At 52.1% G+C, this 140,794-nt stretch overlaps 3 protein-coding genes across 5 annotated transcripts; 2 read left to right on the plus strand and 1 right to left on the minus strand.

The window, feature by feature from the left end:
• Window positions 1-22,215: 22,215 nt before the first annotated feature.
• Window positions 22,216-36,657, minus strand: ADAMTS15 (ADAM metallopeptidase with thrombospondin type 1 motif 15). The gene is made up of 8 exons (XM_071576346.1): window positions 35,588-36,657; window positions 30,685-30,817; window positions 29,990-30,157; window positions 28,853-29,136; window positions 27,870-28,047; window positions 27,592-27,773; window positions 26,852-27,027; window positions 22,216-25,124 (listed from the first exon to the last, which is right to left on the minus strand). The coding sequence occupies exons 1-8, from the start codon at window positions 36,500-36,502 to the stop codon at window positions 24,344-24,346; spliced, it is 2,817 nt and encodes a 938-aa protein (XP_071432447.1). The 5' UTR covers window positions 36,503-36,657; the 3' UTR covers window positions 22,216-24,343.
• A 10,071-nt stretch (window positions 36,658-46,728) lies between these two features.
• On the plus strand, window positions 46,729-68,028 carry ADAMTS8 (ADAM metallopeptidase with thrombospondin type 1 motif 8). Its single transcript, XM_071576089.1, has 9 exons — window positions 46,729-47,490; window positions 57,742-57,981; window positions 58,687-58,819; window positions 60,534-60,701; window positions 61,288-61,586; window positions 62,481-62,664; window positions 63,299-63,471; window positions 63,822-63,997; window positions 65,728-68,028. The coding sequence occupies exons 1-9, from the start codon at window positions 46,861-46,863 to the stop codon at window positions 66,458-66,460; spliced, it is 2,736 nt and encodes a 911-aa protein (XP_071432190.1). The 5' UTR covers window positions 46,729-46,860; the 3' UTR covers window positions 66,461-68,028.
• A 7,389-nt stretch (window positions 68,029-75,417) lies between these two features.
• Window positions 75,418-120,082, plus strand: ZBTB44 (zinc finger and BTB domain containing 44). 3 transcript variants are annotated; one of them, XM_071576280.1, is made up of 6 exons: window positions 75,418-75,562; window positions 94,965-96,035; window positions 101,470-101,554; window positions 109,610-109,773; window positions 114,326-114,626; window positions 116,753-120,082. In XM_071576280.1, exons 2-6 carry the CDS (start codon window positions 94,985-94,987, stop codon window positions 117,033-117,035), a joined length of 1,884 nt encoding a protein of 627 aa, XP_071432381.1. In that variant the 5' UTR covers window positions 75,418-75,562; window positions 94,965-94,984; the 3' UTR covers window positions 117,036-120,082. The 3 variants fall into 3 exon arrangements, with proteins under 3 accessions (XP_071432381.1, XP_071432382.1, XP_071432380.1); XM_071576281.1 differs by lacking the exon at window positions 75,418-75,562 and having other exon boundaries at window positions 94,750-96,035; window positions 114,326-114,409; window positions 116,753-116,846; XM_071576279.1 differs by lacking the exon at window positions 75,418-75,562 and having other exon boundaries at window positions 94,751-96,035.
• Window positions 120,083-140,794: the final 20,712 nt, after the last annotated feature.

Consider the following 140,794-nt stretch of genomic DNA (forward strand, 5'->3'; position numbering starts at 1 on the left):
ACATCCCAAGGTGTGTTCCCTGCCACTCCCTCTTTCCTTTGCAGCAAGAGGACAAACTGAGGCACAAATCTGACTTCCTTTCTAAGAGGAGACCTTCTCCAAACTTCTGAATGATCCAAAGAGCTGGGCAGATACCCCCCTGTGCCAGGCAGGGTTTGGCTGCACCCACAACCCTCTGTTGTCCCTTTAATAGAGATTTCTCCACTCTGGAATCCTACAGAAATCTCCTTTTCCAGCCCTTTAGAGCACAATCTTCACCCCTAAGCTCCCCAAACCCCCTCCCAAACCCCACCTTTTTGGGTCTCAGAGGGGCTGGTACCTCTCCCCACTTGGCTGAGAGAGCCACAAGGTTTTCCAATCATCCCTTAATGATGGGAAAGCAGCTTTTGTTCATTCCCTCTCTCCCCCGGTCTTGGCAGGGAAGGTGGAATGTGGAGCGTGGAGAGGTGCAGCCACCTTCGAGGCCAGCAGCTGCCTGGGGGGCTGGGTGGGAGAAATGTGTGGGATAAACGTGTGGGATAAACGTGTGGGAGAAACGTGTGGGATAAACGTGTGGGAGAAACGTGTGGGATAAACGTGTGGGATAAACGTGTGGGATTTCCAATTAGCGCCACACATCCCTGTCAGGAGAGTCCCTGGCATCCCCCTGGGCCATTCCAGCTTGGGAATCCACCCCCAACACCCTCTGGCATCCCACCCTGGGCCATCCCAGCATGGGATTCCACCCTTGGGCCATCCCAGTTTGGGAATCTGCCCCCACCACCCACTGGCATCCCACCCCGTGCCATCCCAGCTTGGGAATCTGCCCCCACCACACACTGGGATCCATCCCTGGGCCATCCCAGCTTGGGAATCTGCCCCAGCATCCACTGGGATCCACCTCATGCCATCCCAGCTTGGAAATCTGCCCCCAGCACCCACTGGGATCCACCCCTGGGCCATCCCATCTTGGGAATCTGCCCCCAACACCCCCCGGCATCCCCCTGGGCCATCCCAGCTTGGGAATCTGCCCCCACCACCCACAGGCATCCCACCCTGCACCATCCCAGCTTGGGAATCTGTCCCCACCACCCACTGGGATCCACCCCTGGGCCATCCCAGCTTGGGAATCTGCCCCAGCATCCACTGGGATCCACCTCATGTCATCCCAAATTGGGAATCTGCCCCCAACACCCCCTGGGATCCACCTCGTGCCATCCCAGCTTGGGAATCTACCCCCAACACCCACTGGGATCCACACCTGGGCCATCCCAGCTTGGGAATCTGCCCCAGCATCCACTGGGATCCACCTCATGCCATCCCAAATTGGGAATCTGCCCCCAACACCCCCTGGGATCCACCTCGTGCCATCCCAGCTTGGGAATCTATCCCCAACACCCACTGGGATCCACACCTGGGCCATCCCAGCTTGGGAATCTGCCCCAGCATCCACTGGGATCCACCTCATGCCATCCCAGCTTGGAAATCTGCCCCCAACACCCACTGGGATCCACCCCTGGGCCATCCCAGCTTGGGAATCTGCCCCCAGCATCCACTGGGATCCACCCCTGGGCCATCCCATCTTGGGAATCTGCCCCCAACACCCCCTGGCATCCCCCTGGGCCATCCCAGCTTGGGAATCTGCCCCCACCACCCACTGGGATCCACCCCTGGGCCATCCCAGTTTGGGAATCTGCCGCCACCACCCACTGGGCAGCCAAGGAGGTGGCAGAGACAAAATCCTGGGAGGAGCTGAAGCACAGAGGGATCTGCTCCAGGACATCTTGGGGATGCTCAGCCTGTCCCAGTGGGAGGGACCAACCCTGCTTTGAAACTCTTGGAAGATCGAGGTGTATTTTTCCCCCTCCCAGCCCCGTGAAGGGGGAGTAGGGATGTGGCTCCAGCATGTGTGGGAATGCTGTCCCTGTGGGAATGCTGTCCCTGTGGGAATGCTGTCCCTTTAGGAATGCTGTCCCTATGGGAATGCTGTCCCTGTGGGAATGCTGTCCCTATGGGAATGCTGTCCCTGTGGCAATGCTGTCCCTTTGGGAATGCTGTCCCTGTGGGAATGCTGTCCCTTTGGGAATGCTGTCCTTTTGGGAATGCTGTCCCTGTGGCAATGCTGTCCCTTTGGGAATGCTGTCCTTTTGGGAATGCTGTCCCTGTGGCAATGCTGTCCCTTTGGGAATGCTGTCCCTTTGGGAATGCTGTCCCTGTGGGAATGCTGTCCCATTGGGAATGCTGTCCCTGTGGGATGTCCCCAGGGGGCTCAGGAATGAAGCTTTCCAGGTGTTTTCCCATCAACCTGTTCCTGTTTAACGAGCCACCCCCTTTCCATGGTGGCAACGGGATGCCTGGACATCAGACAGGGGGTGGCACCCAGGGATGGAGGGTTTGGAGCCATGGGCAGGATGGAGAAGAGCCACATCTCTGGACAGAGGGATGGACTCTGGACAGAGGGACAAGCTCTGCTTCCCACCAGAACCACCTGCAAATGTCACCAGAGCACCTCAAGGTGTCATCAAGAGTGGGTCAACATCACATCACACACTGAGAGATCTCGTGGCAAGTTTGGATTTCTCCTCCTTCTCCCCCTCTCCTCTGCCCTCCAGGCACCCCCTTCCCTCCTGCCACCCAGGAAACAGCCCCAGAGCTCTGGATTTCCCTCTGGGAAGAGCCTCAGGCATTCCTGGGAATGGCCAAGCAGCTCCATCCAACCTCCCACTTCCCAAAATCAAAGCAAGACTCTTCTTTTTCCACCCTGCCAAAGGCTAAAAAATCCCTCCAAGATCCAAAGCACATCATTCCAATGGGCCATTTACACTGGGAGAAGGGGCAGAATTGCTTGTTTGATGATTGTGATGTTTGGGTTTTTTATTAAAAATCCCCCATCCCTCTCTGACTGTGCACACAAATCCCCTTTTCCAAGGAGAGCAGAGCTGAACCATCCCCAGCAAACAGGTGATAAATCACAGGGGCCGTTGATTCAAACCATTCCAGGCAATGGGAAACACATGGAAGGGCTTTCTAATGGGCTGTTTGACAGGGCTGCTGGGGGGAGCTTGGGGGGAGTTTCCAGTGCTTTGCCTTTGCCTTGGCTCAGCCTCTCCATGGAAACTGGGAAGGGAGGGAATCCTGCCCTCAAGGAGCTGAAGGGACTTGGGGCAGCTCAGCTCAATCACAAGTTAAAAGGAAGCAAAAAAAAAAAAAAAAAAAAAAAGGGCAAATTCGGTGTTTGCTGCGTGGGAATGTTCCCTTCTCCTTCCCTTTCCAGCTGGAAAAACAAAACAAACCAAAAGGGCCAGTTTTAAACTGTAAATCTGCACTCTCTGGTGGGTTGTGGACCTGTCCCCCTCTCACACAGGCTGGTGGAGCAGGACAAGGAGCCTGAGCCTCCCTCCATGTCCCTCTGCCACCCAAACTGCCCCTTTTTCACCTCTTCCCACCCAAACCACTCACCAAAAACCCCAAGAAGTGCCAGGCTGTGGATGTGCCAAGAGCCCTTTCTACCTCCAGTGTGCCCATCTCTCCATCCTCAGGCAGGACACATCCATGGGTTGCTTTTTATTCCCAGGGTGGCACCTCCCCCTGGGTGGCACCTCATGGGTCTGGGGTGGCACAGTCCTGTCCCAGCCAGGTGGGGACACTCAGGGAACACATTCCACCCTTTTAATCCTGATTTATGCTGTCAAATCTTGTAATTCCTGGATAATTCTCAGCGATTCCTCAGCTCAAGAAGGAACAGGAGCCTTCCAGGGGGTGATTGTCCCATGGGAAAGAGGAGTTGGGCAGGTGCCCATGGGAAAAACCCCAGGAAACATCCAAGGGAACTGGGCAGGATTCTATGGGATAAATCCCAGGAGACATCCAAGGGAGCCAGGCAGGTTCCTATGGGATAAAAATAAACCCCAGGAGACATTCAAAGGAGTTGGGCAGGATCCTATGGGATAAACCCCAGGAGACATCCAAAGGAGTTGGGCAGGATCCTATGGGATAAACCCCAGGAGACATCCAAAGGAGTTGGGCAGGTTCCTATGGGATAAATCCCAGGAGACATCCAAAGGAACTGGGCACATCCCACACTAAGAATCTACTCAGAGGGCATCACCCCCTGGATCCCACCCTGCTCCTGGATCACGCCTGGAATATCCCACACTGAGAATCCACACACAGGGCATCATTCCCTGGATCCCACCCTGCTCCTGGATCATCCCACACTGAGAATTCACCCACAGGACATCATCCCCTGGATCCCACCCTGCTCCTGCATCACCCCTGGAATATCCCACACTGAGAATTCACCCACAGGGCATAATTCCCTGGATCCCACCCTGCTCCTGGATCATCCCACACTGAGAATCACCCACAGGGCATCATTCCCTGGATCCCACCCTGCTCCTGGATCATCCCACACTGAGAATCCACACACAGGGCATCATTCCCTGGATCCCACCCTGCTCCTGGATCAGTCCTGGAACATCCCACACTGAGAGTTCACCCACAGGGAATTATCCCCTGGATAATCCCACCCTGCTCCACCTGGATCATCCCAAACTGAGAATTCACACCCAAGGCATCATTCCCTGGATCCCACCCTGCTCCTGGATCATCCCACACTGAGATTCCACCCACAGGGCATCATTCCCTGGATCCCACCCTGCTCCGCCTGGATCATCCCACACTGAGATTCCACCCACAGGGCATCATGTCCTGGATCCCACCCTGCTCCACCTGGATCATCCCACACTGAGAATTCACCCCCAGGGCATCATTCCCTGGATCCCACCCTGCTCCTGGATCATTCCACACTGAGAATCCACCCACAGGATGTCATGTCCTGGATCCCACCCTGCTCCTAGATCATCCCACATGATAATCCACCCACAGGATGTCATGTCCTGGATCCCACCCTGCTCCACCTGGATCATCCCACACTGAGATTCCACCCACAGGGCATCATGTCCTGGATCCCACCCTGCTCCACCTGGATCATCCCACACTGAGAATTCACCCCCAGGGCATCATTCCCTGGATCCCACCCTGCTCCTAGATCATCCCACATGATAATCCACCCACAGGATGTCATGTCCTGGATCCCACCCTGCTCCACCTGGATCATCCCACACTGAGAATTCACCCCCAGGGCATCAACCCCTGGATCCCACCCTGCTCCTGGATCAGTCCTGGATCATCCCACACTGAGAATCACCCACAGGGCATCATTCCCTGGATGATCCCACCCTGCTCCTGCATCACCCCTGGAATATCCTACACTGAGGTTCCACCCACAGGGCATCATCCCCCTCTGCTCCCTCTGCAACAAGAGGGATAAAACTGAATCTCACACTGGAAAAGGAGCCCCTTGGCACCACCTGGGCTTAAATCCCACTCCTGGAATGGTTCAATGCCATCTGAGGTGGGCACGAGCTGCCTCCACAGCAGGAAACACCCTTATATTCCATCCCCACCACCTCCATCCCTCCAATTCCATGGATTTAGCTGGGCCACCCCCTCTGTGGTGCCAGCAGGCAGTGCCAGCTGTGCCTGCAGGGTGTGGGGCATGGCTGAGAACAGCCTGGATTTCATCTGCCCTGCTGGATCCCAGGACCTTTCACCTTCCCTGTGAGAAGGCTCCGCTTGGAAAAATCCCAGCGCCGGTTTTTGTGCTGATTTCCTCACCCAAGCCCTAAATCAGCACTTGGCAGGGGCTGGATTGATGGGAGCAGCTGCCAGCAGGAATCACCACCAGCAAACCTGAGCCTCAACTCACTGCTTCAGGCCTCAGAATGAGCTGAAATATTCAGGTGGTTCATCCTGGAGGAAACATCTCCACGTCCTTTCCAACTGGAGTCCTGAATCCTGCCCAGGGACCTGTAAAATCTCCCACTCTCAGTCTTGTGTTTGGTAAGGACAGCACCAATTTAATGAGTTAAAGCTCTTAATTGGTCAGGTTTATGGGTGAATTCCTGCCCTTGGGGGCAGATTTAACCTTCACCTTCTGCACTGGGAACACCAGTCCATCCGTTTTTTAACCAGTCACCAGTGGTGTCCCCAGGGGTCTGTGTTGGGTCCAGCCCTGTTTAACATCTTTATTGATGATTTGGATGAGGGGATTGAGTCCATCAGCAGCAAATTTGCTGATGACACCAAGTTGAGAGGGAGTGTTGATCTGCTGGAAGGCAGGAGGGCTCTGCAGAGGGACCTGGACAGGCTGGAGGGCAGGAGGGACCTGCAGAGGGACCTGGACAGCCTGGAGGGCAGGAGGGACCTGCAGAGGGATCTGGACAGGCTGGAGGGCAGGAGGGACCTGCAGAGGGATCTGGACAGGCTGGAGGGCAGGAGGGCTCTGCAGAGGGACCTGGACAGGCTGGAGGGCAGGAGGGACCTGCAGAGGGACCTGGACAGCCTGGAGGGCAGGAGGGACCTGCAGAGGGATCTGGACAGGCTGGAGGGCAGGAGGGACCTGCAGAGGAACCTGGACAGGCTGGAGGGATGGGCTGATTCCAATGGGATGAAGTTCAACAAGGCCAAGTGCAGGTCCTGCCCTTTGGCCACAACAACCCCCTGCAGCAGCTCAGGGTGGGCACAGAGTGGCTGGAGAGGGACAGGGGGAAAGGGACCTTGGAGTACTAATTGACAGGAACCTCAACATGAGTCAACAGTGTGCCCAGGTGTGCCCAGGTGGCCAAGAAGGCCAATGGGATCCTGTCCTGTATCACAACTAGCGTGGCCAGCAGGCCCAGGGCAGGGACCCTTCCCCTGGACTCAGCACTGGGGAGGCCACACCTTGAGTGTTGTGTTCAGTTCTGGGCCCCTCAGTTGAGGAAAGAGATTGAGGGGCTGGAGCGGGGCCAGAGAAGAGCAACGAGGCTGGAGAAGGGACTGGAGCACAAGTGCTGTGGGGAGAGGCTGAGGGAGCTGGGGGTGTTCAGCCTGGAGAAGAGGAGGCTCAGAGGTGACCTCAGCACTGTCTGGAACTGCCTGAAGGGAAGTCCTGGCCAGGTGGGGGTTGGTCTCTTCTCCCAGGCACTCAGCAATAGGACAAGGGGGCACGATGGGCTCAAGCTCTGCCAGGGGAAACTGAAGTTGGAGAGCAGAAAGAAATTCTTTGCAGAGAGAGTGCTCAGGGATTGGAATGGGCTGCCCAGAGAGGGGGTGGATTCCCCATCCCTGGAGGTTTTTCAGCTGAGCTTGGCCGTGGCACTGAGTGCCATGATCTGGTAAAGGGACTGGAGTTGGACCAAGGGTTGGACTTGATGATCTCAGAGGTCTTTTCCAACCCAATCCATTCTATGATTCTATGATTCTAATCCCAAATTTTTAATCTATTTTAGATATTGCCCTTTTGTGACACCCCCAAAAAGCCTCCTGAGTGAGGAGCTGGAGCAGATGGAGAGGGGCAGTTTGGCTGTTCAGAACTGGCTCTCTCAGGGAAAGGACATCCTGTGTCCCTCACAAATAACCCCAGTTAATAAATCAGGTGCCAGCAGCTGGTGCTCCATAATTTGCAGCATCCTGGATGGGATGAGCTGCTCCATCCCTGGAAAAATGAACATTAAACCCCATTTGTTGCCCCAATACAAGCCAAGTCTCAGCTAATTTGCCTCGTGCTGACTTTATTTTAAACACATTGTGGTGTTTAACAGGAAAAGCACCTTTTTATTGCCCCTGGGGCTTGTTTGCATCCCTGAGGTTTTGTTTGGTCAGAAAACACACGGAGGGGGAAAAACAGCATGGAAAAAAAAGGCTTTGCAGTTCAGTTTCAAAAGAACCTCTTGGTGCCCTGAGGAGACCAAACTCCCAACTGTGCCACTGGTTTTATCTTCCTTGGATGTTCCCACTTCCATCTGCTCCAGAAACTGCTTTGGAGTGGAAAAGGATGAAATGCAATGGTTTGGATGAGCCTCAGAGCAGGAGTTGAGGGTTTTCCTTTCTTCTCTTTCCACGGCTTTCAAGGTGGTTCTTTCCTTCTCCAGGCCAGCTTGGATGTGCTTGGAGCAACCTGGGATGGTGGGAGGTGTTCCTGGATGAGCTTTAATGCCCCTTCCAACCCAAGATATCCTGGGATTCTGGGACTCCTGGATGTCCCTTTGCCTGGCACATTTGCATCCCTGCTCACCTCCTCCTGGATCACCCCAAGGTCACCCAGGAGCCACCTGGGATGTTGAACTTCTTCCCTGCTCCAACCTCAAGCATTTCACAGCCCCCAGATATTCTGGGAAGAGAAAGTCACACAAAAATCCTTCTCCTGAAGGTCCCAGATCTCCCCTGGGTTCTGGGCACCACCCAAGGATGCTCATGCCCATGTGGGCACCACCCGAGGATGCTCATGCCCGTGTGGGCACCACTCAAGGATGCTCATGTCCATGTGGGCACCACTCAAGGATGATCATGTCCATGTGGGCACCACCCAAGGATGCTCATGCCCATGTGGGCACCACCCGAGGATGCTCATGCCCATGTGGGCACCACCCAAGGATGCTCATGCCCGTGTGGGCACCACCCAAGGGTGGTCATGCCCGTGTGGGCACCACCCGAGGATGCTCATGCCCATGTGGGCACCACCCAAGGGTGGTCATGTCCATGTGGGCACCACCCAAGGATGCTCATGTCCATGTGGGCACCACCCAAGGATGCTCATGTCCATGTGGGCACCACCCAAGGATGCTCATGCCCATGTGGGCACCACCCAAGGATGTTCATGTCCATGTGGGCACCACCCAAGGGTGGTCATGCCCGTGTGGGCACCGCTCAAGGATGCTCATGCCCGTGTGGGCACCACTCAAGGATGATCATGTCCATGTGGGCACCACCCAAGGGTGCTCATGCCCATGTGGGCACCACCCGAGGATGCTCATGCCCATGTGGGCACCACCCAAGGATGCTCATGCCCGTGTGGGCACCACCCAAGGGTGGTCATGCCCGTGTGGGCACCACCCGAGGATGCTCATGCCCATGTGGGCACCACCCAAGGGTGGTCATGTCCATGTGGGCACCACCCAAGGATGCTCATGTCCATGTGGGCACCACCCAAGGATGCTCATGCCCATGTGGGCACCACTCAAGGATGCTCATGTCCATGTGGGCACCACCCAAGGATGCTCATGCCCATGTGGGCACCACCCAAGGATGTTCATGTCCATGTGGGCACCACCCAAGGGTGGTCATGCCCGTGTGGGCACCGCTCAAGGATGCTCATGCCCGTGTGGGCACCACTCAAGGATGTTCATGTCCATGTGGGCACCACCCAAGGATGCTCCAGCCTGTGAAGCACCTCAAGATAAAAACACTGTGGGAAAAAATGAGCAGAAATGCCCTTTTTGGTCAGGGCTGGTGCTGATCCACCAGGAAAAATAGTGTTATCCCAAGAGAACAGCTCATTTCCAGCAGCACAGGGAGCAGCCAGTTCCAGGTGGGATCATCCCCTGGAACCTGGTGGAGTCATTCCCTGGAATCTGGTGGGATCATTCCCTACCCCCTGGTGGGATCATCCCCTGGAGTCTGGTGGGATCATTCCTTGGTGCCTGGTGGGATCATTCCTTGGAGCCTGGTGGGATCATCCCCTGCCTCCTGGTGGGATCATCCCCTGGAGTCTGGTGGGATCATCCCCTGGAACCTGGTGGGATCATCCCTTGGAGCCTGGTGGGATCATTCCCTGCCCCCTGGCAGAGTCATTCCATGGAGTCTGGTGGAATCATTCCCTGAAGCTTCGTGGGATCATCCCCTGGATCCTGTGGGATCCTTCCTTGGAATCTGATGGGATTCCATGAAGGGTTTTGCTGAATGGACCCACTCCTGCCTGCAACATCAAAGGGTGTTGGAGGCTTCTCCTCCTGGCATGAGTGACCTCAGAAGGTCAGTTCCATGTCCAGATGTCCCCAGGGGCTGTGGGTGTTTGGATTGCAGATTCCTTCCCACCCAATCCTGTTCCCATAAAAACTCACAGGAGGTTTCTGTTGACTTCTCTGTGCTCCAAACACCAAACATTCAACAGATGCAGCTGCTGGCACTGAGTGCCCCAAAACCTGCTGGCACAAGGCCCCAGAATGCCAGGGAGGCTGAGCTGCCAGCCCTAGGGCTGCTGTACCTGCAGGGACTTTGCCCTCAGTGCCCTCCTCGCTGGGCAAATGTTCACCCCCAAACCTGAGCACCTCTGGTGGGTTAACACTGACTCACCCAGACACAGTTTGGGTTCAGATGGTGCCAGACATGAGGACAAAGCAGCCAAACTCTGCTCAGGCCCATATTTGGGCTCTAAAGAGCTGTTCCCAGTCCTGTGTCTCCTCCAAGCCACCCAGGAGTGGTGGTCCAGAGCAAAGGGCTTGGCAGAGCTCCCAGAGTCCTTGAGCATCTTGTTGTGTCTCCCATCGTGCTCATCCCCTCCTGCTGGAGCAGCAGTGACAGCTCCCTGTGCCTCTGCTGCCCTTTGCCACCCCACAGAGGTCCATCCCTGCTCTGGAAGTGTCTCCTGCCCACTGAGCTCCTTCATTCCACTGGAATTCCACAGGATGTTCCCAGCTGGAAGGGACTCACAAGGATCAGCAAGTCCAACCCTTAAATGAATGATCTTAACATTCCATGCTGGTGCTTGGCAGCTCCAAGACACAATGGGACTGGAATGGGAGTGGCATGGAGAGGGTTAAACAGCACAAGGGAAGCACTTCTGGGTTGTCCTTCTGCCCTTGACCCCCCCCTGCCATCACTCCACTGCCCTGTGCCACCCGGAGCTCCCAGCAGACAATGCCCCATTGAGTGCCCGAGCAGCTCATGCCAAGGGGTCGTGCTGACATTCCACAGCGTCCCCAGGCCCCGCTGCACCCTTGGAAATGCCTCACACAATGCCCAGCCTGTGCCCGCCGGCGCCTCGTCGCACCGACGTCGCACCCTCCGCAGCACAAAGGGGGTTTATGGGGGCACAGGAGCTCCTTTCTCCAGCCCATGGACGTCATGGAGTGAGTCCCTTCTCCCTCTGGCAACAAAATGCCCTTTAAAAATAAAGGGAGAGAGTTGAGCTGGTCTGAATGCCCCCCGTGCCCTGCCCGTGCCCACAGCCCCGACTCACGCTGGCCCAGCCTCCAGGGAGAAGGGAATTAGCACTTCTTGTTCCTTCAGGAGCAGAATTCCAGTCAGATCCACACCAAAATTCCTCCTGCTCCTCTCCAGCAGCCCCTGGGTTTTATCTGATCCCTTTTTCCCTTCCAACATTGGCATCACCCCCAGATCTCCCCCCATTAGCAGAGTGTGAGGGGTTGGCACAAGGTAAAATACTGAGGAGGGCTCAGATCACAACTTAAACCCTCCTGGCCATGAAAAGTGGGCAAAGATTCCTGCTGGGGTCTCCATCCTCCAGCATCATCCTCGGGGTCATCCAGAGGCTTTGCCCTGGCTTGTTGTTTGGTTGTGCTTGGGGTTTTTTTTAATCTTTAATACACATTATTTTTATACAAGCCTCTTTCCCAAGCGTGCCCTATAAAACCTCCAAGTGATGTCTCCTCTCCCTGCTCCTTCTTCCCCAAGTAAATATTTTTAGGTCTCATAAACATGAACCATTAAACACTCAAGAGTGCAAAGCAAAGCTCTGGGGAGGCACCACTGGAGGGGCAAACTTTGTGTGGTAAAGAACAGCCCAAAATTAGGGTTCCATATAAATGGGGATCCATACAGGAAGGGATTCCTGCACTTCCAGAGGGTCAGCACTTCTGGCTGGACCTTGTGGTGTGGGGTTGGCACCCACCAAATGCTCAGCCTGGTCCCTGCTCCCCTCCATGGGGTGGTGGGAGGAGGCAAAGCTCTACAAAGCTCTACAAAGCTTTAAAAAGCTCTACAAAGCTCTACAAAGCAGGTGCTAAACTGGGATTTTTCAAAGGAAACCTAAAGGAAAGAACCACCCAGAGCTCAAGAGGTTGGAGGACCCTCATCCCCAGCCTTAATTCCCCCAAGCCTTGGCTGGACACTCTGCTTTGCTGTCTCTTCACTTTGGTTGCTTTGATCACAGAATCCCTGCATCCCTCACCGAATTTTCCTCAACTTAGCAGAAAATTCACCCTTTTTTTTTTTCCCCTCCCCAAAGGCAAAATGTCCAAATTTGGGGAAATGGGAGCAGCCCAATCCTTTCTGTGTGTTCTGCTGGAGGTCAGCACCCTGATTTTATAGAGATTGCACAAGGGACCACAAAGGAGATAAATAAATTCCCTGCAAGGATGGCTCGGGGCAATCCAGGGAGAAACATCAGCCAGTTCCCAGGTCTGTGTTTGACCCGAGTTGTGCAATGGGCTGGGATGGTCCTGATGAGTGCAAGATGTCCCCAGGAAAGGGACACCAGAAAAGGACACTGGGAAAGCCTTTGATGAGAGCAGAGATGACGTTGGTTGGATGGAAGAAGGAAGGGGGTGAGGATGTGGCTGTCTCTGGGTGGTTGGCACCCTCTCTGTGGCACTCAGGGGGGTCTGGCAGAGCTGGGCTCACCAAGGCAGGGTTTAGTGTCCTGGGCTGGGAATGGCACAGCTTAAAGGAGGGAGATCAGAGCTGGGCTCTGCTCCAAGGTCCAGGGCAAGGCAGCGCTCTGAGGTTCCCAAGCTGCCCAACCTCCTGGTGAGCACATTCCCATGATGGATTCCAGCTCCCCAGAGGACTCAAGCCCATCTGCTGCACAGCTCCTGCTCAGGCTCTCCGTGCTGTTTGCATTGCTGCAGGAATCAGCCAACAAGGAGGAATTTCTCCCTCTTTGAGGCTCCCAAGGAGGAATTTCTCCCTCTTTGAGGCTCCCGAGGAGGAATTTCTCCCTCTTTGAGGCTCCCATTTCTCTCCACCCCAGGGAGCCTCCAGGGATCTGATTCCCAGGGATCTGATTCCCTCAGCTCTGACTTCCCACAGCTCTGACTTCCCACAAGACACTGCCCAAAAAAGCTGGGAAACCATCAGGTGCAATCAGACCTGCTCTGCTCCTCCCCGAGGCACTTACAGGATTTTTTGGGATGTGGTTTGCACAGCTGAGGAAAACAGGAATTTTTTTTGGAGCTCCTCTAATCCCTAAGCAGGAGCATCCCAATTTGTGCCTGGATAGTTCCCATGAATATTCCTCTCCCTCCTGCTTTTCTTCTATCCTCACTTCCATCTTTGCAGGGCATCCAGGAGGATTTGTGGGCTCTGATTTCCAAAGGGAAAAGGATGCTGAGAACCTTTTCTAACCCAACCATCATCTGCCACCCCTGAGGTGGGTGAGGTCTCATTGGCAGCTGCTGTAAATGGGGGTGGCATCAACATGATGAAACCCATAAATCATCCTCTTACACCTTTCATTGTCCTTCCTGGTTCATGGATTCCTGGATTCCTGGATTCCTGGATTCCTGGATTCCAGGCTGTGGGTTGGGTTTGCTGACCCTGCTCTGAGGAGATGCCAGGCTTGAGAGGAGGAGATTTCAGCTCATCCTGTGTCACGACAAACCCCCACACATCCATTCCTTCTCCTGGCAAGTGGGTTTTAAACAAGCCTGGTGTGAAATCTGTCAAAGTGTAACATTTTCTATGATGTTTGTCCTTTTAATTTTGGCACTTTGGCCACAACAACCCCCTGCAGCAGCTCAGGGTGGGCACAGAGTGGCTGGAGAGGGACAGGGGGAAAGGGACCTTGGAGTACTAATTGACAGGAAGCTCAACAGGAGTCAACAGTGTGCCCAGGTGTGCCCAGGTGTGCCCAGGTGTGCCCAGGTGGCCAAGAAGGCCAATGGGATCCTGGCCTGGATCAAAACTAGTGTGGCCAGCAGGCCCAGGGCAGTGACCCTTCCCCTGGACTCAGCAATGGGGAGGCCACACCTTGAGTGTTGTGTTCAGTTCTGGGCCCCTCAGTTGAGGAAAGAGATTGAGGGGCTGGAGTGGGGCCAGAGAAGAGCAACGAGGCTGGAGAAGGGACTGGATGTGGCACTGAGTGTCCTCTGAAACACCTCCAGGGATGGAGAATCCACCATGTCTTGATCCAACCCTACTGTGATTACCACGGAGTGGCCTGGGCTGGTAATCACAGTGGGGTTGGATCAAGGGTTGGGTCTGATAATCTGAGGTCTCTTCCAACCCAACTGAGAAGAGCAACGAGGCTGGAGAAGGGACTGGAGCACAAGTGCTGTGGGGAGAGGCTGAGGGAGCTGGGGGTGTTCAGCCTGGAGAAGAGGAGGCTCAGAGGTGACCTCAGCACTGTCTGGAACTGCCTGAAGGGAAGTTCTGGCCAGGTAGGGGTTGGTCTCTTCTCCCAGGCACTCAGCAATAGGACAAGGGGGCACGATGGGCTCAAGCTCTGCCAGGGGAAATTGAAGTTGGAGAGCAGAAAGAAATTCTTTGCAGAGAGAGTGCTCAGGGATTGGAATGGGCTGCCCAGAGAGGGGGTGGATTCCCCATCCCTGGAGGTTTTTCAGCTGAGCTTGGCCGTGGCACTGAGTGCCATGATCTGGTAAAGAGACTGGAGTTGGCCCAAGGGTTGGACTCGATGATCTCGGAGGTCTTTTCCAACCCAATCCATTCTGTGATTCTGTGATTCTATGATTTATTTTCTGCAGGATCTTTTTTTAAGAGGCACCCTCAGAGATGAGGTGAGAGGGGAGTTTTGTGTATCCCCTGCAGCTGAACAGCCTCTGACCCAACCAGGCAACATAATTTCTCATAAATCCCCATTTTTCTGGTGCAAAACCCTCTCCATGTCACTGCTCCAAGTCCCAACCCAGCCCCAGAACAGCTCAATGAGTTTGGAATCTGTGGCTTGAACAGGGATTGAACCTCTGCAGGCTGGATTTGAGCAAGAGCTCAGGTTGGATTCTGGTTTTAGAGGCTGTTTGGCACAACAGCCAGAGATGGAGATGGATTTGAGGGCCAAAAATTCAGCAGGAAATACTAAAAGGTGAAAAAAAGGGCTGGAAACAGAAGCACAAGGGATGCAGCACCAGGAGGTCCCATCCCCACGAGGGTTCCACCTTCATGGGAGCAAACACCTCACTGCTGCTCCCTGAAGGATTTATCCCAAAGATTTGGGATTTATCCCAGAGATTTGGGATTTATCCCAGAGATTTGGGCTCTCCACACACCAGAAGGAGGATTTAAGCCCTCTGTGCTCGGATCTCTCCCATCCCTCAGCACATCCCCCACCATCCATCCCTCATTCCCAGCCCCTCCACACCACAAGGGGAAGGTTGTTGGGTTTTCTCTTCATCTCCTTCCCACTCCAGCTTTATCAGTTGGGTATTTATTTGGGTTTATTGCTCTCCCTGCCCATCCTGTGGCTCGGCTTGCTCAGCTCAGTCCCCTGAGCTGCCGGAACGAGGCGCAGAGAAAGGAAATATCGGACAAATAATGATTATTCGCGTGTTCTCTGGAACAAGCCAAGAAAGAGGCTCCAGGGAGAGGGTGGGATTGGCCTCTGTTTGTTTCTTCAGAGGCAACAGTAAATGGAAAAATGTGGGGAGGAGGCTGGAAGAGTTAACCCTTGCTGGAGAGGGCTGGGAGCCCCCAGGGGCAGGGAGGGGACAGAGCACAAAGGGGTCCCTGGAGATCTTTGGCTTCCCACCAGCAGGAAAAATGGGAAAATAAAAGGCAGGAGGAACCCCTGGCAGCAGCAGGGTGGGCAAAGGCAAGGGCAGGGTGATGCCAGTCCCATATAAACTCACCCCTCCCAAGACAATGGATATCCCCCCATGGCACTGATTGGAGCCAATCCCAGATGGATTTGGGGAGCGATTTCCAGGCTGGACATGGGGCAGTGTGGCACATGCCAGGATGCTCAGCCCAGCACCACCCTGGGCACCAAGGACACCCTCTGTGCCTTTCCCAGGGGCAGCCACAAGGAAAATGTTTGGATGTGCCTCACTTTGTATGAGTGGTGTGGCTTTGGGTTTCCTTGGCTAGAAGGAAACAAAACGTCGACTCCTCCACGCACACAACGTGCTGGTAACAGAAAACTTTGCTTTGCCAGGTCCAAATGGGAAACAGGGGGGAAACCAACACTCCCAGCAAGCCTTGGGAGGCACCAAAACCAACATCCATCAAGCTTTTCCACTGGCATTTAACTGGAGAAAGGGAGGGAAGGAGGAAGGATGGAGGGAAGGAAGGAGGGAGGGAATGAGGGAAGGAAAGGAGGAAGGAGGAAGGAAGGAAGAAAGGAAGGAAGGAAGGAAGGAAGGAAGGAAGGAAGGAAGGAAGGAAGGAAGGAAGGAAGGAAGGAAGGAAGGAAGGAAGGAAGGAAGGAAGGAAGGAAGGAAGGAAGGAAGGAAGGAAGGAAGGAAGGAAGGAAGGAAGGAAGGAAGGAAGGAAGGAAGGAAGGAAGGAAGGAAGGAAGGAAGGAGGAAAGGAAGGAGGAAAGGAAGAAGGAAAGAAGGAAAGAAAGGAAAGAAAGAAAGAAAGAAGAAAGAAAGAAAGAAAGAAAGAAAGAAAGAAAGAAAGAAAGAAAGAAAGAAAGAAAGAAAGAAAGAAAGAAAGAAAGAAAGAAAGAAAGAAAGAAAGAAAGAAAGAAAGAAAGAAAGAAAGAAAGAAAGAAAAGAAAGAAAAGAAAAGAAAGAAGGAATTATGCAGACTCATTTATACTAGAAACAGACTGTATAAATAAAGGGCAGTTTAAGTGCTTTCTACCTCTGTGCTTCATGTTTCATTCAAGGTGTCATGTCCTTGCTCTCGAGCAGATGGTCCTAAGGACAAGAAGCAGAAAAAACTAAGTTTAAAGGGACTGAGCCACAGGTTTCCTTTTCAAAGCTTCACCCATGTCAAACTGTTTCACACACCCCAAAAATATACTGTGGGAACAATAAAAGGGATTTTCCTTCCCTCTGCCACCCCTTTCTGGCAGCCCCTCAGGGCTCTGCAGGCACAGCCTCACTGAGGGGCTCCTGCTGCTCTGAGAGGCTCCAGGGATGTGGAAAAGCCAAAAATCCCGGGATTCAGGTGGGAAAACATCTGCTTGGCATTAGCACTTCCCTCTTGGGGTTTCCCTTGTTTTCCTTCTTTCTCCTCGTTTCCTTCCCTCTGCACTGACCCCTTCTCCTCCTGCTTTGGGACAGGACAGGTTGGCCCTGTCTGTCAGTGCCAATCCTGCCCCGTGTTTGTTTTTCTGCCCAATAAATCCTCCCCCCGAGGGGAGGTGCCGAAGGCTGAGGGTTGATGGGCAACTTGGGAAAACTCCCATCAAGGCCCTTTCCTGCCCTGGTGACCCCAAGTAGGGCCCTGAACCTCAGATCCTGCTTCTCCCTAAACCCTGGAGACATCTGGAGATGGATGAAGACGTGGATTTTAGTCTCTCTAATTTCACTTCACATCCACTGTGGGGATATCACTTTTTTCCCCAAATTCCCTGGGATTTTTTTAACATTTCTGGATAGATTAGGCTCAAGTAGACTCAGTCTGCTCCTTCCTCCTCATCCCACTGCTCCTTCCCCTCCATCCCTGGGGCAGATGTCCTTCCCTACCCCTGGGTTTCTGTAGGATGTGGAGCTGCTTCTGGAAAACACATGTCGTGGAGAACAGAGAGATCCTCAATTATCTCTGTCGTGCTGAGTCCCTGCAGTGACCAGAATTGAGGGCAGAGATGTTTTTATCCTCTCCAGAGCCTTCATGTCGTGCTTTGAACACATTCTGAATGATACAGAGAATATCAGTGAGAAATCCCCACGTTCTGTGAGGTGGGGAGGGAGAATTTGAGGATATTTTCTCCTCTCTGTGCACCCCAAAGGCTTTGAGTAGTGAAGCTTCAGCTTTGCTCACAGGATCCAGCAGGGAGGTGGCTCAGAATTAAGACCATGATTAAAGGCTGAGAAAAATGTGCAGTATTTAAATAAAAATAGAATTAAAGACTGAAATGTGGCCCCAAGAGCCTCAGTGGCTCAGTGTCCCAGTCCAGCAGGTGGGCCCAGTTTGTCCCTGTGTGGGGGTGCCCAAAGCTGGGCATTCCAAACCCTCTGGGCCATTGCCCAGCAACTGTTCCCAGTGGCCCATTGGCAGCAGCTGCCCAGGGCACAGCTGAGCCCTCAGGCTGGGAGCTGGCTGGGAAAGAAGCCTGGCAGAGGAGCTGGGAGAACTGCCCTGCAGGGACTCCTTGGCACCTCCACACCCACCTGAGGGCTCAGCTCTGCCCATGGGCCAGCAACCATTCCAAAATCCCCCCTGACTGCCAGAGTCAGATCCCCCAGGGTGGAACTCCCTGCCCTGGGGGAGGCACTGGGGGCTCCCACCCAAACCTCAGGGGACACAATCTGGGGCTTTGGGCACTTCTGGGACCACTCCTGGGATGCAGAGGAGGAGCAGCCCCTGGCCAGGAGGAGCCACCACTCTGGCCCAGACTGTGCCATCATCTGCACCAACAGCTTTGTCCCTTCCTTTGCCTTTGGACTCGAAGGAACCACGTGGGGCTCAGCACAGGGGCCACCAAACCCCCCTGTGTTTGTGCCCCAGGGGGCTGGGTTAGACTGCTGGGCTTGGGGGTTAAACCCAATTTCTCTTTGTGCCATTGCATTGATTGGAATATTGTTATTAAATTGTGACTCTGACTTATAATCTCTTTTGTGTTGGGTTTGGTTCACCTTTAAACCAGCACACTCAGGGATAGGGTTTCTTGTCCACCTCTGGCCATGCCCAATGTTTGGGCCACCTCAAAGTGTCTCAGATGCTTTGATGAATCCCCACGGTCTCCATTTTTTAATTTAGAGCACAAAGCAGCTGTTACTGCAAATCATTACTCTGCCATCTGGATTACACACAGTGTTGTTCCCTTCCCAACCCCAAAATGCTGTTCCTGCAGGATTTATATTTCCAGGGCTGTCAATCCAACACCTTTCACTGGCTCTAAATTCATTTACAGGTTGGGGGGGAAATAAAAAAACCTTTAAAAACTAATCAAGCCCCATTAAACAACCATTTGGGAGCTTGGGCTTGCTTGGCTGAACTTGATATTAATTAGGCTAAATCCAAAGGCAGCCCCTTCCCCAGGAGTCTGCTGGAAAGCTGCAGCTTCCAAGGGGTTTTTCCTGGGTAAGGATTATAATCTTTAACAGCTGCCTGGTTTGCTCAGCTCATTCCCTGGGACCTGCTGACATCCCACTCCTTCTGCCATCACTTCTCCAAGGATTAGGCACTTCTAGGAGGGAAAATACGTGCTGGAGACCTCAGAAAAGATAAAATCCTGCCCCTGCTGCTGGGCAAGAAGGAGGTGGGAGCTTTCTTGCCATAAATCCACGAGCTTGGCTTGGCCAGATGAATTTGGCACTGAGAGTGTTGTATAATTAGGGGGGAAAAATGAGAAGAAAATAAATAAAATAACGCCAGAGCAGCAGAAATGCTTGTGGGAATGTGTCAAGTTTGCTGCCTGGGAGGACAACAGGGCAAGTTTAGTCTGCTGCAAGAGGTTGGCTTGGCATCCCTTCCCAGCCCAGCCCCACCAGGAAAGCTTTCCCTGAGGGCCTGACCCAGAGTTCAGAGCATTCCCAGAGGTGCCAGAGTAGGAAAAAAAGACCTTTTCCTGCTTGGAGAGTGGGATTTCTCCTGCCAGGCTGGGGAAGAACTGCAGTTATTGCACCAAGAGAGAGAGAAAAGCAGGGAGAGGGGCTGGGGGGTCCCACCCTGCCCCACATCAGCCCCTGCTTTGCACCCCCAGCCCAAGGGAACATTCCCATTTTCCCAGGCCCTTCCCAGCTCAGTTCTCCTCCCAGGAGAGGTTTCCTGCAGGACATCTGTTATCAATTAGCTCCATTCGTTCCACACGTCTGGTTTTGCTTTTGTCTCCTGGCAAAGGCCAGGAATTGTAATTATTATTAATAGTAATGGCAGTAATATATATTTATGTGTGTGTGTGTGCATATATTTATATATTTATATATATATAAATACCAAGGCAGCATCCCAACCCTATGGAGCTGATCCACAGCCACAGCCTGGATAGATCAGCAAATGGGGCACAAGCACTTCCCTCACCCCCCCCATGGTTTCTCTCCCTGATTACACTCCAGGTAATCCTTATTTTTATTTTTTTTCCCAAACTTCTTGAGTTCCAGCACAGGACAAATGGAAACAAGCAGCTTTGCAGCTGATCCCAACAGCAGGATGGAGTTTTAGGTTCTTCAGGGTGTTTGGTGTGATGTGCCCAAGCCACCTCCAGTCCTCCAGCTCAGCCAGGGATGGGTTTGGACCAAATCAGAGACTTTTGGGCATCACTCCTTGGTCTGAGGGGTGAGTTTGATGCTCATCACTCCTTGGTCTGAGGGGTGAGTTTTATGCCCATGACTCCTTGGTCTGAGGGGTGAGTTTGATGCTCATCACTCCTTAGTGTGAGGGGTGAGTTTGATGCTCATCACTCCTTAGTGTGACGGGTTGAGTTTTATGCCCATGACTCCTTGACCTGAGGGGTGAGTTTGATGCTCATCACTCCTTAGTGTGAGGGATGAGTTTGATGCCCATGACTCCTTGGCCTGAGGGGTGAGTTTGATGCTCATCACTCCTTGGTGTGAGGGGTGAGTTTTATGCTCATCACTCCTTGGCCTCAGGGGTTGAGTTTTATGCTCATCACTCCTTGGTGTGAGGGGTGAGTTTGATGCTCATCACTCCTTGGTCTGAGGGGTGAGTTTGATGCTCATCACTCCTTAGTGTGAGGGGTTGAGTTTTATGCCCATGACTCCTTGGCCTGAGGGGTGAGTTTGATGCTCTTTGCCCTTTCAGACCTTCATTTATTTCCCTGTGGTTTTCAGCCCCAGTTCAAGCCCAGCAGAGCTGAGGTTTCAAAGCTCCAGGTTTTCTCCATGTTTAGGGTGGATGGAGGATTCAGGTGAGGGTTCAGTGTCCCCTGAAGAGAAAAGCAGCTTCTATTACACCTCAGAGAATCCAAAGAAGAAGGGAAGCAACACACAAAAACTTGTGGTGCTGGGAAACAAGGAACCCTGAGAACCTCCAGTGGGAAAAGCCACCCCTTCCCCAAGGACACAGCACATGATGTTCCACATCCTTCCTCTGGCACCAGGAGCCCCTTCCTGTGGTTTCAGACCTTCAGACACACCACTGTGCCAACCACCAGGCTGGCAGGTTGGGCTCAACCCCACTGAGTCACCACCAGCTTCCCCTTCAGGTGGGTGTTTCTGACACCAGGGCTGAGTTTTTTCCCTTCTTTTCTGGTAAATACTTGGGGCTTGGTGGTTTTTTTTGGCTCTCTGAGTAATTTTTAAGGGTATCTGGGTAGAAATGTGGCTGTCACCTGGTGCTGGAGGAGCAAGGAGATGGTTTTAATCTCATTTTCTGTTCCATGAGAGGAAAGCTATGGCTGTGCTGGGTGAAAATCTCCCTCTCTGTTCCCAGAAAAGCTGTTTGCAGGTGGGATATATTTGGGCTGAGCTTTGTTGTGGGGGAGGCACAGGCAGTGAATCCTTTCTATCCCTGCAGGAGCTGCAGAGGGGGAAGGTGCTCAATCCTGTCTGTTGTGTTTGCTTTTTATAATGAGAAATTGGGGGAAAATTCCTCCCTGTGAGGGTGGGCAGGCCCTGGCACAGGTGCCCAGAGAAGCTGTGGCTGCCCCATCCATGGAATTGTCCAAGGCCAGGCTGGACAGGGCTTGGAGCACCTTGGGATAGTGGAAGGTGTCCCTGTCCATGGAACTGGATGATCTTTTAGGTCCCTTGTGTGATAATGAAAAGCAAAGTGAGTTTGCCCCCCCCCCCAGACAAAACACAGGAAGTTTGTCAGCTCATTACAACATAACAGGGAAATAAAAATTTTGGGAAAATCAAATTCCAGGAACTCTGCTGAGAGCTGGAGGGGTGACATCAGACAGCCCTAAGCTGACTGTCCCTCCAAAGGAAGGGCTTTATCCACAGCTGGCCCCAGGGGACAGAGACAGAGGGCTCTGACTCAGGGAGGGTGTGCTGGGAATTCCAGCAGGAACACACAGCCATGGGTTTTCCAGGATGTGAGAGTGCTGTTCCCCTTTGCATCAATTCCTTTAGCTCTCTGTTCCCGTTATCCCGACAAAAGAACATCCTGATTCCAGCTGAGGCAAACCAGCCCCGTCCATGGAACATCCTGGTGTTGGTGACCCCTGGGGCTCACAGGGGCTGATCCACCACTGGGCTCCTTCTTGGGTTTCTTTCTCAACCAACAACAAACCAAGTCAGAACTGAAGACCAGTTTTGATCTGGGGCTTTTAAAGGCTGAGAACACCCCGAGGGCTGAAATGCCCTTTAGCAGGACTTCAGGTGCCACCAGGAGCCAGGTGTAACTTTAAATACACTTTTATTTCAGGTTGCTATTGATGCACAAACAGCAGAGATCAAGGTTCAGTATACATGGTATACACAAAGCAGCCACTTCCATCGGCATCTCCGTCCTTTTGCTGCACCCTGGGCAAAAGAACTGCACACAAGGAATCCCTCCCCTCCCTGGGAACAAGGGTGACAACTGCTTGGTGGCTTGGAAACCAGCTGGGGGATGGCAGGACACTGAAGGGCAGCTCCTCAGAGCTCTGTCCCCAAAGGAAAGCGTGGCAGGCTCGGCAGGAAAACCCTCCAAAAATGGATGGCACATTCATGGGAATGGAGACCTGGAAGGGATTTCCTCAGAACGTTAAATGCCCTTCCCTGCTGTGCAGAGCAACCACAACATCTGCTCCTGGCTCTGTGGAGCAGCCTGGAGATCCAAAATATTGCTGTGTTGAAAAAGGAATTACATCAATCCAGGCAGGAGGAGCCCACAAACGTTGTCACAGAGGGGTTGTGAAGGCAGTAGGAAGGTCCAGCAGGGGAACCCCCATGTCACCACTGTACTGTTTGGTGTCACCCTTCTCATCTTGCCCACAGCTTTGGGAGCCAACCATTTCCAGGCTGTACCTCCATTGGACTGAGCCAGGTGAGCTCTGAGCTTCCACCTGCTGAGACAGCATCTTCTGCCTCCCCAAGATCTGTGTCTCGGCCATAAAACCCCTTCCTGATGATCCCAAACCTGGGTAGGTCAACCCAGATGCTGTGGCTCGCTCACAGTCACAGCTAATTTAATTAAGAAGCACCTTCCTCAGTGATTAAGCAAAAAATTGAATGGTCCCTGATGGTTTGATTTGAGCAAGAAAACTAAGCAGTGGCTAAATGGGTTTTGGAGGGAGGTAAAACAGCCTCTGACCACAATGGGCTCATCAGAGGTGCAAAATAACCCCTTGCACAAGACTCTGGAGTGGGAAACTGGTTGTAGATGCCCTTCAGCAGCAAGAGGCTCAACATTCCCTCTTTTCCTACCCCCCTGAACCCTGCTGAGCCCCTTCACTCCAGGAGAGCCCCAAACCCAAAATAATCTTCCCTTCCCGCAGCTCCAAAGCGATGCCAGGGAGTCCCCCCAGCTCTGCTGGAGCTCAGGAGACCCCAGGGAGGCTCAACAGAGAGGGAAAACATCCCAGCCTGGCCCAGAGGGCACTGGGATGTCTGGGCATGGCATACTGGTCCCATTAAGCATCGAGCACCATTTCCAGAGCGGAGTGAAGCACCGGTGACTGGTGGGGCTGTGTCTGACCCTGGGGCACTACAGTACAGTTGCTTTTTTTTGGAATGACACCTCACACCTCAGGCCCACAGTGATCCCTTTGAACCCTGAAAACCTTCAGGGGGGTGGGTCACAACCCACCCTGGCCTGAGGGTGTCAAGGAGCATCCCACACTCACACAGCCCCATCCCAAAGCACCATAGGAAACCCTGGGGCAGGTGAGATCCCACTGGGAATAACACCAGCCCTGCTACACCAGGTTTGCACCCACCAGGAGAGGAGGAAGGAGGTTAAAACAAAACACAGAGTTAAGCACCATAACATTTACACTGGTCAGGTCATAAACATGAGGAGAGAACGAAAATAAAGCCACCACCTTCCAGCCTGGCCCGGGGATGCTGCTGGGACCACAAAGTCACCACCAGCCAGCTCTGGAGGCCTCAGTCCCAGCACCTCATTGGTCATTGCATTGGTAAATCCTTTTGATCCCACTTGGCACGAGCGTGGGGGGAGTGCAGGGAGAGGGGAGGTAGGCTGGGCCCTGGGAAGGTGGGGAGAGGCTTCAGCTGTGCGATTGAGGGGCATCTCCCTGCCTGTAGGTGGACCCACCCCAGGCAGGGACGACCCTCCTCGTTCCCATCTGTCCCCCCCGCAGCTCCCGCAGCCTCCCCGGTGGTCCCCGTGTCATTCGGTGGCTTCGAGGTAGATGTTCGTTCCTGCTCTGTCTCCGAGCGACCTGGTCGGTAGGAGCCCTCTCTCCAGGTGCCTGTGGTGTCCTGACACCCAGGTCCCTTTTTTTTTTTCCCATTTTTTCTTCTTTTTCCCCCCTCTTGCTATGTGCTATGGACATCTCCCCTCCTGCTGCTCAGCCCTTCCTCGCCGACACCCCTGGGCTTGCTCAGCACGGCCTCAGGGTGCAGAAATCCAGCTCCTGCGGCTTCCTGCGAAAATTGCAGCTCTCCCGGGGCAGGAGGCGCCCGGTGGGCACCAAACACTTCAACGCCCTCCTCTTGAAGCCGCGGCCGCAGCTCTTGGAGCAGGGAGACCAAGGTCCAGCCTGCCAGGAGGGGCAGGGCTCTCCGCACAGCCGCACGTCGGGGGGTCTCTGCGCCGCGTCGCACTCGGCGGCGGGTTGCCCGTAGGAGTCGCGACAGGCGACAGAGCGTTTCTGCAGCCCGTCGCCACAAGACACCGAACACGCCTCCCAAGCACCCGCTGCCCACTTGTAGGAGGGGCGCTTGTAGCTCGGCCTGCCACCATCCAGGCGGTTGGACAGGCTGAGCACGCTGTTGTTGAGGTCCGGAGGGGTCTTGCCCTCCTTCTTGTAGGAGGTCTTGTCCTCCTTGCTCTCCTTGGGGAGGTAGAAGGAGTAGCGCACGCGGGGAGGGGTCATCTTCCCCACGGAGAGCACCTCCAGAGTCAGCGGTTCCTGGATGGGCTTGAAGGCTTGGAGACTCTCCACGGCCGTGCCGGTGCCGCTGTAGCGCAGGACGCTGCCCTTCACCAGCAGGTCCCTCTCCACGGCCGACACGATGAAGTGCCCGTTCAGCAGGTACTTGCCCTGGGCGTTTTTCAGTGCCAGGTAGTTGTCGTCGCCCACCAGCCCCTTGTAGCCGCGCTGCCGGATGTCGATGTTGGAGGCGCCCGCGGGGATCACCACCACGAAGTTGTAGCCGTGCCTGGAGGAGAAGAGCAGCCAGGGTGGGTTATCAGGGCCATTCAAAGAGAAAAGAGATCAAAAAACCCCCCAGTTTTGTGAAATTTCTAATTCTGCTTTGCAAAATGTTGTTTGCATAGCAAGGTTGCTTAACTCATGTTCAGTTCTGGGCCCCTCAGTTGAGGAAAGAGATTGAGGGGCTGGAGTGGGGCCAGAGAAGAGCAACGAGGCTGGAGAAGGGACTGGATGTGGCACTGAGTGTCCTCTGAAACACCTCCAGGGATGGAGAATCCACCATGTCTTGATCCAACCCTACTGTGATTACCAGCCCAGGGCACTGAGTGCCAGAGAGATCACAGTGGGGTTGGATCAAGAGTTGGGTTTGATAATCTGAGGTCTCTTCCAACCCAAGTGAGAAGAGCAACGAGGCTGGAGAAGGGACTGGAGCACAAGTGCTGTGGGGAGAGGCTGAGGGAGCTGGGGGTGTTCAGCCTGGAGAAGAGGAGGCTCAGAGGTGACCTCAGCACTGTCTGGAACTGCCTGAAGGGAAGTTGTGGCCAGCTGGGGGTTGGTCTCTTCTCCCAGGCACTCAGCAATAGGACAAGGGGGCACGATGGGCTCAAGCTCTGCCAGGGGAAATTGAAGTTGGAGAGCAGAAAGAAATTCTTTGCAGAGAGAGTGCTCAGGGATTGGAATGGGCTGCCCAGAGAGGGGGTGGATTCCCCATCCCTGGAGGTTTTTCAGCTGAGCTTGGCCATGGCACTGAGTGCCATGATCTGGTAAAGGGACTGGAGTTGGACCAAGGGTTGGACTTGATGATCTCGGAGGTCTTTCCAACCCAATCCATTCTATGATTCTATGAACAGCATGAGGGGCTGGAGTCGCTTTGTTCTGGTTCAGACTGTCCAGCAGTTACAGAGACCAGCGGGCCATGGGTTGGAAGCCACACATTAAAGTGAGCTGGACACTTCAACAGGATGAAATAGGAAAGATCCAAGAGTTTGGAGAGTTAAAGCCAAGATTTTACAAGTTTGACAGATCATGGCACTGAACAAAGAAAAGGTCTAAGTCCAAACAGTGATGAAGATGCTTTAAGACCACCCGAGGGATGAAGTCAGGAAAGCACCACCCAAATTTCAAGCCAAAAGGAAAAGCTCCACCCAAGATTTCACCCAGTCATTAATATGGAAATTAGAAGGTGTAAACTATGAACTTAAAGACTATAAATGGCTCATTTTACACAAAAAGTCAGGCAAGTTTTTGCCCAGTATGAACTGGCTGTGCCTCCAATGCTGTCAATAAATACCTTTGCTGCTAAAAGACAAAAAGCTTCTTAGCAGTTATTTATTTTAAATGTTTTTTGCTATCACCATCATGCTGCCTCTGCAGCCACAGCCCTGAGGTCCCCCCACCCCTGAAATCCCCCCACCCCTACCATTGTCTCCTCCCTCCCATGAAGGTTGTTTTGAATCTCTTCCCTACACCGAGTTTTCTCAAGGCTGATGTCACCCAGAAACAGGAGGATGCTTTGGCTCAACAATACCAGGGATAACTCCATCAGCAGGAGCCAACAGCATGTTAAATATGTCCTGCTTCTCCTTCAGAGCCACCCCAGTGATGCACAAGAGCACCAGATTTTACTCAGGATGGACTTACCCCCCATCACCATCTCCGTGACCTTCCTGGATCCCTCACCCCAAAAAGCAGAGCTGGGTGAAGGGGAAGCACACGTGGTCCCCAAACACTCACATGGGTTTGGTGAACAAGCCTGAGACCTTCTTGCAGCTCTTGTTGTCTCCTCCACAGATGCTGCACTTGTCGAACTTCTTCTTGGAGCCCAACTTCCCGTCACAGCCCGCCTTGATGCACTTGCCCTGGACGCAGACCGAGGTGGAGTCCGGGGAGCACGGGGTGCCATCCACAACCTGCACCAGGGGGAGCAAACCAAGCTGCTGGTTTTCCCTCTGACACCCCCCAAAGCCCACGAGCTGCCGCCATCCAACCCTAACCCATCCCACAGGTCCTGAGGAGGTACCAGCGGGCACCGTGTCACCCTTTGCTCAGGCTCTGCTCTGCAGTCAGGAGTTTTGGGATCTCTGGGAAGAGATGGATGGGGTTACATCCCTTCTCTGCTCCATCTACAGAATTTCCTGCTCTTTCCATTGCAGGGACCTGTTAACATCACCCCATTCAATCCCTCATCTGGATGCCCACCTTATCCTTCACATCACCTTCCCAGCACCATAATTATCACCCTCTATTCCAGCACTATGGGAACATCCAGAGGCACCTTTACAAACCCTGAGGAAAACCCTCCATGGACCAACTCCAGCTATGAGGTAAAGCAGACAGCTTGACTCACACCAGCCTGGTGGATCCCCCTCCTCTACCACCTCACCTAACACCATCCACCCACCAGGCAAGGAAAACCCCCTCATTTCCAGGCACACTCCACAGCCCAGGCACCCCCCTGGGGGTCTCTCACCCACCTTGGGTGCCAGCACGTAGAAGTAGCCGGTGCCATTGGCACGGCAGATGAGCTTGCACTTGTCCCGGGGCGACACTCCGGAGTATTTGGGCACCCAGGACACGGAGGCCGTCAGGCGGTTGGTGCTGTGGCTGTAGCCATTGAAAGCCTCACACTGCTCCTCACGGAAGCTCTTCCCTGGCACTGGAAGAAACAGGGATGTGGAGTTGAGCACTGCCTGGACATCCAGCTCTGGTTTTAGGGGGTTGGCACAGCCCAGGCTGAGCTGCAGCCCCTCACCTGCAGCAGGGCAGGGCTCCAGGTTGCAGGAGCGGTACTTGACGCGGATGCCCTCGCAGTAGGAGCCACCGTTGGCTGGCACCGGGTCGGTGCATTCCCGCTTTGCCAGCTGCACCCCTCCGCCACACGTCCGGGAGCACTGCCCGTAGGGAGCCCACCTGGCCCAGCCACCGTCCACCTGAGGGGATACAGCGGGTGAGAGGCTGCGTCCCCTTCACCACCTCCATCCCTTCACCAGCAAAACCTCCAGCTGCCCCCAGACATGCCCAAGGACGGCTGGAGCGGAGCAGCAGCATCACTGCTTGAGAATACCACAGGATCCCAGAATGTGCTGAGCTGGAAGGGACCCACAGGGGTCATGGAGTCCAACCCTCAGCCCTGCACAGGCCCATCCCCAAGAGTCACACCCTGTGCCCCAGAGCATCATCCAAACACTCCTGGAGCTCTGGCAGCCTTGGGGCTGTGCCCACTGCCCTGGGGAGCCTGGTCAGTGCCCACCACCCTCTGGGGGAAGAGCCTTTCCCTGAGATCCAACCTGTCCCTGCCCTGGCACAGCTCCAGCCATTCCCTGGGTGCTGTCCCTGCCCTGGCACAGCCATTCCTTGGGTGCTGTCCCTGGTCCCCACAGAGCAGAGCTCAGTGCCTGCCCCTCCTCTGCCCCTCCTGAGGAAGTTGTCCCTGCACTGAGGTGTCCCCTCAGTCTCCTCCTCTCCAGCTGAACACACCAAGTGCCCTCAGTGCCCTCACACTCCTCCCCTCCAGGCCCTTCACTACCTTTGGACACTTTCTAATGGCTTTAATATCTTTCTTACATTGGAGTGCCCAAAACTTCCCATGATATTCAACGTGAGGCCACACCCAGTGACATCCAAGGGATCTCCAGCTCATCCCACACCAGTCTCCCCACACTGGGGGAGTTGCCTAGCCAGTACCCACTGGGAGCACCCCGTGGGGTGTCTCTGGGGTCCCCAGCAGGCTCTCACCCTGTACTTGCTGATGTTGTGCCTCTCCACACAGGCTCCCTTGAGGCAGAAGCGCCCGTCGCCGCAGCCGGTGCCGTCGGCCCAGGGGAAGTGCCGGGTCTGGCACACGATCTGCCCACGCGCCTTGCCCGTGCACCACAGCTTGGCACAGTACTGCATGTAGGGGCAGGGCTTGGAGCCCACCCCGAAGGCCAGCTCGCACTGCTGGTTCAGGCTGTAGCTCGTCCCCGGCAGGTCCTCGGGCAGCGGGATGGGTTTGGTGGGCTGGTCCAGCAGGCAGTCTCCTGGAGGAGGGGAACAGGGGGGTCTACCGGGTCCTGGAGGGGCTGTATGGACCAGTGTGGGGAGGGAGGGTGAGGGATGGATGCTGGGAGTTTGGCCAGAGGCATCCAGGTGCTACCCCAGGGATACCCTCAAGGTCAGCTGCATCCCAGACCAATGTGGGCTGGAAGGGACCTTCAAACTCATCCAGTTGCAATCATGGCATGGTGGAATGGTTTTGGCTGGAAGGGACCTCCAAACTTATTCACATCCAATCACAGCAATCATGGAATGGTTTGGGGTGGAAGAGACCTCCAAACTCATCCAGTTCCAATCATGGCAATCATGGAATGGTTTGGGTTGAAAGGGACCTCCAAACTCATCCAGTTCCAATCACAGCAATCATGGAATGGTTTGGGGTGGAAGAGACCTCCAAACTCATCCAGTTCCAATCACAGCAATCATGGAATGGTTTGGGGTTGGAAGGGACTTCCAAACTCATCCAGTTTCAATCACGGCAATCATGGAATGGCTGGAGCTGGAAGGGACTTCCAAACTCAACCAGTTCCAATCACAGCAGGGTAGAATCATGGAATGGTTGAGGTTGGAAGGGGTCTTCAAACTCAGCATAGGCATCACTGCTGGAGACACTCCAGCACCCGGCAAGTCTGGGTGGTACAGACACACTGCCAGACTCCCCCTTTCCTCCTGAATTTGATTTCAGAGCCAGGAGGGGAACTGCTCTACAGCCCTCCATGCCTTCCAGCATACCCCCCCAGGGCTCCCACGGGGCAGGGGCACGGGTGGCAGGGCGAGGGGCACGGGTGGCAGGGCGAGGGGCACGGGTGGCAGGGCGAGGGACACAGCAGGGCTCACCGTGGCCGCTGTCCAGGAAGTCAGTGATGATGGCAGCACTGCAGGCTGACCAGGGGTTGGCACGGTCGATCTGAATGAGGGTGGGGGACATCATGTGGTTGGTCTTCAGCCGGCCAAAGACCTCCTCACAGGCCTTCACGTTGTCGTGGGGCATGTTGAAGACGTGGCCTGGGGGTGGCACAAGGTATGCAGCGTGAATAACCCTGCAGGGTGGGCAGGGCAGGGTCCCACAGCTCCAGGCCACAGGGGAACTGAGGCCCAGGGTGGGGCAAACCCTTGCAAGGACTGGGGCAGCCCAGGAGGGCCAGTGAACCTCACAGTTCTCTCCCAGATGCTTCATGCATGAGGAAAGCACACGGGAAAGGAAGGACAAGGGAAATTGTGTGGTGACTTCAGCACTCTCCCCCTCCCTCCTCCTCCTCCCCCCAGAGGTAGGTGTGCCCTCTGCCTGTTATTTCAGGACTCCTGAATCCTGGAAACTCATTGTGGTGGCAACCACCACAGCAAAGCCTTTTGCTTCCTCAGCTGCCCTTTCCCACCTGGCTCGGGCACAGCCTCGTGCCCCAGGGTGGAGTTTCCCCACCACCCGACACCGGTCATTGTGTCATCTTCCTGAGGATGAATCCAAGGTTATTCTGAGCCTTGCCAGCTCCTGGAATTCCTCCAGAGAGGAAGAGGAGGGCAGGGAGCCTTACCCAGCTCGTGGGCAGTGGTGAAAGCCGAGGGCAGCCCATCGTCCTCGATGACGGAGCAGCTGCGCTTGGGGTCACACATGGTGCCCACGTCTGCCATGCCCAGCGTGTCACAGGTGGTGGAACCACACAGGTCCTGCCAGGCACAGAGGGAAGGGGTTAGTCCAGTTCTCCATCCCCACCCCACCCCTGGTACCCCACAGGGAGATGCTGAGCGGGAGAAAGCCCAAAGGGGTGGGAGTCACACCAGGATGCAGAGGCAGCAAACCTCAATCCTGCACCAGACCAGGCTGCACTGGTGGGTTTGTATTTAACTCTGGCACCAGGGGGGTGTGGAGCATCCTGCTGTGCCTTCAGCTACAGCTTTTCCTCCCCAAACAGCTCCTCCAGCCAGGGTGGAGCTGCTTTCAGCACGGAGGAGCCAGTCTGAATCTTCCTAAGTGGGAGCTCAAGGACCAGACCCAGGTGGGTGGATGGGAACACCCCTGGCTTTGGACTCACTTCTCAACCTCATTTCTCCACTTCTTAGGAAGCAGAAGCCCCTGGACCAGGTCTAGAGGTTTCCAAGGCCAAAGGAAGTTCTCCTGCCTTTCCAAGACACTCTGCAGCCATCCCTCAAGGAGCAACCAAGAGGAACCAGCCCAGCCTTCCACCCCCAGACTAAGGACAGCCAGACCCCACTGAGATGCTGCTGGGACAGAGGATGGGAAGGATCTCATTGCAGGTGAATCTGCCCTTCTCCAGCATCCAAAGGTGCAAATCAGAAGTCCAGTTGAGACACACCACTGCTGCAGCCTGGTAATAACCTCGTCCTCAGGTGCTCCCTTCCCTTGCCGAGGTGTGTCGGTGTTTTGGGAGCGCTGGAGCATCATCCTCATCCCTCGGTGCTGTCCCGGCGCTGCCGGGGAGGCCACACGGTGGGGGCAGGGAGCCGCTTTCCACATGAAAAGCAAACGTAAGGGACTCTCCAGGCGCTGCCGGGCTATAAATAAGTGTGAATCACGCTCAGCGCTCGCCCAGCCAAAGCGCCGGGGCTGCTCCGAGTCCTGCAGGAGCTGCTGTGCCAACATTTCCAGCAAGGTTTCCAAGCTGCTCGGAGGCATTCCCGCGCAGGCAGGTTCAGCCGCGGGGAAATCACAGCGCCGATGACTTCAGAGAGCCCCGGGAGGGCTGCGATGGCTTTAGCAGGAGACCTGGGGCTGTGGAATCTGGAGGCACAGGCAAGACCGTGGTCTCCAGAGAGGTGAAGAAGTGAAGAAACGTCTGGGGCTGGGCTGGTGGTGGAAAACCCATCGTTCAGCTGGGGTCAGCCCTTTGCTCTGTGACACCTTCCCCATCTGCAGGGACTCTGGAGCACCCTGAGCCTCGGTGCTGGCAGGGACAAGCAGATCCAACCCCACGTCCCCACCACCAGGGCCACCATCGACAGGGTGCCCAGCCCCAAAACACCACCAAGAATCACAGAATGGACTGGGTTGGAAAAGACCTCGGAGATCATCAAGTCCAACCCTTGGTCCAACTCCAGTCCCTTTACCAGATCATGGCACTCAGTGCCACGGCCAAGCTCAGCTGAAAAACCTCCAGGGATGGGGAATCCACCCCCTCTCTGGGCAGCCCATTCCAATCCCTGAGCACTCTCTCTGCAAAGAAGTTTTTCTCATATCCAACTTCAATTTCCCCTGGCAGAGCTTGAGCCCATCGTGCCACCACCCTGCTGAGCTACTCCAGGGGCACAACCAGCTCAGCCCTCCTGGCAGTGCTGCCCCCAGCACGAGGGGTTTGGGGTGGGCAAAGGGGCACGGGGAGGGACAGCAGAGCGTTACGGGGCCGAGGCAGCCGCTCGCTGCTCTCTGAGGAGTTTCCTCACTGGCGCAGCGAGAGTTTGGCTCCCGGCCCAACACCTGCACTGACACACTGACCCACTTCCCGCCCGGAACGGCGCCGGCCGGGACACACAACGAGCAGCTCCTCACCGGGTTCTCTCTCACTCCCCACCACCAACTGCTCAGGGCAGCCCAGGGGTGCCAGGCAGCATGTCTGGGATGTAATGAGGGGTGCTGAGCCCCCTCAAACAGCTCCTCCAGCATTGCTGCGCTTCAAGCCTGCTCAGGAGGAGAGGCAACACAAGGATGGAGCTACAGAGGGGAGGAGAGAGAAGGGGAAGAGGTTTAAGGTGGTAAAGCAGCATGCAAAGGGCCAGCTCAGCCTTTGCTCACCATCACCAGTATCTCTTGCTGCCAGCACACAGGGAGGATGCTCAGTGCCCCAAAGGGCTTCGACAGCCTGCTCAGTGCACCACCAGCACTCTCCTGCCAGCCTGACCTTCCTCTGTGGGACATTCTGAGGCTTTTCCTCAGCCCTTGTGAACTTCTCGAGATGTTCTGCAGGTCAGCTGGGGGGATCCTCGTGGCTTCTGCATAAATTCACCCACTTCAGTGACCAGCTCAAAAGCTTTCTCCCTTCCATGCAGGCTTCCTGTGGGTATCCAAAGCAACTCCAAAAGCTGAGCCTTGAGCTCCAGCACTTCCAAGCCTCCCTGTAGCACCTGCCATGCTGCAGTCAGATGTTCCTTCATGCCACATCCCTTTTGTTTTATAGCAGAGCAAGGATGTTCAGCCAACATCTGCTGGTCCAGAATGGGTGGGAAGAACAGCTGAGCTCTTTGTTGTGGTGTTCAAGGACAGTTCCAAGTGGCAGGAGGGCAGCTGAAGGATGGATGCTCTGCTGGACCCTCCAACAAGCAGTGGCTCAGGTGACTCTGCACCCACCAGTCGATCAGGACTTGAGCTCCCCGAAGGCAAATCCACCATCCAGAATGACTGACATCGGGAGGGAGCAAAGCCAAGCAGGAAAGGACAGCCCCATTCGTCAGCAGCTCGTTGACACAACTGGAAACTGCCTATCAACCAGGCTGGAGGTGAAATTTAAGTCGGGGGCTTATGTAACAGCTTCTTGGCAGGGAGATAAGCTTCGGGGTGTCAGGGGACCACAGATGGATGCACTCAAGGAAGGCAGATGTCTTGTGGATCGTGTGCCTGTGCACTGAGCTCGCTCTGGGGTTTCAGGAATGGCTGTTTTAGCAATGTGTAAAAAATGCAGCCGGACCGTGATCCGCAGCTCTCGGATCGCTGGGACCGGCGCTGTCCCCTGTGCAGCTCCAGTGACCTCACCAGGTTCCCAGCACGGATGGGGCTGGCTCGGCCCTGCAGCGCCCTCAGCAGTGTCCCCTCCTCTGAGCTGCTCCAGCAGCCTGTGCTCCTGCAGCGTTTACAGCTGGCCCAGGGTGGGTGGACAAGAGGATACGCAGGACGAGGTCCTGCACGTCCCGCACAGCATCACTCCTGCTCCAAGCCATGGTCAGCCCGTGCTGACCCAGCCCAGGGACAGCTGAACTGAGCTGGACACTGTATCCTTCCCACCCACAGGCGACTGACCTGGGAAGATGTTTTGGGAATGGTCTCCCTGCCTTTGATGGGAGTTCCTGACCTGTCCCTAATCCAAAAACATCTGGGCAGGGCTAGTGGAAGGAAAAGAAACCTTTGCTGCCAAAGCCTGCTGCAGCCAGGGTAGGACATTACTGTCCTCTCCAAGCTGAGCTCATCCTCCTCCCATACCATTAGTGGTTTTGGGATGCAGGCACTGAATCGATGTCCACGCTGGGACAGGACCACAGGGAAGGAGCAGCATTGGTGGGGGCCATGGGGACAGTGTCACCCAGTTTGTGGGGGTGGGAGGGTGCAGAGCTCATCCTGCACCCCAGTTTAGGAGGGTGGGAGGGTGCAAAGCTCATCCTACACCCCAGTTTGTAGGGGTGGGAGAATGCAAAGCTCATCCTACACCCCCGTTTAGGAGGATGCAGAGCTCATCCTGCACCCCAGTTTGTGGGGGTGGGATGATGCAGAGCTCATCCTGAACCTCAGTTTAGGAGGATGCAGAGCTCATCCTGCACCTCAGTTTGTGGGGTGGGAGGATGCAGAGCTCATCCTGCACCCCAGTTTAGGAGGGTGGGATGATGCAGAGCTCATCCTGCACACCCGTTTAGGAGGGTGGGATGATGCAGAGCTCATCCTGCACACCCGTTTAGGAGGGTGGGATGATGCAGAGCTCATCCTGCACCCCAGTTTAGGAGGGTGGGATGATGCAGAGCTCATCCTGCACACCCGTTTAGGAGGGTGGGATGATGCAGAGCTCATCCCACACTGCCTGCAGAGCCTGAGCCAATGGCAGCTCCAAGCCCCTGTCCCTCCACAGGGATGTGTCCAGTGCTCAGCAGAGCTGGGGGAGGCTCTCCCCTCTCCCCTCTTCCCTCTCCTGTGTCCCCTCTTCCCCGTCCCCGGGACTGTAGCCCTGGCTGCATCTCTGGTGCTTCCCTTCCAGCCCTGAGCCGGGTCCACGCGGCGCAGCCAGCGCTGAGCAGAGCTCCAGGTTCTCAGGAGAACCTCGTGCATGAGTCAGAGGAAACGGGGAGAGGTTTCTTTCTTGGCAGGTGGCACTATGAGCTATTCCCAGCTGGGGAGGGGGAAGCGAGGCCACGCTCCTCCTCTTCTGGGCTCACACCCCTCATTTCGGGGTGGCTGCTGCCGTGTGCCAAGGTCACAGGGCACCGGCTGCCAGGAGACAGGGGATGAAGCAGCAGGTTTACCCCGTGGGACAACGTGTGTTTGGGCAACTCCTGGCCTCACTCACCCCCTGGCTGGTGGGCCAAAACCCGCCCAGGGGACAGCAAGGGCTCTGCTCCCCTCCAGCCCAGCATCTGAGAGTGGAGGTTTCCTTGGGAAAGGGGATTGGGCACAAGCACAACCCGCTCCATCAGGCACGGCGGGGCACAGGTGGCACAGAGCCTTAGCACAGTGCAGGGCTCCTTGAAAAGGGGGGGGCAGCTCCTCCGAGCCCCCCCTGCACCCACCTGCTTGGTGAAGAGGATGGCGGTGTCCCAGTACTCGGGGTGCTTGTCGCTGACCTTGTTCCACTTCTTCTGCCACGCGCAGAAGTTGCGCAGGGTGAGGGCGGCGTTGGTGGTGACCTTGGGCCCCTTGTCATCCTGCCCGATGAGAAGGAACTTCACCACGGAGATCTGGATGGGGTTGCGGATGCTGGGGTGCTTGTACAGGCGGGCGGCCGTGGCCATGAGGGTGAGCAGGTAGTGCTGGAGGTCATCCCCGTGGAACTTCACCATCGACTCGTCGGCCACCACCAAGGTCTCCACGTACCGCGGGACCGAGGCAAAGCGCTTGGCCCGCCCCCCTTTGCCCCCCGCCCGCCCGCGGTACTTGTCGAGCGCCTGCAGCACGCCGGGGGTGAGCGCGGAGCCCACGGCACAGCGGGATGCTCCGGCCCCGACGGGGCGGCCGGGGCTGCGGCGCTGCAGCCGATGGACCCCGCCGGCCGCGCCCCCCGCCAGCGGGCTGATGAGGTACTCGGCTCCCCGGTAGCCGAAAGCCCCCCGGAGCCCCCCGCAAAGGCTGAGGGCGGCGAAGGACTCGCGGTCGGCGTTGACATCCCCCGAGTAGAAGCAGTGGCGGAGAGCGGGGAGGGGGCGGGCGGCCGTCCCCAGGTAGTGGGCGGCGAAGGCGGGCGCGATGAAACGGGCGTCGGGGTAGAGGTGGAGGTAGAAATCCTCCCCGAACGCCGAGAGCTGGATCACCACCGCCTGCCCGCCCCGGGGGGGCTCGGCCGGGCCCCCTCTGAAATAAGCCGGCCCATTGATGTCGGGGTCCAGGCGCAGCGGGGTGACCAGCGCGGTGTCGGGGTCCGGGGGTGCCCCCGAGGGCAGGCTCAGCCCCGGCGCGCCCAGCAGCAGCAGCGGCAGCAGCGGCAGCATCGTCGCGGCGGGCTCAGGCCGGCGGCATCGGGGTTCGGGGGAGGCGCGGGGGGGACAAAGCAGGACCCGGCCCCCCCCCTCCGTCCGTCCGTCCTTCCTTCCTTCTTCCTTCCCTCCCTCCTCCTCCCGGACCTGCGGAGGTTGGAGGCAGCGGAGCGGCCCCGCCGGTACCTGCCTTGCGGGGCGCGCCGGCGTTTTATACGCGGGAGCGCGGGGAGCGGGGCGCGGCTTGGCCCCGCAGCAGCCACTCCGGGCCGGGGGGACGGAGCGGAGCCGAGCGGGGCCGAGCGGGGCCAGCGGAGCAGCCGAGCGGGGCCGGGACAACTCCGCGCTCCGCCCGGGGCTGCCGCCACCTCCCCGGGGCGGAGCGGGGCGGGAGGGGCGGCACCGCCGTGGGGATGCGGGGTGGGATGGTGGGGTGGGGTGGGGTGGGGTGGGATGGGATGGGATGGGAATGGGTGGGATGGGGTGGGGTGGGATGGGATGGGGTGGGGTGGGATGGGATGGGGTGGGATGGGATGGGATGGGATGGGATGGGATGGGATGGGATGGGATGGGATGGTGGGGTAGGGTGGGGTGGGATGGGATGGGATGGGATGGGATGGGATGGGATGGGATGGGATGGGATGGGATGGGATGAGATGGGGGCAGGGATAGGGTGGAATGGGATAGGGGGCTGGGGTGAGATGGAATGGGGGGTGGGATGGAACAAAGTGGGATGGAGTGGAATGGGATGGGGGCTTGAGATGGGATGGGACAGAGGTGGGATGAGATGGGGTGAGATGGAGTGGGATTGGGGTGCTGGGGGCAGATGGGGTTGAGGGGTGGGATAGGATAATGTGGGATGGAATGGGGTGGGAGTTGAGATGGGGCGGGACAGGAGGTGGGATGAGATGCAGTGAGATGAGATGGGTGGTTGGATGGAATGGAATGAAGTGGGATAGGAGGTGGGATGTGGGAGGATATGAATGGTTTGGGGGAGTGGGATGAGTTGGGATGTGGAATGAGATAGGACTGGGGGACTAGGATGGTGTGAAGGATCAGGAGGGCTGGGCAGTGGGATGGAGGGAGACTCGTCACTTTTATTCCTGCAATGTAGAAGAGAACTCTGCAGTTCCCCAGGGATACTCCCACCTGCCAGGCTCCCTCCTGCCCCATTCTGGTTGCTCTGGGTCCTGTTCTAAGCCATTGGACAGGATGGAGCTCTGTGACCCCACGGGAGGGGAGAGTCTGGCTGAGACAGGGATGTGCAGAGAAGATAAAATGTCAGAGAATCATTGAATCATGGAATAGTCTGGGTTGGAAAAGGACCTTTAAAGGTCAGCTCATCCAGCCCTCCATCCTCTGCTCCGTGCTGGTATTTGGGACAGCTCAGCCAAGGGGGGGACCTGCTGTTTGGCAGCAGAGGGCTCAGTTCCCAGGTTTATTTGGGAAGATATTAACACATGTTTTTCACAGCCCTGGTGATTTAGCACTGAGGGCTGGGCTGTGTCTCCCCATGCACCTCCAGACCTCCCACCCACCCTAAATAGTCCCTGTCTTCAGATCAGGGGGATCCCAGAACTCTTCTCCCCAGGGAACCAGCTCCCAGTGCATCCCTTGCTATGTCACCCCAGCCCCTTTCAGTGGCTCCAGCCCAGGGGCAAAGGTGATTCCCACTCCTAGGAAAAGCTCAGCCTCCCTTCATCCCCAGGGCCACCAAAGGGAGCACTCCAGAAGTGTCAGCACCTGCAATATCCTCTCCTCAGAGACACCCTGTGGAGTCCATGGGAATTTCCTTGTGCCCACCAGAGGGATCACCAGAACAGTCTGAAACCTGTTGGGGCAGGGAAAGATCTGACCACGGGTGGGATTTCTGGGGACAGGACAGATAAAAGTAGAGCATTGAAGAGTTCTCAGCAACCACCTGTGGCCAAGAACAGAGTTATCTGCACCAATGGATTAGTGAGAAAAGTAAGGCCTCTCATGGACAGGTTGGCTCTGATGTGATGTCAAGGCTCAGCAAAGGCTGCAGGAATATGTGTATGGATGAAATAATTCCAAGGCTGTTGCCCAAGAGGCTGAGCCCACAGCCTGGCAGCTGAACTGGTGACCCCAACTCACCATCTGGCCACTCTGGGCTGAGGGAATCAGGGGTTCTGTCTGCTGGCCAAAGTCCAGCATGCCCAGGGGTGTGGAGAAGACCACAGAGACCCACAGAAAATGGGCAGCACAGGGAGCAGAGGGGGAAGGGGAGAGGGACACAATGCTGAGGTGCCAGGAGGGAACTCCTCCCTGTTCAACAGGATGAGTTTACCCAGAGACAACATCCAGGATGGCACATGGTCCCAGAGGTGCCACCAGCCTGGAGGTCATTGAGCCAGGGTGAGTCACTGCTGCCCAGGAGCTCCAGCCCCTCCATCTGGGAGATCTCCAGCAGTGGAGGATGAGTCAAAGTGAACTGGCAGGACTTTATCTCCAGCCTGGAGAACATCTGATTGCCTCCTGATGGGGAAGGGCAGGCAGCAAATGCGAGTGGTTTGGGCTGAGACCGTTCCATCCTGTCAGACACGGGACTTGCTGTGTCCCATGACACTGAGGCTGTGCCAGGGATGGAGCAGCTGCTCCACCACAGCCCTCCCAGTCCCTCTGAGCAGCTGGGAATCACCTACCCCAAGGTGGGCTGCTTTGTTTGCAAACCAACCCCTCTGCTGCTTCATTTTGCTGCCCATGCTGAGTAAAAAGCTGTGCAGGGATATTTCTCCCCCTCTCCAGGCAGCTCCAGGGGGGACAGGAACATCCCAGAGCACTCCACACCAGAAGGGAGGCACATTTTTGTTTTATTTTCCCTCTAACTGAAGGATGGGATGTGGGTTCTCTTCTTTGAGGACCAACCAGCAGCTGTTTGCACCCCGTGGTCCTTTACACCTGCAGGAAGGAGCTGGTCCAAGGTGACCCTTTGGTGTCACTCCCCGTGTCTTTCCAGGTGCTTGGGGCTGCTCCTCACCCCTGTGGTTTGTCTGGATTTGATGGAAAGGGGATGGATATGAAGGACAGCAGGAAATGGAGAAGGAGGATGCCTTTGAACCTCCAAGCAGCTTCAAATAAAAAGGTCTATTAAGGTATATAAAATAAATTTGGCTCTTACTTCGATTTTTTGCCAAGAAACCACTTTAAGGTCAAACTTACCCCACTCAGGCCTACACCATCACTCCCCCTGATCCTGAAATATCAGTGTGTCTGCAGTGTGGATTCTCCTTCTCCCACCTTCCTCCTGCTTCATGCCAAGCATCTCCAGGAAGCAACATGTTGTTTTCTTTCTTTTATTCACCACTGTGACACCAAGAGTCTGAATTTAAAAATAAAAGAGGAGAAACAGCCCCACTTCCCCCAAACCTCACACATCTCCTGGATGTTCCAGTTCACCAAAGAAATTGTTATAAATGGACCATCTGGGAATTTGAGGCCAAAGATGGAGTGGGAAGGTGGTTAAGGCAGGGAATTGCTGGAGTTCAGACTCTTCACACAACTTGGGCTGAAAGGTTGGCAGATCTAAGGCTTGGGCTCCCACCCAAAAGTTCAGGCTGTGCTCTCCCAACTCCCCACCACATGGGCAGGAAGGAGGATCCTCTCCAGGGGTTGAGGATGAGTCAAAGCAAGTTGTTAGGAGGCTTTCCAGGAAAGAAAAGCTTGGAGAGGAACCTCTGGTGGGGTCATTGAGGGTGAGATGCACAAGAAACCTGAGCACATGGAGGACTTTGGAACCCAAAACCTGCCCCATCCCTGGTCCAGGAAGGTGCTGGATTGAATCAGATGGGTTCTGGCTGGCTGGTGGCACAGGGGATGGGCAGGATGGGGTTTCCCACAGGGTTATTCTGTGCCACAGGGATGGCAGCAGCACTTCAGCCCCATGGGAGAAGAGGCTCTGGGGTTTAATCATCCTCAAGCACCTGTGTCCCACCCCAAAAACCAAACCAACCTGCTCCCCACATGCAGAGGTGACACAGGAGAGGGGTCCCTGTGCCTTGTGCATCTCTGCTGCCTTCTCACCTCTGGAATCTCACAGGGATTCCACATGGGAATATGCTGAAAAAACCCCATAAATCTTAATTTTGCCCAGTTTCCAGCCAGCACTGCAGGTCCTGCTGAGGGTTCCTTTACCCTGAAACAATCCCAAATCCCCCTCTCTCTTCACACTTCTTGGTATTTAATGCTTTTTTTTTCTATAGGTTTTGTTCCCAGGGTGTTTTAAAGCAGCACATGGAAATTTAGAGGAGCTTGATGGTGATCCCACACATCCCAAGAAACGATATCAAGTGATTCTTATCACCTTCAGCCTGCAGATTTATGACCCAGGACTCAGAGCTCTGCACTGTTCCCACCCCAGAGAAGGTCCACCCGTGGTTCATTCCCTTGCTGGGATGCTCCTGGTGGGAATACAGACACCAAAGGTGCATGAACTCACTGAGGGTGAAGCTGCAGGGGAGCCTGGAAGGGGATTTAAATGATGCCCATCTGGAATAAACCTGGGAAGGTGGAGAATCCACCATCCAACTGCTCAGGATGCTCCTCACTCAGGCAATTTATCATGAAACTCATTCATTTTCATCAGCCCATAAACCATGTGAGTGGAAAAGGGAGGAGGAGGAGGGTTTTTTTCCTTCTAAAAACCAATATATTCATTATAAATTATCCTATTTTTTAATGGGCTGGTCCACGGAAAAGCAGCCCGAGGGCAGGTCTGCAGGTCCTGATCAAATTCGGAGGGATTTAACCCCAGATCAGACACAAGTTTGGGGGTTGAGGAAGGACCAGGTGATGCTTGGAGGATCTTTTTGTTGATGTGCTGATCTCAGGATACCTCGGAAGCCTCAGGGCCCAGCTTGGAAGCAGAAAAGCAGCTCCCAAAAGTGCAGGAATTCGGATTTAGCCGTTGATTTTGGGAAGCCAGAAAGCTGCTTCCCAACCTGCTTCCGACCACACCTGGACACAAGTGGAGCTGCAAACCCATCCTGGAGCAAGGCTGCCCTCTGGTGCCACCTCCTTGCTCTGTAAATCCAGGTAGGAAATGGGATTAAATCCGGGTAGGAAATGGGATTAAATCCGGGTAGGAAATGGAATTAAATCCAGGTAGGAAATGGAATTAAATCCGGGTACGAAATGGAATTAAATCCAGGTACGAAATGGAATTAAATCCAGGTAGGAAATGGGATTAAATCCAGGTAGGAAATGGAATTAAATCCGGGTAGGAAATGGGATTAAATCCAGGTACGAAATGGAATTAAATCCAGGTAGGAAATGGGATTAAATCCAGGTAGGAAATGGAATTAAATCCGGGTAGGAAATGGGATTAAATCCAGGTACGAAATGGAATTAAATCCAGGTAGGAAATGGATTTAAATCCAGGTAGGAAATGGGATTAAATCCAGGTAGGAAGTGGAATTAAATCCAGGTAGGAAATGGGATTAAATCCAGGTAGGAAGTGGAATTAAATCCAGGTAGGAAGCAGAATTAAATCCAGGTGCGAAATGGAATTAAATCCAGGTAGGAAATGGAATTAAATCCAGGTAGGAAATGGATTTAAATTCAGGTACGAAATGGAATTAAATCCGGGTAGGAAATGGGATTAAATCTGGGTACGAAATGGAATTAAATCCAGGTGCAAAATGAAATTAAATCCAGGTATGAAACGGAACTGAAGGCAATGGATGGCATTACAACTCAAAAGGCTGTCAAAAATAGAGAATAAATATGGGGAAATAGAGAAAGATACGGAGAAAATCTAAAGGTGGTTTAGAACTCAGAGGTGGAATCCTTTCAAATCATATAAAATCAAATTAATTCATCGAGTCATAGCCACGGCTCTCGATGTTCCCAGCATCAAAGCCACCAAGTGTTTCACCACCAGCTGATAAATTAAGATGTCCCTGCCCTTCCCTGGCTCCCCAAACTCTGTTTTTCCCGAGTTTCAGGGGTCCAGCATCCCTCCCACAGCTGCCCAACCTCCCGTGGTCCTTATGCCGCATCTCCTGCTGCACAGGGAGGGGAAATATCGCCCTAAAGGGAAAGAAAACTCGGGTTTTTTATAGGGCACTGATGGTTTGGTGCTTCCAAACCCCAAATCCCCACCACTTTTAGGGCAGGGGGGCCCTCTCGTGGCTGTGGCCGCGCAGTGGGAGGGAGCAAAGCAGCGATTCCAGTTTCATCCTGACACATTGGGCTGTTGAACTCACTCCCTGACTCCAAATCAAGCTCAAATCTCTCCCTTGCCCTGCAAACCTCAGGCGAGAAACCATTTCCCGACTCCCACTGGCCAACCTTTAGCAGGCAGGATGGTTTCCCTGAACCCAACCTGGCAGGACACTGGTTTTAATCCCGACTGCTTTCCTGGGAGAGATTTCCTCCCACCCGCCTGCTTGAAAAGGAAAATTAATGAAATCGCTTCTTTTGGCGTCGGATGGGGTTTGAGGTGACTTCGCTCTCCCGGGACATTCCCAGGGATGGATTTCGGGTTTCCCGCAGCCGCGCAGGGCGGCACTGACACCTACTGGTCTCGTTTTGGGGGATTGTAGCAGCTCCAATAATTCTCCCGAGTGTTTTCCCCGCGCTGAGGGCAAACGGGGATGCCCAAAACTCAGCCCGGCGCTGCCAGTTTGGATGTGAACTCGTTTTCAGAGCAAGGAGGGCACAGCAAAGCACCCCAGAGAGCCCCGAAATGAGCAGGACCAGCAAACAGGGAGGCAGGAGCCCTTGGGGAAGGGCACGGGAGGGACGTGCCCTCTGCCTGGCTCTGCAGAGCTGGGGACACGCAGAGGGGAGCGGGGCAGACGTTTCCAAGCTGTTTGATCAAAAGGGTCTTTAAATCACAGTGACTGCGCCGTTAATGGCTTTCACATGCTCACACAGCCCCCAGACAAGAGAGAGGAGGGCAGAGTTTCCTGGCAGCGCGTCCTGCAAGGGGTTAAGAAGCAGAACCCCCAAAAGCTCGGGGTGCCCCGTGCTGTGCAGGGAGGAGATGCCGAGGTGCGCTCAGGTGAGTTTGGTTCCCTCCCAGCGCGTCTTGGAGCTGAGTTTGTAACGAGCCCTGCGAGGCTGCAAGAAATTCCTGCTACTGTTTGCAGAACGAGCCGCTAATGAAAAGCAGCGGTGCCTCCGAGCTAAGATGCAAACACGTCCTCTCAGATCAAAGATGCAGCTCCGGGAGCGGAAAGCCGGGAATAAATTACATCCTGTCGCCTGCAGCCTTACCTGTCCTAGTTCAGAGCAGGGGCAGCACCTCCCTGACTCCCCTCCCGTGGGAAGGCGACGCCCGGGGGGGATTCTGGCACCTCCAGTGGGGTGTGGGCTTGGAGGAGGCAGAGTCAGGGCTCGCTTTTGGCTTCTGGTATGAAAACATAAAGTGTGTTTTCTCCCCGGGCCGGTGAAGGTGAAGAGAGAGGAAAACCCACCGTGGGCAAAGGTGGAGAGAGAGGAAAACCCATCCTGGGCAATGGTGGAGTGAGAGGAAAACCCATCCTGGGCAATGGTGGAGTGAGAGGAAAACCCATCCTGGGCAATGGTGGAGAGAGAGGAAAACCCACCATGGAAAAAGGTGGAGAGAGAGGAAAACCCACCGTGGAAAAAGGTGGAGAGAGAGGAAAACCCACCGTGGAAAAAGGTGGAGAGAGAGGGAAACCCACTGTGGGAAATGGTGGAGTGAGAGGAAAACCCACCATGGAGAAAGGAGGAGAGAGAGGAAATCCCACTGTGGGCAATGGTGGAGAGAGAGGAAAACCCACCGTGGAAAAAGGTGGAGAGAGAGGAAAACCCATCATGGGTGAAGATGGAGTGATAGGAAATCCCACTGTGGGTAACAGTGGAGTGAGAGGAAAACCCATCGTGGAAAAAAGAGGAGAGAGAGGAAAACCCATCCTGGGCAATGGTGGAGAGAGAGGAAAACCCACCATGGGCAAAGGTGGAGAGAGAGGAAAACCCACTGTGGGAAATGGTGGAGTGAGAGGAAAACCCACCATGGAGAAAGGTGGAGAGAGAGGAAATACCACCGTGGGCAGTGGTGGAGTGAGAGGAAAACCCACTGTGGGTAACAGTGGAGAGAGAGGAAAACCCATCATGGGTGAAGATGGAGTGAGAGGAAAACCCACTGTGGGAAAAGGTGGAGAGAGAGGAAAACCCACCGTGGGTAACAGTGGAGAGAGAGGAAAACCCATCGTGGAAAAAGGTGGAGAGAGAGGAAAACCCATCGTGGAAAAAGGTGGAGAGAGAGGAAAACCCACTGTGGGCACTGGTGGAGTGAGAGGAAAACCCATTGTGGGCGAAGGTGGAGTGAGAGGAAAACCCACCATGGGTAATAGTGGAGTGAGAGGAAAACCCACCATGGAAAAAGGTAGAGAGAGAGGAAATCCCACCGTGGGCAGTGGTGGAGAAAAAGGAAATCCCACCGTGAGTAATGGTGGAGAGGGAGGAAAACCCACCGTGGGTAATGGTGGGTCCTCCAGGTGCAGCAGAGGAGGGGTTGGATCCATACTGGACACATGGAGAGACATCCCAGCCCAACCCACACTGTGCCTGGGGGTGCTTTCCCCTCTCCCTGCAGCTTTCTGGCCCCTCAGCATCTGGATTGGAAGTGTCCCCCCCCTCCATCTCTATTGCTTGTTCACCACAAGCATCCGAAATTATTTTTAATTATTATTTCCTCCCCTCCTCTGGGCACGAAACTTCAAAAAAAGAAGAGGAGTAACCAGAGCCTTGGCCCCGAGGTAGTTGCTATTTAGAGCCAGGGCTGTGTGTTTACTATATAGGTAGGGAGGTGGCTTTTAAGTGGAGATAATAATAGAGAGGAAGATGTAAATACATCCGAGTGTAAAGGGAGAGCAGCCCTTAACCCTGTGCCTCGTTACTCAGCCCCGGCCTGGCTTTGCTTTCCCAGGAATCCCGAAGTGCCAAATGCTGCTTTGCCCTTTTGGATCTTTTTAGGATTAGGCTGAGGGGGAAAAAAAAATTCAATGTGGAGAAGCTGATCCGTGGGCTGCATCCACAGCAGGGTTAAAGGAGCACAAATCATGTCCTGTGTGCAATTCCCTGGAAAACCTTTCAAAAATCAGGGAACGGAGCAGGGAAGGACCCAAAACCCCCAGCCTGCAGCAAGGACATCCTGAGATATCCCAGTGCTGCACAAAGGGCTTTCCAGGGGCCAGGAATCTCATGAACTCATGGGGAAGGAGAGTTTAAGAGGAAAGAAGGAGTAATATAACCGTAGTGATTTCCCTTTCTCCGTGACAGTTGGTTGTTCCCTGGTGCTGAGCAGATTCCCAGCCAGGGACAGGGAGTTTCTGCCCTTCTCCTGGTGTTTGCCACGCTGAGCACACAGTAACTACCTGGATTTACAGCCTCAGACTTTGATATTCCTGCAGGATTTTCCCTCACTGCAAGGGAATGCGGATGGGAATTAAAACTCAGCCTGAAAGAAGGGGGTGAATGAAGGGTTTGTAAATGAAGTCACACAACACACGCAGAGAAACAAAACAAAACAAAAAAAAGAGGCAACATGAGGAGCTGGCTGCATTGTTTTATTCTCATAGGTATTCTGCAGAAGGCTCATTGAGCCCCTTGCCTTGTTCCAGCTGGAGGAAACCCCACGTGGATCCAGCTGTTGGTTCAGGGCATGGAAACTCCTTGTACGTGTGTCCCTGTTGGAGTTTTCCCTGGGGCCCAAAGCCCTGTCTGTCCCTGGCAATGGGAAGGACATGGGAACCTCCCGAGGCACCTTCTGAAAGGAGATGCTCTCCAGCTGGCAAGGGCCGGGTGCTTTCCAGCTGGGAAGGGCTGCTGAGGAAACGGGACAGGGATAAGCCCCCTGGGGTAAATCCTTCCATGGTGAGGAGGGGAAAGGCGCCAATCTCCCCTCCCGACCACAGGACCCCCCGAGCCTGGGCAGGATGGGACCCGGGCGGGCAGTGCTGGGGCTGCCGAAAGGGTTAATGCTGGGAGAGCAACAGGCTGGAGTTGACACTTGGAGGCAGGCGGGGCCGCCGGCGCCTGATTGGCCTCAAATCGCATCCAAAAGTGGGTTGTGTTTTTTTTCTTTTTTTTCCCCTCTTTTTTTTTTCTCCTCTGCTTCTTCGTCTTCTTTTTTTCTTTTTTTTTTTTCCTGTTAGCGTTTTTTTTTTCCTGCTTCTTCTTCTTTTCTTTTTTTTTTCTCTTTCACTTCTCCTCCTCCCCCAGGCTCCGGCTGGCAGGGGAGGGGAGTGGGGAGAACAGCGAGAGATCAAAAATAAACCTCTTATGTCAAAGCCGGGGGGAAGAAAGTATAAATACAGCGGGCTCCGCGGCCGGCGCGGAGGCTGCGGGGGAGAGCCCGGGGGGTTCGGGGCCGTGCGGGGATGGCGCGGCGGGCGCTGCTGGGGGGCCGGGCCCCCCTCCACCTGCTGCTGCTGTGCCACGCCTGGGCGCTGCCGCCGCCTCCCCCGCGGGACGCGCAGCCCGTGCTGCCCGCCCGCCTGCCCGCGCCGTCGGGGCAGCTGGCCCTGCGCCTGGCCGCCTTCGGCCGCGCCGTCGTCCTCCGCCTCCGCCCCGACAGCGCGTTCCTGGCCCCTCGCCTCCGCCTCCAGCGCCTGGGCAGCCGCCGCTCGCCGCCGCTGCCGACGCCCCGGGGCTGCTTCTACGCGGGCGCCGTCGAGGGGAGCCCCGAGGCGCCCGCCGTGCTCAGCCGCTGCGGGGGGAGCGGCCTCCGAGCCGCCTTCCTGCTCGACGGGGCGGCCTACGAGCTGCAGCCGCTCGGGCATCCCCGGCCCGGGCTGCCCTGGAGGCGCCCGCACCGGCTGCGGCGCAGCGCGGCCCCGCCGGGAGCGCGGCCCGACAGCGGGAGCGGGAGCGGGAGCGGGAATGGCAGCGGGATCGGGAGCGGGGAGCGGCGCCGCAGGGCCAAGCGGTTCGTCTCCCAGGCGCGCTACGTGGAGACGCTGCTGGTGGCTGATGCCTCCATGGTGCGGTTCTACGGGGAGGACGTGGAGGTAAGGGCTGCTCTGTGTGCGCTGTCCGCCTGCGCTGCGTCCCCCTGGCCCCTCCTGGCCCCTCCTGTCCCCATGCCCCCCGCTCCTCCACCCCCATCCATCCCTCCGTCTTCCGTCCTCGCTGTCCCTCCGTCCCCTCCATCCCCTCCGTCTCCTCCATCTCTCTGTCCCTTCCATCCCTCCGTCCCCTCCATCCCTCCGTCCTCCACGCCCCCCCCAGCCCCGCATCCCTCTGTCCCCTCCTGTCCCCGTCCCAGCCGCCTCTGCCTTCTCCCATCTGCGTTCCTGTGGCTCCCACTGCCTCCCTGTCCCATCCATCCCTTTGTGCCTTCCATCCCTCCGTCCCCCACGCCCCCCCAGCCCCTCACCCCTCTGTCCCCTCCTGTCCCCATCCCAGCCGCCTCTGCCTTCTCCCATCTGCGTTCCTGTGGCTCCCACTGCCTCCCTGTCCCATCCATCCCCTCCTCTCCTCCATCCCCCTGCGCACACACATCCCTTCAGCGCTCTGTCCCCTCCTGTCCCAGTCCCCGTTGCCTCTCCATCTCCTCCATCCCCACCACCTCTCCATCCCCTCCTGTGCCCCCCTTGCCTGACGGGTTCCCTCAGTTCCCCCAGCACTGGGACACCAGGGACCACCTTGGGCGAGCGAGTGGAGGGACGGGGCGGGGTGACCTCGGCTCTGTTGCTGTGAAGGGGCTGTAAATCCCCGAGGCAAAGGCTGCAGGGTTGATCTGTGGGGTTCACTCAGTGTTTAGGGTCCCTTTCGCAGTCCCAGCATCCATCCCAGCGAGCCTGAGTGTGGACCGTGGTGTCCCCTCGCTCCGGTGTCCCCAAGAGGAGGGATACAGCGGGTTAATGCCTTTCCTGCTGCGAGGAAAGAGCAGAATGGCTTTAACTCCCTTCTGGATGGGAGCCGGGGCCGGATAGTAAATAAACCAGCGGCTGAGTAATGCACAGTCCCGCTCCTGAGCCACCTGTTAGCTCCGAGCAGATGGATGGACAGCCTTTCCCACAGCCACCAGCGCCAGGAATTCCCCCTGTCCATAAACATTGTCCCTGTGGAGACCCCGGGAGCAGCCTCAGCCTCCCAGACCCCCCTCCAGGGCTGTTGATAAGCCTCGTCCATCAGCACCGGGTTAATTTTCTGGCAAACTCAGCTCCTCACCCCAACCCTGCAGAGATGGGGAGTTCGGCACCAGATTCAGGTTTGCCGGGTCCGAAGCGCTCCGGGATCTTTGCAGGGGGATAATTGTGCACCAAAACTGCTCGCCCTCTGTAGTGAGCTGGGAGAGGAGTCCTGAGAGCTGCAGCTCAGCAGGGAGCGCTCAGGCAGCTGAAAGCAGGGGCTGCACTTCGGCTCTGCCGCTTCTGCCGCCTTTATCCTTCCCCTGGGGGCTTCTCTGCTCCTAACAAAGCAGTGGTATAATTCCAGCCCCGCTCAGGCCGGGCTGGACCTGGAGAAATGCTAAACTCAGGTTTTGCCCCTTGCTTGGTTTTGCCACCAAGCAGGAGCAGAGAGAGGGGCAAGGAGCAAGGGATGCTGCGCTTGGAGACACTCCCCAAGAGCTCACAGCGCTCAGAAAGAGTTCACAGTGGAGTAAAGTGAGTTTGAAAGCAACAGGTATGTCAATAATGGTGGGAAATTGCTCTCCCTGTAGTGTGGTCTCCCCAAGAGGGCAGGAAAAATAATGTAGTGCATCTTCTTCACCCAGCTGGGCACCTGATGGTTGTAAAGCAACACCCAAGGTGTGACTCCTGTAACAAATTCAGTGATATATCTGGGGAGGGGGAAACCCTGAGAATGCCCTTCTTGAGCTGGGGGAAAAGTAACAACCTTCTGGATAAGTCTGGGAAGGCAGAGGATGGTGAGCTGCACATGGACATAACCAAGGGCTGCAAGGCTGGTCCCCTGCCCTGGGCTGGGTGATGCTGCCTGGTGGGTACATCCCAACTCCTCCTTCGTTGTCAGGGAGCCTCCAACCTGCTTGGCTTCCATTTCCCCATCATTTCTTTGCCCCCAAGAGCAGTATCTGTGCATCACCTCTCAAGGATGGGAAGAAAACCTTTAAAGGATAAGCAGAGAAAAAGCATATTTAAATATTTGGGAGAAAACTTCCCCCAGCTCTGGTGCAGCAGTTAAAAAACAAACCAAAAAACACCTGCTGTGTTTCTGTGTCTTTTGTTCTCGGGAACAAAAATGCACAGTCACTGCTAAGTCAGGAGACCAAATAACCATCTCAGCTCCTCCCCAAATACCTTCATTTTTGGGGCAAAGGAAAAAGCAATGGCAGATGCTGGTGAGATCTTAAGGAGCTGAGTAGGAGATGCCCAGGGAGCAGAAATGTTGAGTCAGAAGAAACCATATTTTTGGAATGATTTTTCTTCCCGTAACCACACTTTAATTACCAAATATTTATTAAAGGTCACCAGCATTGTTTGTATTCCCAGTTACTTTCTTGCATAAGCTGTAACAGCTCAAGCAGAAGAGTCACCATAAGATGCACTGAAGCATTGCAAGTTACAATCAATGCCATGCTGTTGTTGGGAAAACGCTGTTAATGATTTATTTCTAATCAATTTGAGCCTTACAGCTCAGCTGTTAACCTAATTTAGATAATAAGAGCTTAATTCTACCTCCATCAATACTTGTGTGTAAACCAGGAGGGGATGGGGAAGTGAGAGCAGAACCAGACTTGAAATTTAGGGCTTTAATCATTCTTTTGGCTTGATGATTGCAGGGGATGGGGCATTTGAGGAGCATTAACAGTGCTGAGCAGTAAATCCTGTGAGGATGTGGCAGGATGTGCCCTGCAGTGCCTGGGAAGAGCCCACTTATAACAGGGATGGGTGGGAGGCTCCAGGCTGGGCACAGGAGTTATGCTTTGTGTTTGTCCTGCAGAGAACCCAAAATGCTTGGGGGGGGGAAAGGGACTGTGAGCATCACTGACAGAATTGAGGGTTTGATGGGGGAAACTGAGGCAGGGCTAAACTGTTGGCATGCAGAAGGGCTGGCCACCTGCAGGGGTGGGCTGCGCTGGCAGGGCTGGGCTGGCAGGGATAGGATGGCAGGGGTGGGCTGCACTGGCAGGGCTGGGCTGGCAGGGATAGGATGGCAGGGGTGGGCTGCACTGGCAGGGCTGGGCTGGCAGGGATGGAGTGCACTGGCAGGGATGGGATGGGCTGCACTGGCAGGGTTGCCCTGGAAGGGCTGGGCTGCACTGGCAGGGCTGGATTGCACTGGCAGGGCTGGGCTGCACTGGGATGGGCTGCACTGGCAGGGCTGGGCTGCACTGGGATGGGCTGCACTGGCAGGGCTGGGCTGGCAGGGATGGAGTACACTGGCAGGGATGGACAGCACTGGGATGGGCTGCACTGGCAGAGATAGGATGGCAGGAGTGGGCTGCACTGACAGGGCTGGGCTGGCAGGTATAGGATGGCAGGGGTGGGCTGCACTGGCAGGGCTGGGCTGGCAGGGATGGAGTACACTGGCAGGGATGGACAGCACTGGGATGGGCTGCACTGGCAGAGATAGGATGGCAGGGGTGGGCTGCACTGGCAGGGCTGGGCTGGCAGGTATAGGATGGCAGGGGTGGGCTGCACTGGCAGGGCTGCACTGGCAGGGATGGACTGGCAGGGATGGACTGCACTGGCAGGGCTGGAAAGCACTGGCAGGGTTGCCCTGGGAGGGCTGGACTGCACTGGCAGGGCTGGGCTGCACTGGGATGGGCTGCACTGGCAGGGGCGGGCTGCACTTGCAGGGATGGAAGGCACTGTCAGGTCTGGGCTGCACTGGCAGGGATGGACAGCACTGGCAGGGATGGGGTGGGCTGCACTGGCAGGGATGGCATGGACAGCACTGTCAGGGCTGGGCTGCACTGGCAGGGATGGACAGCACTGACAGGGCTGCACTGGCAGGGGTGGACAGCACTGGCAGGGACTGGCAGGGCTGGGCTGCACTGGCAGGGACTGGCAGGGCTGGGCTGCACTGGCAGGGCTGGGCAGCACTGGCAGGGCTGGGCTGCACTGGCAGGACTGGCAGGGCTGGACAGCACTGGCAGGGCTGCACTTGCAGCGATGCTCTGCACGGCTCAGGGCCGCCTGCCCAGACACCTCAAACACCAGGCACTTCCCAAAAGCGGCCGCAGCATCCCCAGCCAGTTGGCCGCCGCCCGGGATTCCTGTGGTGGGGTTTCTCCAGCCTCTTGGGTGCAGATGGGACGCATTTCCAGGCTTTCCTCTGCGAACACGATGGCTCCAATCCCCTTTCCCTTCCCGTTTTACAACGGAGGAATCTCCCATCCCTGGCTCCAAGGGCTGGTAATGACTGAGCACCAGGGCAGAAGCAGATCAGTCTGGCTAAGGAGGGATTCCTCGCAGACTTCTGTGTTTTTTCCAGGCAGATTTATGGGTTTTTACGAGTGCTGTTGCAATCCCTTCCCTCTCAGAGCAGAGTGCTGAGAGTGCACGGCACGGGGCACTGCCAGGGTCCTGCTGCCACCTCTCCCACCGTCAAAAGTGATCCTGGAGGTAAATCCAAAGCCACCCCAGAGCCTCAGGACACCCCTCGTGTCCTGCTCCTCCACTTACTTGAGGATAGTTTGCAGTTTGAGTGAATAAATGCACTTAATCCCTTGACAAAAGGAGCCAGCTCCTCCTGAGCTCATCCCAAAGGCAACCGGGCTGGGATTAGAAGGGATCTTTGCAGAGGGGGACCTGTGCTGGTGGTGCCATCAGCCAGCATTCCCTGTGGGCTTTGTCCCCTGGGTGTGACCCCTTTGGGACCAGGAGCCTCCCGCGATGCTGCTCTGGCTGATGCGCTCCCGTCCCGCCGGGATGTGCAACAGCTGCTGCGTTCCAGGGCTTTGGAATGAAATGCGCACATGAAAGGAGCTGTGGCTCCCAGACTGTCCCGGGATCCTCTCCGGGTGGGATTTACTCCTTCCCTGCCTCTGGAGAGGGGTGGGGATGGTCTGCACGTGCTCAGTTTCCCCTGCCCCAAACGGGGGTGATTGATGCTTTTGTGGTTCAGCCCCAAAGAGAAGGGGGGGGAAAAACCCCTGTGGCAAAGAGAACAGGGATGGGCAGAAAGCCGGGAGGGCAGCCAGGGCACATGGGCAGGCTGGCAAGGTGGCCCCCTCTCCCCTGGCTTGCCCCTCGTTTCCCTTGGCTGCCTCACACGTTTTGGCAAGGGAATTCTTGGCTTCAAACCACAGGAGGAGGCTGGGAGGGCAGCTGGCAGCCCCTGGGTGCCCATCGGGGGGTGACACACAGGCAGAGCCCTGGGCACAGGGACAGGGACAGCCTGGGGTGGTTTTAGCAGCACCTGCCCCTGGGTGCCCATCAGGGGGTGACACACAGGCAGAGCTCTGGGGACAGGGACAGCCTGGGGTGGTTTTAGCAGCACCTGCCCCTGGGTGCCCATCGGGGAGTGACACACAGGCAGAGCTCTGGGCACAGGGACAGCCTGGGGTGGTTTTAGCAGCACCTGCCCCTGGGTGCCCATCAGGGGGTGACACACAGGCAGAGCTCTGGGCACAGGGACAGGGACAGCCTGGGGTGGTTTTAGCAGCACCTGTCCCTGAGTGCCTGAGCCAGGGGGTGACACACAGGCAGAGCTCTGGGCACAGGGACAGCCTGGGGTGGTTTTAGCAGCACCAGCCATCAGGGGGTGACACACAGGCAGAGCCCTGGGCACAGGGACAGCCTGGGGTGGTTTTAGCAGCACCAGCCATCAGGGGGTGACACACAGGCAGAGCCCTGGGCACAGGGACAGCCTGGGGTGGTTTTAGCAGCACCTGCCCCTGGGGTTGCTTCCTTCCATTTCTCTGTGCTCCAGAAATCACAGCATTTCTTTCCTCTTTTCCCCCTCTGCAGAAATTCTGGTTTCTGGGGAGAAAGGAAGGGGAAAACCAAAGCAAATCCAACCAATAAATAGTCCTGCAGCCCCAGGCTGGGCTGAACATCCATCCCCTCACACTGTGGGAGGGAGGAGAGTCGTGCTGGGATGTTCCACAGGTTCCTGTTCTGAGTGGGTCCAGTGGTGTTACTTCATTCTGTGCATACCACAGTAATAGTGTCTGTGTAGGAGCAGTTTCACCCACCAAAATAATAATAATAATAATTAAACCCCACAGTTTGGGGATCTCTGTAGACTTCAGCTTAGAGTGGTTCCCAGGAAGGGGAATGTGAGCAGAGATTTTGCAAGAGCCTGTGTCAGAAAGCAAAATCCTTCAGTGTTCTGAGGTTAAAAACAACCACTTCAGTTCCCCTCGCTGTGAATTGTATTTATTTTTCCCATCTCTGTCACTCTGCCTGTTGGCTGCTGGAGGGCTCCTGTTGGGCACTGCCTGGCTCAGGGCTCTCCTGCTGTGCTAGGAGGGATTCTGGAGCTGCTGTAGTGCAGGTGTCAGGAAAAAGGCATCCTTCCTCATTTCTTGGGTGGAGGAGGGAGGAATGGGTGGAATTTGATCTTGTTGAGAGCAGAAGGAGCCAAGGATTGCAGCTGGGGAGAAACAAGGTAGGAGGGTTTAGAGCTACGCCCTGCACAGTGCCTGGACATAAGTGCAGCTCCTGGGGCAGAGGAGGGATGCTCCATGACCCCCTCTGGCTCACACCAGTGGCCTTTCCAGCCAGAGCAGGATTTTCCAGCTGTGTTGACCAGCTGGACAGAAATCTTGCCAAGATCTCCCAGGATGCTGGTTGGAAATGGCCAGGAAGCTCTTTGTGCCTGCAGTGCCTTGCAAGGAGGTAGAAACCAGTGTGTGTGCAGCTCTGGGCTCCCCAAACCTGACCCAAAATGCTGCCCTGCATCTGTGCCCAACTGCCACATCCACAGCCTGCATCTGTTCCTGCATCTGCCCCTGCATCTGTCCCTGCATCTGTCCCCAACAGCCACATCCACAGCCTGAATCTGCCCCTGCATCTGACCCCAACAGCCACATCCACAGCCTGCATCTGCCCCTGCATCTGACCCCAACAGCCACATCCACAGCCTGCATCTGACCCCAAAATCCACATGCACAGCCTGCATCTGCCCCTGCATCTGACCCCAACTGCCACATCCAGAGCCTGCATCTGCCCCTGCATCTGCCCCTGCATCTGTCCCCAACAGCCACATCCACAGCCTGCATCTGCCCCCAAAATCCACATGCACAGCCTGCATCTGCCCCTGCATCTGCCCCTGCATCTGCCCCTGCCTCTGTCCCCAACACCCACATCCACAGCCTCTGTGCTGGGAAGGAAACCCTGGAGAAGCCACGTTCCCTCCTGGGTGGCTTCTCAAGCCTGTTTGCAGAGGCACAGGGAGGATGGGATGAGCAGGATTCAGCTTGTCCATTGGTTGGCCAGAAGGGCTCAGTTGGCCTCTCCTGGGCCCTGGGGATCCTGTAATTTGCTTTTGGCCGTGGCTCCAAACCCTTGGCCAAGCAGTGCAGGTGGATTGCTGCTCTCCCCAGAGCAGTCAGGGTCCATCTGAAACCCAGCCAATGCCTGCACAGCCCAGGGATGGGTATAAATAGATATCAGATGGTGGAACAAGTGGATTTGACCTTTTAATCTGCACTAAATAGCTGTTTGTTCACTTTCCATCTTCCCTTTCCATGGACGGGGAAGGTGGACGGATGTTTTCCAAGTCCCTCCGTTCCCGCTGCTGGAAGAGTCTCTTGGCTTGGCTGCAGCCCTGAGGGTGTGAGGGTCAGTGTCCCAGGGGATTTGAGGTAGGAACTCCCAGGAGAGCTCCCAGGTAAAAACTTCAGGGGTGGAGAGAAACCTGTAATGGGTTAGAAGAAGATAAAACTGGATTTATTCCCCTGGAAATGAGGGATAATCCCATGGTGTGCAGCTCCAGTGCAGAGCATTCCTCTAGATCTTCAGGGAAGTAATTTCTGTGATATTTTTAGGACTTTCCCCATGGGGTAAACAATTCCCCCTTTCCCCTGGAGCAGCCACTTGTGGGGATCTCGCCTGGGTCTCCTCCCTCGGTGGTGACTTTTCAGTGACATTTGTTGCCTGTTTTGGGCTGGGAAGTGACTCATGTCGGGGGGATCTGGCCAGTCTAAATAAACCCGTCTCTTCCCTGCTCCCATCAGCCTCCCTGGGGCCTGGCCTGGGATAATGAGCCAGGCAGGACTTGGGATACATCCGCTGAAACAAAACATCTGTTTACACGGAGCTGCCAGTGAGGGGATAAAGTGTGGCAGAATAGTCTAAAATAGCCACGAGTGCCCCCGGGCAAGCAGCAAATTCACTGCCCCTCCCTCAGCATCTCCCTCAGTTGCTGAGGAAGTGGCACTTTGTGTCTGAGCAAGTGGCATTGTCGCGGTGTGGGGATGGAGGAGCACACAGAGCCAGCTCTGCCCAGGGACGGATTTTGGGAGAGGCTCAGCCATCAGAGTGGGCTCCCAGCGAGCCCTTCCCTTTAATGAGGCTCCAAATGCGACCGCGGGGCTCGATTCGTCTGGGGAGGAGAGGAGAGGAGAGGAGCCACTTTCTCTTTCCCAGCGCCGCATTGTGTAATAGCCGCATTTTTTCCCCCTGACTCGGGGCCGTGAGCGGTGCCAAGCAGAGCAGGAATTTCGATGCTCCGATAAGATGTTTACATCAGCCTAAACATCGCGGGCGCGGCTGACATATGAAGTCATGTGCGGTGACCTCGTCGCCAAGCAGGGGACGCTGCGGGGCAAAGACTTGGCTCTCAGAGTGTTTTGTCCCAGATTGTGTCTGGTTCGAACCCTGTGACCGGCACGGGTGGTTTTGCACCAGGGAAATGTTGTCCATGAGGTGTTTCCCCACCCAAGGGTGCCGAGGGCAGAGTTAATCACAGAATCATAGAATGGATTGGGTTGGAAAAGCCCTCCGAGATCATCAAGTCCAACCCTTGGTCCAACTCCAGTCCCTTTACCAGATCATGGCACTCAGTGCCACGGCCAAGCTCAGCTGAAAAACCTCCAGGGATGGGGAATCCACCCCCTCTCTGGGCAGCCCATTCCAATCCCTGAGCACTCTCTCTGCAAAGAATTTCTTTCTGCTCTCCAACTTCAATTTCCCCTGGCAGAGCTTGAGCCCATCGTGCCCCCTTGTCCTATTGCTGAGTGCCTGGGAGAAGAGACCAACCCCCAGCTGGCCACAACTTCCCTTCAGGCAGTTCCAGACAGTGCTGAGGTCACCTCTGAGCCTCCTCTTCTCCAGGCTGAACACCCCCAGCTCCCTCAGCCTCTCCCCACAGCACTTGTGCTCCAGTCCCTTCTCCAGCCTCGTTGCTCTTCTCTGTTGGGTTGGAAGAGACCTCAGATTATCAAACCCAACTCTTGATCCAACCCCACTGTGATTACCAGCCCAGGGCACTCAGTGCCCTGGGCTGGTAATCACAGTGGGGTTGGATCAAGACATGGTGGATTCTCCATTCCTGGAGGTGTTTAAGAGGACACTCATTGCCACATCCAGTCCCTTCTCCAGCCTTGTTGCTCTTCTCACTTGGGTTGGAAGAGACCTCACATTATCAAACCCAACCCTTGATCCAACCCCACTGTGATCACTCTGGCTCTCAGTGCCCTAGTCTGGTAATCACAGTAGGGTTGGATCAAGACATGGTGGATTCTCCATCCCTGGAGGTGTTTCAGAGGACACTCAGTGCCACATCCAGTCCCTTCTCCAGCCTCGTTGCTCTTCTCTGGCCCCGCTCCAGCCCCTCAATCTCTTTCCTCAACTGAGGGGCCCAGAACTGAACACAACACTCAAGGTGTGGCCTCCCCAGTGCTGAGTCCAGGGGAAGGGTCACTGCCCTGGGCCTGCTGGCCACGCTGTTTGATCCAGGACAGGATCCCATTAGGGAATCTGCAGGGAACTCTTCAGAATGCAGGTTTTCCAGGAGAAATTCCTTCCTGAGGGATTCGTGGGTGCAAAGGGTTTGTGGCAGGTGAGACACAGTAGCTGGAGAAGGGGATGCAGTGATGGACTTGTCCTGCCCATCCTTCCTGCTGTCACAAGGTGTGAAGCATCACTGTAGAAAGGCAGCACTGAATCACTGAATCATAGAATGGATTGGGTTGGAAAAGACCTCCAAGATCATCAAGTCCAACCCTTGGTCCAACTCCAGTCCATTTACCAGATCATAGCACTGTCTCATCAACCTGTGGCTGGGACATGGTGGGCTCCATAAATGAGGTTGGTTTCTCTGAGCAGAAAAAGGAGCCCCCCAAAAAAGGACAGTAAAGGTCTCACCCAGGCTCTGCCTGCCCCTCTCCTTCCCCACAGAACCACGTGCTGACCCTGATGTCCATGGCCGCTCACATCTACAAGCACCCCAGCCTGAGGAACCCCATGAACCTGGTGGTGGTGAAGGTGCTGGTGGTGGAGGAGGCGGCAGAAGGGCCGGAGGTGTCGGACAACGGAGGGCTCACCCTGAGGAACTTCTGCAGCTGGCAGCAGAGGTTCAACCCTCCCAGTGACCGCCACCCCGAGCACTACGACACGGCCATCCTGCTCACCAGACAGGTCAGCACCATGGGGGGCACTGGGGGGACAGGGGGCATGGTGACCATGGGGGAGAGGAGAGGGTTGGCCATGGAGGGGGAGAAAGTGATTGGCCATGGAAGGGAGAGAAGGGGGTTGGCCATGGAGGGAGAGGAGAGGATTTGCCATGGAGGGGGAGAAAGGGATTGACTATGGAGGGAGGGAAAGGATTTGACTTCCAGGGCAGGGAAGGGAATGTTGACCATGGAGGGAGAGAAGAGGGCTGAGCATGGAGGGAGAGAAAGGGATTGACTCCAAAGGCAGGAAAAGGTTGACCATGAAGGGAGTAAAGAGAGTTGACCCTGGAGAGAGAGAAAGGAGTTGACCATAGAGGGAGGGAAAGAGGTTGACCATGGAGGGAGAGAAAGGGGTTGACCATGGTGGGAGAGAAAGGGGTTGACCATGGAGGGAGAGAAAGGGGTTGACCATGGTGGGAGAGAAAGGGGTTGACCATGGAGGGAGAGAAAGGGGTTGACCATGGTGGGAGAGAAGAGTGTTGACCATGAACGTTGATGCCCCACCTTGCAAAGAATGGAGATGGCAGCAAAGCAGTTGCAGGGTGGTGGTTTCATGTGGAGTGCAGACCACCAGTGGGTTGCCCACAGAGATGTTGGGGCTGAATGTGGGACTCCCTCACCCTGCCTGACCCTCTCACCCCCCCTTACCCCTCCCCCTGCCCACAAACAGGACTTCTGTGGCCACCAAAGCTGCGACACGCTGGGAGTGGCGGACATCGGCACCATGTGCGACCGCAACAAGAGCTGCTCGGTGATCGAGGACGAGGGCCTGCAGGCAGCCTACACCCTGGCCCATGAGCTGGGTAACACAGCCCTTCCCGCGGGGGTGGGGGGTCTGCTTGTCCCAGCCCTGCTGCTGGGAGGGGTTGTAGCACAGCCCAGCACCGCCATCTCGCAGCTGGGCACCACCCACCAACCCTTGGGCAGCGTGAGGAGCTTCTGGCACTGGTTTGCAGCAGCAGAAGGACTTAGAAGTGCCCAAATTCATGTAAAGTGGTGCATTTACACCAGGTCAGGAAGGATTTCTTCACTGAAGGGGTTGTCAAGCACTGGAACGGGCTGTCCAGGGAGGTGGAGTCACCATCCTTGAAGGTGTTCAAGGAACAACTGGGTGTGGTCCAGTGACAAGGTGGTGATCAATCCAAGGCTGGATTTGATGACCTGGGAGGTCTTTTCCCACCTTAATAATTCCATGATTTACCTGTTGAGATGAGCTCAGACATGAGATCAAGCACATCTCTCCCTTGGTTTGTCGTTCCTCTACTGACTAATTTTTGCCCAGAGAAGCTGTGGCTGCCCCATCCCTGGAAGTGTCCAAGGCCAGGTTGGACAGAGCTTGAAGCCACCTGGGACAGTGGAAGGTGTCCCTGCCCATGGCAAAGGATGGGACAAGATGAGCTTTAAGTTTTTTCCAACCCAAACCATTCTGGGATTGTATGAGTTGTGCTGCTTTGTCCAGCACACAATGGGCTGTGCCCCTGAGGTGGAACAGGCAGGTTTTTATCCCTCCTGATTTATGGAAGCAAATTTTTTTTGCAGCAGGAGAAGCTGTTTGGTACCTTAGTTGTGATTCCAGCTGCTCATGCACTTGCTGCCAAGCAGGAGCTGGGCTGGAGGGGTTCAGCTCTCTGATTCTGGGGGGTTCATCTCTCTGATTCTGGGGGGTTCATCTCTTTATTCTGCGGGGTTCATCTCTGATTCTGGATGGTTCATCTCTCTTATTCTGGGGTGTTCAGCTCTCTGATTCTGGAGTGTTCAGCTCTGATTCTGGGGTGTTCAGCTCTCTGATTCTGGGGGGTTCATCTCTCTGATTCTGGGTTATTTATCTGTCTGATTCTGGGTTGTTTATCTATCTGATTCTGGGGGGTTCAGCTCTCTGATTCTGGGGTGTTTAATCTCTCTAATTCTGGGGGTTCAGCTCTCTGATTCTGGGGGTTCAGCTCTCTGATTCTGGGGTGTTCAGCTCTGATTCTGGGGGTTCAGCTCTCTGATTCTGGGTTGTTTAATCTCTCTGATTCTGGGGGTTCAGCTCTCTGATTCTGGGTTGTTTATCTGTCTGATTCTGGGGGTTCAGCTCTCTGATTCTGGGGTGTTTAATCTCTCCAATTCTGGGGGTTCAGCTCTCTGATTCTGGGGTGTTCAGCTCTGATTCTGGGGTGTTCAGCTCTCTGATTCTGGGGTGTTTAATCTCTCTGATTCTGGGGGTTCAGCTCTCTGATTCTGGGGGTTCAGCTCTCTGATTCTGGGGTGTTTAATCTCTCTGATTCTGGGGGGTTCAGCTCTCTGATTCTGGGGTGTTTAATCTCTCTAATTCTGGGGGTTCAGCTCTCTGATTCTGGGGGTTCAGCTCTCTGATTCTGGGGTGTTCATCTCTGATTCTGGGGTGTTCAGCTATCTGATTCTGGGGTGTTTAATCTCTCTGATTCTGGGGGTTCAGCTCTCTGATTCTGGGGGTGCAGCTGGGGGGTTGCCCCTCTCTGGGGCTGGGGGTGCCCTCACAGTGCCCCTGCCCCCCAGGCCACGTGCTCAGCATGCCCCACGACGACTCCAAGAACTGCGAGCGGCTCTTCGGGCCCCTGGGGCAGCACCACATGATGGCAGCTCTCTTCATCCACCTGGACAAGGCCCAGCCCTGGTCCCCCTGCAGTGCCCTGTACCTCACCGAGTTCCTGGATGGAGGGCATGGTAAGGCTCAGCTCAGCAGCCTCATGGCCCAAAACAACCTTTCCCTGAGTTGTTTGGGCTCTTTGCAATGCCTGGAGGGGAGTGGGGTGGGAAGGGGAGTCAAACAGACCACAGGAAAGGCTGAGGGACCTGGGGTTGTTTAGCCTGGAGAACAGAAGGCTCAGGGGAGACCTCAGCACTGTCTATAACTCCCTGAAGGGATGTTGTAGCCAGGTGAGGGTTGGTCTCTTCTCTCAGGCAACCAACAGCAGAACAAGAGGCCACGGGCTTGAGCTCTGCCAGGGGAGGTTTGGGTTGGATATCAGAAAGAAATTCTTTCCAAAGAGAGTGCTCAGGCATTGGAATGGGCTGCCCAGAGAGGGGGTGGATTCCCCATCCCTGGAGGTTTTTAAGATGAGACTGAACATGGCACTGAGTGCCATGATCTGATCATAGTGGGGTTGGGACCAAGGGCTGAACTTGATGATCTCGGAGGTCTCTTCCAACCCAGTTGATTCTGTGATTCTACAGAGGCTTGGGGTGCCCTGCTTGGTGCAATCCAAGCCCTTTGGGTGCCACTCCAGCCTAATTCCTGCACTTTTCCCAGGTGACTGCCTGCTGGATGCCCCGGCCGAGCCCCTGTCCCTGCCTGCCCAGCTGCCTGGCCAGACAGCCCTGTACAGCCTGGACCAGCAGTGCCAGCAGATCTTTGGGAAGGGCTTCCAGCACTGCCCCAACACCACGGAGCAGGACATCTGTGCCCAGCTGTGGTGCAGGACGGGCAGTGGGGAGCCCCTGTGCCACACCAAGAATGGCAGCTTGCCCTGGGCTGATGGGACACCCTGCAAAGCCTCCGGGCAGTGCTGGGATGGGCACTGTGTGCCACAGGATGCCCTGCAACCCCAGGTAAAGGGGGACTGGGGAATGGTGGGCTGGGGCTTCACCATTTGGCATTCCCAAACCTCTGACCCCAGCCCTGCTGTGTCCTTGACTGGCTTTGGATTTGGCTGATTTATTTGTGATTTATTTATTTGTCTCTCCTCATTAATCTTTTTTACTGGCAAGTCCAGCTCGTAGATAAAAGTCTGCTGTCGAGGCCTGGGCTGGTCTGACACACAACAAGCAATGAAATCATCACTTTTTGCCCTGCCGGGGGGAATTAACAGCGATTTTAGAATCAGCCAGCAAAGCACTTAAAACCCAGCTTAAGTTTAAGCACGTGATGGGAGTCAGTATTAGGCTGGAGAAGGGACTGGAGCACAAGTGCTGTGGGGAGAGGCTGAGGGAGCTGGGGGTGTTCAGCCTGGAGAAGAGGAGGCTCAGAGGTGACCTCAGCACTGTCTGGAACTGCCTGAAGGGAAGTTCTGGCCAGCTGGGGGTTGGTCTCTTCTCCCAGGCACTCAGCAATAGGACAAGGGGGCATGATGGGCTCAAGCTCTGCCAGGGGAAATTGAAGTTGGAGAGCAGAAGGAAATTCTTTGCAGAGAGAGTGCTCAGGGATTGGAATGGGCTGCCCAGAGAAGAGGTGGATTCCCCATCCCTGGAGGTTTTTAAGCTGAGCTTGGCCGTGGCACTGAGTGCCATGATCTGGTAAAGGGACTGGAGTTGGACCAAGGGTTGGACTTGATGATCTCGGAGGTCTTTTCCGACCCAATCCATTCTGTGATTCTGTGATTAGCTTGGTGTGAAGTGCTGGGTCTGGGCTGGGGGGAGATCGTAGTGTTTTGCTCATGCTGGGGGGGGGGAATGTTGGGTTGGAGGGGCTCGGGATGGCCCCACAGCCATTACCCCCTCCCACAGCCGGCCGTGGATGGCGGGTGGGGCCCCTGGAGCCCCTGGGGCTCCTGCTCCCGGAGCTGCGGCGGAGGCGTCCAGTTCTCCCACCGGCTCTGCGACAGCCCCGAGCCCCGGCACGGCGGCAGCTACTGCGAGGGCCAGAGGACCAAGTACCAGTCCTGCCACACCGAGGAGTGCCCGCCGGATGGTAAGAGTGGCACTCCCCAGGTGTATGTTCCCCTCCAACTCCCGCTCCCCCGGAATCCATCACCAGGGATTGCCTTGAATATTCGTATCTGGGGGTTGGGATCGCCAGGGATTGCCTGGATTATTCGTGTCTGGGGGTTGGGACTGCCAGGGATTGCCTGGATTATTCGTGTCTGGGGGTTGGGACTGCCAGGGATTGCCTGGATATTCGTGTCTGGGGGTTGGGACTGCCAGGGATTGCCTGGATTATTCGTGTCTGGGGGTTGGGACTGCCAGGGATTGCCTGGATTATTCGTGTCTGGGGGTTGGGACTGCCAGGGATTGCCTGGATTATTCGTGTCTGGGGGTTGGGACTGCCAGGGATTGCCTGGATTATTCGTGTCTGGGGGTTGGGACCGTCAGGGATTGCCTGGATTATTCGTGTCTGGGGGTTGGGACTGCCAGGGATTGCCTTGAGTATTCATATCTGGGGTTTGGGACCTTCTGTGGCTGGGGGGGAGGTGTGTGGGGTCTCTCCTCTGCATAATCACCACGAGCTCCTCAGCTCCCTCTGCTCCCTCCTCTCTGTGGTGCCAAGGACAGCGGTTCCTGCTGCCTTCCCACAATTTGGAGCCACTTTTCGCCCTCTCCCGCAGGGAAAAGCTTTCGGGAGCAGCAGTGTGAGAAGTACAACAGCTACAACTTCACGGACCTAGAAGGGAACCGCCTGCAGTGGGTCCCCAAGTACGCAGGAGTGTCCCCAAGGGACCGCTGCAAGCTCTTCTGCCGAGCCCGGGGCAGGAGCGAGTTCAAAGTGTTTGAGGCCAAGGTGAGACACCTGGAGAGGGGATGGGAACCACCTCCATCCACCCCATTCCAGAGCTGATCACTGGTTGGGTTCCAGAGCTGATCACTGATTGCTTCCAGAGCTGATCACTGGTTGGGTTCCAGAGCTGATCACTCATTGCTTCCAGAGCTGATCACTGGTTGGGTTCCAGAGCTGATCACTGGTTGGGTTCCAGAACTGATCACTGATTGCTTCCAAAGCTGATCACTGATTCCTTCCAGAGCTGATCACTGGTTGGGTTCCAGAGCTGATCACTGGTTGGGTTCCAGAGCTGATCACGGGTTGGGTTCCAGAGCTGATCACTGATTCCTTCCCTCCATGCCCCTCTCCAGGTGATCGATGGCACACTGTGTGGCCCAGAAACCCTCTCCATCTGTGTCCATGGGCAGTGCATCAAGGCTGGCTGTGACCACGTCGTGGGCTCCTCCAAGAAGCTGGACAAGTGTGGGGTGTGTGGTGGCAATGGCTCTACCTGCAGGAAAATATCTGGCTCGCTCAACAGATCCAAGTAAGGCTCGGGGGATAAGGATTCTGCAGGGATGTGCTGGGGGAGGAAAGCCATAATCTCCTGTCATTCTCCTTTTTTATGGCTGAAGTGCTGGGCAGGAGTACTGGCACTCTGAGCTGGGTGGCATTGCAGGAGCCCAGGCTCCTCCCCACACTCCAGGGCTCACACAGTTTATTCCACAAGCCAAGATGAGTTTATTTCCTAAAGCAATAACTGATGCCATGGGCTCCCAATGCCACTGCAAATAAAAGTGCTGCCCTGAGGAGCTGACAATGCACATTTCCCCCCAGCCCAGGGGCTGGACACATCTTTGAGGGCTGATCTGTGATATAAATAGTTCACTAACTTTCCCCTGGGCTTGGGGGTGAATTCTGGGATGTGGGCAACAAGGCAGCCACTTCCCTCACCCAAAGTCTCTGCTGCTTTGCCAAAGAGCAGAAGTGAAGGCTTTTGTTGGAAAGATCATAACAACAGCCCAACAGATCCAATTCCATGTGGAGAGGTGACTCATGCAGGCAAATTGGATTTCCTTAGTGGTTTCCTTCCAGGGAACAGGCTCAAATGGGGCTTCCACTCTCCTAGGAATTGTTTGTGGCTGACTAAGGGGAGATTAGTGCAGCAGCAGCCACGGCCAAGAGGAGATCCCGTTAAGATCAGGGTGAGGGAGGCCAGGGGGAGGGAGAGTCGAGTTTGACTCAAAGGCTTCTTTCCAAAATCCTCTCCACCTAATGACTGACTGCAGCATCCACCATGGGATGCATGGGAAGTGATCCTGCAGGCCTCACTGTGCCAGGGCACCAGGGCCAAAGCCTTGCAGGTGCCATCCAGGGATGGGCTCTGGTTGGCTCTGCAGGGAAATGCTTTGCTGGCGTGGGAATGTCCTCTGTGCCCTCCAGTGGGATTGCTGCTGCAGTGTGGGGGTGGCTGCAGAGCCCTTCCAAAGGTGTTGAGGGTGCAGAGGCTCCCTCCTACTCTGCTGTTTTATATGGATATCTGTATTATCTCTATTGATATCTACACTCTCTTCAATATCTGTATTATCTCTATCAATATCTATATTAGCTCTGACAGTATCTGTATTATCTCTATCAATAGCTATATTATCTCTGTTGACAGCTGCATTATCTCTATTGATATCTGTATTATCTCTATCAATATCTGCATTATCTCTATTGATATCTGTATTATCAATACCTACAGCATCTCTATCTATAGCTGATGCCTTCAGCATCACCAGTGACAGCCTTTCAGCCCCAAACACTTCACCCATTTCCAAAGGGTGGGAGCAAGGGAAGTTTCCCACTAGAGCTGATCCCCCTGAGGTTGTTAATTTGATTTCATTGCTCATTTTCCCCCCCGACTCACTGAGATCTCCATTTGATTCCATTGCTCATTTTCCCCCCCGACTCACTGAGATCTCCATTTGATTTCATTGCTCATTTCCCCCCCGACTCACTGAGATCTCCATTTGATTCCATTGCTCATTTTTCCCCCTGACTCAGTGAGATCTCCATTTGATTTCATTGCTCATTTTCCCCCCTGACTCAGTGAGATCTCCATTTGATTTCATTGCTCATTTCCCCCCCTGACTCAGTGAGATGTCCCAGCTGAGCTCAGGTCTGGCACATCTGCAGCTCTGGAGCACTCAGAGTTCCCCAAGTGCTATTCCCTACCTGGGGCTTCTCTTGGTGAGTCCTGGCAGATAAGAGTGTCCCTTTTCCCCCTGGCAGATACGGCTACAACGACATTGTCACCATCCCAGCCGGAGCCACCAACATCGACATCAAGCAGCGCAGCCACCGCGGGGTGAGGCACGACGGCAACTATCTGGCCCTGAGGACCCTGGAGGGCAAGTACCTGCTCAATGGGGACTTTGCCATCTCAGCCATGGAGCAGGACATCCTCCTTAAAGGCACCATCCTGAAATACAGCGGCTCCATGACGACCCTGGAGAGGCTGCAGAGCTTCCGGCAGCTCCCGGAGCCGCTGACGGTGCAGCTGCTGACCATCGCCAGCGAGGTGTTCCCACCCAAGGTCAAGTACACCTTCTTCATCCCCAAGGACGTGCCTTTCAGCAAGCAGAAGGGCAAGGAGAAGAAGTCAGCCAACGTCATCCGGCCCATGCTGACCTCCCAGTGGGTGCTGGGCGACTGGTCCGAGTGCTCCAAGACGTGCGGCTCCGGCTGGCAGCGGCGGACGGTGGATTGCCGTGACGTGGAGGGGCAAACCTCCTCCTCCTGCGACAAATCCCTCAAACCTGAGGACATCAAGCCCTGCGGGGACGTGCCGTGCCCTCTGTGGCGCCTGGGCCCCTGGTCTCCCTGCTCCCAAACCTGCGGCGAGGGCGTGCGGACGCGCAACGCCTCCTGCATCGACTACGCCGGGAAAGTCACCGCGCCGGAGAAATGCAGCTCGCCGGGGCCACCGCCAGCCACGGCCACCTGTGTCCTGAGGCAGTGCTGAGCCACCACACCGGGATTCCGGGAGCCAAGGGGGCCCTGGGATGCCACAGTGCCAGGGCAGCACAGCGAGGATGCCCCGATAACTACCCGCTCTCCAGTGGTTCATCCCCACCCCATCGATGTCTACCTCAGAGCAGGGAATAACAGCGGCAAAACGGAGAGGAATCCCTCCTTTTCCTTTCTTTCTTCCTCTCCCTCTGGTTGGCTGCTCCCAGGCACGTTGGGATTTAAAGGGAAAAAGAAGCACAGGGTGTTAGAGAGGAACTGCCATCGAACACAGCCACAGATTCCTTCGAGGAAGTTCACTAGGGTTTGGCACTGGAAAAGGTTCCTTCGGGGAAGTTTGCTGGGCTTTGGCACTGGAAAAAAACACCTGGAGCCTGGGTTTGCCCATCAGCCCATCCCAGCTGCAGGTCAGGGAGGTCCCGGGGGGGTGGCTTGGCTGAGAAAATTGGGATCCCTGTGCAAAAGGCATGGAATGGGGCGCTGTCCCCTCCCTGCAGCAGCGTGGGTGTCCTTGAGCATGAGGAGTGTTTGATCAGCTGGGAGATAAATTCCTGTTTTGGATGGGAGTGGGAATAAGCTGATCCTGGCAGGAATCAGGCAGGAGAGCAGGTGAGGTGTTCATGGTGGTTTCTGCTGTATTTACAACCCACAAAGTGACGAACCTCTGTCTCCAAACACCCTCAGCATCCTCAGGGTTATTCCTTAGAGCTGCTGCCCCATGTCACCATTTCCCCACCTTTAAACCCAAGCCTTAATTACACCTGCTCTGGCTGACAGGGCTGCTGTGAGGATTAATTAATTCCTAATTCTGCAGTGCTCTGACTGTGAAATGCCCCTTGGGATATCCCATTGTCCCTCTGGAATGGACACTGGTGTGCCAGCATTTCCTATCCCATCCTTTGCTTTCAGGCCCCTGCAGACTCATTTTTTTCAGCTCAGTTTTAATTTTGGAGTAAATTTGCCAACCTGGCTCACAGCAGGGATGAGCCCAGGACCTGTAGATGATGCCAGAGGTGACCAGTGCCACTGTCCACCTCTGCTTTCCCAGGACACTGAAATGGCTCAGCTCTGGTACCAGCCCCAGCCTTGCTCGAGCAATTCCCGGTCCAAACCCAAGCCTGGCAGGGCTGGAGCTCTTCATTCCCGGCAGGAAAACAGCCAGAGCCCTCTCCCCAGCCTGGCTGCTGCCTGGCCCCAGCACAGGGGCTGCTCAGCCCCTGAACTTTGCCCTTTCCAGAGCGGTTCCTGGCTGTGTTCTGGCAGCAGTCGGTGCCTGGGGAACGGGGATGGAATTCGGGAAGGTTTTACTATCACTGGATGAGCAATTCAGTGTCTCCAGGCTCCCCTTTTGTACCCTGCCTTGGCTTCCCTTTTGGCAGCAAAACGTTGAATTTTTCCAGCAGGATCTGCCTTTTTTCTCAGAGGAAGGGGAGGAGGGCTGGAATTTTCCATGTCTGAGCTGCCCCATTCATAATTACAGAGAGAATCCCGTTCCTTGTCCCTTTTTCCTGAGCTGAGCCTGTGTGAGACCCTTTCCCCACTGTCCAGGCAGGTTTGGGCTGGGCTGGGCTGGGCTGGGCTGGGCTGGGATAGGATGGGATGGGATGGGATGGGATGGGATGGGATGGGATGGGATGGGATGGGATGGGCTGGGCTGGGCTGGGCTGGGCTGGAATGGGATGGGATGGGATGAGCTGCTCCCCTAATGCCATGCCAGAAACCCAACCATTTCCCAGAAAACATGAAATATTCCTGTTTTATCATCCCTATCAAACCCAAGGGAGCCACAGCCCAGGACTGAGGTTCCCAAGGGCTTGGCTCCCTTTTTTTAGGGAAGAAAGGAAAACTCAAGGCCAGCTGCAGAGTTTGGATGCAGAGCTGTGGTTCAGACCTACCTTGGGGTGATGTTCTGCATCTGCTAATTAACCTCCAGGAATTTAAGCTCCAGCAAATAGCTGGATGTTGAAGTCCTGTAGCCTTGCAGGGCTATTTTCTTTCCCCCCCTTTGAGCCTGTGAGGCTTTTAACTCCAAGCCAGAGTGTGTTTCCTCCCCAGTGTCACAACCAGCATTTGGGATGGGGCAGGAATATCAGCCTGAGCCAGTGCCAAGGAAAAATTCTGTATTTATCACACAGGAGTTGTGCACCCTGAGGGTCTCTTCCAGATGTTTTTTTTTTTACAATCCCTGAGCTTCCTTGATGTAAAAACTCCCTGTTTGGGGCAAATCCTGCTGCTTTTCCAGCGAGGAGGAGGATGGGGACCCTGCTGGGAGGGATGCTCAGTGAGGGGTGGGGTCTGGGGGAAGGTGAGTGGGATTCCTGCCCTGGCCTTCTGTAGTAACACGTAGCCTTTATGCTGATTTAAGTCAAAGAGGTTATATATTAGGATATATATATGTATATATATGTTTCCCTTCAGTGAAGGATTGTAGCATTGTACTGAGCCTCTTGGGTTAGGTATTTATTATAAATTTCTGTTTGGTTTTGTACAGTAGCTGTCTGGAAAGGAGGAAAACAAAGAGATAAAAAAGTCACAAAGACTGTGTTTTAACGTGCTGCTCAAACATCCCCTCTCCAGGAGCTCAGTGGGGTGGGGAAGGGATGTCTCTGCTCATCCTGGAACCTCCCTGGTGTCTCTCTCCTCCCTGGGGCACCAGCTGAGCTGTGTGAGCAAAACAGATCCCACCAAAACTAACCTTGGGACTTGCATTGTAAGGGGAGGGGGGGAAAATATAATTTTCCGGTTTTTAGCCTCTTGTTTGTATTTGTTTTTAATTTTGAGAACAGTCTGCCTGTGTCTCTGCCTTTACCCCTTCAATAAAGGATTTCCTGCCTTTCACCTCTTTGTGTTTGTCTCTATTTGCCCTTTTCTCAGGATATATTATATTTCTCTCCATCAGCAACACCTTCAATCTCCCTTTCCCATACCTTGCTGAGCCTTAAATGGTTCGCTCAGTTTGAAGGTGCTGAACCCAAATGATACATGAAAGAACAGACAAAACCCAGGGAGCCAAAACGATCCCACAGGAATTGTGAACCATCCGTGTTTTGCAGTTGCCTCCTGAGCACCTCCCTCCTCTCTGTGCATGTCCAGTACATCTCTATACATATTATATCATTTTCTAATACTGTCTTGTTCTATATTGTCATATATATGATACAATTCCATATATTCTATGATATTCAAATTATAGAATTTATAGTTCTGTGATAATGTGTATATATAAACATAACAGCTACATAATTCATATATATGATACATTATATAATATATATTTTATATATATACACATATAGGTAATAAATCTCTTTATAGATACTTCTGCTACTTAGTAGGAGGATTTACAGCCTAAACAGGGTTTTATCTGTATATAAATCATATATATACATAATATATATTATATATATAATATTTACATGCTATATTTACATCTATATATCACAGAAATCATATAGATAATGTATTTATACTTATAGATACTTCTGCTACTTAGCAGGAGGATTTACAGCCTAAACAGGGTTTTATCAGTATATAAATCATATATATTATATATACATAATACATATTATATATATAATATTTACATGCTATATTTACATCTATATATCACAGAAATCATATAGATAATGTATTTATACTTATAGATACTTCTGCTACTTAGTAGGAGGACACAGAGCCCAAACAGAGCTATATCTATATATAAATCATGTATATTATAGATACTTCATATATATGTTATATATACTGGATATTATATATATATATATACTGGATTTTATAAATATATATATACACACACATATCTATATTTATATATAGATATAGTTATATATATTTCTCTCTATATATTTATATATATATTTATATAAATAAATATATTTATTTATATATAAAATATATATAAATATATACAATATATATAAATATATATTTATATAATATATATTTATATAATATATAATATATATTTTATATAATATATATTTTTATAATATATATAAATATTTATATATTTTTATACATTTATATATATATATAAACATATACACATATTATATATATTATATACATACATATCTATATCACAGAATTCATATAGATAATCTATATATACACATAGATCATTCTTGTACTTACTAGGAGGAAATACAGCCTAAACAGAGCTATATCTATAAATCGTCTATATGTATAATACATCATATTTATGTAATAGATACACATTATAATTATATATATTATAGCTATATATGCATACTAAATATTATAGATACATAACATGTAAATATAAAAGTATATCACAGAAATCATGTGGGTAATCTATTTATACACACGGATAATTCTTCTATTAGGAAATGCAGCCTAAACAGGGCTATATCAATATATAAATCATATATAGACATAATACACCAGATCTATATCTATCTATATATATAACTATATAGATATATATAGATATATATAGAGATAGATATAGATACTTATAGACATTTGTAGATATTTATATATTTATATATGTAAATAGAAATACTATATAGATATATATATTTATACATACTAGATATTATAGATACATAATATATAAATATAAAAGTATACCACAGAAATCATATGAATAATCTATTTATACACATAGATAATTCTTCTATTAGGAGGAAATACAGCCTGAACAGGGCTATATCTATATATAAATCATATATATCCATAATTCATCATCTATATCTATATCTACATATAGAGATATATATATAGATATAGATATTTATATATATGTAAATAAAAATACTATAATTATATATATATATATATATATATATATATATATATATATATACTAGATATTATAGATACATAACATGTAAATATAAAAGTATATCACAGAAATCATATGGAGAATCTATTTATAAACATAGATAATTCTTGTATTAGGAGGAAATGCAGCCTAAGCAGGGCTGTATCTATATATAAATCATATATATCCATAATACATTATATATATAAATATATAAATATGTAAATATATATATTTATATTTATATATTTATATATATTTTTATTTATTTACTATAATTATATGATATATATATACATACTAGATATTATAACATGTAAATTTAAAATTACATCACAGAAATCACATGAATATTTATACACATATATAATTCTTATATTAGGAGGAAATGCAGCCTATACAGGGCTATATCTATATATAAATCATATATATCCATAATACATCATATATATATGTATACACACACACACACATATATATAAAATACTATAATTGTGTAGAGCTACAGACATATATACAGGCTAGATATTATAGATACATACTTTATAAATCTATATATCACAGAAATTATATAGATAATCCATTTATACACACAGATAATTCTTGCACTCACTAGGAGGACACACAGCCCAAATAGTCTACTACAATTATGTAGAGATATAGATGCATATACATAGTAGATATTATAGATACATAATATATAAATATGCAGCACAGAAATCAAATGGATAATCTATTCCTACACATAGATAATTCTTGTACTAGGAAGAAATAAAGCCTAAACAGGGCTATATCTCTATATAAATCATATATATGTATAATACATCATGTGTGTGTGTATATATATATATATTATTATATATAATAATATATATTATAATAATTATAATATATATTATTATATATAATAATATATATTATAATAATTATAATATACAATATATAATATATAAATAAATATAAATATTATATATAATTTTATATTTTTATTCATATTTATATTTATATTTTTATATTTATATTTTTATATTTTATATAAAAATATTTTTATATATTAAAATTATAAAAATTAGATGCATACTATAATTATAGAGATATAGATACATATTATATATAGATACATACTAGATATTATAGATACATACTATATAAATAAGTATATCACAGAAATCATGTAGAAAATCCATGTATTCACATAGACACTTCTTGCACTCACTATAGGAGGACATCCAGCCTAAACAGGGCCACCCCAGGGGGTTGTTGGCTCCTTGGCTTTACCTTCATAACAGCCACAGCCAGTGGGAGTTTGGTGCTGTCTCCCTACAGGTGGTTGTGTCCTGTGAGACAACAGGAGGGCTGGAATTTGGGATATGGCAATGGAGATTGGGAGCCATTCCAGTGGAATAAGCACGAGCTTCATTTGGATACCTGTAAGCCTGTCCTAGGGGAAAGCTCAGCCTAATCTCAAACAGGGGCTGTGGTTTATTTTCTATATATTTTTCTATATTTATTTTCCATGCACCGGGGGTTCCCATGCCCTGCCCGTGGCAGGGAGGGGAAGGGTTAAGGGCCATGTCCCCAGCCCTGGGCACAGCCCCTCCTGCCACCCTATTTATAGCCAGGTGTGACATTCATCTCCAATGACTTGCCCTGGCACCGGGACAGCCCCCGGGGACCAGCTCATTAAGGTGACAGCCTGCCCTGGCTTTCCCCCCACATTTCCACTCTGTCGTTTTGCTGGGTTTGAGTGGAATAATTGGAATTTCAAACGATGCCAAAGGCTTTGGGATATTACCGGGCTGGGAAAAAGGCCCTAATTAATCATAGCGGTGTAACCATCGTAATTTAATTTCTAAAAAGAATAATGGGTTAAGAAAACAAACTGTGGGACAAAAAATGAACCTTGTGGGAACTTCTTTGTCACCATATCCACGACTGTAGCCCAGAGGCAGCAGGAACCAGAGGGCAGAGATTCAACTCTGCAGTCCCAACAGGGGGAAATTATTTGCAGGTTGGACCCCCCCAGCCTGTCCTGCCCACAATGCTGCTCCCCAACTGGGGGTAATTATATTTTATGGGCTTAGTTCCTCTCAAAAGACACTTTCAGAGGATATAGGATGCCCCAGGCATGAACATCCCCAGGTATGATTTGAAAGGGTGGCTTTGTACCCTCTTCCAGCCTTATTCCAGCTCACCCTCCTCAGCTCTGGGCTGGATTTATTAGCCCTGGACTGAAGTGCCCACAAGTCTCCCAGCAAGGTCTGAAAGTCTCCCAGCAAGGTCTCAAAGTCTCCCAGCAAGGTCTGAAAGTCTCCCAGCAAGGTCTCAAAGTCTCCCAGCAAGGTCTCAAAGTCTCCCAGCAAGGTCTCAAAGTCTCCCAGCAAGGTCTCAAAGTCTCCCAGCCACAAATCCAGGTAGGAACATCCTTCCTGACATGTCCTACAACCACCATGTCCCTTTCCTGCTGCTGTCCTTTGCTCAGCTCATCCATCCTCTGCTCTGGCGGATCCCTCTTGCTCTGGACAGACACCTGCTACATCCACCTGCAGGTGCCCAAGGTCTGATTCCTTGGCATTTTGGAGGCTCTAAATTGCTGTTTAAATTGCTGTTTCAATTTTGCAGGGTCTAAATTGCTGTTGCAATTCAGAGAATTTTAGGAAACAGGTTTCTCTCCTAAATTCCTGCTCCAACCTCCTCCCCTGCCAACCAGGATGGTTTAACTCCCCAGGACTGCACTCACTGAGTGCCAGGCAAAGCATTCCCAGGCCTGGAGAGGAACATAAATCCTCCCAAAGCCTGGAGAAAATCAGGAGTTTGGAATGCTAAAGCTGATGAACTGAGCCCTGGAGCAACAGGCAGGAGGATGGAGAGGAAACAGCTCCTGCTCTCCAGTGCTAATTCAGGAGTCCCTGTTCCCCCATTCCCAGTTCCCATGTCCCATTTCTCCCATTCCTGTTACCCCCATTCCCATTCCCCATTCCTCTTTCCCCCATTCTCATGTCCCCATTTCCCTCATTCCTGTTTTCTCCATTCCCATTGCCCCATGTCCCTGTTCCCCCATTTCTGTATTTCCATTCCCATATTTTCCCTTCCCATGTCCCCGTTTCCCCCATTTCTCCCATTCCCATTCCCCATTCCCGTCCCCCCATTCCCATGTCCCCATTTCCCATTCCCCCTATTCCCCTTCCCATGTCCCCATTCCCCCCATTCTCATTCCCAATATCCCCACTTCCCATTTCCATCACACCCATTCCCATGTCCCTATTCCTATTCCCCCAATTCCCACATCCCCATTCCCCTCGTTCCCGTTCCCCATGTCCCCATTTCCATCACCCCCATTCCCAATTCCTACGTCCCCATTTCCCCCATTCCCGGTTCCCATGCCTGCGTTCCCTCCACTCCCATGTTCCCGTTCCCCCTTTCCCATTCCCATGTTCCCATTCCCCCTTTCCCATCCCCTTTCCCATGTCCCCGTTCCCCCTTTCCATCCCCATTCCCATGTCCCCGTTCCCCCTTTCCCATCCCCTTTCCCATCCCCATGTCCCCGTTCCCCCTTTCCCATCCCCTTTCCCATGTCCCCGTTCCCCCTTTCCCATCCCCATGTCCCCGTTCCCCCTTTCCCATTCCCATGTCCCCGTTCCCCCTTTCCCATCCCCTTTCCCATTCCCATCCCCTTTCCCATGTCCCCGTTCCCCCTTTCCCATTCTTACGTCCCCGTTCCCCCTTTCCCATCCCCATTCCCATGTCCCCGTTCCCCCTTTCCCATCCCCTTTCCCATTCCCATCCCCTTTCCCATGTCCCCGTTCCCCCTTTCCCATCCCCATGTCCCCGTTCCCCCTTTCCCATTCCTACGTCCCCGTTCCCCCTTTCCCATCCCCTTTCCCATTCCCATTCCCATTCCCATGTCCCCGTTCCCCCTTTCCCATTCCCACGTCCCCTCCAGCCCTCCCCTCCCTGTGCGCATGCGCGCGGTCCCGCCTCCCCTCCCCGCTCCCCCCCCGCTCCCGGCGGCGCGCGGTGCACTGTGGGACACAAACAAAGCGCGCGGGCGGCGCGCGCGGGAGCTCTGCCCCCCCCCCCCCGCGGGCACGCGCAGCGCCCTCCCCCATAGCCCCCCATAGACCCCCCGTTATACCCCATAGACCCCCCGTAACCCCCATCCCCGCACACCCCACAGCGCCGACGGGGGCGCGGCGGCCTCGGCCCGACCCCCCAGAACCCCCCGCACACCCCGCCGGTCCCGCCGGTGCCGCCCCGCCGCCAGCCATGGCCCCCCGATAGCGGCCCGGCCTCGGCGACCGCCCGCAGGTAACGGGGAGCGGGCCGGGCCTGGGAGGGAGGGGGCGGGGGGCCGGGGCCGGGCGGGAGCGCTGCTGGCCCTCTGTGTCCCGCTGCTGGCCCCGTGATGTCCCCCTGCTGTGCCCTCTGTGTCCCCGTGATGTCCCTGTGCTGTCCCCTCTGTGTCCCTCTGCTGTCCCCCTGCTGTCCCCTCTGTGTTCCTCTGCTGTCCCCTCTATGTCCCTCTGCTGTCCCCCTGCTGTCCCCTCTGTGTCCCTCTGCTGTCCCCCTGCTGTCCCGTCTGTGTTCCTCTGCTGTCCCCGTGATGTCCCTGCGCTGTCCCACCTATGTTCCTCTGCTGTCCCCCTCCTGTCCCCTCCTGCTGTCCCCTCCTGCTGTCCCCCTGTGCTGTCCCCCTGTGCTGTCCCCCTGTGCTGTCCCCCCTGTGCTGTCCCCCCTGTGCTGTCCCCCCCTCCTGCTGTCCCCCCCTCCTGCTGTCCCCCCCTCTCTGCTGTCCCCCCCTCTCTGCTGTCCCCCCCTCTCTGCTGTCCCCCCTCTCTGCTGTCCCCCCTCTCTGCTGTCCCCTCTCTGCTGTCCCCCCTCTCTGCTGTCCCCCCTCTCTGCTGTCCCCCCTCTCTGCTGTCCCCCCTGTGTTCCTCTGATGTCCCTGTGCTGTCCCCCCTACACTCCCCCTGCTGTCCCCTCTGTGTCCCTGTGCTGTCCCCCTGCTGCTCCCCTGTGCTCTCCCTGTGGAGTCCCCCTGCTGTCCCCCCTGCTGTCCCCGTGCTGTCCCCCCTGCTGTCCCCTCGGAGTATCCCATTGCGCACTGCACAGCACGGGTGTCCCCCTGCCCCGGCGCCGTGTCACCCCCGCGTCGCTCCGCACGGTTCTCGTGTTTGGGGGTGTCACCTCCCTCCTTTGGGGGTATCACCTGTGCCTGTGTTTGGGGATGTCACCTCCCTCCAAAAGTGTCTCCTGTGCCCCATGTTTGGGGGTGTCACCTGTGCCTGTGTTTGGAGGTGTCACCTCCCTCCTTTAGAGTCATTTCCTGCCCACTCTGCTGGTGTTTGGGGGTGTCCCTTGTCCCAGTGTTTGGAGCTGTCATCTCCCTCCGAGGGTGTTCCCTGCCCCATGTGTTTGGGGGTGTCCCCTGCCCCCCTGGTTGTTTGGGGGTGTTCCCTGCCCCTGGTGCCTGTGTTTGGGGGTGTCACCTCCCTCTGAGGGTGTCCCCTGTGCCTGGTTGTTTGGGGGTGTCACCTCCCTCCGGAGGTGTTCCATGTGTTTGGGGGTGTCCCCTGCCCTAGTGTCCCCCCTCCGTGGGTGTTCCCTGTCCCTGGTTGTTTGGGGGTGCCCCCTGCCCCCCCTGATTGTTTGGGGGTGTTCCCTGCCCCTGTTGCCTGTGTTTGGAGGTGTCCCTTCCTTCCAAGGGTGTCCCCTGTGTCTGTGTTTGGGGGTGTCCCCCGCCCTGGTGTCTCCCCTCCAGGGGTGTCCCCTGCCCCTGGTTGTTTGGGGGTGTCCCCTGTGTCTGTGTTGGGGGGTGTCCCCCACCCCGGTGTCCCTGCCTCTGTGTCTGTGTTTGGGGGTGTCCCCTGCCCCGGTGCCCCTCTCCAAGGGTGTCCCCTGTGTTTGGGGGTGTCCCCCTCGGGGGGTGTCCCCTGCCCGTGTCGGTGTCCCCTGCCCCTGGTTGTTTGGGGGTGTCCCTGCCTCTGCGTCTGTGTTTGGGGGTGTCCCCTGCCCCGGTGCCCCTCTCCGAGGGTGTCCCCTGTGTTTGGGGGTGTCCCCCTCGGGGGGTGTCCCCTGCCCGTGTCGGTGTCCCCTGCCCAGGCTGTGGGTTGACACCGAGCCTGTATTTGCAGGGGGTGTGTGTGGGCAGGTGTGTTGGTTCCTGCATCCCAGCGGGATTCCTGCTGCCTTCTCTGATGGGGGGGAATCGAAGGATTCCCACGAGCTGTTGGGCAGAGCTTGCTGTGCCTTTGGTGGTGGTTGGTTTTTCCCACAACAGCCCCTTCTGCCAGTCTGGGTGCCCACCTGGCTGGGTCTGCTGTGCTGCCTCTGCAGCCACGCACCTGCCAAGCCCTGCTCTGTGTTTCTCTGCTCTCCTTCCATCTATCCAGAGTCATATTCCTTTATAAACACTGGCACATTCTGGGAGAGGATCCTCTGCTTCTTGCTTGTCCAGAGCCTGTGGCCTCCTTTCTCTCACACAGCACCTCCCAAAATCTCATGTCCCTGTGGAATAAACTCCATAGCCTTTAAATCCTGCACCTCAGGAGGCTCCTGCCTGTCTCCAGAAAGTTACTGAGAAAACTCCCTGAAGGGAAGTTCTGGCCAGGTGGGGGTTGGTCTCTTCTCCCAGGCACTCAGCAATAGGACAAGGGGGGCTCAAGCTCTGCCAGGGGAAATTGAAGTTGGAGAGCAGAAAGAAATTCTTTGCAGAGAGAGTGCTCAGGGATTGGAATGGGCTGCCCAGAGAGGGGGTGGATTCCCCATCCCTGGAGGTTTTTCAGCTGAGCTTGGCCGTGGCACTGAGTGCCATGATCTGGTAAAGGGACTGGAGTTGGACCAAGGGTTGGACCTGATGATCTTGGAGCTCTTTTCCAACACAATGGATTCTATAATTCTATGAGTTTTCCCCACCCAGCCAGCCCTGTCCTCCCCCAGAGCCCACGGGGTGACTCCTCCAGCCCCTCTCCTGTGCTGTGCAGCCTGTGCTGCCCACTGATGAAGGCTCTGTGTCTCCTCCTCCTCCTCCACACCCTCCAGGCTTCTCCCGGTGATTTCCTGCCGCGACTCGGAGCATCCCGCGGTGTGTGTGTGTTTGCAGGGGCAGGCAGTGTTTCACCAGTAGCCTTTGGGACAGGCAGGCATCTCTCCTGCCTGTTTCCAGGGAGCAGGTTCCCACTTTGTCCTTTCATGTCGTGGCTGTTCCCAGAGATGCCCCGTGGCAGCTGTTGCGGTGCCCGCCCCCAGCCCGTGGCGCTTCGCTGCTGCTCGTGCCACAGAGGTCAGCCCTGGACACATCTCTTCTCTCCTCTTGGCTGCCTGTCCCATCTTTCCTGGCTGAGATTCCCACCCCTTCCTGTGCCCTGCTCATCCTGACTGTGTGGTACACCTTGGTTTTTCCTTACACGTTGGGGTTTTCCTTGCTGAACAGAGTACAATCAAGTACCACGTGCACTTCCCAGGTATCTGCAGATCCCACAGGTCTGAAGTACCACCCCGTTCTCTTTTGCTGGTCATATACATAATTTGTCCAGTCCATGATCTTTCTGAGACCTCAGAGCCTCTTCCAGTGCCTTAAGAGGCTCCAAGAGAGCTGGAAGGGGATTTTAGGCGAGTGGCAGGACAAGGGGGAATGAATTCCCACTGTCAGAGGGCAGGGTTAGGTGGGATATTGGGGAGGGATCCTTCCCTGAGGGTGGTAAAGCCCTGGCACCTGGTCCAGTGGGAGGTGTCCCTGCCCATGGAAGGACAGTTGGAGCAGATAATCTTTAAGTTCCCTGCAACCCAACCCATTCTGGGATGTTTCTAGAAGCCTCCTGCTTTCACAGTTTTCCTCACTGAGGCCCTTGGTTTGCTGTACCCACATAGGGAGTTTCTCAGGTTTCCCAGTCACATCTTTGGCCCTGCTTTCCTCCTGTACTTTTGCCTGGCATGTGGCTTTTCCTTCCCCTTTTTAGATGTGTATTTTATTTATGCTTGGGGTGTATCCACCAGGTGTCCACCTGGCAGCTCTTCCTGCGGTGCAGGTCCCTCAGTTCCCCTCCTGAGCTGATCCCTGGGTGTTCCCACAGAGGAGGTGACGTGTTGTTTGTCACATGTCACACCTGTGGCACTGCTCTGTGGGCCCTGCAAGGTGATGGTGAGTGGGGATGACTCCTGTGCAGGCAGGTCACAGACCAGCATCCTGGAGTCTTCTGGGGATTTTGAGTGCAGTGTTTTATTTCTGCCCCCGAGGTCTCTTCCTGCAGTTTGATGTCTCCACGTGACACAGATCCAGGTTGTGATGCACCTGGAGACCCTGCCTGGGCTTAAGTGAAGCTATTTCAGGAGGTGGAGCTGAACCTGGGAGCTTTCCCAGTGTAAATGCCTCCATTGATACCCAACTGTTTATTCCAGAACCCAGTTACAATGCTCTAAGTGTCTCTCCCTCGAGACTCCTTCTATTTAAACAGCTGGTTTTAATCCGAAGCTTTAATTGGTGCGAACACTCCAAGCAGTCCCTTTCCAGGGGAAGGGAATTTCCAGCCCTGCTTTAGGCTCCCCAGGTGGATGTTGCAGGGATGCTGACTTGTCAGGAGGGAGGATCACACTGCACTTGTTTACAGGGTGAGAGAATTCCCGTTTCTGTGGCTGTGAGGTCCTCATGTGTTGCTTGCGCCGTGTGTAAGAGGAGTAGTCAGCGAGTGAAACTGAATCCTTGCCACGTTTGTTGCAACAGGAGGTTAATCATAAACTCTGGCACTTTTCAAAGGGGTTGTTTCCTTCCCTGGTGTCTGGAGGGAATTGTGCTGTTGGGAGGGTCTGCTCAGCTGTTTGCCAAGAGGATCAAAACCAAATACAGCTTCCCCCTGTACGAGCTTGAACAGGCACCCAAACATTGGTTGTGGTTGTATCCCCTGACTTGCTGAATGTATTTTTAAGTCCTTCTTGTGGATGGCTGTGTGGTGCCTGTGCTGTGTGAGGTGTTTGTGTGACCAGGACCAAGCCTTGGGTCCTTCACCCTTGTGTGGGTTATTTCACATCATCTTATTTCACATCTTATTTCACTGGCCTTGGCCATTACCTCTGGCAAACCTGTGTTTCAGTGGGTTAGAGAACATCTGAGTGTGTCCCTAGGAGAGCATCTGGTGACATACACAGCCTGACTCCTTCCAGCATTGTAATCCACTGCTTTAAACAAGAGGAGAGTCGAACTGTGGCGAAGCAGGGACGCCTCTGCTGGCACGTGACGAGGAAGGAGATGCCCCCTGACGTAGTAGGGGTTGTCTGTTGACATTCTTCTCCCTCTCCCGGTTATAAGTAGGTTATCCCTGCTCAAATTATGCAACTGTGCAGACAGCCAGACTTCAGGAATTCCAAATACTTCAATGTGTCAAGTGCTGCCTCCTCAGTGCAGTGCCAGGGTTGCCGAGCGTGTTCACAGTCTGGCGCTTCCACTCCGGCATCGATCTGGGAAGGGGCAGCAGCTTTGATTTCTGCTCCTTGCAGGGTGTGGGATTGCAGGAGCCAGGCCAGGGGAGAGCTGCCTCTACCTGTGGCAGCGTTTCCATGTGGAAACAGCAGTTATAAGCAGAAAACCCCAGTGATTTCTGTAACAAACTGAACCTCCTCACTCTGTGGCTGTTGCCTCCACGATGCAGTTTCCAGCATCCAGATCTAATTAAACAGTTGTGTGCTTATTGCTAAGTAAACATTGGAGTCCATTGCTCTTAACTTGCCTTGCAGATCAAATTGATTCTTCTAATGGTTTCACTGGATGAAAGCAAATGTCTGGGGCTGCTTTGTGCAAGGTGCCTGAATGAAATGGTGGTGGCAGGGAAGGAGCTGCAAACCCGGTCAAATGGGATGGCAGGAACTGTAAATGCTCAGCTTTTAATTTCATTCTTACATTCCATTTAATCAGGTTGAAGGAAGTGACTTAAACTCTGCATTATTTGTGAATAGTGTGTTTTTAATGTGTTTCAGTTCAGGACTGAGGAAATAATTATTTCACATGAACAGGTTTATCAGAGCACGGGAATGATGGGATAATAAGGATGCAAAAAGTGTGCTGGGCTCAGCATGTGGTGTGTGACAGTGGCCAGGAGCAAGTCATTAAGGGCAGAGTGGAGGAGCAAACAGGCAGCTCAGCCCTGTCCCCTGTGCATCTGCTGCACTCTGGGCTTTATTTATTTCTTTTGGGGTGATTTGACCACAGGATTTGTTTGCCTGCCCTGCCCAAGAAGGCTGAATAAAGGCAGTTTTTCCAGAGCATGAAGAGGTGCTTTCTAAATGGAGACTTTGTAGCTCCTCTGTGATAACATCATAAACATTTCCTTTGCGTGATGTTTTATGTTCTGACCTACAAATGAACATAGTTACTGTAGTGAGAGATATTTTAGTGGAAATACAGTTACAGATACTGAAGAGATCTGAGTTTATAAATACAGCTACAGATGGTACTTGCTAAGGCGTTTTGTATTTGGATATTACCAAGAGTGTGTTATGGAAAAACTATAGTTTTAATGATACTTGCAGGAGTTCAATCTGTTGAAAAGTTTTGGAAGCAGGAAGATGCCATGTGGGGCCCTGGGAGTCCTGGAAATTACTGGGTTAGGGACAGGTGTCAGCAGTGTTGGAGTTCTCCTGTCTGACAGTTTCTGCAATGTTCTGTCTTTGTTTTGGGGTGTTTCAGTGGACAAATACCTGTGGTATGAAGTACCTACTCTGAGAATCACAGAATGGATTGAGTTGGAAAAAACCTCCAAGATCATCAAGTCCAACCCTTGGTCCAACTCCAGTCCCTTTACCAGATCATGGCACTCAGTGCCACGGCCAAGCTCAGTTGAAAAACCTCCAGGGATGGGGAATCCACCCCCTCTCTGGGCAGCCCATTCCAATCCCTGAGCACTCTCTCTGCAAAGAATTTCTTTCTGCTCTCCAACTTCAATTTCCCCTGGCAGAGCTTGAGCCCATCGTGCCCCCTTGTCCTATTGCTGAGTGCCTGGGAGAAGAGACCAACCCCCACCTGGCCAGAACTTCCCTTCAGGCAGTTCCAGACAGTGCTGAGGTCACCTCTGAGCCTCCTCTTCTCCAGGCTGAACACCCCCAGCTCCCTCAGCCTCTCCCCACAGCACTTGTGCTCCAGTCCCTTCTCCAGCCTCGTTGCTCTTCTCACTTGGGTTGGAAGAGACTTCTGAGATCACCAAGTCCAACTCTTGACCCAAGAGTGCCCTGGGCTGGTGATCACAGTGGGGTTGGATCAAGACATGGTGGATTCTCCATCCCTGGAGGTGTTTAAGAGGACACTCAGTGCCACATCCAGTCCCTTCTCCAGCCTCGTTGCTCTTCTCTGGCCCCACTCCAGCCCCTCAATCTCTTTCCTGAACTGAGGGGTCCAGAACTTTGTGTGAGAAGTTTCTCTGTGCTGTTAGTGAAGATGCTGAGGGTTTACCAAACCCCACAGCCATCTCTCTCCCTGGGTATGGCTGTGCCAGCCCAGCCCTGGCCATACAAGGCCAGGCAGCTGCAGCCTCTGGAGCTGCTGCTCAGTTGATAACATGATTTGTGGATGAACACAAGGATTTTTAGTCTGGGGGCCAAGAAGAGCTCCTTTTAGGCATTCATCTGCATAAATGAGTCATTAGGAAAATAAAGGGTACATGTAGTGCTGAAAGGGTGATGACACAACCACATTCCTGCCTTGCTTGAACTTGTTGGGATTCTTTAGAGCTGCTTCCGTTGGGAAGGTGGCTGTTGTTGATGTGTCTGTGACACCTTGACTAGCTGGCAGCAGGCCATGCTGTCTGGATTATCCCTGCCTGTCCTGCTCCTCCCATTGCACGGGATGGGAGACCTTGCCTTGATCTCTTCACTCAGGTTTTTCCTCGGTGTTGCTTCCAGCACTTGGTGTGTTAATGGGGCTGGGGGGCTTCAGGGTGAGTTGAGTTTTGCATTGTACTGCACAAAAATTCATTTATTATATATATAGAATCATAGAATGGATTGGGATGGAAAAGCCCTCCGAGATCATCAAGTGCAACCCTTGATCCAACCCTTGATCCAACCCTTGATCCAACCCTTGATCCAACCCTTGATCCAACCCTTGATCCAACCCTTGATCCAACCCTACTGGGATCACCAGCCCAGGGCACTCAGTGCCAGAGTGATCACAGTAGGGTTGAATCAAGGGTTGGGTTTGATAATCTGAGGTCTCTTCCAACCCAAGTGAGAAGAGCAACGAGGCTGGAGAAGGGACTGGAGCACAAGTGCTGTGGGGAGAGGCTGAGGGAGCTGGGGGTGTTCAGCCTGGAGAAGAGGAGGCTCAGAGGTGACCTCAGCAGTGTCTGGAACTGCCTGAAGGGAAGTTGTGGCCAGGTGGGGGTTGGTCTCTTCTCCCAGGCACTCAGCAATAGGACAAGGGGGCACGATGGGCTCAAGCTCTGCCAGGGGAAATTGGAGAGCAGAAAAAACTTTGCAGAGAGAGTGCTCAGGGATTGGAATGGGCTGCCCAGAGAGGGGGTGGATTCCCCATCCCTGGAGGTTTTTCAGCTGAGCTTGGCCGTGGCACTGAGTGCCATGATCTGGTAAAGGGACTGGAGTTGGGCCAAGGGTTGGACTTGATGATCTCAGAGGTCTTTTCCAACCCAATCCATTCTATGATTCTGTTCTGTGATCTGCTGTGAAATATCCCCCAAACACTCTGTGTAGTGAAGTTCACACATGAATTTTTATTAGAAGGATGAAGGTTATTCAGTGTGGGGCAGGAACCTTTCAGCAGCTGCTGCTCGAGTTGTTAAACAAGCCTCAGTTTAAGCACTGTCAGAAAATTGGCTTTTCTGTGTTACATGGAGAACTAATGGGAGATTCCTACAAGGCAGAGTTTAAAGTGCTGGGGGCTGGGGAAGGTGGCATTTCTCTGGTTTGCTTATTCAACCATGTGAAAGCTTTATTAGGCACGTAAACTTTATGCTCTGCAGCTTCAAAAAGGCACCAAGTTCAGTCTGGGTGCTTTGAAGCAGTGAATGGTAACATTCTGTTCTCCCAAACTTCAGATGATCCCACCAAAACTCCAGCTCTGTCAAGGCTGGGGAAAACACGACCATCCTCTCCAGATAAAGCTTATTTCAGAGTCTGGCTGTTGCATGAAATATTGGTTTTGTTGGAGGCAGCAAACTTGAGTTATGTAGGAAGGTACAGAGGCTTCAAAACTGACATTTATCTTCTTTCTGTATCTGTAAATGGTCTCAAAGAACATCTTGTGTTGCATAAAAGCAGCCGGTGGCGTCAGATCAATTTACACACAGCCTGCACTGCTGTCCTGCCCTGATTATTGTAATCTCTGCTTTTAATTAGATCCTCAGATTAGGAGCTGGTGTGCTGATCAGTGCACTTAATGTGCACCCTCTCAGTCCTGCCTGGAACGTGGTTGGTCAGGTCAGATGCTCTGGAAAGATCTAAGTTTGCTTTACAGACACCTTAAGGGGAGGAAAACCCACCACGAGCCCCTGGTGGGGGTTTTTCAGCAGGTGAAAACACATATTGACAAACACCTGACAGAAATGAGCCTTTGCAATAGGCCCTTTGCTGGCTGTAATTTAATTTAATAGTGTGGAGATCTTGCTCCCAGGTCACGTTTAACTCCTGAGCTCCCAGTTTACAGCTCAAGTGCATTATCAGCTCTCTGCTACATCATGTCAAAGGTTAATTCCACACTGATGGATTTCCCATGAATTCCCTTCTGCTCCCAGTTCTCAGTCAGTCGGTTTTATGTCTTATGCTGACAATACATCTTAACCTTTTCATCAGCATTTCTGAGCAGTGTCTCAGAGATCTTTGCCAAAACAAGTCCTTGTGCCAGGTGGGTTCTTTAACCTGTTATTTCAGGTACCTGAATTACTTTATCTCAGACAGCCCTTAAGCTTCAGTGTGTCTGTTCATCTGTTTTCATTAATAGCTCTGTATCACGTTATTCAAACGTTTTCATGAAGGTCTCATCATAGCTGCCATTTCCTTTCTCCTGAAAAAGACATTATCAAGTTTGAGATACTTGAACTTCAATAAACACAGGTGGTATCTCTTTGTTTTCTTATTCTAAATTCTTTTTTTCTTCAGCTTGTTTTCATTCCGCCGCATTTCTGGAGTTGTTTACAAAACACTTACAATGATGTATCTTCCAGAGCTGAAACAATCTCTGTATTTTCAAACAATCAGACCTTGTGCACTAAATACTCGAGAGGAGAAATTACCACAGTGTTAATGTTGCCAAGCTTTTTTTTCAGGTGTGTATTACAAAACGAGACAGTCTCTGAATAATCCTGCGTGTTGTGTTACACTGACACCTGTTCCTGAGAACTGAAATATCTGTTTAACCACAGCAGTGTCTAATGGAAACACTTTGACTCCTAATGAAAGGAGGGGTAACATGTTCTGCACACCTCCAGCAGGATCTGTAATCTGCAGGTTTTATCTGGGCCAGGAGTTGTAGCTGTGCTTTAATCTTCTCGCTGTGTTAATCCAGCACACTCAGTGCCACTCACAGAGCTGTGGCTTGGCTGAAACTCCAGCCCAGTGAAGGGACACCTTCCATAGCCCAGGTCACTCCAGCCCTGTCCTTGGACACTCCCAGGGCTGGGGCAGCCACAGCTTCTCTGGGCACCCTGTGCCAGGGCCTGTCCACCCTCACTGGGAGGATTTTTTTTCCTAATATAGAATGGATTGGGTTGGAAAAGACCTCTGAGATCATCAAGTCCAACCCTTGGTCCAACTCCAGTCCCTTTACCAGCTCATGGCACTCAGTGCCACGGCCAAGCTCAGCTGAAAAACCTCCAGGGATGGGGAATCCACCCCCTCTCTGGGCAGCCCATTCCAATCCCTGAGCACTCTCTCTGCAAAGAATTTCTTTCTGCTCTCCAACTTCAATTTCCCCTGGCAGAGCTTGAGCCCATCGTGCCCCCTTGTCCTATTGCTGAGTGCCTGGGAGAAGAGACCAACCCCCACCTGGCCACAACTTCCCTTCACTCAGGGGGTGGCCAAGCAAGGCCTGTCACATGCAGAGTTCTGGAGACATCCACACCCTCATTTGCACCTCAGCACTGCAGAGGAGCCCAGGTAGTGCCCTCTGAAGGTGCTTCAGTGGCCTGTGTGTCCAACAGCCAGAGATCACAGAATCACAGAATCAGTTGGGTTGGAAGAGATCTCCGAGATCACCAATCCAACCCTTGATCCAACCCCACTGTGATCACCAGCCCATGGCACAGAGTGCCATGGGCTGGTGATCACAGTAGGGTTGGATCAAGACGTGGTTGGATCAAGCCATGGTGGATTCTCACTCAGTGCCACGTCCAACCTCACCACCCCCTCTCAGGCAGTTCCAGACAGTGCTGAGGTCACCTCTGAGCCTCCTCTTCTCCAGGCTGAACACCCCCAGCTCCCTCAGCCTCTCCCCACAGCACTTGTGCTCCATATCCCATCTAAACCTCCTCTCTGTCAGTTTGAAGCCATTCCCTGTGTCCTCTCACTCTCAGTTCTCTCTCCATGTTTCTTGTCAGCCCCTCAGCCACAGGCAGGGCACAATTAGGTCCCTTCTCCAGGCTGAGCAGTCCCAATTCTTTCAGCCTTTCAGCCTCAATGATTGCAGAGGTCTTTTCCAAGCTAAATGATTCCATGATTTTGCAGGACAAGGTTGGTGTTGAGTCACCACAGGGTCTCTTTGGACAGTTTGGCTTCTCCCACAGGTTCCTTTGGTTCTGCTCAGAGGAGCTGAGTCCAGCCAGCCCCGTGTGCTGTGGGCAGTGCCAGGTGAGGGATGGGCTGCTGGAGTTCTGCAATACTGTCCACTCCAAGGTTTGGAACTCACTGCAAGAGTGTGACAAAATTGCTGAGCAGGCCCTGCTGGCAAAGGGAGACTTTTGGTAACTATTTTAGGAACGGGAGCTCTTTCCTTGGCCTCAGACCTGGGGCAGATCTGCCCCTTACCCTGAGTACATCCCGTGGGGAGCTGGAGTTGGGTGTGTGGCTCCTGATCAAATCCTACATCCAGCTGCTGGGCAGAGTTCAAACAGAAAGCTACAATAGGTGGATTTTTCCCTCTCTCTACTTCAAGAAGTTGGGTATATCCTGCCAAAAAAAGCTACAGTGATCAAGGCCCAGTTGCCAAAAGCAGTGGCTGTGTTTTGAGTGCTGAGTTGCAGGGGTGATAAGTGGCTGGGAAAAAAACCCCTAAATGGAGATGTGTTTCATATGTCGATGTCACAAACATCTCACTTTCAGGGCAGACCTGGCAGTTTGATCATGTGCTTTTTTTGGAGAGCTGGGGAAACACAGAAAGTGCAGGGCAGTGAAATATCCCAAAACACTCTGTGTAGTGAAGTTCACACATGAATTTTTATTAGAAGGATGAAGGTAATTCAGTGTGGAGCAAGAACCTTTCAGCAGCTGCTGCTCGGATTGTTAAACGAGCCTCAGTTTAAGCACTGTCAGAAAATTGGCTTTTCTGTGTTCCGTGGAGCACTAATGTGAGATGAGTGGCTGGGAACCTCGGCAGCTCCAGGAGGAGGGGGATCAGCTCTGGGATTCAACACTGCAGCCACACAAACCACTCTGAGGTACAACCTGTGCCCTTCTGTGCAGGGCAGGTCCATTGGTGCTGTCCTGATATGTGTATGGAAATGCTTCCTCATTTTATCCTCTCAGGAGCTTTCTGTTTCCAGGTCTAACAGAGCAGAGTTTCTGCCTTAACTCTGGCTCCTTTGTGCACTCAGGGTTTGAATCTGCTGTCCTGGGGGAAAGGGAAGTGCTGAAGCCCTGAATACTTCCCAGGATAGTTCGTTTCCCTGGCCCATTCACCCACTGCAGCCAAAGGTTACAGGTTTGCATTCCACACATTCCAGAGCACCGAGGTGGATGCTGCACGTTGATGTGATTTTGAGCACAGAAACCTCCTGTTTGCCTCCTCTTTTTCATGAAGGTCGAGTTCAGCCTGGGCTTGCTGGCCTGGGTTAAAATACAGTTTGAATAAAGTTTAGAAAGTGCTAAACAAGAAAGAAGAGTGTGGAGCTCCAAGCAGCAGTTTGGGAAGTGAGGCAGGGCCAGATCTGGAGTGGAGATAGTACCTTTTCTTGGGGCAGCTGCTGTTGGGGAAACAGATGCGTGTTTAGATACACAAGTGTTGCAAGGCTGAAGCAGAAATAGCAAACTTGAAGTTAAATACACACCAAGAGCAGTTATTCTGCTTCAGTGATGAGCTTAATTATACCAGGCAGTTAATTTGAGGGAGAGAGGGGTGCTGGTCCCTGTGTACAGAGATAAAGTGATCCAGGTGACACATTTATCCACGTGGAACATTTATCTGTGCCTGGGCTGCTGCTCTTGATGGGATGGTGCTGGAACCACTGCCCAAGGAGTGATCTGCAGGAAAAATAAATTAAAAAAAACAAACTAGTGCCCTGATTTACACCATGAGCTTGCAGGTGAAGGATTGTACCTGAGGGATGGCTGAGAATTCCCACAATGGGAATTTCTTGATGGGATGGTGCTGTAACCACTGCCCAAGGAGTGGTCTGCATTAGAAATAAATTAAAAAAACCCCAAACTAGTGCCCTGATTTACACCATGAGCTTGCAGGTGAAGGATTGTACCTGAGGGATGGCTGAGAATTTTGAGGATGGGAATTCTTGATGGAAATTTGCTGTAACCACTGCCCAAGGAGGGATCTGCAGGAAAAATAAATTAAAAAAAACAAACTAGTGCCCTGATTTACACCATGAGCTTGCAGGTGAAGGATTGTACCTGAGGGATTGCTGAGAATTCCCACGAGGATGGGAATTTCTTGTTGGGATGGTGCTGTAACCACTGCCCAAGGAGGGATCTGCAGGAAAAATAAATTACTAAAACCAAACTAGTGCCCTGATTTACACCATGAACTTGCAGGTGAAGGATTGTACCTGAGGGATTGCTGAGAATTCCCACGAGGATGGGAATTTCTTGAGGGATTGCTGAGAATTCCCACAATGGGAATTTCTTGTTGGGATGGTGCTGGAACCATTGCCCAAGGAGGGATCTGCATTAGAAATAAATTTAAAAAACCCCAAACTAGTGCCCTGATTTACACCATGAACTTGCAGGTGCAGGATTGTACCTGAGGGATGGCTGAGAATTCCCACAAGGATGGGAATTTCTTGATGGGATGGTGCTGGAACCACTGCCCAAGGAGTGATCTGCATGAAAAATAAATTAAAAAACCCAAACTAGTGACCTGATTTACACCATGAGCTTGCAGGTGAAGGATTGTACCTGAAGGAATACTGAGAATTCCCACGAGGATGGGAATTTCCTGAGCCATTTATGTGTTTACAGTCTCTTGGTTTCAGCATTCAGAAAAATTTAGTGTTTTCATGCTTTAAGATGCCACAGGTCAGAGGTGAAAGGTGGGGTGGTGGTTTTGTGGTGCTGAAAAGCACTTGTGTTGTAAAATGTGAGTTTGATTCACTGGCTCTTCCAGCAGATTATTAGAGGTGTCTTGTTTCAAACCCACTATTTGAGCCACAGCAGGTGAACAAGGAGCTAAATTCAGTGTACATGGAGTAGGAAGGTCACATATCAATACTTTTCCCTTCTGTTTCAGTTTCTTTTCCATTTCCACTTTCATTACATTATAACATTACACTTAGAGTGTACAGTTTCATCTTCACTGTTTCTAAGCACAGAAACTTGACCCCTGTTTAATGCCAAAACAGGGAATGTGGCTTGGTAACTGTTGCTAAAACTTGGGTTTTCAGTAGCCTTGAAAGAGCAAGAATGAGCTGAGTTACTCTGAGCTACTTAAAGGTCAGGTCTCTGTTGGTGCTCCTGGGAGTTAAAAAACCCAAATAATTGTCAAATAAATTGTAAAGTCTTTGGTACAGTAGCACTGCCCTTTGGCTCATAGTGGGCAAAATTCTCCTTGAGCTCTCAGCTTCTCCAGGGGTCTGTGCTTTGGCAGTGAATCCCCACACATCTCCAGGGCAGGGATGCACTCTGGAAAAACCATTCTCTCCAACTGCAAATGTCTGTGGCACAGTTCAATACAGCCTTTTAAATAAGGGCTGAAATGTCCCACTGGGAATATTTGTAAAACTTGGAAAGTGCCTTTAAATTCCACCATGTTTCCCTAGAGCTTCAAAATCCTTGGAGTTGTGGGCAAGGTGTGTGTGCCTGGGGAGTTTGGGGAGGAGGAGGAAAAGCCTCTGTCTCTGTGACACCATCCCTGGTCCCTGCTGGGAGAATCCTGGTGGTTTGTGGCTCCAAGATGGACAACTTGGCTGACTCCAACCCACTTACCACTCAGCTTAGGTGTGCACCTTGCTGTCCCCACCCAAGGAATGGATGTATCTAGTTCCAGTTTGTGGTTCTGTAATAGCCTCTGGATGTGCCACCCTGCACCTTGTGCTCCAGTCAGGGACTGGCTGATTATGGGAAACCAAAATGCCATTTGGAAATGGTGATGGGACAGAGATCACAGAACCCCAGACTACTCTGAGCTGGACCCACAAGGACCATCGAGTCCAACTCTTCAGTCAATGGCCCACAGAGGGGATTGAACCCATGACCTTGGTGTTATTACAGCCAAGTTTTAACCAACTGAGCTGATGTTGGGCTTGGGGTGAAGCTGCAACACTGCAGCCCTTTACCCTTTTGGTCACTGGATTGCAGGTGTAGAGTGCCCTGGGCCATGTTATCACCTGGCTGCTTGAGCACACTCTGCTTTCATGTGGAAAATACTTTCATATTGTTTAAATTACCTTCTAAAAATATTTGATCTTAACTGTAAGGAACTGATACTGTTCCCCCTCCACATCCCACCCCTCTGGATTTTCCCAGAGATGCTCCTTGGCCACACTGAGGCCTGGGCAGGAGCTCAGTGCATTAAAACTTGGCTGTAATAACACCAAGGTCATGGGTTCAATCCCCTGTGTGGGCCATTGACTGAAGAGTTGGACTCGATGATCCTCGTGGGTCCCTTCCAGCTCAGAATAGTCTGGGATTCTGTTTGAGTGGTGGTGTCAGTGCAGTGAGGGGCAGAGTCCTTGTCCAGGAGTGATTTAACAGAGCAACGTGCCATGTTGGTGGCAGGGACGCTGCTCCTGTAATGAATTTAAATCAATTTATTGCACATCACTGACTTCCGCTGTTCCATTTGAAATTCTGTAACCAGATCAAGGGCAAGGAAGCAAAAGATGAAAGGAGAAGGGGAAAGGAAGCCAGAAGAGGGGAGAGGCTGCAGGAGGGGGGAAGCAAGACAAGGGATGGTTCAGAGCAGGGCAGCAGAGTGGAGTTCCCACTGTAGGGCTGAGGGATGAGCATTTCTCATGCAGCTGAACAGAAAGTGGGTTATTCTGGGCCTACAGGAACTGGGAGGATTGCTCTTGATTTTCTCCTTGTTTGTAGTGATGTATTGGTGCTATTTCTAAATACCACATTATTCTGTGGATAGTCCTTGTGAATGTTTTATTCCTTTTGTAGCCAGTCGCTGAACAGAAGCGGTTCTGGACTTGTGATGTGCCAAGGAGCTGCTGCAGAGCCTGGATTTCAGAGGGAAGGGTATCCCAAGGCCATTTTAGAATATGCTGTTACAAGCTTTACTGTAGTGTTTTGGTCTGAGATCAGTGGAATATGCTTTTCATTTGATTCATGCTGGAGAACAAACAGTCTGGATGTTCAGATGTCTCTTGAGGTCGATCATTTTCTTTCAGCGAATCGAGTGTTTTGCTTGTGCTTAACTTCTTCTTCTGCACTAGTTTGAAATCTCATTTTAAACCCAAATGGCCCTTACAGTTTCCCCCAGACTTTATATTGCCAAGTGTTAGTTAATCTGTTCTCTGGAAAAGTTCTTTTCCCTCTGTCTGAAAGGGTTTGAGTGTCACAAGTGAAGACCCTGGAACAAGAAGCAGCCAAGTGTAAATGTGTGTAGAACAAGGTGGGCTCTGACAGCTGCCATTCCAGTCTGTGACACTGGGGCTGAGTTGTGCCAAACTTGCTCTCTGTGCCTGGGAAGCTCCACATGAGCAGTTTGCTAAGGGTGGTGTGTTCTTGTGTTTGTGGAAGGGAAAGAATCATAGAATCATAGAATCGATTGGGTTGGAAAAGACCTCCAAGATCATCGAGTCCAACCCTTGGTCCAACTCTAGTTCATTTACCAGATCATGGCACTCAGTGCCACGGCCAAGCTCAGCTTAAAAACCTCCAGGGATGGGGAATCCACCCCCTCTCTGGGCAGCCCATTCCAATCCCTGAGCACTCTCTCTGCAAAGAATTTCTTTCTGCTCTCCAACTTCAATTTCCCCTGGCAGAGCTTGAGCCCATCGTGCCCCCTTGTCCTATTGCTGAGTGCCTGGGAGAAGAGACCAACCCCCACCTGGCCACAACTTCCCTTCAGGCAGTTCCAGACAGTGCTGAGGTCACCTCTGAGCCTCCTCTTCTCCAGGCTAAACACCCCCAGCTCCCTCAGCCTCTCCCCACAGCACTTGTGCTCCAGTCCCTTCTCCAGCCTCGTTGCTCTTCTCTGGCCCCGCTCCAGCACCTCAATATCCTTTCTGAACTGAGGGGCCCAGAACTGAACACAACACTCAAGGTGTGGCCTCCCCAGTGCTGAGTCCAGGGGAAGGGTCACTGCCCTGGGCCTCCTGGCCACGCTATTCTTGATCCAGGCCAGGATCCCATTGGCCTTCTTGGCCACCTGGGCACACCTGGGCACACCTGGGCACACTGTTGACTCATGTTGAGCTTCCTGTCAATTAGTACTCCAAGGTCCCTTTCCCCCTGTCCCTCTCCAGCCACTCTGTGCCCAGCCTGGAGCGCTGCAGGGGGTTGTTGTTGCCAAAGGGCAGGACCTGCACTTGGCCTTGTTGAACTTCATCCCATTGGAATCAGCCCATCTCTCAAGTCTATCCAGATCCCTCTGCAAGAACAAGGATGATGTGAAGAAGCTGCTGACTGCAGGGACTAATCAGATCCAATTATGTTGTTGATGTTGAACCAGATGATATTTCTACATCGTGGTAATTGTGTGAGGCATGTGGAGCACAGAAACCCTCCATGGAAGACTGGGGGGGGACTTAAGAAGGTGAAACACGATGGGTTGGGTTTCCTTCACAGTGAAATAATTCAGAAAATTTTGGAGAAAAGCCAGGAGCTGATTTTCTGTGTGGCCACAGCAGATCCAGTTCCATCCTAGGGAATATCTGGGCAGTTGGCACCTCACTTGGCACTGTGCCTTTGCCCTGAGTGCTGGAGAGGGAGTGAATGTGGATCAGCTTTATCCCCCTCAGATCAGAGGCATTCAGTTTGCAGAGCCCTAAAACCTGCAGCCAGTGTGGGTCACACCCCCCATTCCTGCACAAAACAAGCACGTGGAGACATCCCCAAGAAGGCAGGTTTGTATTTTCACAAGAAAGAAGTTGCCCTCCTTGTATTATTTATCACATCTCTAAAATCAATAGAAGTGTATTTGATTTAGACTTAAACTTCCCTTTGAGGTTTATAATGCATTGTGCTTTTGCAGGAATTTTCAATAACTTCTCATCCTCGTCCAAAACTGTTTATTAAAAGCAGCTTTAGGCAATCAGTACCTGCACTGCAGCAGGAAAGCAGAGCAAAGCAACTGTTGTTTTATGTTTACCAGCTTGAACTGTGGCCTGTGGAAATTCATGTTGTAGTTTTTCTAAAGCTTGTCTGAAATTAAATACCTTCTCTGGGAGATTTACTTGCTCCTGCTCACTTGTAAGTTGACCCAAACTGACATCTTTTCTGCTTAAAAGAAACATTCAGCACTCTGTCAGGTTTAAGAACTGGGAGCCAGAGTTGTCTGGGCCCAGAAAATAAAAATACAGTTTCCTACACAGCTGATAGTTTCAAAAATTGCTTTCTTTTTAGTATTACAAACATTTCTTTGAACTGGGCGGGGAATTTGGTTTTGAGTGGGGAGTAGCAGAAATGTGGAAGATGATGTAGGGATATTTATTATATGTGTATGGAGAGATAAATATAGGGAGAGATAGATAGATTAGATAGATAGATAGATAGATAGATAGATAGATAGATAGATAGATAGATAGATAGATAGATAGATAGATAGATGGATAGATAGACAGACATACAGAGGAATAGATAGATAGATTATTAGATAGATAGATAGATAGATAGATAGATGGATAGATAGATAGATAGATAGATAGATAGATAGATAGATAGATAGATAGATAGATAGAGGGATAGATAGATAGATAGATAGATAGATAGATAGATAGATAGATAGATAGATAGATAGATAGATAGATAGAGGGATAGATAGATAGAGGGATAGATAGATAGATAGATAGATAGATAGATAGATAGATAGATAGATAGATAGAGGGATAGATAGATAGAGGGATAGATAGATAGAGGGATAGATAGATAGATAGATAGATAGATAGATAGATAGATAGATAGAGGGATAGATAGATAGAGGGATAGATAGATAGAGGGATAGATAGATAGAGGGATAGATAGAGGGATAAAGGGATAAAGTGCAAATAATTTGATGTGTGTTTATGAAAATTGCAAGTAAGTAGCTGCATTTCTGTCGAGTTAATCCCATTCACAGTCTGGATCCCAGAAAAACCTGGTCTGAAGTTTCTCCTTGTAGAGTCTTACAAAGGCACTTGACTTTTGCTTTCCGCCACGAAAATGACAATTTTGCTGTTTGTTCCAGGATACCCCGTGATCTGTCATATGTGGGAAGAACGCTGGGAGAACCCTCTGAAGATGGGTGTTAAAACCTTCACTCATAACTCCCCTGCTCACAGCCAGGAGATGCTGGGGAAGCTGAACATGCTGCGCAACGACGGGCACTTCTGCGACATCACCATCCGCGTGCAGGACAAGATCTTCCGGGCACACAAAGTGGTGCTGGCGGCCTGCAGCGACTTCTTCCGCTCCAAACTCGTGGGGCAGGCCGAGGACGAGGGCAAGAGCGTGCTGGACCTGCACCACGTGACGGTGACGGGGTTCATCCCGCTGCTGGAATACGCCTACACGGCCACGCTGTCCATCAACACGGAGAACATCATCGACGTGCTGGCCGCCGCCAGCTACATGCAGATGTTCAGCGTGGCCAGCACGTGCTCCGAGTTCATGAAGTCCAGCATCCTGTGGAACACGCCCAGCAGCCAGCAGGAGAAGGTGCTGGATGCGGGGCAGGAGAACAGTGCCGGCTGTAATTTTGCCTCGAGGGACGGCAGCCTGTCCCCCGTGTCCTCGGAGTGCAGCGTGGTGGAGAGGACCATCCCCGTGTGCCGCGAGTCGCGCCGCAAGCGCAAGAGCTACATCGTCATGTCTCCCGAGAGCCCCCTCAAGTGCAACACCCAAACCAGCTCCCCCCAAGTGCTCAACCCCTCCACCTCCTACCCCGAGGCCAGAAACCAGCCCGTGGACTCATCCTTAGCGTTCCCCTGGACTTTCCCTTTCGGCATCGATCGCAGGCTGCAGCCGGAGAAGGTGAAGCAGGCGGAGAACTCGCGGACTCTGGAGCTGCCCGGGCCCTCGGAGCCGGGGCGCAGGGTGGCCGATTACGTGGCCTGTGAGAGCACCAAGGGCAGCTCTCCGCTGGTCATCGAGGAGGACGTGCGAGTCAAGGTGGAGCGGCTGAGCGACGAGGAGGCGCACGAGGAGGTGTCGCAGCCCGTCAGCGCGTCCCAGAGCTCCCTGAGCGACCAGCAGACGGTGCCGGGCAGCGAGCAGGTGCAGGAGGACCTCCTGATCAGCCCCCAGTCCTCATCCATAGGTAGGACCATTTCTGGCCTTACAGATCAGTGCCTGTACCAAGGACAGTGTGGCAGCAGGCCCAGGGCAGTGACCCTTCCCCTGGACTCAGCACTGGGGAGGCCACACCTTGAGTGTTGTGTTCAGTTCTGGGCCCCTCAGTTGAGGAAAGAGATTGAGGGGCTGGAGCGGGGCCAGAGAAGAGCAACGAGGCTGGAGAAGGGACTGGATGTGGCACTGAGTGTCCTCTGAAACACCTCCAGGGATGGAGAATCCACCATGTCTTGATCCAACCCCACTGTGATCACCAGCCCAGGGCACTGAGTGCCAGAGTGATCACAGTGGGGTTGGATCAAGGGTTGGGTTTGATAATCTGAGGTCTCTTCCAACCCAAGTGAGAAGAGCAACGAGGCTGGAGAAGGGACTGGAGCACAAGTGCTGTGGGGAGAGGCTGAGGGAGCTGGGGGTGTTCAGCCTGGAGAAGAGGAGGCTCAGAGGTGACCTCAGCACTGTCTGGAACTGCCTGAAGGGAAGTTGTGGCCAGGTGGGGGTTGGTCTCTTCTCCCAGGCACTCAGCAATAGGACAAGGGGGCACGATGGGCTCAAGCTCTGCCAGGGGAAATTGAAGTTGGAGAGCAGAAAGAAATTCTTTGCAGAGAGAGTGCTCAGGGATTGGAATGGGCTGCCCAGAGAGGGGGTGGATTCCCCATCCCTGGAGGTTTTTCAGCTGAGCTTGGCCATGGCACTGAGTGCCATGATCTGGTAAAGGGACTGGAGTTGGACCAAGGGTTGGACTTGATGATCTCGGAGGTCTTTTCCAACCCAATCCATTCTGTGATTCTGTGATTCTCTGGAGAAAGGGAGATCAGTCTGACCCCTCCAGGATTGAAATATTCAGGTTACACTCACTAAAAAGAAATTAAAATATTTCCCATTTGTGCCATACTTTGCTGTTGGATTCTCCTCCAGTTGGTGTAGCTCATAATGTTGATATTTTAATTTTGTTGCTTTTTCCAACTGAAAATGGTTTATTTATTGGAGACAGGGCTGTTTAACTTTGCTGAGTTTGTACCTTACAGTTTATCTGTAAGTCTTTAAATGCAGCCTACCAAAATAGTGCATAAATTAAAAATAAAAGAAATATAATATGTTATATTATGTTATAATATAATATGTTATAATATAATATAATGAAATAACACAGCGTAAAATAAAATAAAAATAAATAAAATAAATAAAATAAAAAACAACATAAAATTAATATAAAGTAACATAAGATAATATAACATAATATAATATAACATAATATAATATAATATAATATAATATAATATAATATAATATAATATAATATAATATAATATAATGAAATCACATAGCATAAAATAAAATAAATGAAATAAAATGACATAATAAATAAAATAAATAAAATGAAAAACAGCATAATATAAAATAAATAGATAATACCATAATATAGGATATAATATAATATATTACAATATATTATAATATAATATAATGAATCACATAGCATAAAATAAAATAAATAAAATAAATATATGAGATAAAATAACATAAAATAAAAATAAAATAAATAAAATAAAAACCAGCATAAAATAAAATATAATATAACATAATATAACATAACATAATATAATATAATGATATAATATATAATATAATGAAATCACATAGCATAAAATAAAAGAAAAGAAAAGAAATCAAATAAATAAATAAATAAAGTAGCAGCATAAAATAAGTAAACGAAATAAATGAAATAAAATAACATAGCATAAAACAAAATAAAAACCAGCATAAAATAAAATATAACATAATATAACATAATGATATAATATATAATATAATGAAATAACATAGCATAAAATAACATGAAATAAATCAAATAAATAAATAAATAGAGCAACAGCATAAAATAAATAAACGAAATAAATGAAATAAAAGAAAATAACATAGTATAAAATAAAATAAAATAAATAAAATAAAAATCAGCATGAAATAAAAGAAATAAATGAAAAATAAAATAACATAGCATAAAATAAAGTAAAATAAAATAAAATAAAATAAAATAAAATAAAATAAAATAAAAGCAATGCTTAGTTTGCTGGTAGCTTGCCAGGAAAAGTGGTCCTTATCCTAGAACAGGTTTTATTTGATTCAGTTTTTAACTCATTATAATCAGAACTTCAGAAAGGCCTCGTCAAGGCCACGTGATAACAAATTATCTCATCAACATAATTGTGTCAGCACAGGCTAAATAGAACAAGTGGAAATAATGATTAGGGAAAGTTAAAAATACCATAATCTCAGTGATATTTATTTATAAATACCTGACACGTATCCCAGCCAGGCAGCTTAGAAGGACAGGCTGGGTGTATATTCAGGATGGCACGAGTGGTAAATGACCTGTGGAAGTTTTTGAGGAGTTACAAATATCAGAAAAAGTGTATTTCAAAAGCAGCTTGAACTGGAATTTTTTCTCACATGGAAATGTGAGACTGAGGCTGACCTGGAGAGAGTTGGGTGCCACTGATTGCTGTAAAATCTCAATTTCCAGCACAATCAGTCAAACAGAAGCACTTGGAGAAGGAGTAGGTCGGGTAGGGAATCTCAGCCTTTACTGATTGTAATATTAAATATCTGTCAGTGGTGTTGGTACAGCATGTTCTGCCTTAAAACAGCTGCAGAGAGAAGAAAAATGCACCAGGGCCAAATCTTTAAAGTACAAATCTGCTCTTTGAATATGTTTGAATGAATATTTAGTGGCCTTTGCATAATAACACCCCTCAGAATGGGGTTTTTTTATTCCCATTTTTGCCCTGAAGAGAAACAGTTCTCTTGACTTTAGCCCAGCAGAGAGAGGTACCTAATGTGTGATACAGCACACTCTGTAACCAAAAATCACTTTTTTTACCTCCCAAAGATGTATTTCTTTATGCAGTAATGCAAGAACAGTAAATGGAGGCAGCAAGACATGTTAAAGTGCAGCTTTCTCTTCCCTGAATGTGTTTTCCTCCTATAATTGCATATATTTATCTCAGTGTTTTATGGTGCATTTCTAAAAGCATTCCTGCCTCTCTCTCTGATACTGCAAAAAGCTCTTATTCACTCTTTGGGCAATTTCAGGAGTTGTTCATTTGCAATTTCTTATATTTGGAAGCACTTCATAATGTGAAAGGAGACGTGGAGCAGGGCCTTGATGAATAAGTCATTATGGTTACAGCAATAGCTGAGTCTGAGATGTTTTCATAACTCATTAGCACTGTTGGCATTTCAGAGGTGAGGGCATAAAATTCAACCTAAGAGCTGTTGAGCCTATTTTTCAGTTAACTTGCAGTTAAGTATTTAATGAGAAAGAAGGATAAATCCAAATGGGATTAACTTTTGTAACTTCACAGATTGCACAGTTGATGAATTTCCCAAATACAGGTTGTCAGCTCTTAATAAAATTAAAAGTTTTGATTCTACTCATTGTGAAAGTGCCATTTTCCTGCTGTCACTGGCCCCATAACAGGGCATCCCACTAAGGCAAGAATCTTTCACTTCAGGAAAGACCTTCCATTCTCTTTGGCAGAATATGCACATTTTCTGTCTCACTTTCCATGTCCTTGTTCCTTCTCTTTGGCTTTCCATGTTGTCTGACACCTGCCACTGCAAACCCAATGCCACTTGATTTTCCTAGTCAGCCTTAGGGTTGCTTCCCTAATTCCCACTCTCTTAGAAAGCAGAAATATTTTTACCACAGCAGCAAGAGCAGCTCCCACCACTGCCCTGAGCTTTGCTGGTCCTCCAGATGTTGGTGTAGGGAGAGAAATCTCCTTTCCCGTTGGATTCAGTGGGAGAGATCCAGGGGCTGCTTGGCCAAACCCCTGGTGGGCATGAGGAAGGTCCATATGAGCATCAGCCACATGAGATGGATGAAGTTGTGCTTTTATTTTAGTGCTGCTTTTCCCTTGGATTCTGTTCCCAAACCCCACATTTCCCAGGTGTTGGTGGGGTGGCTTTGTGTGTGCATTGCTCTTACAAACAGCTCTTTGGCCTCTTTTGTGCTGCATTTCTCATTGCTCAGAGGGCTCTTCCTGTCTCAGCAGCTTATCAATAAATGAAGGCATTACCAATTAATGTATTCATGGAATATTTGGATCCCAAAAGCCAGGTGGTGTAGCAGGTTTGAAGTCTTTATGGCTCGAGAAGTCTTGAAAATTGATGAAATAGTCCTTTTATAGCATAGAATCAGTTGGGTTGGAAGAGACCTCTGAGATCATCAAGTCCAAGCCTTGATCCAACCCCCCTGTGATCACCAGATCATGGCACTCAGTGCCACGCCCAATCTCACCTTAAAAACCTCCAGGGATGGGGAATCCACCCCCTCTCTGGGCAGGCCAGATGAATGGAACTTTTCTGCTTCCCAGTTGTAGCACTGGATGTGTTTGGAAAACTGGCTGTATTTAACATTTCCATTTCCAGGTGTGCCAAATATGTGCCCTTTGTTGGGCTGTGGATTTAGCAGATAAGCTGAGCAGAGCAGGAGCTGGTGGGAATGTCATTGTCTCACCAGCAGCAGCATCTCCCTTTGGAGAGCTTTGGGAAAGGCTTGGTGTGCCTGTGCCCCCAGGGCTGGGAAAGGCTTGGTGTGCCTGTGCCCCCATAACTGGGAAAGGCTTGGTGTGCCTGTGCCTCCAGGGCTGGGAAAGGCTTGGTGTGCCTGTGCCCCCAGGGCTGGGAAAGGCTTGGTGTGCCTGTGCCCCCAGCTCTGGGAAAGGCTTGGTGGGCCTGTGCCCCCATAATTGGGAAAGGCTTGGTGTGCCTGTGCCCCCAGCTATGGGAAAGGCTTGGTGTGCCTGTGCCCCCAGAGCTGGGAAAGGCTTGGTGTGCCTGTGCCCCCAGCTATGGGAAAGGCTTGGTGTGCCTGTGCCCCCATAACTGGGAAAGGCTTGGTGTGCCTGTGCCCCCAGCTATGGGAAAGGCTTGGTGTGCCTGTCCCCCCAGGGCTGGGAAAGGCTTGGTGTGCCTGTGCCCCCAGGGCTGGGAAAGGCTTGGTGTGCCTGTGCCCCCAGGGCTGGGAAAGGCTTGGTGTGCCTGTGCCCCCAGAGCTGGGAAAGGCTTGGTGTGCCTGTGCCCCCAGGGCTGGGAAAGGCTTGGTGTGCCTGTCCCCCCAGGGCTGGGAAAGGCTTGGTGTGCCTGTGCCCCCAGGGCTGGGAAAGGCTTGGTGTGCCTGTGCCCCCAGAGCTGGGAAAGGCTTGGTGTGCCTGTGCCCCCATAACTGGGAAAGGCTTGGTGTGCCTGTGCCCCCGGGGCTGGGAAAGGCTTGGTGTGCCTGTGCCCCCAGAGCTGGGAAAGGCTTGGTGTGCCTGTGCCCCCAGAGCTGGGAAAGGCTTGGTGTGCCTGTCCCTGCCCTCCTGGGGCAGTGCCAGCCCTGAGCTGCCCTTTCTCTGCAGGCTCCATGGACGAGGGGGTGACCGAGGGCCTGCCCAGCCTGCAGAGCGGCTCCGGGCCCAGCGCACACGCCGACGATGACGAGCGGTACGTACAGCACTGCCCTGCACCCCTGGGGGCTGGCACTGCCCCCCAGCCTCTGCCACACCATGGGGCTGGCACTGCCCCCCAGCCTCTGCCACACCGTGGGGCTGGCACTGCCCCCCAGCCTCTGCCACACCATGGGGCTGGCAGTGCCCACCAGCCTCTGCCACACTGTGGGGCTGGCACTGCCCCCCAGCCTCTGCCACACCATGGGGCTGGCAGTGCCCCTCAACTTCTGCCACACCGTGGGGCTGGCAGTGCCCACCAGCCTCTGTCACACCGTGGGGCTGGCAGTGCCCCCCAGCCTCTGCCACACCGTGGGGCTGGCAGTGCCCCCCAGCCTCTGCCACACCGTGGGGCTGGCACTGCCCACCAGCCTCTGCCACACCATGGGGCTGGCAGTGCCCCTCAACTTCTGCCACACCGTGGGGCTGGCAGTGCCCCCCAGCCTCTGCCACACCGTGGGGCTGGCACTGCCCCCCAGCCTCTGTCACACCATGGGATTGTGCTGGTTTAAAGGTGAACCAGCAGGAGAAATGAACCCAACACAGGAGAGATTATCAGTCAGAGTTACAATTTAATAACAATATTCCAATCAATGCAATGGCACAAAGAGAAATTGGGTTTAACCCCCAAAGCCCAGCAGTCTAACCCAGCCCCCTGGGGCACAAACACAGGGGGGTTTGGTGGCCCCTGTGCTGAGCCCCACGTGGTTCCCCCAAGGCCAAAGGCAAAGGAAGGGACAAAGCTGTTGGTGCAGATGATGGCACAGCCTGGGCCAGAGTGGTGGCTCCTCCTGGCCAGGGGCTGCTCCTCCTCTGCATCCCAGGAGTGGTCCCAGAAGTGCCCAAAGCCCCAGATTGTGTCCCCTGAGGTTTAGGTGGGAGCCCCCAGTGCCTCCCCCAGGGCAGGGAGTTCCACCCTGGGGGATCTGACTGTGGGAGTCAGGGGGGATTTTGGAATGGTTGCTGGCCCATGGGCAGAGCTGAGCCCTCAGGTGGGTGTGGAGGTGCCAAGGACTCCCTGCAGGGCAGTTCTCCCAGCTCCTCTGCCAGGCTTCTTTCCCAGCCAGCTCCCAGCCTGAGGGCTCAGCTGTGCCCTGGGCAGCTGCTGCCAATGGGCCATTGGGAACAGTTGCTGGGCAATGGCCCAGAGGGTTTAGAATGCCCAGCTTTGGGCACACCCACACAGGGACAAACTGGGCCCACCTGCTCAACTGGGACAAGGCTCCTCCCACACTCATGCCCTGGAGGGACAGGTGCTCCAGGAGAATGCAGGTGATGGAAGTCATCATTGCATTTCATCTCTGTTTCCAGGCAGCACTGGGGAAGGAAGGTCATCATGGCTTTGCTCTTTCTTTATCACTGGTCTTTATTAATAAATTAAAAATCCCCTTACTGTGAAACATGCACCCTAAAGCTGCCACCCAGCCCTGAAAACAAGGACCTCACCAGGCCTCACTGCTGCCAGAAACCACAGAACAGCCTTAGATCTCCTCTCCCCAGGCTCTGCCTGCACCTCCCTCCCAAAATGCTGCCTGTCACTTGCTGTAAATATTTAGCAGCTTTTGCTGTGCTGAGCTGAGTGATTTATGGAGGGAATCCCTTTTAAGGGAAGGCTGGCAGAGAAAACCAAACTCAAACCAGGTCTGTTTGGTCAAAGATATATCACAATTCTGCTGGAGCCAAGTGATGGCACACAGGGCTACACACTTGGACCTGTATTTCTTAGTTATTCCCTTTCTGAGCACATTTTTTTAGACTGGCTTGTGCAGTGTTTTGTCAGACAAGTGGGTCTGAGGATGGAGTGTGAACCTTTGGGACTTGTTCCAGAAACTGTGTCAAGTGAAGCTCCCCACAGAGTAACAACCAAGAGCTGCATTTTCAGAGCTCATAACACTCTTTCCTGCCATTTCCACCTAAAACCTGTCCCATTGTGGGATTGGAAAGGGAAAATGGATAAAACCTTTTTTTTTGTATGACATGGGAGATTTTATCTGTCTGCTCATAAACCTCAGTATAAAACAACACCCAGCACTTGGATTGAATTAATTGCAGGAGCACGTGTTGAATTAGAGCTAATCCAGGTCTTTACAGTCAAGTGGAATTTGTATCTTCAGCTGTGGATTATTTCAGAAATTTCTTATAAAATTGCAGAGTTTCAGCCACGAACTGCCTTGAAAATCCAAAAAGATGTAAAATTCTTGAAACACACTGACAATTCCCACTCAAAGAGACAATTCTTGCTCCTCTTCCATGCAGAGGAGGAAAGAATATTTACCTCAGTTTATGCTCAAGTTTAAAAATAATTAATCTCAGAATGACAGAAGCATCAGCAAAATGAAGTAGAAGTTGCACCTTGTTTATAAAACAATAAGTGAACTGACACTTATGGGAATTTCAGACTCCAGAGCTAAGATTTATTTCATAAATTCAAATTAAAGTGCCAAGACTGTGCTTATTCCAAGGTGGAGAAAATCTCCCTCAGCTTTTGGCTTTGTTTTTTTTTAATGCACCTTCAGTTTAAGTCCAGGTTGTGCATCTCTTTATTTATATTTTCCAAATGTCAAAATCAGTTACGAGTGACCAATGCAAATTTATATTGACAAATATAATTTTTATATTTATATTCCTAAAACTAAGCAAAAAACGAGTCCATCTTAAAGTCTCAAAGCACTGTGGAAATCTAAGATGTTTTACCTCTTGTGTTTCTCTCTTAAATAATTAACATCATTAATTGGGCCTCCTCCATAATGTGTTTCATAAACAGCAGGTCTCATGTAATTGTTGTCAGCTCAATAGGCAGAGAGGAATCTGTTCAGTATTAAAATTACTGTTCCACAGTGAAATCTGATCCATCCTTTCCCTGATATTTCACATTTGGATTGTAATCCACTTTCCTGCCATAGGTCTGTAGTTCAGCTGATTAAACTGTTGGTCTCTGCATTTGGAAAAAAGAGTTGCAAGGGAAGGTTTCTGATGCAATAAAAAGAGAACCCCACTTTTCTACAATAATTATTTACAAACAGAGAACATTTCTGGGCTCACTGAGCATTTTGGCATTCACATTTTTCTGAGTTGAGTTCTATATATAATTAAATATCTGTGTAAGCTCCTGGTGAAAAGAAGAAAAAAATTGCAAGTAGGATATTTCAGTGAAAATATTTCAAACCTCTGTTTTCATGTAGCTGGTACAGAAATTCTCAGAAATGTCAGACAAATCTCAACTGTTAAATGCCACATTTATCACAAAGTCATGAAAAATGGAGTGTGTGGGGGACAAGAAGCAGGGGAGGGAAAATCTGGGTGTGTTCCCAATATCATCTCTCAGCTGTGTCACCAGGAGGTGTTTCAGAAAGACAAGCCACTCACTGGTTGCTGGGTGATTCCCACTGGATTTGCTTTAACCAGCCCACCTCAGGAAGGGTTTACAGAGAATAAAACCAACCTTGAAGTGAAATTTCTTCTTTTAGGGAGCTGTGCCCATCTCAGGTCTCCTTCAGCAGCAGAGGAGGTGGCACCAGGGGGTGAGAGAGCCTGGCAAGGCTCAGACAAAAGGAGGGCTGTGGCTCCTCATTTCTGCCCTACTTTGAGTGTCTCCTGAGAAAACTCCAGGAGCACAATGTGCTTTTTGCCTCCTCACAGTCCCTGAGCCCAGGAATGAGGCAGGAACGTGGCTCTTGTCACAAAACCCAAATGCAGTTCTTATTTGAGCACCTGTGTCTGTTCTTTATCCAGTGATCTGCTCCCAGAGAGGAACAGGAGGGCCAGAGTTGCTCAGAAATCTGGTTAGAAAAATCAGAATATGTATTTAAAATACCCTCATTTATTTCCAGACCCCTCAGCTGGGTTTTTAGCCCCCAGAGTGGCAGTGAGCTCCATCCTGCCAGGCCCAGGGCAGGACCTGGTAACCTCCCCCTTGCAAATATTCCCTTTACTGCTGAGCAACAAGTCTGTCAGCAGCTTTTTTTTCCACAGCTCTCTGTGTACAAAAAGAAGTGAAAGACAATAAAATTTCTTCTTTAGAGCAAATATTATTCCAGTTCCATGTGAGAGCAGAAATCCTGATGGTTTTACAGACTGAGTGGTACTAAATTCCTGCAGGAAACTGTTTCATCTTGTCCACTCTCCAGATAAATTTTGCTTTTGTGACCCATCACTGCACTCAGAATTCAGGTCCCCCCTGTCCTCACAGTTGGATTGACATCAATTTCCAGAGCAGATAAAGACAATTTAGGTATTGATTTTAAAGAGATGATCCTGGTTCTTGTCCTCCTGTGCTGCTGATCTGCCCTGTGGAGTTCTGTGTGATGTGCAGGGAGATGGATTTGTGCAAAGTGCACATTTTATTCCCCTCAGTGCTACAGGTCCACAAATCCAGCCCTCTGGGCTCAGGGGGAAGGCATTTGTGCAAAGTGCACATTTTATTCCCCTCAGTGTTACAGGTCCACAAATCCAGCCCTCTGGGCTCAGGGGGAAGGCATTTGTGCAAAGTGCACATTTTATTCCCCTCAGTGTTACAGGTCCACAAATCCAGCCCTCTGGGCTCAGGGGGAAGGCTTCCCTCAGCTGGGGGCAGGACACAGCACTGGACTCTTTTCTCAGGACATTTGGGACACTGTGGTTTGGTAAAGCTGAACTTGGAATGTTCAGGGTCAGAGCAGTTCCTGCTGCCTGAGGTTCTGATCTGCAGGCTCTGAGCAAGCTGAAATATCTATTTTAACAAAAAGTACAGACCTTAATGCTCAGGGAAGGGAAACCCCAGGTAAGTACAGACTCCCATTGTTCCTCTGTTTGTACCAGCACATTTGTTTTTATTTCACTGTGCCCTTCAGCAAGTTCCTTGCCCCAGGATTAGAGCACTGTATTTCCCTTAAACAGTTTGCAGCTAGAGGCTATGGAGGAGCAATTAGTCAGCTTTAAATAAATTACTTTGAAAGTTAAATTGTTCCTTATTACAGCCTGTGTGCTGTTTTTTAAACACAGCACTGGAGCTGTTTGAATCAGCCACGGAGAGAGCATTGATTCATTAGATTAATATTTTAAATATGTAATTGTAGATACAAATATTTGTTCATGACACTCGGACCGAAATGAAGAATGAACTGGCAGCAATTTCGTTTGTAAATACCACTGAAGCTGCAAAAAACTGCTTTGCTTTCAGTTTGCTCAGCTCTTCCAACTCCTCCTGGGGGACTGTTTGCTGATGGCAACCCATCGATGTGCCCGGGGAAATGCCCAGAGTCAGGAGGGGTTTGCAGCTGTACCCAGGCCTGTTGCTCAGAGAAACCCAACTCAGAGGCTGTTGTGTGGATCTTTCTGGGTGTGCAGATTTCAGGTGCAGCTCAGTGTCTTGGGCTGAGCTGGTAAAATGCCAACTGCCCATCACAGGGTCAGTTTCTTTCTTCCTCCCCCCTCATTGAGAAAAGGGAGAAAGGGGAAAAAACTTCAACTAGATTTATGCTTAAACTATATATATATTTATACAGAAAAGAGAAAATTAAGAGTAAACAAAACTTCAAACTAGATTTATGCTTAAACTATATATATATTTATACAGAAAAGAGAAAATTAAGAGTAAACTACAATATAACACACACTTACACAAGTTATATAACAATAATTTTCTACCTCCCATCAAAAACAGATTCTATTACTCCAGATCCATAAGCACCCCAAAAGCACTCCCTCCCTCCCTCCCTCCCCTGTCCCTCCCTCCCTCCCTCCCTCCCTCCCTCCCCTATCCCTCCCTCCCTCCCCTATCCCTCCCTCCCTCCCTCCCTCCCTCCTTCCCCCACCCCTCCCTCCCTCCCTCCCCTATCCCTCCCTCCCTCCCTCCCTCCCCTATCCCTCCCTCCCTCCCTCCCTCCCTCCCTCCCCTATCCCTCCCTCCCTTCCTCCCCTATCCCTCCCTCCCTCCCTCCCTCCCTCCCTCCCTTCCTCCCTCCCTCCCCTGTCCCTCCCTCCCTCCCTCCCCTATCCCTCCCTCCCTCCCTCCCTCCCTCCCTCCCTCCCTCCCCTATCCCTCCCTCCCTCCCCTATCCTTCCCTCCCTTCCTCCCTCCCTCCCTCCCTCCCTCCCCTGTCCCTCCCTCCCTCCCTCCCCATCCCTCCCTCCCTCCCTCCCCATCCCTCCCTCCCTCCCTCCCTCCCTCCCTCCCCTATCCCTCCCTCCCTCCCTCCCTCCCCTATCCCTCCCTCCCTTCCTCCCTCCCTCCGTCCCTCCCCTATCCCTCCCTTCCTCCCCTATCCCTCCCTCCCTTCCTCCCTCCCTCCCTCCCTCCCCTACCCCTCCCTCCCTCCCTCCCCCCCTCCCTCCCTCCCCTATCCCTCCCTCCCTCCCTCCCTCCCTCCCCTATCCCTCCCTCCCTCCCTCCCCTATCCCTCCCTCCCTCCCCTATCCCTCCCCCCCTCCCTCCTCTATCCCAGCAAAAAACAGAAAGTGTAACAACAAAATGTTTCTACTTCCCTGGAACTCAAACAATATGCAAGTAGTGGCAGCAGCAGCAGCAGGGCCCAGACAGCAGCTCTGTGTGTTGCCTCTACCTCGGCCATGAAGGAACTGAGAAACTCTTCCTACCTATCTCAGCTTTGCATCATGTGATATGAGATATTTCTGTGGTTACTTAAGTCAGGTGACACCTGTGGATTCTCTGAGCCTGCTGATTTGAGGCCTGGCTAAAACTGCCACAGTCAGGCACTTTGCTGTAGGGACATTTCCAGCATAGAGAGAGATTTCAGACACGACCTGCCTGTAAAAGAAATGACTGTGAGTGAGTAGTAAATCTTGAAGACAAGAGAGGATTAATTAGGCCACTGCTTACAGTTGTCACACACAAAGACAGTTTTATTCAAGAACTCCATGGAGAGACAGAAGACAGGTAAAAAGCCTTAACTAACTTCTAATTACCAATCATCTCAGTTGGTTAAAACTTGGCTGTAACAATGCCAAGGTCATGGGTTCAATCCCCTGTGTGGGCCATTGACTGAAGAGTTGGACTCAATGATCCTTGTGGGTCCCTTCCAGCTCAGAATAGTCTGGGATTCTGTGAATATATCCTCACCTTCCTCCCATCCATCGCTGCATCCCATAGGTTGAAACCACAGTGTCCATTAAACTCATCACAGCTTTAATTGGATGACACATTGAGCCCTATTGCCATGGCCACGCTGTCTCCCAAGATTCCTTTGCCATGAGCAGAATAACTCAAAGCCTTCTTATCTTCCTTGGTTTTACTAGCAACTGGCCTCTTTCTCACAGAGTTATCTCACACCTGTTAGGAGGCCCCAAAACTCTCTCTGTTATTCTAAACCCTTTTTCTTAACTCAGAAATCTCTTTATTATTCCTACACGTGCCGATCTGTCTTGGTTTGAGATAAGCAACTGCCAACCCCCCCAAGCACAGAGAGAAAAGCCTCCCTCCTAACACCAGGGAAAGGGAGGAAAAGAGAAGGGAAAGAAAAAAACACTTCAAACTGCATTTATACTAAATCTACATATATTTTTCACAGAAAGAAAGAGACAATTAGAAGAGAGTACAAATATTCACTCACACAAGTCTGCAACAACAAGTTTCTCACCTCAACTTCTTAACAAACACACAAATTCTACTGTCCTAACTACACATTACTTAAGAAGAAGCTTATTCCCCAGGGAGACAAACCCAAGCAGAAAGGAGAGACCCAGAACAACACATTTTACTTTCCTGAGGTACCCTGTGAGCCAGTGGTGGGCCTGGCCCTCTCCATCCCCTCTGGGACACCATCGTGTGTCCTCCCAAGAGGAGGCTGAGAAGCGACTGCCTTAACCACTCCCACACTGGTTCCTCCTTCCCTGGAGATGATGCCATAATGTGGGATGGAATACAAAGTTACTGGCTAGAAGAGGACAGCTGTTGGCTCAGACCAGCTCAGGTCAGCTGACAGCTTCAGCCTAGTCCAGACTCCAGAGCCCAAATCTGGGCCCACCTGGGTGAACCCATAACACGATCTCTCCCTTCTCCCCATACCCCAAGGCTCAGCTTGGCTCTCCTGTAACCCAGTGCCCTTTTCCCTTGCAGCCTGGAGAACGTTCAGTACCCCTACCAGCTGTACATTGCTCCTTCCACCAGCAGCACGGAGAGGCCCAGCCCCAACGGCCCCGACAGGCCCTTCCAGTGCCCCACGTGCGGGGTTCGCTTCACCCGCATCCAGAACCTGAAACAGCACATGCTCATCCACTCAGGTGAGACACTGGGACAGTTGGATCCAGGCCTTCCCTGGCAACCAGGTGGAACTGGGGTAAGGCTCATCTCCCAGGTATTTCCCTCCCACGTGACAAGGGAGGATATCTATTGGGGTCACCCTTTATTGAGGTAATGTAGATTATCTTAGTGGTGGTCAGAGAAGGCAGAGAACTCAGGCTGCAGTGGGATCAGGAGGCTCACTGAAGAGAAAGGACTTTATTTTTAGTAACAGCTTGACTTTTATCTACTCCTGCCTATAACATGCCAGCACACTATTGGTCAGTAGTTCACCTCACATCCATGGAAAGATGCTACTGGTTACAAGGCATCCATGTCTACAGGTGGCTCTCTGGTCCTTAAAGATGCACTCATCAGTCACCTCAGACCTTAAGAGATCCACACACACACTGTCATCCCCATAGATCTCAGAGAGGGAGAGAGGAAGTGGCTGGTCTTGTTCCAGCAAGGTTGGGAGCAGGGAGTTTGCTGCTTTAGGTCCCTTGTCAGAGCCACGCAGGAGATCAGAGAGAAGACATGAGAAAGGGAGCAAAGAGAGCATGGGAAAGAGCTGGCCTTCTCTGAGAGCCATTGGTAGGATTGTATTGTACTGGTTTGCTTGGGGGGTGGGTGGGGGTGTCCAGTAGTACCTACTTGTTCTGTTTTGTCCCTTTGTTGTCCTGCTTTCCCCTTCCCTTTCCTCTTTCCTTTTCCCCTGGAAGTTTTCCGATGTTGAGTGCAGATTGTGCATATGTAATTGTAAGTGTTTAGAAAAAATACATATATACTCTGACTTAATTCAGTTTCTTTCAAGTTTTTTTTTCCTTTTTCTTTCCCCTGCTTTGAGGAGTGGAGGGAGAAGGAGGAGCAGCTCAGGGGCTGGGAAGCCAAAACAAAACCAAGACAGACACCCCAGCAAAGCAGCAAATGTCATGATACAGATGCTTTGCTCACCTCCCAGGAGCTGATTTCAGTGAGGCTGAGCAGAGAAATGTCTGGTTGATGCTTGTTTTATCCATGGGGTCTGACTGATGGCTCTGCTCAGCATGATTAGCATTTGTGTGCATCTGATTGCCTGGGACTCACCAGGATAAGGCATTTTCCTGGTGAAATAAAGTATGCTTGACTTTTGTGTTACACCAAAGAAATTACATAGGTTGAATTCTTCCTCTGACGTGTTTTAGAGGAGACTTGCAGAAATTTAAACAATACTATCCATGACCTTGCATTGAAGAAAGTTGTATGCCTTTGGATCTGAGTTGTTGGAGGGGTTGCAGGACAACTGAATTGGTTTGCTGATCAGTTTAGTTCCTGCAGACAGTCCAGGCAGCCAGAGGTTGGTGTGATGCCTCCTCTGAGCCTTGGTTCCCAAACTGATGCATTCATTTTCTCTCTAACCAAGCCTCAACTCCCAATGTCTTTGCTGTTGGTGTTCTCAAGACTTGTCAGCATTATCTGGCAATAGTGTTGACATCAGAATGAATAAAGGGAATATTGAAGTGGTTTTCCTCCTGGGCACTACAAGTGCTCATGGTTCAGCATCTCCTGCTTTGAGCCTGACTCTTACCTGCACACAGGGCTTGTACCATTTGGGGGCAACAACTGTCAAGGTACAATTTTATCCCCTGTCAGCAAATCATTTGTCAAATCCCTGCGAGCAAAATGACCATCAGTGTGTTTAATATTAAAAAAGCAAACTCTGTGGACGTTTCAGGTGTGAAATTATCCCAAGCCTGTTGTTAAAACTCTGACAGCAAAGCATCTCTGGCCAACCTGTCAACTGGGAACCCCTGGGCAAAGTAGGGAATGGTTTGAATAGCTGCTTTAGAGTAATTAACATGCAAAAGAAACTCTCAGAGCTTGTAAATGTTCAGAGAGTTTTCTCATGGCCAAAGAGATTTTCCTCAAACTCCCAGAGGAAATAGATGCCCTTGGACAGTAGGAGTGGATGAAAAGTTTGAGCTCCACCAGCCCATATTGTGGTGTGTTAACTTGTTTTCACATGCTTAGCAGGGCATTTGAGTGTAACCTTAACTACAGCTTTCTGTGTCTAAAAGTCCCAATTAAAAGTTCAGCTCCTGCTTTGAACATAAGGAAAGGGTGAAAGACCTGAGGAATTAACAGCCCAGGCTGATGCACATTGAGCCTTTTGAAAAAACCTTTTTTATTCCCTGACAGCCCTATTATGAATAGAGCTCCATATTGCAGAGTCCTGGCCTCATGTTTGGATTTCCCCACTTTCTGGAGTTCAGACTTTTTACTAAATCTGAAGGTTTTGGTGGCTCAGACCATTATGTTGCAATAGTTCTGTTTGGGTGTGATTACACACTCAGCCGACTGCAACACATTGCAGAGCTCATATATTTTAGGGTAAGAAATGAAAAAATGAGCTAGTAACTGAATTTCTAGATTAATACAAGAGGAGAAATGAGAGGCATGAAGCTGAACTGCCCTAGAGAGCTGTCTGTCAGGCAGAGCTGCTGCAAATGCTTCGATAGCAAGGTTCCCACGCCATATAAAGGCTGTTGCTTCCCCTTTTATCACCATTCCTGTTGCATTACAGGGGCATCCGTGTGCTCACAGTCCCCCTGCCAGAACACCCCTCTGAGGCCAAAGGCAGCCCCAGACTAACATTGCAATTAAGGGCAGGCTGATAATTGCATTGTTGGGAACCAGTCTGGCACGAGAATCCCCCGAGATCAAAGGAGCTCAGAGGCGCTGGGAGGTGACGGCGGCACCAGATCCGTGTTGGCTTTGCCTCGGGGCCTTAACCATGGGCTCAGTTTAAACTGTGGGCATGGAGGCTGGGAGAGGTCACAGTGAGGCTGGAGAGACCTGCAGAGGGTCATCTGTCTCAGGAGAAACCTGCAGAGGGTTATCCATTCCAGGAGAGGGTTATCCAGCCCAGGAGAAACCTGCAGAGGGTTATCCAGCCAGGAGAAACCTGCAGAGGGTTATCCATTCCAGGAGAGGGTTATCCAGCCCAGGAGAAACCTGAAGAGGGTTATCCATTCCAGGAGAGGGTTATCCAGCCCAAGAGAAACCTGAAGAGGGTTATCCATTCCAGGAGAGGGTTATCCAGCCAGGAGAAACCTGTAGAGGGTTATCCAGCCAGGAGAAACCTGCAGAGGGTTATCCATTCCAGGAGAGGGTTATCCAGCCAGGAGAAACCTGTAGAGGGTTATCCACACAAAGAGAAACCTGCAGAGGGTTATCCATTCCAGGAGAGGGTTATCCAGCCCAGGAGAAACCTGCAGAGGGTTATCCAGCCAGGAGAAACCTGCAGAGGGTTATCTAGCCCAGGAGAAACCTGCAGAGGGTTATCCAGCCCAGGAGAAACCTGCAGAGAGTCATCTAACCCAGCATAGGGTTTTCCACCCCAGGAGAGGGTTATCCACCCCTGGGAGAAACCTGTGGAGAGTTATCCACCCAAAAATGAACCTGCAGAGGGTTATCCATCCAACGAGAAACCTGCAGAGGGTTATCCACCCCAGGAGAGGGTTATCTGCCCCAGGAGAAACCTGCAGAGGGTTATCCACTCAAGGGGAAACCTGTAGAGGGTTATTTACCCCAGCATAAAGCTGCAGAGGGTTATCCATCCTAAGAGAAACCTGCAGAGGGTTATCCACACAGAAACCTGTAGAGGGTTATCCATCCAAAGAGAAACCTGCAGAGGGTTATCCACCCTAGGAGAAGATTATCCACCCCAGGAGAGGGTTATCTACCCCAGGAGATACTTGCAGAGGGTTATCCACTCAAGGGGAAACCTGTAGAGCATTATTTACCCCAGCAGAAAGCTGCAGAGGGTTATCCACCCTAGGAGAAGATTATCTACCCAAAGAGAAGCATGCAGAGGGTTATCCACCCGAAAATGAACCTGCAGGGGGTTATCCACCCCAGGAGAGTGTTATTTACCCCAGCAGAAACCTGCAGAGGGTTATCCATCCAACGAGAAACCTGCAGAGGGTTATCCACCCTAGGAGAAGATTATCCACCCAAAGAGAAGCGTGCAGAGGGATATCCACCCAAAAATGAACCTGCAGAGGGTTATCCACACCAGGAGAGGGTTATCTACCCCAGGAGATACTTGCAGAGGGTTATCCACTCAAGGGGAAACCTGTAGAGCATTATTTACCCCAGCAGAAACCTGCAGAGGGTTATCCACTCAAGGGGAAACCTGTAGAGCATTATTTACCCCAGCAGAAACCTGCAGAGGGTTATCCACTCAAGGGGAAACCTGTACAGGGTTATTTACCCCAGCAGAAACCTGCAGAGGGTTATCCATCCAAAGAGAAACCTGCAGAGGGTTATCCACCCTAGGAGAAGATTATCCACCCAAAGAGAAGCGTGCAGAGGGTTATCCCCCCCAGGATGGTCTGAATTGCCATCTGGAGTCAGTTGTCCAAGCACAGCTCAGCGTTGCTCCGGGCTCAGCTCCTTAATTCCTCTGCAGCTCCATCCTGATTGTCCCTGCCACTCCCCAGGGCCTCTGCTGTGCCCAGCTGTGCCCCAGGGGGTGCCTGACGGTGTCTGTGCTCTCTGTCTCCCCCGCAGGCATTAAACCCTTTCAGTGTGATCGCTGTGGGAAAAAGTTCACCCGCGCCTACTCGCTCAAGATGCACCGCCTGAAGCACGAAGGTAAACGCTGTTTCCGCTGCCAGATATGTAGTGCCACTTTCACTTCCTTCGGGGAATATAAACACCACATGCGGGTTTCCCGGCACATTATCCGCAAGCCTCGGATTTACGAGTGCAAAACATGCGGCGCCATGTTCACCAACTCTGGGAATTTAATCGTTCACCTGAGGAGCTTGAACCATGAAGCGTCAGAGCTAGCAAACTACTTCCAGAGCAGGTGAGGTGCACAGCAAAAACCTAACAGGGAAACTTGCTTTTTTTTTTCTATTATTATTTTTATTATCATTATTATTATTATTATTATTATTAAACCCTCCTTTCCTGCTTGCAGGGCAGCCTGCTGTGCCTCTGCTCAGGCTGCCAGCTCGTTCCAGGCAGAGTGATTCCTGTGCTGCTCTCGGGTGTGTCTGCTCTGTCTTACAGCATCTCAGTTCTGTAGGAGGGCACTGAGCAAGCCACAATGTGCTTCTGAATTTCTCTTTCCCGTAGTATCTCTGGCCAGGCTGATGGTGTTAAGCCATAATGTTCCAGACTGCAGCATCCGTGGAGTTCTGGAAATCATTTTCTGTTTATTTCTGTTGCTTACACAGGCCACAGATTTACTACTTCGTTTTAAGTACTGACCCTGAGATCAGCTCAGTTGGTTAAAACTTGGCTGTAACAATGCCAAGGTCGTGGGTTCAATCCCCTGTGTGGGCCATTGACTGAAGAGTTGGACTCCATGATCCTTGTGGGTCCCTTCCAGCTCAGAACAGTCTGGAATTCTGGGATTCTATGGACACTTGCTCAATATTGTGGGAAGATTGCATGACTCCATGCCCTCTCTACCTTTCTAGGTAACATTGCCAAATGATAAGACCAATAGGGTTGGAAATAATAGGGGCCACTTGACCATTTTTATCAGGGCACAGAAGACTTGGCAGAGCTCACAAATGCACTTTGCTAAAGACTTAAAAGGGTTCTGAGGCATCAGATATATCTCTCATTGATATAAATATATTAGTGGGTTTTGAGATAGAAAATACAAAAGTTGGGTGAGGGAAATTGAAGACAGAAGGGTCTTCCAGCTCTTAAACTTATAGAGGGTTGATCACCTATAGAGTTTCACCCTATAGAGAGAGTGCAGCTTGATATGTGTAAATCATCTGCCTTCAGCAGTGCAGAAAAAGTGTATCCTGAATGTTCCAGAATCCCAGCCCCAGCCCTCCTGATTTCCAGCCATGCTCCTTTTTCCCCTCCAGAGCATTTAGCATTTTGTTCTATTTGATTAACTCAGGGGTGACGTGGGGTGCAAAGCAGCAAAGCCAGGCAGTGTTTCTTCCAGCAGAATATTGTTTAAAAGTACAAGTGCTCCATATCTGGGTTTACGCAGTTCTTGTTCTTGGCTCCCGCGCCAGAACTGGAGAGAAAACTCCTGTTGGGGTGAGCACTGCACTGTCCAAAAAAGTCAGATTAGAGGGTGTGATTTCAGCCCTTGCTCCAGTCTGAACTGACAATCACCAGAGCAGCACAGTAGACTGTGAGCTTGGGGTGATGCTGCTGTCACGTAAGGACTGCTTTGAACGGGATTATTGCCAGGAGGAGCCAGAGCATACAGACCATATGTGTCATATAAATCCTTGTCTCAAGTGCAAACTTCATGTCTGGTGCTGAAAACGTGCAAAGAGGTTTTATTTCCTTATGTCCTCCTGCCCTGAAAACACTACTGGAGAACTTGGTAGGTTTTTCCTTGGATCCACTCAGCCATGAGCTGGTAAAAGCTCCTCACAGAAGTGTCTGAGGAGTGAGAGGGGAAGGGAATGCAATTCCATTCTTTTCCCAGCAGTGTGATACCTGTGCCATCACAGCTCTGCCCTCAGCAGTGCCCCTGCTGCCTCACCTCCTGCCTCTGCCCCCTCCAGAGGGAATGCTGCCACTGCTCTGGGGTGGATTTACCCCTGGGGTGGGCAGTGCCCACATTTTGCCACTGCAGAACTCATTTTCGCTTCTATTTTTAAAGGCTGAGTGCTCCCTTTTTTCAGGAAGGTTTTCAGTGCTGTACAATGTTCCAGACATTGCCTCTCACTCTCATCAAGGTGATACAATCTAAATAATAAGAAGTTGCTGTGTAGGAAATGCAGGTGCCCAATAGATGCCGCTGAATAAATTGTGTGTGTGCAGAAATGAGGAGCAGGTGGTGGTGCCTGGGGGAGTGTGTCACTGCCATGGCATTGCAGGAGCGTGAAATGAGGATCTTTGTTCTCAGGGTGCAGCTTGTGTGATGTAACTGATACAAAGAAAGTGATGCTGTTGATGTTTGTGTGAGAAATGACATTTCTCTTCTGTGCTTTGCTCCTCTTCCAGTGACTTCCTAGTCCCGGACTACTTAAACCAGGAGCAAGAGGAGACCCTCGGGCAGTATGAGCTAGGGGAGCATGGCTTTGAAAGCAACTCTTCTGTCCAAATGCCTGTCATTTCACAGGTGTCCTCCACTCAGAATTGTGAGAGCACTTTCCCCTTGGGGTCTCTGGGTGGGTTGGCAGAGAAGGAAGAAGATGTGCCAGAGCAGCCAAAGACTAACGCCACAGCTGAGGCAGCCGCGGGGGACCCTCCCAAACCGGAGCTGTCATCCATCACTATCGAATAATTCATGGCTTGGTTTCATTTTTGTTCTTTGGAAAGTGCCTGTGTTTGGTCCTGTACATTTTAATTTAATTTTTCTAAACAGAAAAGTGGGGAGATTTTCCCCTTTTTACTTTGTAAGCTACGCTTTAAACAGGAAACTGCGACAGATGTTACGTTATTTTTCGTGACTGACTGATCAATTCTGTGAAAATATTTAAGACTGGTTGCACAAAAAAAGATCTTGTCAGAACATCCTGGAAGCTGTGATACACTTCTGAAGAAGAACAACTGATTCTGATCACTTCAACTATTCCTTCTTCCACAGTTAGAGCAGCTCGTTAAGTTTCTCTTGCTTCTGCAGGCCCTCTGGGTTAAGGGCAGGAAATCAGAGGAAACCTTTCTCAGATGGCAAACAAAAGGATGCATTGGAAATCATGATGGAACAGTTTTGAGTGGATGCTTTAATCTTGTGCATAAAAAAGTGACACTTCCTATCTGTGCCTGCTGGTTCTCAAAGCTCTCACTGTGCCCCTGTGCTTGGCAATGGTGAGCAGTTTGGGAACTTGACAGTCACACACTTCTCCAAAACACACTGTCCCTTCCCATCTCAGAGCAATCAGTTCTCCCAAACCCAGGGGACTGTGCCAGGTGTTCCTTCTATTCCAGTCCTTTTAGAAACTGCTTGATCCAGTAGCCTGTCCAGGTGTGCCCAGCCCGGGGTGGGTGTGGAAGGTGATGGTGCATCAGGAGTTGGGTGGTGGACAAGGGTCTGTGTGTGCCAGCCTGACAAGCAGCTCCTGCCTGGAGCTGTGATGGGGAACCAGGCAGGGAAATGAAGGTTCTGCTCACTCCCCCTCCCACAGACACTGTATTTTTACTAACCTGAAAGCTAAGCTAGAGGGAGTTTACAGATGGCAGAAAATAAGCTCTTTAGTGCATTATTGCACATTTTTTGTTCCTACATATGCATGTGTAGTTTCAGAGACTTTCATCAGCCTGTTTTGGACAACACAAGCAATTTATTCTCTTTAAGGCCAACTTTCTAACCATCAGGGGGTTGTTTACAAAAAAGCCTATATAGCAATGATGAATTGTTCCTGTTTCAAAACACTTTCAATCCTTGCCAACTGGGTTTATTTAAGGCCATTACTCCAGTTACACACAGAGCCCAAGCAAAGCAATAAACTGAAAGATTTGCAATTTCATTTTTCCATATTTAGAAAAAGCTGCAAATTCAGGGTGTGGGATTTTCAGAGCAGTGAGTCTTGTTCTGTCGAGGCTCTTTGGGCTCCAGCACTGCTTTGAAACCTAAATTAGGAAGTCCATTAGGAGATCTGTGGTTTTTCTTAGAGCTTCTGAAGTTCCCTCAGTGTTTGATGCCAAGTGCCCACGGCCTGCAGATGACGTGCTGAGTGAGGAGGTATTGCTTGATCTCAGTATTCCAGAGGCATGGAATACTCCCTCAGTTTGGAGTCCTGGTTTTTGGCAATTGTTGTCCTCTGTCCGGATTTGTTTTATGCAAACATGAGGAGGAAATGAAACCAACAGAGAGAAGTTGCTCCTGAAGGAACACAAGACACAAAAGTCGTATTCTATTGCAGATCAATTTGTATTCAGGCAGCTTAGGCAGCTCTGATACTCTCTGGCTCTGAGTTCTTTCTATTAATAGCCAACTTTTGTAAGGGAAAAAGTTTATTGACCTTTGGAAAGAGCTGAAAGGGTTTCAGTGACTCCAGCAATTTTTCTCTGCTGTGTTTTAGGTAAAACCCACATATTTTACTTAAATAGAGCAAAAGCTGTCGGGATTTCAGCACTTTCCAAGTTGCTGGAATGAGGTTTCCCCCCAGATAAAGGGTGTTTTAGAAACATGCTGCACAGTTCTGTGCTGCAGTTCAGCCTCGTGTGTCCACCTTTGTGGGGCTTCTCAAAAGGGCTTGAAGGAGAAGCTTTTGCTGGGTTGGGATCCAGCCCAGTGCTGGGGATGGGCTCAGTTCAAAGGCTCTTCCACTTGTGATTTCTGTAGCAGAGGAGCCAGTGAGACAAGGCAGTGCCTTTTGCTGGGCTTTATCCTGAATTACAGGGCTATGACACTGAACTCAAGGGCAGGATTTCCTTGTTTTCCTGCCAAGTGTTATGCAGGTAACTGGGAATCCTTTGGGATTCTGAGAAGTGCTGCACCCAGAGCCCCATTCCTCAGCTGCACAGCTGTGACAGTCAGAGCTGGTCAGAGACAAGGTGGGGGGTGAAACCTTCACTTAGAATTCATCATTTGCACTCATTAAGCACCTTGGTAATGAGGTCTCTGGGGAGGAGGGGAGCAAACACACAACAGACATATCTGGGTACTGGATTTTTAAAATCTTGAGTCAGAAGGCAGAGTGCTTTCTGAATACCAAAGAGAAGGGGAGAAGTCACACAGACTGTAGCTCTAATGTGTTCTTCCTTGGAAAGAAATGAGGATTATTAACCCCGTGGTACAGGCAAGGCCTGGGTTCTTTGCTGTTGCTCTGAGTGTGCCACAGGATCTTCCCAACCCCCTGATCTCTGGGTCACATCTTTAGTTCTCACTTCTCCATCTGGTTCAACTTGGAGGGACAGGAAAGTTCCTGGAGCATTTTGGTTGGTTGGTTTAGGGTTGAGTTTACATGTTAATTGTCCTGTTTGTAATTGTTTCTCATGAATATCTCTTTTCTCCATAGAAGTGAACAGAAGTTGAAACAGAAATACCATTTTATTTCTCCTCCCCAGCTTGCTGGGAGTGTTCAGTTCTTTGCAATGCTGGTGTTCTTCACAAGAGAGGTGTAAAAACATAGGAGAGCTTCAAACAATCTCTGTTGCTAATGTGCTTAGATTCCAAATGGAGTGGGAGGGATGCTAACTAAGCTAGAAAAAACTTGCCTTAAGCTACACTTGGGATTAAACCTAAAGCATAAATTTCATTCAGTACATTATCAGAGGGTTTTCAACCCTGGACTGCATTTTCTTTTGGGTTTTTTTTTTGCTTTTCCTCCCCAAAGGAACCCGTTATTAGGTATGAATTGATCTTTCTGCTGACAAGGGGCCAGGGTTTGGGGCTGGGAGGGGCTGCAGGGTGGGGGGGGAGCAGAGGGCAGTGGGGTGGGAGCAGAGGGCAGTGGGGTGGGAGCAGAGGGCAGTGGGGTGGGAGCAGAGGGCAGTGGGGGGGGAGCAGAGGGCAGTGGGGTGGAGCAGAGGGCAGTGGGGTGGGAGCAGAGGGCAGTGGGGTGGGAGCAGAGGGCAGTGCCAGGCTCACAGAGACCATGGGCAAGTCTCTCATAGTGAGAGATGATTCTTCCCTGAGAATGGCTCTGGGTTCACGTGGATCTCGAGTCTCAAAGGTGTGAATTTAAACTTTTTAAAAGAGTACTAGCTGCCAATGCAGTCAGATATATTTTCTAAGGCTATGATCCCTTTATGTCCCTTGTGGGATAAGATTGTATTGTTTCTAAGTGGTTTAAAGTTTTTATATGAGGGCTTTGGTCGCTTCTTGGTGGCTGGTTCCCCTCCAGCCCTGAGACAGTGCTGAGACAACCAGGGAGCTTTTGATATGCAACCCAAGCTTTGTGCTCCCTGCAGGGCTGGAGGGGATGCAGCTGGATGTTCCTGCACCCACCACAACTTCCACACCATCAGAGGATGGAGAACAGCTGATTTTCACCCAGATTAATTGTGTTGGAGTTTTGCTCACAAGGTGAAACCCAGTTTTGGAGGGTTCTCATCTCCACTATAGACATGATAGATCCTGTTGCATCTTGATGACAGATAAGAGGGTTCAAGACCAGCAGGTACCTCCATCCCATCAGGGGTGCCTTTGAGTGCAGTGGGTTCCAAGGATTTGAGGAAATGTACCATAAACCAAACCACAAATGTGAATTTTTTTTATTGCCTCAGCACCTACTGCTCCAGGTTTTTGTTGCTGTCACAGGAACTCAGTGTCCCACAGGTCAGCTACGACTCTGGTTGCACTAATGAAATAAAAAGCAGGCTCTGGTGCTGCCAGCCTGTGTGGCAGCTCTTCCCACAGTCTTCCTGAGGGCTGCTCAGTGCCCAGGACGGGCTCTTGGTTCCCCCTTGGCTCAGTGCTGCATGCTTTGGTCTCGTGCCCTGTGCCCTGGCTCCACCTTGCCCAGCTTTGTGCCCTGTCCTGCAGTGCCTTCACTCCGGTGCTGCCCTGTGAGGGAGGAGAGCAATCAAATGTGAATTAAATTATTGTCGGGCTTCTTTGTGCATTTTAGTCCCAGTGAAACCCCCTTAAACTGTGCCAGTCTGCAGTCACCAGCCCTGTGTGCATCATCTCACCCCCAGTTCAGCTTCTCTCGTTGCTGCTGGTCACAGCTTGATTATTGGCATGTTTATTGACCCAACAGACTCGGGTCCTGGGTTTTGGTTCTGTTTTTTAATGTATCCGATGTTTAAATACACTTCACATTTTATATAATCCTCTCTGGCTATTAGTATTTTTCAGGAACCATAGTTCTTGGTGGCTATATATATTTTTGTGACTTTTTTTGTAAACTAAGTGCCGTTTCAACGTTACAATCATTTTTAGAGTTATTGTAACCAATGTGAATATCATGTTTTTTCAGATCTGTTCTGAGCCTGTAGTGTTTGCTTTGTGACCATATGTGTAATGTATATATTCTGTATAGTTACATTGTATTGAAATACTAGCTTGTTTGATATAAGAAAAGTATGTATTGGGTACCTTTTTTGCTAGCCTGGTTGTTTAATCTTTAAAAAAAAAATGTTCCAAAATACAAAAAAAAAAAAAATCTCCAAACTGGTCCCATTATAGGTCAAAATTAAGGGGGGAGAAAAACTAGTTTTGAGTGTCTTTGGATAGAAACATGAAGCTGAGATTTTTCATTAAAATATTAATGTTTTATGGAGTATATCTTTGCTTTGTGTCATTCTTTACCTGTGCCAGAGCTTGTCTTGCAGCACCACAAGTTTGGACCTTGGGTAGGAAGGTGCAGCTCTGGCACCAGAAATAAATTCTCTTATATCTTTTGCTTATGATTAGTCCCAAAACAGCTGAGTGTGAGGAGAACTCGCTGGTGCTGAAGCTGCCATTGGAAGGAAGGTCATTTAAACCAAAATTTAAATTAAAACATTATTGCAGAAGTGAGATGAGTGAAGAGTATTAAGAAAAAAGTCCACACTTGTGTTTCCTTTCCATTGTGTATTACGTTGCCTTCTGCTCATGTGCCCTGTTAGGCTGAGCTTTGCTAAAACCAGCTTTGCAGGGGGTGGAGAACCAAGAGGAGCCTCAGGGAACTGGGCAGAGCAGAAGCTGCTCAGGAAGGACAGCAGACCCTGCTGGTGGTGCAGGTGGGAGCCCCACACCAGTCCTGAGACAGGGACTTAAACAGTCCAGCTCTGCTGCTCCTGCAACCCTCGCAATTAATTACTTTGCCTCCTACAGACCCACCTGCATCAGCAGGCAGGAAAACAGGAGGTTTGTCCCTGCTTGGCTGAAGGGATGGCACTGTCCTGCACCAGGTGATGCCAGGCGGGCCCAGGGATGACACACCAACACCCAAACTGTGAGCAGTGCCTGGCACAGGGGTGAGACCCACCATGGAAAACCACTCCCTGGGGCAGAGGGCTTGGCCAGCCTTGCACGGGGCTGGGAGGTCCTAAATTCCCTGTTCCCCTTTTGCTGAGGAGCTTGTGCAGGGCCAGAAGTGTCTTCTCAAGGGCAGGGGTGGAGGAGGAACTGTCTGGTGAAGTGTGAGAGGTGAAGGCCTGTGGGGGTCTCCCCCAAAAGCGAGAATTTGGGTGCTTTGAAACCAGCCCCAGTTTGGAGGCTGCAAGAGTAAATTTAAGACTAAATTCAAGACTAAATTCAAGATTAAATCCCAGATGAGAGATTGGCTGAGTGTGGATGGGCACAGCACCCCAGGGCTGGGCCAGGACACTCCAACCACCCCAGGCCTGAGCCAGGGCACTCCAAACACCCCAGGGCTGAGCCAGGACACACCAACCACCCCAGGCCTGAGCCAGGGCACTCCAAACACCCCAGAGCTGAGCCAGGACACACCAACCACCCCAGAGCTGAGCCAGGGCACTCCAAACACCCCAGAGCTGAGCCAGGACACACCAACCACCCCAGGGCTGGGCCAGGACACACCAACCCCCCAGGGCTGAGCCAGGACACTCCAACCACCCCAGAGCTGAGCCAGGACACACCAACCACCCCAGAGCTGAGCCAGGACACTCCAACCATCCCAGGGCTGAGCCAGGGCACTCCAACCACCCCAGAGCTGAGCCAGGACACTCCAAACACCCCAGAGCTGAGCCAGGGCACACCAACCACCCCAGAGCTGGGCTAAGACTCTCCAACCACCCCAGGGCTGAGCCAGGACACACCAACCATCCCAGGGCTGGGCCAGGACACACCAACCACCCCAGAGCTGAGCCAGGACACTCCAAACACCCCAGAGCTGAGCCAGGACACACCAACCATCCCAGAGCTGAGCCAGGGCACTCCAACCACCCCAGGACTGGACCAGGACACTCCAACCACCCCAGAGCTGAGCCAGGACACTCCAACCACCCCAGGGCTGGGCCAGGACACACCAACCATCCCAGAGCTGAGCCAGGACACTCCAAACACCCCAGAGCTGGGCCAGGACACTCCAACCACCCCAGGGCTGGGCCAGGACACACCAACCATCCCAGAGCTGAGCCAGGACACTCCAACCACCCAGGGCTGGGCCAGGACACACCAACCACCCCAGGGCTGGGCCAGGACACTCCAACCACCCCAGGGCTGGGCCAGGACACACCAACCACCCCAGGACTGGACCAGGACACTCCAACCACCCCAGGACTGGGCCAGGACACTCCTGGGTGGATGGTAAGGGCTTTCCCAAAGCTCAACCACACGTTTAAGTTCAGTGTGAAACACCTTTTAGCCATCCTGGACAAAGCAGGTTTACACCAGTGAGGCTTTTTCTGTGGCTTCCTCAGAGCCTTTGAGCATTTCCTTCCTGGCAGCAGTGAAGGAGTGTTGCTTTGGCACATCTGGGCTGAGACTGAGCTCAGCCACCCAGAATGTGGTGGGGCAGTGCCCAGAGCTCTGCCAGGGCTTCCTGCACCATTCCCACCTGGGGGTATCCAGGGCAGATGAAGAGCTGGAGCATGAAGTGTTTTTCACTGTTGCAGAGCAGAGAGTGAACTGTCCTCACCTCTGCTGGAGCTGAGAGTCCCTGTTAAAGCCTCACCTACAGCCCACAGGGCTGGGCTCACTCCCTGGGGTTGGGATCTGTAACTCCAGTTTTCCAGAGTTCCTGAGTGGCTGTTTTCCTGACAGTAGCCCTGATTTCCTCAGTGCCTTTCACAAATCCTTGAGAAATGGGCCACCAGCCCCCTGAGTGAGATCCCTGTGCTTGGAAACCACTCAGAGGGCTGGAGTTAATTGCCTTTGAGCAGGAGCTGCCTCTGTCTCAGTCACAAGATCTCAGTGAAGGTAAGAGAGCCCCTCACAGGCATCTCTTTGTGTGTCTCTATTTGTGTATCTCTCGAACCTTTCCCTGTCACTGCTGAAGTCTGAACTCTCCAGATTCTGGAGTTAATAACAGTCAAGCTTTGCTTCACTGTTAATTGAGTGGCTGTGCTGCTGTCACCAACTTACTCATTTCAGACACTGCTGGTGGGAGTAGCTTTGGGAATACATGCCCTGCCTCTGGATGAACTGCATTCCCAGCCTTCCCTGTGCCTGCAGAGATGGAGCTGCTCTCAAATCCCTCTTTGCCAAAGCTCCCAGAGCTCAGAGTTCTCTCCCCCTGTGCCTCCTGTTCCCCTGAACACACACACTCAATCCTTATGTGCTCATCCTGAAGGAATTTTGAACAACTACCATGCAAAAACATCCCTTGGCCAACTCCTTCCTTGCTGCTTCCCCACAGGAGCAGCTGCTGTTACTGCCTGGGTTAAACCTCAGCTTAAACCTCCAGCAAGAACCTGCTTTGCTCTTTTTTAGCCCTTACAAACTGCCCTGGAGTTTGGAGAGGAAAGGACAGACGTGAATTCTCATCCCCAAAGCTCCACAGGGAGGCAGGACTTGTGGGCAAGACTTTAATTAAAAGGAGCAGATGTGGTTTGTGATCCTGAGAGGTTTGGGTTGGTTGGGAGGGATTGGTTATTACTGATGGAACTTCAGTATCTCTTTATTTTTTCCTGCATGTAAACTCTGACATATTGCCCACACTGTTTCTAGGAATAAACAATGTCAGCCACAACCAGATGGCTCTCAAGTATGAAGGAACATCAGAAAGTCTGAGCAATATTTATGCCAAAAGAAAGTACCATCCTTAATTATTTATTGGCTTAGATTCTTTCTGCCTGCAGTGCAGAGTGGCTTCCACATCACCCCGGGGGGCTGTGGGCATGGCCAGGGCATCTGTGGCTCTGCAGGGACAGAGAACTGGGGGTTAAATGGGTCCCATGAACTCCTGGGAGGCAGAGAAGGAAGGAGAAGTTTCCCTCAAGAGAACTGATGGTTAAATGGATCCCCTGAATTCCTGTGAGTCAGGAAAGGAAAGAAGGAGGAGTTTCCCTCCAGAGAACTGGTGGTTAAATGGATCCCCTGAATTCCTGGGAAGGGAGGCAGGAAAGAAGGGAGGGAGGGAGGGAGGGAGGGAGGGAGGGAGGGAGGGAGGGAGGGAGGAAGGAAGGAAGGAAGGAAGGAAGGAAGGAAGGAAGGAAGGAAGGAAGGAAGGAAGGAAGGAAGGAAGGAAGGAAGGAAGGAAGGAAGGAAGGAAGGAAGGAAGGAAGGAAGGAAGGAAGGAAGGAAGGAAGGAAGGAAGGAAGGAAGGAAGGAAGGAAGGAAGGAAGGAAGGAAGGAAGGAAGGAAGGAAGGAAGGAAGGAGGAAGGGAGGAAGGGAGGAAGGGAGGAAGGGAGGAAGGGAGGGAGGGAGGGAGGGAGGGAGGGAGGGAGGGAGGGAGGGAGGGAGGGAGGGAGGGAGGGAGGGAGGAAGGGAGGAAGGGAGGAAGGGAGGAAGGGAGGAAGGGAGGAAGGGAGGAAGGGAGGAAGGGAGGAAGGGAGGAAGGGAGGAAGGGAGGAAGGGAGGAAGGAAGGAAGGAAGGAAGGAAGGAAGGAAGGAAGGAAGGAAGGAAGGAAGGAAGGAAGGAAGGAAGGAAGGAAGGAAGGAAGGAAGGAAGGAAGGAAGGAAGGAAGGAAGGAAGGAAGGAAGGAAGGAAGGAAGGAAGGAAGGAAGGAAGGAAGGAAGGAAGGAAGGAAGGAAGGAAGGAAGGAAGGAAGGAAGGAAGGAGAAGGAGGAAGGGAGGAAGGGAGGGAAGGGAGGAAGGAGGAGGGAGGGAGGGAGGGAGGGAGGGAGGGAGGGAGGGAGGGAGGGAGGGAGGGAAGGGAGGAAGGGAGGAAGGGAGGAAGGGAGGAAGGGAGGAAGGGAGGAAGGGAGGAAGGGAGGAAGGGAGGAAGGGAGGAAGGGAGGAAGGGAGGAAGGGAGGAAGGAAGGAAGGAAGGAAGGAAGGAAGGAAGGAAGGAAGGAAGGAAGGAAGGAAGGAAGGAAGGAAGGAAGGAAGGAAGGAAGGAAGGAAGGAAGGAAGGAAGGAAGGAAGGAAGGAAGGAAGGAAGGAAGGAAGGAAGGAAGGAAGGAAGGAAGGAAGGAAGGAAGGAAGGAAGGAAGGAAGGAAGGAAGGAAGGAAGGAAGGAAGGAAGGAAGGAAGGAAGGAAGGAAGGAAGGAAGGAAGGAAGGAAGGAAGGAAGGAAGGAAGGAAGGAAGGAAGGAAGGAAGGAAGGAAGGAAGGAAGGAAGGAAGGAAGGAAGGAAGGAAGGAAGGAAGGAAGGAAGGAAGGAAGGAAGGAAGGAAGGAAGGAAGGAAGGAAGGAAGGAAGGAAGGAAGGAAGGAAGGAAGGAAGGAAGGAAGGAAGGAAGGAAGGAAGGAAGGAAGGAAGGAAGGAAGGAAGGAAGGAAGGGAAGGAGAGGAAGGAGAAGGAGAAGTTTCCCTCCAGAGAACTGATGGTTAAATGGATCCCCTGAATTCCTGGGAGGCAGAGAAGGAAGGAAGGAAGGAGCAGTTTCCCTCCTAGCCCTGAGTGCAAGGGGATGAGCAGGAGCAAGGACACCAGGATGTTTCTGTGGGTGCTGGAGGAGCTGCCTCTCAGTTCCAGGATGGGTTTTGTGTGTTTGAGTGGAGACACACAAGGAGTTTTGCTGCTCCATCCCTGAGGGTAACACTGCTCTGGCTCCAGGAGCACAAGGTGAGTTACAATCCCAGGCCACTGAGGCATTTCCTGTTTGCCTTTCCAGAAGCTTAAATTGCTCGTTAAGAGCTTTCCCATTTAGTGAACTTTGCCTTTGCCAGCAGCTCCTGTGACTCAGCACAGCCGATTTTACAGCCTGTGTGTTAATGGGGTGCCCAGCACTGGCTGGGAGAGTTTCTGTGCAGAAAAAACCCACCCTTGTGCTGTGCACAACGAAACTGGAGAGCAGAGACAGCAGAGCACGAGGCTAGTGGACAACAGAGCTCAGAAAAGCAAAACATCTCTCCAGGGTAGGACTTCATCTTCCCACAGTTTGGAGGAGAAAAAGCACAGCAATCCCAACAAACCCTTTTATGTAACTTCAGGGTGGCAGTGATTGGGTTGGGGCTGACGTGACAGCCATCCCAAACAAGGGTTATGCAACTGCCTCCTTGCTTGAATTGAAATTAAGACAGAGAAAGAAGTGCCTTTGGGTTGGATTGGGGTGCCTGAAAGGAATCAAAGTGCTGCTCAGGTCAGGCTCTTTCTCAAAAGTGAGCCTGAGCCCAGGCTGAAAAATAATCTTAAAGAGCAGGCAGAGAATTGCTCTTCAAAATTCTCTTTGTGTTAAAGGCACAACTGTGTTTATCTCCTAAGCCTCAGGCTCATTTTTGTTTAATCTGACAGTTAATTCAGTGTTTTAATTGTGCTCAAGTTGCTTTAAAGCTCCTTTCTGATGGCAACTCAGCGGCGTCTCAGTGGGGATTGTGATTCACAGTGGAGGAGAAGGGCCACCTACACGTGTCCCTGCACATCATTCCCTCCACTCTCCATCTGGCAGGCGTGGGGAGGTTGGGAGTGGAGCTGGAGGCAGCATCTGGCACCCTGGACAGGAATGTTCCTCAGGATGCTGCTCTTTGGGAGGGCTTGGATCCATGGGAGGAAAACCTGGAGAATCCTTAGTCTTGCTGTGCTGGCCCTGCCTGGCTCCTTCCCTGGGATCTCTGGGATGGGGCAGGATGGGTTTGATCCTTCCCTGGGATCTCTGGGATGAGCCAGGATGGGTTTGATCCTTCCCTGGGATCTCTGGGATGAGCCAGGATAGGTTTGATCCTTCCCTGGGATCTCTGAGATGGGGCAGGATGGGTTTGATCCTTCTCTGGGATGGGGCAGGATAGGTTTGATCCTTCCCTGGGTTTTCTGGGATGGGGCAGGAAGGGTTTGATCCTTCCCTGGGATCTCTGGGATGGGACAGGATGGGTTTGATCCTTCCCTGGGATCTCTGGGATGGGGCAGGAAGGGTTTGATCCTTCCCTGGGATCTCTGGGATGAGCCAGGACAGGTTTGATCCTTCCCTGGGTTTTCTGGGATGGGGCAGGAAGGGTTTGATCCTTCCCTGGGATCTCTGGGATGGGGCAGGAAGGGTTTGATCCTTCCCTGGGATCTCTGGGATGGGGCAGGATGGGTTTGATCCCTCCCTGGGATCTCTGGGATGGGGCAGGAAGGGTTTGATCCTTCCCTGGGATCTCTGGGATGAGGCAGGAAGGGTTTGATCCTTCCCTGGGATCTCTGGGATGAGCCAGGATGGGTTTGATCCTTCCCTGGGATCTCTGGGATGAGGCAGGATGGGTTTGATCCTTCCCTGGGATCTCTGGGATGGGGCAGGATGGGTTTGATCCCTCCCTGGGATCTCTGGAATGGGGCAGGATGGGTTTGATCCTTCCCTGGGATCTCTGGGATGAGCCAGGATGGGTTTGATCCTTCCCTGGGATCACTGGGATGAGCCAGGATGGGTTTGATCCTTCCCTGAGATCTCTGGGATGAGGCAAGGTGGGTTTGATCCTTCCCTGGGATCTCTAGGATGGGGCAGGATGGGCTTGATCCTTCCCTGGGATCTCTGGGATGAGGCAGGGTGGGTTTGATCCTTCTCTGGGATCTCTGGGATGGGGCAGGATGGGTTTGATCCTTCCCTGGGATCTCTGGGATGAGCCAGGATGGGTTTGATCCTTCTCTGGGATCTCTGGGATGAGCCAGGATGGGTTTGATCCTTTCCTGGGATCTCTGGGATGAGCCAGGATGGGTTTGATCCTTCCCTGGGATCTCTGGGATGAGCCAGGACAGGTTTGATCCTTCCCTGGGTTTTCTGGGATGGGGCAGGAAGGGTTTGATCCCTCCCTGGGATCTCTGGGATGGGGCAGGAAGGGTTTGATCCTTCCCTGGGATCTCTGGGATGGGGCAGGATGGGTTTGATCCTTCCCTGGGATCTCTGGAATGGGGCAGGATGGGTTTGATCCTTCCCTGGGATCTCTGGGACGAGGCAAGGTGGGTTTGATCCTTCCCTGGGATCTCTGGGACGAGGCAAGGTGGGTTTGATCCTTCCCTGGGATCTCTGGGATGAGCCAGGATGGGTTTGATCCTTCCCTGGGATCTCTGGGATGAGGCAGGGTGGGTTTGATCCTTCTCTGGGATCTCTGGGATGGGGCAGGATGGGTTTGATCCTTCCCTGGGATCTCTGGGATGAGCCAGGATGGGTTTGATCCTTCTCTGGGATCTCTGGGATGAGCCAGGATGGGTTTGATCCCTCCCTGGGATCTCTGAGATGAGGCAAGGTGGGTTTGATCCTTCCCTGGGATCTCTGGGATGAGCCAGGATGGGTTTGATCCTTCCCTGGGATCTCTGGGATGAGCCAGGATGGGTTTGATCCTTCCCTGGGATCTCTGGGATGAGCCAGGATGGGTTTGATCCTTCCCTGGGATGGGACAGGATGGGTTTGTGCAGACATGAGCTGAGCTCCTGGGATTAATCTCCCTCTGGGGCTTTCCTGCTTTCCCAGGACTGGAAGATTCCCTGTGGAAGGTCTCCCTGCCCATTGCAGAGAGTTGGAACCAGATGATCCCAAAGGTCCCTTCCAAACCACTCTGGATTTCTCCAGTTTGTCCAAGGAGTGACACATCCAGGGAGAGATGGGGGGCAGGAATCACCCCTGCTGGTTGGTTGCTCCTCCTCACCCTTCCCACCCTGAGCAGCAGGAATTGGAGGAGCCTCCAGGTCGTTGCTCCCAGAGGGAGAGGAGGGAGCAGATTTTGGAGGCTCCCACACAAGGTGGGTTTGCTGCACATCCCTGTGACGTGTCCTGGTGTGAGCCAGGCAGGGAATTCACTGCCCTGGATGCAGCAGGGTCAGGAGAACAGTGCCAGGGAACCCTGCAGGACAGAAACACTGACCATGCACACAGTTACCACAGGGCTTTGTGCTGGACCCACACCAGGTGTTGGGCTGTGTCCTTGTTGCTGAGGGAAGAAGAAGGTGATACTGAAGCCACCCACCTTGGCTGCTGAGTTCCCAAACTGGGGTTTGCTGGGCCACTAACTGGGTGTTGCCCTTGGGGCGCTGTAGGTGACATTAAAAGTGCAGTTTTATACCTTTCTCATTGTCCTTTCCTTCCCTGATTTCTTCCTTTCTCGATTTCTTCCTTCCTCACTATCCTTTCCTCATTTCTTCCTTCCTCATTATCCTTTCCTGATTTCTTCCTTTCCTTTCCTCATTTCTTCCTTTCTATTGTTCTTTCCTTTCCTGATTTCTTCCTCATTGTCTTTTCCTGATTTCTTTCTTCCTCATTGCCCTTTCCTTCCCTGATTTCTTCCTTTCCTTTTCTGATTTCTTCCTTCCCTTTCCTGATTTCTTCCTTCCTCATTGTCCCTTCCTTTCTTGATTTCTTCCTTTCTTTCCCTGATTTCTTCCTTTCCTTTCCTGATTTCTTCCTTTCCTTTCCTGATTTCTTCCTTCCTCATTATCCTTTCCTGATTTCTTCCTTCCTCATTGTCCTTTCCTTTCTTGATTTCTTCCTTTCCTTTCCTGATTTCTTCCTTTCCTTTCCTCATTTCTTCCTTTCTCATTGTTCTTTCCTTTCCTCGTTTCTTCCTCATTGTCTTTTCCTGATTTCTTTCTTCCTCATTATGCTTTTCTTTCCTCATTTCTTCCTTCCTCATTATCCTTTCCTCATTTCTTCCTCATTATCCTTTCCTCATTTCTTCCTTCCTCATTGTCCTTTCCTTTCTTGATTTCTTCCTTTCCTTTCCTTTCCTGATTTCTCCCTCCCACCTCTTGCTGTGGATTCTCAAGCCAACAAGGGGGAAAGGGAGGGCTCAGATGCCTCTGCCATCTCTCTCAGGAGGTAAATGTGATGCTTTGCTTTGCTTTTCCTGCCTCTCTGGAGACATGGAAAGGCTTAGGGGGTGATGGATATCGTGGCTGGGCAGCTCTGAGGGGGGCTCTGCTCCAGCCTGGAGCAATCAGGGTGACACAAACCAGACCCTTCCCTGCAGCTTTGTGTGACCCTTTCAGAAGTGATGGATATTTTGCAGCAGGAGAGGAGGGGAGTTGGTGGGTTCACTCTCAACATGATAACCAGGGCAATTAATAGCATTGGAGGGGAATGGGAAGCTCTTGGCTCCTGGGATGTGGTGCAGTTCATAACCCAGGACAGATTGCCTTGGAATGGGGCCCTCACCAGTGAAGCTGCTCCATGAGAGGATCCTTTCCATGTCTCGAGTGCTCTTTGGCTCTTTGTCACAGCACTCTGGGGGAGGGAATGGGATCCTTCCTTTGGGGAACTGGGAATGGGGCCCTTCCCCTGACTCAGCAGCTGAGCTGCCACTGGGCAGGGTCTGGCTTTGCCTTTGCTGCTGGTGGGGATGGCAGGAACGGGATCTGCAGCCTCAATTCCCTGCCCAGGGGGGTGGCAGGACCTGAGGAAGTCTCTGCTTTGTCTGCTGAGCCTGAGCTGGGACACACAAAGCACAGATGGACCAGGGCTTGTCCCCCTCCCCTGCAGCCCCTTGGCTGTTTGGATCCCTGAATTATCCTGAGACATCCCATTTTCCAGGCAGACCAGGCACTTACTCACCTTTCTTCTTGCCCAAGGGCAGAGAAGGAGGAACCAAACCTCAGAAACTCAAACCACAGGAGAAGTCCAAGAGAAAGGCAATTCCTGCCGAGCAGATGTCACTCTCCCTGGGATCCAAACCCACCTTCCCAGTGCCCTGCACTCCCTCTGCTCCTGGGGGTGCTCTCCCTTCCTTCCCTGCCACATCATCCCATGTGTCCTGTGTGCTGAGAAGGGCACACACTGAGGTTCTCACGCCCAGGAGATGTTTTACACAACAACACAAACCCCCTCACTCTGTTGGGTTTGGATTTTTTCATCAGGGGTGTCAAGCACATCCTCCTTCCTCATCAAAACTAACTTTATTTTTAAATTTAAACTCCTGAAGGGAGCACAGAGGGAATGAAGAAGTGGAGTTTTGGTTTTCTGGGAAGAAAATCACTGGATTATCGTAATTATCCCCAAAGCAGGAATTTAAACCCTGCAAAATTGGAAACAAATTTTCACTGCAACTTTTTAATTTAGAACGTGACTTTCATTCTGAGTTGGTGCTTCATTTTGAAAAGACAGAGGGTTAGGGTTGTTTTTTTTTTTATAAAATGCCTCTACATTTTTGAAATTGCCTCCTGAAATTATCTCCTTTTTTTGCTTTTCCATTACATTTGTTGCTTTTAAAGGTTTTCCTCCCGACTTGGGAGACAAGGTAATTTCAGACCACTAAAATGTTTCCCAGAGAGGGCTCTGGTTTGGCCTCTGGGATGACTTAGAAGCATTCAAGTCATGTTTGGGAGTTTGGCTTTGGGGCAGAGGTGCTTTTGTCACCTGAAGAGCAAACCCAAAGGGGCTGTGCTGGGAGGGGTGTGCTGGTTTAAAGGTGAACCAGCAGGAGGAATGAACCCAACACAGGAGAGATTATCAGTCAGAGTTACAGTTTAATAACAATATTGCAATCAATGCAATGGCACAAAGAGAAATTGGGTTTAACCCCCAAAGCCCAGCAGTCTAACCCAGCCCCCTGGGGCACAAACACAGGGGGGTTTGGTGGCCCCTGTGCTGAGCCCCACGTGGTTCCCTCGAGGCCAAAGGCAAAGGAAGGGACAAAGCTGTTGGTGCAGATGATGGCACAGTCTGGGCCAGAGTGGTGGCTCCTCCTGGCCAGGGGCTGCTCCTCCTCTGCATCCAAGGAGTGGTCCCAGAAGTCCCCAAAGCCCCAGATTGTGTCCCCTCAGGTTTGGGTGGGAGCCCCCAGTGCCTCCCCCAGGGCAGGGAGTTCCACCCTGGGGGATCTGACTCTGGCAGTCAGGGGGGATTTTGGAATGGTTGGTGGCCCATGGGCAGAGCTGAGCCCTCAGGTGGGTGTGGAGGTGCCAAGGAGTCCCTGCAGGGCAGTTCTCCCAGCTCCTCTGCCAGGCTTCTTTCCCAGCCAGCTCCCAGCCTGAGGGCTCAGCTGTGCCCTGGGCAGCTGCTGCCAATGGGCCATTGGGAACAGTTGCTGGGCAATGGCCCAGAGGGTTTGGAATGCCCAGCTTTGGGCACACCCACACAGGGACAAACTGGGCCCACCTGCTCAGCTGGGACAAGGTGGCAGCACCCAGAGGTGGTGGGGAAGGGCAGGCCTGGGCAGTCCTCACCCTGCTGAGCCACATGTCATTCCAGGGCCACAACCACAGGGCAAAATGCCTCCCTCCCTATTTATAGCAACCAAACACAACAGCAGCAGAGCAGGAGAGAGGCTGCACCCAGTAAATGGCATTAACACACTGGCACAGTTTGGGTTCCTGTCCTGGAAGAGCATCCACGACAAACAATCTGCTCAATGACCCCGAGGGGCAAAGCACATTTTGACCAGATTTTGCTGGTTTTTGCAGCTCCCTGTGCTCACACTGAGCTGTTCCATCTCTGCACCACCTGTCACGAAGGAGCATCAACTCTGGGAGCCAGGGCTGAATTTAGCTCATGTTTTTCTATCTCCAGAGGTGTTTCATTAGCTCAATTACAAGTGACATGTTCCACTGTGAAAGGACTCAGCCAACCTAAATCCCTCTCCAAACAGAACCCAATTAACCTCGTCCTGCCCCTCCCTCTAAACCCCTGGGCCTCTTGGCTCCTTCTCAGCCACACCTTTTAAAGAAGACCAGAGGAAACTACCTGAGACAACCACGTGCTGAACTGCTGGGGGTTTGCTCTGGAATTCCTGGCTGGGCTGGGATTGGGGATGTGCCCAAAAATCAGAGCCTGTGTCTTTTGGGATGGTGCCCTGTGCCAGTCCACGTGGGCAGCTGTAGAGAATCCTGGAATGGTTTGGGTTGGAAAGGACCTTAAAGTTCATCTCATTCCCACCCCCTGCCATGGACAGGGACACCTTCCACTATCCCAGGGTGCTCCAAGCCCTGTCCAGCCTGGCCTTGAGCGCTTCCAGGGATGGGGCGGCCACAGCTTCTCTGGGCACTCTGTCCAGCACCCCCACAGGGAAGAATTCCTTCCCAATATCCAATATAATCCTCTCTGCCAGTTTGAGGCCATTCCCCTTGTCCTGTCACTCCATGGCCTTGGAAACAGTCTCTTTCCATCCTTCTGGTTGCTACTTCAGGTCCTGGAAGGCCACAATTAGGTCATTCTGAAGCTTCTCTTCTCCAGCCCGAACAATCCCAGTTCTCCAGCCTGAATAATCCCAGTTCTCCAGCCTGAACAATCCCAATTCTCCAGCCTGAATAATCCCAGTTCTCCAGCCTGAACAATCCCAATTCTCCAGACTGAACAATCCCAGTTCACCAGCCTGAACAATCCCAGTTCTCCAGACTGAACAATCCCAGTTCTCCAGCCTGAACAATCCCAATTCTCCAGCTGAATAATCCCAATTCTCCAGACTGAACAATCCCAATTCTCCAGACTGAACAATCCCAATTCTCCAGCTGAATAATCCCAATTCTCCAGCCTGAATAATCCCAGTTCTCCAGCCTGAACAATCCCAGTTCTCCAGCCTGAACAATCCCAATTTTCCAGCCTTTCCTCCCAGCAGAAGCTGCTCCATCCTCTGCCCATCCTGGTGCCTCCTCAGGACTCTCTGCAGCAGCTCCATGTCCTTCCAGTGCTGCCCCCAGGGCTGGGCAGAGGTTCAGAATCCCATCCCTTGTGCTGGGTGCAGACTCTGTGTACCTGCAAAGACCACCCAGGGCTGGGATGGTGCTCAGGTGCCCTCCAGGTGCTCTCCAGACCTGCCTGAGGCCATTCCATGGGTTGAGGTGCCTGTGGCTGCCTCAGGGCTGAGCTGTGCCCCAGATCCATGACTGTCCTGAGCTCCCTCACTGCTGTTCCCAGGACAGGTGGGTGCTGAAGGCACAAATAAAATGTGACCTACTTTGCCAGCTCTTGCCCAAGCCTGACCTTCCCCACGTGCTCCACCCTCACAGCACAGTCCCTGTCAGAGCATCCCCTGGCCTGGCCCTGTGCTGAAGGGCAGTGGCTCCACCAGCTGTTTTGGAAACCCTCAGTGCTTGGTTTGCTTTGCAAATCCACACAAACATCTCATTTTCCCCATTTTTTCCCATTGTATCCACACTCCATGTCCTGACAACGTTGTTCTCCCTGTCAGCTGGTGGGAGGATTACAACTGGAATTTTGGCTGCTTGCAAACTCAGATAAGCTCTGGGTCTGGGTGCAGATTCATTTGTTGGGCTTGGGCTTGTTGGCAGACAGTCATTTTCTGAAATAATCATTTTATTTGTCTTACAAGCATTTTCCTTCCAATGTGACTACAACAGGCAGCAACAGGCAGGTTGGGATGTGCTGGTGGGATGTGCTGGTGAGATGCTCTGGTGGGACACAGGGCAGGCTGGGATGCTCTGGTGGGACACAGGGCAGGCTGGGATGCTCTGGTGGGACACCGGGCAGGATGGGATGTGCTGGTGGGACACAGGGCAGGCTGGGATGCTCTGGTAGGACACAGGACAGGATGGGATGTGCTGGTGGGACACAGGGCAGGATGGGATGTGCTGGTGGGACACAGGGCAGGCTGGGATGCTCTGGTGGGATGTTCTGGTGGGACACAGGGCAGGCTGGGATGCTCTGCTGGGACACAGGGCAGGCTGGGATGCTCTGGTGGGATGTTCTGGTGGGGACACAGGGCAGGCTGGGATGCTCTGCTGGGACACAGGGCAGGCTGGGATACTCTGGCGGGACACAGGGCAGGCTGGGATGCTCTGGTGGGATGCTCTGGCGGGACACAGGGCAGGCTGGGATGCTCTGGTGGAACACAGGGCAGGCTGGGATGCTCTGCTGGGACACAGGGCAGGCTGGGATGCTCTGGTGGGATGCTCTGGTGGGACACAGGGCAGGCTGGGATGCTCTGGTGGGACACAGGGCAGGCTGGATCGTGTCCTCTCTCAGCCCCATATGTGTGTGTCTCTGCAGCTCCTGGAGCAGAACAGGATCCATGCTGGATCCATGGAGCAGCAGCCACAGGGCTGTCCTGCACTGCAAAGCCAACACAGAGAGAACCAGTCTGGCCAGGTTTTTCCTCAGACAATTATCTATTTATTCTCTTCAGATGACATCTGTCTAAATCCTTTTCTGGCTCTCCTGCTCTTCATTCCCTTTGCTCCCTGAAGCTGAACATCCATCCCTGCCTCCTGGCTGTGCTGTCGGTGCTCCCAGAGCATGTCTCCTGCTTCCATCCCCATCCCAAGCCCACCCTCTTCCTCCTTCTCCTCCTCCTCTTCCTCCTCCTCCCTGCCAGGGCAGCTCAGGGCTCTTGGCTGCTCTTGGATCTCAGGCCCCATCCCAGACTGAGCTCAGACTGCCCAGAGGTGCTTCACTGATTCCCAGTCCAGGCTGGGATGTCCCCAGTTGTCTCCCTGATTTCCAGTCCAGGCTGGGATGTCCCCAGGTGTCTCCCTGATTCCCAGTCCAGGCTGGGATGTCCCCAGTTGTCTCCCTGATTTCCAGTCCAGGCTGGGATGTCCCCAGGTGTCTCCCTGATTCCCAGTCCATGCTGGGATGTCCCCAGGTGTCTCCCTGATTCCCAGTCCAGGCTGGGATGTCCCCAGGTGTCTCCCAGATTCCCAGTCCAGGCTGGGATGTCCCCAGGTGTCTCCCAGATTCCCAGTCCAGGCTGGGATGTCCCCAGGTGTCTCCCTGATTCCCAGTCCAGGCTGGGATGTCCCCAGGTGTCTCCCTGATTCCCAGTCCAGGCTGGGATGTCCCCAGGTGTCTCCCTGATTCCCAGTCCAGGCTGGGATGTCCCCAGGTGTCTCCCAGATTCCCAGTCCAGGCTGGGATGTCCCCAGGTGTCTCCCAGATTCCCAGTCCAGGCTGGGATGTCCCCAGGTGTCTCCCTGATTCCCAGTCCAGGCTGGGATGTCCCCAGGTGTCTCCCTGATTCCCAGTCCAGGCTGGGATGTTCCCAGGTGTCTCCCTGATTCCCAGTCCAGGCTGGGATGTCCCCAGGTGTCTCCCTGATTCCCAGTCCAGGCTGGGATGTCCCCAGGTGTCTCCCTGATTCCCAGTCCAGGCTGGGATGTCCCCAGGTGTGTGCCCAGTGATCCAGACTGAGCTGCCTGGACCCCACCCAGCATTGCTGTGGCCTCTCCACCTCCTGCTCTCCATAACCTTGGAGATGTTCTGTGTCAGCCCTTCCCCTTCAGAGCTCAAGAGCTCCCTGGGGAGCTGAGCCTGGAGTTTTTCACAGATCCATGAACTTGTGCTGGGATAACACAGCCAAGCAGGCAAAACCACAAGCAAACCAGCCTGGGGTTTTTTTATTCCCCCCCCTTTCTAATAACAGTTTACTCTTCTGTGAGTGCATGTAAAGCACATGCCCCTTGCCCCAGCCAAGGAGCTCGACAGCTTGTCAGCAAGAGCTACCACAGGTCTGCAGTGGCTGATTTATACAAGCCAAGCACACGTGCCAAGGCCTGGCAGGGCCTGCTCCTCCTTTTTTTTTTATTGCAACCACTTGGCAACCCTCTCCCTGCTCCTTCATCCAAACTTTTGCCTTTTATAGTCTTTGAATAACACCCTTTTATTTCTTTTTTTTTAATGTATGTAGCAGTTTCCCCTCCCTTCTCCTTCAGCCATTTGCTCTCCTTATCAGAACTGGCTGTGGGACAGGTCTTGGCTTCCCAACAAAGCTGAGGATGGAATTGCAGGTCTGACTGCACATGGAATTGTGTTTTGGGAATGGGAATGAGGATTTCAGGGCTCTGATGTCCCCAGGTTTGTGTGTTGTACCTGCTCGTGCCAAAATTCACCTTCCTGTATAAAAACATGTTCACACGTTGGTGCAATGGAGTGTTTATTCCCATTATTCCCATATTTTCACTGTGGAGCCCTCATTTAAGCAATCACAAGGTATCCAAGCAGGAATTCCTCCACCAAACACAAACCAAATGGCCCCCAAGGTGGATCCAAAGTGCGTGAGGGTTTCTGCCCCTCTGAGCCTCCCCCCAGCTCAGGTCCAGGCTCTGCCACAGCCACGAGGCTGCTCAGACACCAACATTCTCAGGCACAGACAGTCTCTCACACATGAGCTTATAGATTTATGATTTGTTGTGAGAGTGGAAAGCAGCTGCTGCAGGCTAATCAAATGCAGCAGAAGATTTCATGCAAAATATTGAAAAATACTGTCTGGCAGGAGGGAGAGACTGAAAACCACACTGGGCTGGTGGCGCTGGGCCAGAGCAAGAAGATCTGCACCTGGCCATGAGGAATGGCAGCAGCAGGGCTGGGACAGGCTGCTTGTCCCAGCTGAGCAGGTGTGCCCAGTTTGTCCCTGTGTGGGTGTGCCCAAAGCTGGGCATTCTAAACCCTCTGGGCCATTGCCCAGCAACTGTTCCCAATGGCCCATTGGCAGCAGCTGCCCAGGGCACAGCTGAGCCCTCAGGCTGGGAGCTGGCTGGGAAAGAAGCCTGGCAGAGGAGCTGGGAGAACTGCCCTGCAGGGACTCCTTGGCACCTCCACACCCACCTGAGGGCTCAGCTCTGCCCATGGGCCAGCAACCATTCCAAAATCCCCCCTGACTGCCACAGTCAGATCCCCCAGTGTGGAACTCCCTGCCCTGGGGGAGGCACTGGGGGCTCCCACCCAAACCTCAGGGGACACAATCTGGGGCTTTGGGGACTTCTGGGGCCACTCCTTGGATGCAGAGGAGGAGCAGCCCCTGGCCAGGAGGAGCCACCACTCTGGCCCAGACTGTGCCATCATCTGCACCAACAGCTTTGTCCCTTCCTTTGCCTTTGGACTCGGCGGAACCACGTGGGGCTCAGCACAGGGGCCACCAAACCCCCCTGTGTTTGTGCCCCAGGGGGCTGGGTTAGACTGCTGGGCTTGGGGGTTAAACCCAATTTCTCTTTGTGCCATTGCATTGATTGGAATATTGTTATTAAACTGTAACTCTGATTTATAATCACTTTTGTGTTGGGTTCATTTCTCCTGCTGGTTTCCCTTTAAACCAGCTCACTGCTTCACCCTCCCAGGGCTACAACTCTTCCTGCCTTTGGCCCTGGGAAGCAGCTCCATAAATCTGGGGCTGCGGTTTTCCAGGGACACATGAGAGCTGCTCAGGTGGGAAGGGATTTCTCCAGCATGAGCCTTGCAGCTCATCAAGGCAGGTGAGGTCCCTGCTCCTGCTCCCTCCTGCCCATCCCTGTGGGCAAAGCCTGTTCCTCCAGGGCTGGCAGCTCAGCAGCTCTGAGCAGCTCTGTAAGGCTGTAAAGGCTTGGAATTAATTAACTGTCAAGGAAAGAATCTCAGCTCAGGTTTCTGCTACCTGACGTCACAGGCTATTTATGATGCCACAAGAAGCTCAGGCTGGGATTAGGACTGTGGGACTCCCAGTGCTGCTGCTTGGCAAGGCTCAGTGGCTGTGCTGGAAGGAGCTGAACTACATAAAACCTTGTGGATTTGAGCTATAAACTTCCCTAAGCTGGTGCTGGAGCTTAGCTGAGCACAGACTGGAGCTTCTTAGAATCACAGAATGGATTGGGTTGGAAAAGCCCTCCCAGATCATCAAGTCCAACCCTTGGTCCAACTCCAATCCCTTTACCAGATCATGGCACTCAGTGCCACGGCCAAGCTCAGCTGAAAAACCTCCAGGGATGGGGAATCCACCCCCTCTCTGGGCAGCCCATTCCAATCCCTGAGCACTCTCTCTGTAAAGAATTTTTTTTCTTGTAGTGTCCTCTCTCCTATTCAAGGTGCCAGGAGGGGGGACTTGTCAGCACAGCTCCCTCCTCTCTCATCTGGCAGATATAATCTCACTCACCCACCTCCAAAAGTCATGCTGGGAAGGGTTGAGATGAGGAAACAGCTTAGAATCAATTTTCAGTGTCCTTCCTGAGGAGCTTCAGGGGGTCTGTGCTGCCCAAATGCAGCCCCAGCTCCTTCTGCCCTGGTACCAGGCAGGGAAATGTCACCCCTGAGCAGGTCACTGAGATGTGGTGCTGGTTTAAAGGTGAACCAGCAGAGAAATGAACCCAACACAAAGAGATTATAAGTCAGAGTTACAATTTAATAACAATATCACAATCAATGCAATGGCACAAAGAGAAATTGGGTTTAACCCCCCAAGCCCAGCAGTCTAACCCAGCCCCCTGGGGCACAAACACAGGGGGGTTTGGTGTCCTCTGTGCTGAGCCCCACGTGGTTCCTCTGAGTCCAAAGGCAAAGGAAGG

The sequence above is a fragment of the Pithys albifrons genome, chromosome 23, assembly GCF_047495875.1.
Source record: "Pithys albifrons albifrons isolate INPA30051 chromosome 23, PitAlb_v1, whole genome shotgun sequence".
NCBI classification, from domain to species: Eukaryota; Metazoa; Chordata; class Aves; order Passeriformes; family Thamnophilidae; genus Pithys; species Pithys albifrons.

Excerpts from the sequence above, each read along its gene's own strand:
- ZBTB44 (XM_071576279.1), top strand. The coding sequence starts at position 94,940 with ATGACAATTTTGCTGTTTGTTCCAGGATACCCCGTGATCTGTCATATG. Across the intron at positions 101,555-109,609 it reads CACGCCGACGATGACGAGCG|CCTGGAGAACGTTCAGTACC; the intron begins GTACGTACAGCA and ends TTTCCCTTGCAG. Across the intron at positions 114,627-116,752 it reads GCAAACTACTTCCAGAGCAG|TGACTTCCTAGTCCCGGACT; the intron begins GTGAGGTGCACA and ends CTCCTCTTCCAG.
- ADAMTS15 (XM_071576346.1), bottom strand. The coding sequence starts at position 36,502 with ATGCTGCCGCTGCTGCCGCTGCTGCTGCTGGGCGCGCCGGGGCTGAGC. Across the intron at positions 30,818-35,587 it reads CCATCCTCTTCACCAAGCAG|GACCTGTGTGGTTCCACCAC; the intron begins GTGGGTGCAGGG and ends TGTGCCTGGCAG. Across the intron at positions 25,125-26,851 it reads GGCTTGTTCACCAAACCCAT|GCACGGCTACAACTTCGTGG; the intron begins GTGAGTGTTTGG and ends CTTCTCCTCCAG.
- ADAMTS8 (XM_071576089.1), top strand. The coding sequence starts at position 46,861 with ATGGCGCGGCGGGCGCTGCTGGGGGGCCGGGCCCCCCTCCACCTGCTG. Across the intron at positions 60,702-61,287 it reads GTTCCTGGATGGAGGGCATG|GTGACTGCCTGCTGGATGCC; the intron begins GTAAGGCTCAGC and ends CACTTTTCCCAG. Across the intron at positions 62,665-63,298 it reads CGAGGAGTGCCCGCCGGATG|GGAAAAGCTTTCGGGAGCAG; the intron begins GTAAGAGTGGCA and ends CCTCTCCCGCAG.